The 144,179-nt window shown below is 39.1% G+C and overlaps 4 protein-coding genes across 5 annotated transcripts; 2 read left to right on the plus strand and 2 right to left on the minus strand.

The window, feature by feature from the left end:
• The first annotated feature begins 206 nt into the window (after nucleotides 1–206).
• On the plus strand, nucleotides 207–30,593 carry SLC7A6 (solute carrier family 7 member 6). Its single transcript, XM_009488397.2, has 9 exons — nucleotides 207–747; nucleotides 4,096–4,221; nucleotides 6,045–6,189; nucleotides 8,738–8,861; nucleotides 26,241–26,344; nucleotides 27,381–27,477; nucleotides 27,728–27,877; nucleotides 28,597–28,780; nucleotides 30,355–30,593. Exons 1-9 carry the CDS (start codon nucleotides 216–218, stop codon nucleotides 30,447–30,449), a joined length of 1,557 nt encoding a protein of 518 aa, XP_009486672.1. The 5' UTR covers nucleotides 207–215; the 3' UTR covers nucleotides 30,450–30,593.
• A 1,844-nt stretch (nucleotides 30,594–32,437) lies between these two features.
• On the minus strand, nucleotides 32,438–38,386 carry SLC7A6OS (solute carrier family 7 member 6 opposite strand). 2 transcript variants are annotated; one of them, XM_075715416.1, is made up of 5 exons: nucleotides 38,225–38,386; nucleotides 36,935–37,312; nucleotides 34,878–35,075; nucleotides 33,863–33,992; nucleotides 32,438–33,395 (listed from the first exon to the last, which is right to left on the minus strand). In XM_075715416.1, exons 1-5 carry the CDS (start codon nucleotides 38,384–38,386, stop codon nucleotides 33,274–33,276), a joined length of 990 nt encoding a protein of 329 aa, XP_075571531.1. In that variant the 3' UTR covers nucleotides 32,438–33,273. The 2 variants fall into 2 exon arrangements, with proteins under 2 accessions (XP_075571531.1, XP_075571530.1); XM_075715415.1 differs by having other exon boundaries at nucleotides 34,878–35,078.
• A 795-nt stretch (nucleotides 38,387–39,181) lies between these two features.
• Nucleotides 39,182–58,356, plus strand: PRMT7 (protein arginine methyltransferase 7). Its single transcript, XM_075715153.1, has 17 exons — nucleotides 39,182–39,347; nucleotides 40,186–40,222; nucleotides 41,566–41,715; nucleotides 43,735–43,843; nucleotides 44,181–44,293; nucleotides 45,504–45,745; nucleotides 45,888–46,065; nucleotides 47,305–47,432; nucleotides 48,794–48,935; nucleotides 49,424–49,507; nucleotides 50,753–50,800; nucleotides 51,962–52,051; nucleotides 52,733–52,894; nucleotides 55,097–55,171; nucleotides 55,753–55,913; nucleotides 57,473–57,569; nucleotides 58,151–58,356. Exons 1-17 carry the CDS (start codon nucleotides 39,253–39,255, stop codon nucleotides 58,307–58,309), a joined length of 2,070 nt encoding a protein of 689 aa, XP_075571268.1. The 5' UTR covers nucleotides 39,182–39,252; the 3' UTR covers nucleotides 58,310–58,356.
• Nucleotides 58,357–76,880: 18,524 nt separating this feature from the next.
• Nucleotides 76,881–110,941, minus strand: SMPD3 (sphingomyelin phosphodiesterase 3). The gene is made up of 7 exons (XM_009481135.2): nucleotides 109,604–110,941; nucleotides 97,263–97,338; nucleotides 88,291–88,446; nucleotides 84,893–84,982; nucleotides 83,969–84,032; nucleotides 78,413–78,575; nucleotides 76,881–76,982 (listed from the first exon to the last, which is right to left on the minus strand). The coding sequence occupies exons 1-7, from the start codon at nucleotides 110,939–110,941 to the stop codon at nucleotides 76,881–76,883; spliced, it is 1,989 nt and encodes a 662-aa protein (XP_009479410.1).
• Nucleotides 110,942–144,179: the final 33,238 nt, after the last annotated feature.

The following is a 144,179-nucleotide window of genomic DNA, read 5'->3' on the forward strand; positions in this document are numbered from 1 at the left end:
ATTTTAACTATGCATGGATTTACCTTTGTGTAAGAACACATATGAAGTAACAAAAGGGAATTTGTCAATTTACATTTGTAAATCATAGGGTAAGAAGGTGGAAAGAAGATTTGGCAAGAAAAGTCCTGGAATAAAAATTTGATAATGATTTCAGCTGTCTATATTTTGTTTTAGATTGTGATTTGGAGTCGTGGAGAATTCACAGTCTTTCCACAATGGGAGAAAGGACAGATTGTACGAAGTCGCATAGTTCAATGGCTGAATACAGCCCCGTCAATAAATCTGACAGGACAGATCCAAGTGACAGCTGTGAAATGCAGGATGGAAACCAAAATACAATGCAACTGAAGAAAGAAATATCTTTGATAAATGGGATAAGCCTTATAGTAGGCAACATGATTGGTTCAGGTATCTTTGTCTCTCCTAAAGGAGTTCTCATCTACAGCAAATCTTACGGATTGTCTCTAGTAATTTGGGCAATTGGAGGGATTTTTTCAGTCTTTGGAGCTCTCTGCTATGCTGAACTTGGAACCACTATTACGAAATCAGGAGCCAGCTATGCATATATATTGGAGTCTTTTGGGAGCTTCATTGCTTTTATTCGTTTGTGGACCTCACTCCTAATTGTTGAGCCAACTAGTCAAGCAATTATTGCCATCACCTTTGCTAACTACATAGTTCAACCTTTCTTCCCTTCTTGTGATCCTCCATATTTGGCTTGCCGTCTCATAGCAGCTGCTTGTGAATGTAAGTATTTCTTGAAATTTACCATGGTTGTTTTTTATCCAGGGTTAAGCTTTTATTAAAACAAATCCTATGAAGTCCCAGAGTTGTTGCATACTGAATCTGCAACGGTTTGAGTTATAGTGGGGAAAAGAACAGTTTCCAGGACATGAATAACTTGTAGGTACTCAGTCAGTGAATTACCATTTTCTTATTCAGAAGCAGAACAAGGTATTTAACTCTTCCAAGTTTACTTACATAGGAAAAATGAGGGGGAAAGTTCATTTTCCTTCAGAGGTGTATCAAACCTCAGGATAGTCTTGGTGTGGTCTGAGAGTTGTTGCAGAATAGCTCTTACGCTATGAATTCTGTAATTTATTTTACAATAGCTTCTCAATGTAGACCTGCTTAAGTAATTACTCTGGTAGGATTTCAAAAGATCATTCATTCAAGATTATTCTTTATGCTCATGATTAACAGTAACACCAAGAAGTTGTACCTGTTGTAAAGCTGTTCTGAAAAGCAAAAATTTTGTGTGCACATAAAACATTGAAATGTTTGTAATCAGATAGCTAGCTCTGTTAGTCAATATGAACAACTGTCCATGTGCTTCAAATCAGGACTGTTGTGCTCTATCAAGAGAATGAAACTGTATGATTGTACTGTGTGTGTCTTAATTTTAGTTATTTCCTGTTAAAACTGTTTATATATACGTATTTTACATTTCCACTAAACAGTGAAAAATGTATTTCAGAAAGTCTGTATGGCAATCCTTCATCATGTACTGATCATCATCGCCATGTGTTGTGGATTCTGCCATTATTGACCTGATGCTTTTATCATAAAGCCACTACAGAACTTGGGCTTTTTTACTGCCAACAAATATGCTACAGGGAGGAGAGATGTGCTGCTCGCAGCTGGTTCCTTTTTGAGGCAACAGGGAGTCTGTTGAAATAGCTCTAATGTTCCTTATTACAGTTGTCTATGTAGGACTAGAAAAGGGGAAAGAGAGAGAAAGCAGTGGTGTGTGCTTCAAATATTTGACCTCTATAACTAGTTGTGAACATTATAGCTTCCCCTTCCATTTTTGTAAGCTAATTTGTTACCGTTGGGAAAGCACTAATGTGCTGGTCCAGGTAGTGGGAAGAATAATCACAAACTTCTCCCAAAAAATCTGTCAGTTTACTGAGTTCTGTTCCCTCCATCTCCCTCCTCCCTTTCAAATGTGTGTCCACATTTTGTTGTGACAACTTCAGGAAAGAAATGAAGGACCTGTAATGTCATGTTCACATTCCTTGAACAGGTACTGTCCCAAGGTATCCTGGCACAGATTCAGGAGTGTGGGGGAATCTGCTCTTCCATTTAAGGTATCTCACATCTGAGGGGATTTAGCCCTTATAAAAAGCAGTTTATCAAAAAAGCAAGAAATTAAGACAAAGCGATTCAATTAAAGTGATTTATATAGTAGATGTAGAAAGATAATGTGATGTCCTTGACACTTGCTGCTAAGAGAGGGGATTCAGCACCTTTTTCTTCAGCGGAGACGACATGTGAGAGCAACATCACTGTCATGTAGGTGGAACAACTTACTTTAACGGTCCATTTTATGGCTTAAATGCTTGTTCTGCCCTGCTCTAGGTGTCAGTGCTGAGACTCTCACCCTTGCTCTACAACTTCATTTAGCTGTTCCTGTTAAAGCCTACACTTTGTCCTTGCCTGGCAGGGCTGATGCTGTGTGTCAAATCCTTAGCTCTGGATATGATTATACTTCATTAATGAAGTTGCTGGGAGTGGAAGTCTGAACATAGGTTAGGTACAGATTGTATGTGAGAATGGGTGTGTTGTGGCATTTCTTTTTGTGGTTTTTTTTTTTTTTTTTTTCCTAAACTGTAGTAATAATACTAAATCTAGTGTGAGATCAAGTGTTAGTGTTATATGGCATTACTTTGTCAATCATTTTGACAATGGGGGTGGCATCTCATGCTAAAGAACTAAATTTGACAGTTCTCAGTAACTTTAAGTAGCTAAACAATAATTAAGTTGAAGAAAACATGAGAGAATAATTTTAGTAAAAGAAAGAGGGAGGGGATGTGGCTTATCCTGATTCTTGATTATCTTTTTTTTTTCTTTTAAGATACCAGAGACAGAGTAGCATTTCATCCGAAGTAGAGACCAAGCCCTAACTCACTAAAATAAGGAGTTAATAATAATTACTCACAATGAAAGTTGTGTTTAAAAAAAAAAAATTAATAAACCCTGTGAGCAAATACTCCATAGATAATACCGATCATTAATACTGAAGAGCATAGACCAGGCAGAGTTGTTTTTTTCCTGAGGGCTCTTTGGGAGCTGCAGCAGTCCTGAAATTTGATACAACTGTTTTTTTCTCCTCATCTTGCCAAGCTCAGTGGAATCTTGTTCAGCTATTCCACTTGGCCACTATCTAGTATATTAGTGGCATGCTTTTGAGATCATTACCTTCCTTTTGTTCTCTTTTAAAAATTATTACTCTTCTATTTGGTAACTGTGCTAAGTACATTTTTATCTTAATAATATCACATTATTCTTGGATTATGGGAAAGGAAGTAATTCACCACATCTTTTCATTTAAATTTGATTTGCTACTACCTCACTCCTTAAACAATCAAGTTTCATATTTATTTATATGCATATTTAAAATACATAGTACAAGAAAATTGTTTGGAGATAAAAAATACAGTAGAATGTAACCACTTTTTTACTAGCTAGAGTCAAAGAAGAGATTTGGGGAAAATATTTAAACTTCTGTGTTGGAATCAATAAAGTAATGATAGTCTAGATGAGAAAAATATACACTGAATTAGTATTTTGTTCAATAAAGAATACTGAAGATACTGAATCCTATTCAATATTTAGCACATGAGTTCAGGCAGAAGTTGTTTGGCTCTCCACTCGAGGAAGAAGTGATAAATGCAAAAGCAAAATGTTGAGCCATCAGAACAATGTATTTCAACAATAGCTTGAAAAGTGTTTATTGGGGAAGTTGATCATATGAGTAAGTTTAGTCAGCCACTGTTACTAACATATTTGTGAAATCTGGAAGTCTCACTTCAAGTACCATTACAATCTTGTGAAATATGTCTGAAACTGATTTATTTTGGGATAGAGGGAGGACTATATTCAGAATACTTGTTACTTACTACCAGTTCTTAAAATTTGTTTAAACCAGTGTGTTTTCAGTACCAGTGTGTTCTGCTTAGTTTAACCTAAGTATTAGTATAACAGGTAGGTGCATATTTAGATTATAATTTAAAGTCTTTGAAAAATGAGTTAAACTGAATATTGTTCAAATAGTCTTTTATTTTTTCTTTTTTTCTTTTTTTTTCCCCCTAGGTCTTCTAACATTTATAAATTGTGCCTACGTTAAATGGGGAACACGGGTGCAGGATATATTTACTTATGCTAAAGTCGCTGCTCTTATTGTCATCATTATAACTGGACTCGTTAAAATATGCCAGGGTAAGCTTATAAAATTAAAGCAAAGGTTTGTATTTATTAGTTAAGCTGAGTAACTGGTCTAAAGACTGTAAAATATCTCTATATGTGTTATCAAATCCCTCAGTACAAGCATAATATAGCCACTTGGAAAACACCAGTAATACCAATGTTAGGCATTATCATGATATTATAGCATGAGCAGCTGCCCTATCTCACCTGACTTTGACCTGCGTAAAAGAAGGTAACTGATTGCTCAGTAATTTTCAATTTACAGCCTGCAGTATGGAATAATAAAGGAAATGAAAACAGCAAAATACAGAGCTAGCAAAATACGATGGGAGTAGAAAAAGCTGTCAATTTCTGTAAGGAACATACTACTTTACAATGAGATCAACTGAATGCTTTTTTACAAAATGAATTTTGTGCAAGTCTGAAAGTGACTGAACTGAAAGCAAAAATAGATTTTTAAGAACATGTAAGTAGATTTGTGAAACAGCAGTTCTTTTTTGTGCTCAAATCCTCAGTTCTATTATAGCTGTTGAGAATTAGAAAGTTGCTGGAATTTGGGATTTATTTATTTTTTTAAAATTTTTGTGTTTGGCATTGTGCCTTCAAGTTAAGAGGAATTCTGAACTTAGTTTTGTTCTTATCCCTTCCTTTGGGGAGAATTTATTGGTGTGTGAGGCTAATTTTTTTTAAGCTGCTTTCAAAGGTGCCATAAAGGTCTTTCCCTTGCAATCTGGCTATTAGTGTCCTTTGCTCTGACCGGTTATTGTTGAAAGTCCATGAGCAAGGTAATTATTGTGAACGGAACAGGAATATGCATGTATGAGCACCATGCTGGAGTGTTTAATCCTTAGCACATCTGCCCATCCCTTGTTTTGTAGATACTGAGCTTGTTCACTGCTAACTTCCTTGACATTGTCTCCCTTCAGCGTTTCTAACTCAGCAGTTACTCTGCCCATGTGTGTACCAAGGGAACAGCAATGTCTGATTAGGATAAAAGAGAGAAAGAAGGGAAGATATTTTAGAGGCCTCAAATATTTGCCTGGCCAGTTTTGATGAAGTCTAAACGTTTCAGGATGCATAGTACAGGGCACATTTTGGAGTTACATAGTTACTCACCTTTCTGTATTTGGTGTTTTTGTGTGTGTGTCTGCATATGTAAAATAGTCTGAATATATAAAACTGCCACTGATGAGCTTGTCTTGACTTGCTTAAAGTCAAAAGATGGCCCAAGTTCTCACAAACACTGGTGCAAAAAAACCATACACTTTTTCTCTTAGATTGGGAAAATTTTATCTCGAGTAACAATAACATTTTATGTTCTGTTGATTGTTCTCAGTTTTCTATTTTTAATAGCTAAAACTCAAACATCCATTTGGTTTGTTTTTTTTTTTTTTGTCATAGTTATCTAAAATCAACTGTAATCTTTGTTTTCTGCATAGGCTAAATAATTGAAAATGTAAAAGGATATAGAAGGATAGAGTGAATTATTTTATAAATATATATGTTATAAAAAATACCCTTAGCCTGAGTACTGTCATTGCCAATTGTTTGTAGGTTAGTCTGAACTTAATGTTCCTGAACTTTTTGTGCCATTGTGGACAAACTAGGTGTTTAATTGTAGAACAGTATCATCCACAGAGCATAACTTTTAGTAGTTTAAATGCCGTACTTATTCTCATGGCTGAAGCACAGAGTAGAACTGGAGAAAAGGCTTAATAAGCAACTTCAAAGGAATTAGGGTTTCTTGAGGTTTTTTGCATTTATATACCAAATTGAAAAAAATTACTTCCTGTATTTTATTATCCTGTACTTCATTGCATCTCATCCACACACAGGACATTCATCGCACTTTGAGAACTCTTTTGAGGGATCCTCTTTTGATATTGGAGACATTTCACTTGCACTCTATTCTGCCTTGTTCTCTTACTCTGGTTGGGATACGCTCAATTTTGTAACAGAAGAGATCAAGAACCCAGAAAGGTAAACTATTTGAGCTTTCTAAACCTGGATAGTTCCTAAGTTGCTCATTTTGTGACTGTCGTTCACTAATGAGTTCTGAGCTTATAGAGAAATGAGTAGAACTGCTCTGTACTTAGATGGTAAGGCTGTGCACTAGCAAAGATTTACTAGTTTTAAACTCCATTAAAAATGAAAAAAAGAAAAAAACTGGTAAGAGTAAGTGTAGATGATTGCAGGATGCTGTATTCAGTGCTTGATAAGATTTCAGTTCATTATGTTGCTACTGTTTATTACAATAGGTGTTAATATTGCAGTGAAACGGTTACATAAGTGTAGTCTGTGTTGTTTATCTGTGCAATAATTCTAATTTCATATGTAAGAATGTTATCTTTTCCATGAATTTATGCTCTAAAAGTGTGACTAATCTTGTTCAGTGGTGAGTCTGTAAACAGATGCCTTTATGTTAAAAATAGAATCGTTTTTACTTCCTATTATAAGCAACAGCTCAGATTGCTACAACTGAAAGATAAAGAATGGAAGAGAGTTTTGGGGTCCCCCCCCCAATTCTCCCAACTGATGTTGACTTTTGCAGTTTGTTCTGTTACCCCTGAGTTCTATGCTGTGCATTTATTTAACCAGGAAAGTTATCTATTAAAAAGATAAAATAGCAGATAAGTATTTTAACTCTAAAAATAGCTATTTTTAGTCAGACTGAATTTTGTGTTGACAGTGTTTCCTTAAATTGTCTTGCAAAGATTTGTTACACGTATTCAGAAGAGATGTATGTTTTGTATTTGCATCAGTCATTTGGTCCTTCAAATTAGTTTTTTTCCACTGAAAGAGCTCCCCTTTTCAGTGCTGTTGCAATGCCTTTTCATCTTTTTAAAGTTAGTGTATTGTTGTGTGGTATTGGTTGGATAACTCATATATTAGATGTATTGTTCTGAAAAATAATTTTTCTCACAGGATATTCAGCTGATGAAAATTTCTTTCGATTCATTTGCTATTTATAGGCATCAGTGCCTAATACAAGCTTCATTCTTGGTAACAATTGTGGCTCATAAAGTGAACTTCAAACTTCAGCTTTCTACATTGGCAATTCTTGGGAATAATGAGATGAATTCTATAAAATTACTCCATGAATTACATATTTCTCATATTCACCTGATTCATAGTGCTCTCATGCTTGTCCATTCAAAAGTTGCAATCCACAAGTTAAATTTGAAATAGTCCCTTGGCTTTAATCTTGGGTGATGCAAAGTCCTTAAAATGCCATTTCAGCTCTTTGTTGCATTACATAACATTTCTGAATCAATTTCTAGGTAGTTTTCTAATTCTGTTTCTTCTGTGTGCTGAGGTTCACAGGTCTCTTACTGTGAGTGTGCAACCTGGAAGCAGAGTCAGAACTCCCAGTTACTAATTTACTGATTTATAGGGGGGGGTGGTGGAGGGGGTGGTGGTTGTTTTTCTGCTTCCACAGCATCAGACCGACCCAGTTGGAGTTCTGGGCCTCAGAAGATTTTTGAGGAACTTTCCAAAGTGCATTTCATTTTTCTGCTGTGTTGGTTTTCTGTTGGTTTTTTGTTGCTGTTACTGAAAACCGTGTTCATGGCAAATGTTCATCCATGTCACCATGCCATGTCTGATTTCAAACTGGGCAAATGTGAGAGTAACACTCTCGGTTCTGCTTTGCCTTTTTAGACATTTCAATATTCCTGCAAACTTTGTGGAAAGAATACAGCTGAGAAAAGCCAAAGCCTAAAATTAAAAGTTTGCTCCTGCTTCTGCTCTGCAGAGTATCTCCCTGGGGAGCTGCAGACTCGGGGCTGTGAGTTTATCTCAGCTTTAAATTAAATCTTACCTGTTTACCTCTAGAGGTTTGCAGTGGTTTCATGTTACTTTACACTTTTTTGGTATTACTTTCTAGACATGTGTTTGCTAGTAAGATACACCACATCCAGAGATTGACAGCTGTGCAGCAATTTTGGATCTGCCCTCTGCATCTCTACTTTCCGGAGCCCAATTAGTTTGTTCTCTGCAGTGATGAGTGCAGATGAGAAGATCAAGGGTTTGGTTTGGTTTTGTTTAGGGGATCTCCCTGCATCAGTTCTAAAAGAACAGCGCCATTCCCCAGGTGCTAGAGGAGCAGCAGCATTCCCCAGGAAGAACAAGTGCAGTGACTCAGAGCTCTGCCCCTTTGGGCTCTAGTTGTGGTAATTAACAGGGCCAGTAGGAAGTATTTTAAAGCATGTAAATTTGACAGCTATTATGACTGATCTGGAAACTCTGAATTTAGAGTACTTGAAAAGCAGTTGCATATAATCCCTTTTAACACATCATTTAGGTTTTAAGTTATTGCAAAAAATTCTATTTTTTCAGGTATTCTATATTAGATTTTCTAGTTTTGAAAGAAACCAAACTCTTCCAGAGATAGCTATTTTGAAATCTTTATTCTGTCTTCACACCTTTTATCTCTAAGGTAAAAGATGCAAAGAAATAACTTTATTCTGTTACTAATGGAATTTTTTTTTCCTGGGTTGTGTGTTTGGGGTCTTTTTTTGTCTTACAGGAATTTGCCACTGGCTATTGCAGTGTCTATGCCAATTGTGACTATTATCTATATTATGACCAATGTAGCTTACTATACAGTGCTGGATGTCGAAGCCGTTCTTTCTAGTGATGCTGTGGCAGTGGTAAGTTGACCATGTGGTATTTTTGTTATATTACTAACTTTTCACCTTTTAGGGATGCATTTCATTTTGAGGAACAAAATGGGAAAAATACCTAGTTTACTATAGTACTTCACTGAATACAGGAGGACAGAACAATTCATCATGAATAATTTAATCTTAAATAGAAAAGTAGGTAAAGGAATCACATATCATAATAATATATTACCAGATTTATTAAAACAAACACAGATGCATCTTGTTAATGTATTTTGCAAGGTCGCTAATCAGACTTGTGCTCTTTGAGCTGATTGTAAATTAGACTCACTAGTACATAATTGTCTTCTCTGTTCCTTCATGCTGCAGTATTTGGAAACCTGGAGTGGTACGCAGAACAGTGTTGCACTGTGCTACATTCGATTGAGCTAATAATTGGTCTAATGCATACCTGTAAATGGATGTGTTGCAGCTCAGCTATGACACAGTTTAGCTTTGTATCTCCTTTTTAATATCTTAAATCACTGTCTTCCCAGGATTGTTAATTCCAACAACTTTTAATATTTTGAAATGAATTATTTTTGTATATGGATGGAAGTTTGAACCCAATTAAAATACATAAGCTTCTTAAAGTAAAAGCTGGCAAAACATGTTATATACCTAAAGCTAACGATTAAACAAAAGTGAAGGGGTTTTTTTGCCCTGTAGCTAGTGAATTAATTGGGTAGTTCTGGTTACTATATCCTTTAGACTTGAAAACATAATGGAAAACATAATCTTCTTTTTGTTTATTTAAATTGGAGGAAAATAAATAGCTTTCCTCCCTTTTAGATTCCCAATTGGCTTTTAAAATTTAAGTAGTTAGACAATGGACAGAGACTTTTAAATACATCAGAATGAAGGAAGTATTCACTCTGTTCCCACAGAGGATTACTATGATTAAAAACTGGCTTAGCAAATCAGCAAACTCTTGTTTCAGGTATTTAGGCAGATGGTTCTGCAAAAGCGCTTGATTTTCTTTTAAACTTGAGAAATATTTATGTTTAATGGAAACTTTCAAAATAGTTTATGGTAAATGTGGGATGTAACTTGTTATTTCAAATGTAATTATGCAGATGTTTAATTCAAAATGTATTGAAAGTAAATATGTTTTAATTCTTTGCCTCTTTAGCTGGAATATGGAAATACAAAGTTGTCATAAAAGATATTGTGAAAAACTTGATAAAAAACTTCAGAATTAAATAAGACAAGGACAGAAAGTATTTAATTTTGAATCAGCATATGCTAGGGGTAATAAAATCTCCAGGAATATTTATTTCTGTTGTAGGCTCTGGTGTCCCATATAAAGTACCTTTCAGTGACTCATCATGGAATTTCAATTCTTCTCTAGAATTATTTAGTCCAGACAAAATTAAAAGCCAGTACACAGTCCACTGTCCATCCTGATTTCCGTAAAGTGATACACTATTGGGTTTTTTTTTAACAAAGATTTGGAAAATACACTCCTTTGACAAGCAATGAAATTCTGCAATCCAGCCTATCCCCTAAGAGAATTCTGTGCTTACTCTACTGCTCCTGGCTTTTGTCATCTCAGAGTTTTATACAGGCATTCGGTGAATAGGATCAGGAAAACTGATCTACCGTGGGAGACTTGGGGAATGATTCACTGTGGGCCTGTCCGTTCTATGTTGCTGTACACAGCAAGTGGTAGCACTGCAGCGGCAGTGGGTGGCCATATAAAGGAGGGACGACGGATGCCTGAACCTTAGTATACATGTGAAACCCAGGCCTCAATTTTTATGATTTTATGTACACTTCATTTAGTTGTTCTTTGACATTGTTCTTGACCAAAAGTGAGTATATATTTATTTTTTTGTGTGTGTATACATTTATGTATATACACATGCTGTGTAATTTTACATAAAGTTTTAATACTCAGAACTGACAGATCAGGTCTTCCTCTCTAGTATAGGAAGCATCCAGACATGGAGGAGAAAAAAGGAAGACTTAACAATGATATCAATCTAATTGCATGCAGAGATATTGGGTGACCAGGATAAGAATGAAAAAATATGTTTGTGATTTCTAAAGTTATTAGGGGATTTACTTCTTGTGCTAGTTTCAGTGAAACTTATCTGAATGAATGACTTTGAAAGTATAGAGCTGTGCTTTTTCACTAGATCTCAGGATTGCCAAATACTTGCGCTGGTTTAACTAATGTTCTATCTAAAGGCATTTTTGCTGAGACATCTCATCAGCTGGCAAACGATGGTCTTCTGATTGCCACTACTTATATCCGTTTTAGAATGACAAGGTGAAAGTGCAAGCTGAAGTTTAATACTTAACACATGACTCATGAAAGATTCCTTTTCATTGCTGATATCAATTTAATTGCCCAGTTTTATGAAACCAGCTGTAAGCTTGATCTACTAATACATCAGCAAGCAGCTTGGACCTCTGGAAGGAAGTCTGTAGAGCAGAACAGTTGACACTGAGGACCTGACATGCATATTATACATCCTTCAGGGGTATTTTACTTTGGACTACTTCTAATGAGGTCGCATGGACTGAATGCTTATGTGTGGTTGGATTGCAGTAGGTATGCTCTTGAAGTGCATCTTCCAATTTAGTCTGTTCTAAAAAGGGAAGCTTCCTTTATCTCTGATGCTAAACAATGGGAACCAAAAAGCAGTAAGTGTCAGTAACTGGGAGAATTGCTTCAAAAGTGCACTTGCGGTCCAAATTAAAACACTCATAATGCACCCACAGTTTTCTAGTCAATAGGGGAAGAAAAAAGAGCTAATGACTGTAATGGTCTGTATTTGAAAACCCTCCTATAGTACAGAAATGTAAAAATCTTCATGGTGAAATTTCACTGGGTGGCTGAGGAGAATTTTATCCTCAGTGGAATAGACTTAGGGCATTGTGGTCAGTGGATGAATGAAAAAAGGAGGTGAGAATTAAGCCATTCAAAAAACTAATCTGATGAAAATGAGCTACTTTGATCTGCTCACATATGCTGCATGTGATATATGTTACAGATTGCTGTAGTTTCCTTATTGCCCTCTGTACCCTATATGTAGGGTGAAAATAATGATTTTTTTAAAAGAAACGTGGTAGTAATATTGCTGCGTTTTAGAGCCTTTTGTGTAGTAAAGCAGTAGTTAAATTTAATCTTTCCTTGTTGCTACTTTGGGAAGGAATGGAGTAGCTTTCTCCATTTCAGTCAGGAAGCTTTGAGCTGGGAAGGGTGTTGGGGGGAAGCTATTTCCAGTTTCTAAATGGTGAGAGTAGAAGTTATAAGTGAAAGAAATACTAGTAATAGTGTATCTTCGCACATCACTGTCCATACTGTTTTTCTTGGTGGCTGGGAGGTGAAAGAAGTCTTACCATTGGATGAGATGGAACAAAATGATAAAATGTCCTTCTTTTACTTCAGTATTAGCTTCCTTGTGGTATAGTCCCAGTGTTGGGGCTAAGAAACTCATTTTTTTAAGCTCTTCTTTTGTTGAAGTAATTTGAATAATACAGCAACAGCTAGCTTGGAAGTTCTGTAAATACTCTTCAGACAGTTGCTGATCATGTAAAAATCGCTTCCTTTTTCAAAGATTCCTGGCAGTTTCACAGTTGATTTCTGTTTTACCTCCTCATACAAACCATCACAACCCTTACTGTTAAGTTTTATGCATATGAAGCAGTTACTCTGTAGCACAAACACACTTAAATAAATAAAAGGAGAAATTTTATCTTGCCTTCCCCTGCCACTGGACAACTATTTTTTGCATCCAAGAGAGCCATTGTAATTTTTGTTTGTGAAGAGGGCAGTTGGCTCCACAAGCACTTTTTGGGCTGCTTGATCTTCTGACAGGAAAGAACATACTGGCTGCCAGTGCATAGCTTGTTACCTGCTTCCTGTGTATAGTCATGTCTGGGGTTGTTCGATTGAGTTCATACAATGGGTGATAGTTGGCAGCTTACTTGGAAAAGCTAAAACCTGTTCCTGGTTGAATCAAATGGTTGTCCTGCATAGCTGGCTGTCATCTTTCTTGGAGCTGTACAGCTTTGTCTGTATATCAGGGATAAAGATGATGACTTCAGCTGCATCTTTGAATACCATTTTGTGAGTCCAGCATTGATCAGTCCAATTTACCCTGGTGTACTCATATTCTAGAGCAGACTTGCTTTGCTTCGGCATGCCCTCTCCCTCAATGAAACAGGAATGTGGGAGGCTGTGTGTTTTAGCCATTTTATTCTTCTTTGGTGTATAGTTTAACAAATGATGAGTCTCTTTCTTCTAACTGAATTCAGCCAGAAATTCTTAAGTTACTTCAGACCTTTTGGGTATTACTTCTCTTCCTTCATTTGGCCAGTCACTGGCTTCTTTCCTGAAGAGGAAAATCTGCTTGCCTTTGGCTGCCAGTGTCATGTCCACCTTTGTTGCTTGCAGTGGCACCTCCCAGTAAGGCTCCTTTGGATAAAATGCACATTCTGTACCTTATAATGGAAGAACTCTTCATTAGGGACAGGCAGTTGCTTTTAGGAGAGGGCTGTTTAGTAAGTCACTTGCCTTCTTTCTTGGAACTAGCCATAATTCACTACCAGTGCAGCACTCCTGTTACCAGTTATGTAGAAATTCTGTGGTTTTGGAGGGCAAGCTGAAAAGTTGAGCCAGGACTTACGAGAGTGCTACATAATATTTTCAATATGAGAAAGATAAGAGACTTTGGAAAACATTGAACCCTTATTCTACAGCTAGCTATTAAAAATGCTAAGAACAGGATAAACACTTGAGAAGATTTAGATGAAGTTTCTTCAGCACCTCCATGAAGACACAAGCGAAACTGTTTTACTGTTGGAGCTGGCATCTGTAATCTTAATGTGGACCATACAGAAGAGGCATTACATGCAGGAGACATGCAATATATTAATGCAGTAGAGTAGTGCTGGTTTCTCTTACCATAAGATTGCACTGAGTGACCTAAAGATGAAGAGAGAATTTCATGCTGGACCTTGCACTGCACTGGAACCTTTTTCTCCAAGAAAAAGTGTTGCCAATAATACAAGGAGAGAATTATGTCAGTTTGAGTAGAATCAATTAACAGAATGGTGGTTGAAACAAGAATTACAAGAAACCTGAACATTTGCTTTCTTTTGCATCTTTACAATTTTCTGACTGTTTTCAGTTGATGTGCATTCTCTTTCCTTTCTTAAATATATGTGATGTTAAATTTAATTTGGTCAAACTGAACAGATGTCATGCAGTATCTTGACAAATGTAGTCTATGGCAGTGGAAGAAAACTTCACATCTTCTCAGTGGCTTTTTTGTATGTGCAGCTTCCTGATTGCCATAAATCATAGTTTCTTTGTTTCCTTTAGGAAGTAGCTCCTTAAAGGCCTGAGCAGCTAAAAATTGACAAAACAGACTGTAGTTCTGACTGCCAGTCTTCCTGTAATGTGGGAATGTATTTATACTCTGCCTCAAGAGAAAAGTCAAAGCAGAATTAATTGCACTTCCAAGATACTAGTCAGATGCTCATATATATTAATCTCCTTACTGCTCTATGTGAGTTTCAGGGCAAGAATGTTATAGAACTGAGGCTGGGAAACCTTGCATGTGCGATAGGATGTTGAAATGAGCTACATAAAGAGGTGCTGTAGATACCTTCTAAGCCTTCCTAACAGAAACACCTCATAATCTTTGGGCATAGTTTTGTATAAGTTTCTAATTCGTGTTAGACTACATTCTCTGCATTTATCCATCTGATTAATACTGTTTAGTGCTTTGCCAGCCTAGCATGTGCTTGCAGCTCCATATACTCTCAGTGTAGTCTGACATTTTTTTGTGTGCCTCTTAAGTGCACTTTTTGTGTCCAGCTAAGTGTGACAAAATGGTTCTCATCTTGTGATTCTAACATAAATGTGTGTCTTTCTAATTGTCTGTGTGCCTGGGCATGAGGCAGTATCCTGTGTATTTTGTTGTGCCAGCTCTTTTTGCGGGGCAATGCCCGCTGCTTTTAGTTCAACCTGTTTGTATAGGACTGTTGCTTGGACCTTTAGAAGGACGAAAAAGTGTTCTTGCAAACCGTTCACAGATTACCAGGTGATGATCATGAGATCCGACTAACCCAGGATAAAAGTAAAATGTAGTTAAACCAGTCATTCATGTCTTGAAACAAAGCTGTAATTCAGTTTTTGACCATTCTTCTGGGAGTAGTGTAACATTTTAGTCATGATGAAATGAGGGCAGTTCAGCTGAGAAGCACATGGCTGGAAGCTTCTTCATTATTATTCCCTGTTGATGGTTTTGAAAAAAAAAAACCAGAAGTAAGGGGAAAAATTCCAGGTGCATGTCTTTCTACAGTGTGTGTGTATGTATGTGTATCTTACATGTCCAGTGGATGGGAGGGCATAAAAGGACTTTATCTGTAATTGCAAGCACTTTATCAGCCACTGAATTCTCTTAGCTGTTTCCTAGCTGTTAGAAGCACTTATAGTTCAAGTCTGGACTACAGGACTTGTCAGACTGTAGCAGAGATGACAATTTAATCTCTTAATCCTTCTTGCTCTTTAGACTTTCTCAGAAGAAACCTGAGAAGAAATCCATCCCCATAGTGGTGGCTTTCTCCTGTTATGGTGGACTAAATGCTTCTGCTATAGCTGCCTCCAGGTAGGCTCCTCTGTCCTCCTCCGCATACCCTTGCGAATGCTCCATTCTTTCCCCTGTTGCCAGCTCATTTGTTTTTATAAATGCACTTCACTACTCCCAGAAATAGTGGTAGTTGAAGTGGAATTGGTCAAGTGCTCGGTTCAGAGCCCAGGTCTAGCTCATTTGTGGAGGATCCATGATTGTACAATTGTGGTTTTAGCAGAAAGCAGCCACTAACTCTTCTCCCTCCCCCCCTTTTTTTCCTCTCTTGGTACAGTGCACGGTGGTGTATGTGCTTGATAGCTTGATTGCTTTTTACACTTTTCTCTGCCCTTCTTACGCAAAATAAGCCTCTGACATGCACACAGTTGAATGCTTCTTGTGGCTACTTTTACTTACACTTCAGTGACACTTGCTGCAAGAAACACTGTAGAGATCTTTGGTTTTGTCATTGCTTACAAGAGAGTATAGGTCAGCTTTGGAGAAGACATTTCTTGGCATCTGTTAAAATGGGAGTATTGAAGGATTTATAAATGTGTACTCTGAAGTATAAAAGTGTGTTTATTGTCTGAGTAGTAATACATGAACTTGGCTGATTTTTATGTTAGAAATGAGGGTGAACCCTGTCAGAGAACACCTGCATGAAGGCAGGTGGGTCTATATTTGTCAGGTTAAGCTAGTTATTGTCACTAGAAAGTTTAGCCAGCCAACCTTCAGGTACCTTTCAACTTGTTTTGCTGAAAGATCATTTTGCAGGCAGATCTACTTCACAAACCAAGCTGAACTTTCTAGATCATTCTCAATTAAAATACTCTTTTGCCTTACCTCACTTAGGGAAAAGTTAAGCTCTTGAAGTTAATGCTCCATCCTTTGCTCTCTCAGGAATCCCAACTACAACATTAGAAAGTACATTGGAAATGAGTGTTTGGTAAAGGCTGTCACTAGGTTATTCTCTCTCATGAAGAGGCTGACTCGTACAGATCTAGGGAAATTAATTATTTGACTTTGAGCTGGATCAGCAGTTGTTACACATATAGCTTGCATCCAGAATACATTGAATCTATAACATCTTGATCTGTGTATAATTTGTGGTAGTGATACCATAGCTTTGCCTTAAGTCTTTGTGGTTTTTACTGCTCTTATGATTGAGTGCTGTTTTCCAGGATGTGTGAAACAACATTAGCATATGTTAGAAAGATTGGATATATGTTCTAGGATGGAAATGGCCTTCAAGTTAGTCCCACATCTGGCATTCCACACTGGCCCATTACTAGATGTTTCAAAAGGAAATGGGAAATGCTTGTAAAGAACAAACACCAATCTGCATTTTGCAGGAAAAAGTTTCTCCAAATGATATATTAGCTAATTTGCATCCTGCAGCATAAGATTGCATTCATACATTTTCTCTCTCTTATTTAACTTTAGCTGTTAATATTACTTATCTAAATGCTTATCCTTTAGGCAACCTTACTAAACATCTTACTTCTCTAACATCTTGTTGAGTGAGTTCTGTATCTTAGCTTTGTGTATTTAAAAAAAAATCCTCTAGCAGTTTTAAGTTTGGTGTCTTGTAACTTCACTTGCTGTTTGGTTTTGGAAGTCAGCAGTCCAGGTTTAAATCATCCTTTAAAATATTACAACAATTGCCTATTAGAATTTTCATCCTGTCCTCATTCTTACTTGTTCTGGAGAAATTGTCTTAATTCATTCACTGGATCATTATGAATTACGTTCTGCTTTGGGAGACCAGGTTTCTCAAAGTTGCATTTACATCCAATAAGGATCTGAGATATCCAGTAGTTTCAGTAATTCTAGTAATTACTTATTCTTGAGCAGCAGAAATCTTTTATATACAATAATGTAATTTAATTGTTGCTTGTTCAGTTTCAATTGACTGAAAATGGGTAATTCATGGCATACAGAACACATTTCTTATAGCACGATCTTTTGCTAAATCAATGTTCTGATTTCAGCATGAAATAGAATTCATACATGGATTAGTTTTTTTATACTTTTCTCGTGTTGATTTTTGTAATTTCTGTGAGAGTCTGTGTGTGTGCATTTTTCCACCCCTGTGTTGAAGCTCCATTTTGAGGGAAGTTATATGTATAAACTAAAAGAGCTCAGGAAGAGATGTGCTTTAGTAGGAATCAGGGTGACTACACAGTTGATGTGACTGAAGTGATTATACACTTTTGCCATTGTCCCTTAGCAGGAAATCCTATCTGCCTTTGCTGAGGCTCAACTAAATTACATGAAAGGATAGAGTAAATTTTGCTTTTTAGTGTAGATGATGGTGTACAGCTAAGCAGAGCTGGGTTCTGAACCTTGACCTGGATAATGTGCTGAACAAAAGCGCTTTGTTGACCCAGACAAAGAACAGGAAACTTTAACTGGCCAAGCTTTGTTTTATGTCAGTAAATTTTTCTGTATTTTATGGTTTAAAGATTGACATTATATGCAGGGTTTTGCCTCATGAAAATCAATCACTCATTTCATGAAAAAAAATCTATATTAATTCATTTAGGCTTTTTTGACCTACAGAAACATTCAGAAAACAGATCATAGTGCACTGCTTTTGGTGATCTTGTTCCTGGAGTAATGAAATAAAAATTTGACCACTGTTAAATCCAGATAACTTTATATGCTACAAAGGCCAGTTCTGAATGTTAATCTACTTTGACTGAACAACTTAGCTCATAAATGTTATGGTGAAGACCAATAGTTTAAAGGGGAGATCAAGGGGGAAATGTTTCAAAATACTACAATATTACAAACTGAAGAAAATTTTTGTAACAGAAAAGACAGACCTGAGAAAGCTGAACTAGTATACATGCTTTTTATGTCTGAGGATCTTGAAATTGATAAAGCAAGAGAGAGCTAAGAAAGTGATTTAGGGAAAGTTTCATTAAAAGGTTTAGATTACTGCTTCCTGCTGAGGTGTGAAATGTTCTAATACCCATAAAATCTTTGGGGTTTGTTTGAATACCACTTACACATAAGTATGTACCTTTCTGTTTCTATAAATAGTTATTTCATGCTGTCTGATGTAGACATGATCCTTTTGCTACCATAACTGTCAGTTTGCTTCTGTAAAAGAAATCATGGAAGTAATTTAGCTATCTGTTGTGGTTTAGCCCCGGTCGGCAGCCAAGCACCACACAGCTGCTCACTCACTCTCCGCCCCAGTGGGATGGGGGAGAGAGTCGGAACGGCAAACGTAAGAAAACTCATGAGTTGTGATAAGAACAGTTTAATAATTGAAATAAAATACTACTACTGCTACTACTAATAATAATAAAAATTGTAATGGAAAGGAGAACAACAAGAGAGAGAAACAAAACCCACCAGGGGGGGAAAAGAAATAAAAAAAAAAAGTGATGCAACCACTCACCACCTGCTGACCGACGTCCAGCCAGTCCCCAAGCAGCAATCGCTGTCCCCTGGCCAACTCCCCCCAGTTTATATACTGAGCATGATGTCACATGGTATAGAATAGCCCTTTGGTCAGTTTGGATCAATTATTCTGGCTGTGCCCCCTCCCAATTTCTTGTGCACCTGGCAGAGCATGGGAAGCTGAAAGGTCCTTGACTAGCATAAGCAGTACTTAGCAACAACTAAAACATGAGTGTGTTATCAGCATTCTTCTCCTCCTAAATCCAAAACACAGCACTATGCCAGCTACTAGGAAGAAAATAACTCTATCCCAGCCAAAACCAGGACAGTATCCACCCTTTTTCTGTACCCTCTATGTGATGCCCAGTTCGTACCCTTTCCAATGCATTCCAATTAATCACCACCACTTTTCCTGTCTTGATATATATACACAGATACCATTCCCTTTGTCTATGGGCCATCCCTCTAAAATGTCCATTGGGTTAATTTAGTCCATACTGCTGCACTTTGCTCGGTTCATTCTTCATTAATCTGGGTGATTCTTACTGTAATACCATTGATGTGGCATATAGCATCCATAAAAGAGATGACATGCAGTATTATATAGCAATTAACATCATACAATTCAGTTCATTGGCTATTTTCACCCGAAATCAAATCCCCTTGAGGTACACATTGGACTTCCCCATCCTTTCGCATTACCTACCAAGTGCACACAGATCCTTGAGCAAAAGCAATCCCACAAATGGGTTTGCCTTTGCCAGACAGGGGAGTAACCCAGACTGTCTTCCCCAGCATATTTTTTTACGTACACTCCAGAGACTTTATCTCCTTCTACAGTGAAACGTAAAAGTTTTGACTAGACAGGGCCAGCTCGATTGGCAGATCCCCTAGCGTTGACTAGCCAGGTGTATCCCAATGTTTGAATGTCCCACCACCCATTGCTCTCAGGGTAGTCTTTAACAGTCCATTGTCTCGTTTGATTTTCCTGGAGGCTGGTGCGTGATGGGGGATGTGATACACCCACTCAATTCCCTGCTCTTCGGCCCAGGTGTCTATGAGATTTGGAAATGAGTCCCATTGTCTGACTTGATTCTTTCTGGGGTGGCATGTCACCATATGACTTGCTTTTCAAGGCCCAGGATGGTGTTCTGGGCAGTGGCATGGGGCACGGAATATGTTTCCAGCCATCCGGTGGTTGTTTCCACCATGGTGAGCACACAGCACTTGCCTTGGCGGGCTTGTGAGAGTGTGATACAATCAATCTGCCAGGCCTCCCCATATTTATGTTTCAGCCATGGTCCTCCATATCAGAGAGGCTTTAACTGCTTGACTTGCTTGATTGCAGCACATATTTCACATTCATTAATAACCCGTGCAATACAGTCCATAGTTAAGTCCACCCCTTGATCATGAGCTCATCTATATGTTGCATCCCTTCCTTGATGGCCTGAGGTGTCATGGGCCCACCGGGCTATAGATAATTCACCCTTATGTTGCCAGTCCAGATGCACCTAAGCCACTTCAATCTTAGCAGCCTGATCCACCTGCTCGTTGTTTTAATGTTCTTCAGTGGCCCAGCGCTTGGTTATGTGAGCATCTATGTGATGTACTTTTACAACCAGGTTCTCTACCCGGGCAGCAATATCTTGCCACAATGCAGCAGCCCAGATGGGTTTGCCTCTGCGCTGCCAGTTGCTCTGCTTCCATTGCTGTAACCACCTCTGCAGGGCATTTGCCACCATCCATGAGTCAGTATAGAGATAAAGTACTGGCCACTTTTCTCGTTCAGCAATATCTAAAGCCAGCTGGATGGCTTTCACCTCTGCAAACTGACTTGACTCCCCTTCTCCTTCAGCAGTTTCTGCGACTTGTCGTGTAGGACTCCATACAGTAGCCTTCCACCTCTGATGATTTCCCACAATACGACAGGACCCATCAGTGAACAGGGCATACTGCTTTTCATTTTCTGGCAGTTTATTACACAGTGGGGCCTCCCCAGCACGTCACCTCCTCCTCTGGTGATATTCCAAAATCTTTGCCTTCTGGCCAGTCCATAATCACTTCCAAGATTCTTGGGCGACTGGAGTTTCCTATTCGAGCCTGTTGTGTGATTAGTATGACCCACTTACTCCACATAGCATCAGTTGCATGATGTGTAGAGGGAACCTCTTCTTTGAACATCCAGCGCAGCACCGTCAGTCGGGGTGCCAGCAGGAGCTGTGCTTCAGTACCAACCACTTCCGAAGCAGCTCACACCCCTTCATATGCTGCCAAGATCCCCTTCTCGGAGTATAGTGGGCCTCGGATCCTCTGTATCCCTGACTCCAAAACCTTAGGGGTCGACCTTGAGTCTCCCCTGGTGCTTTCTGCCAGAGGCTCCAGGTAGAGCCATGCTCCCCGGCTGCAGTGCAGAGCACATTTTTTACATCCTGCCCTGCCCGAACTGGCCCAAGGGCTACTGCATGAACTATCTCCTGTTTAATTTGTTCAAAGGCTTGTCATTGCTCAGGGCCCCATTTGAAATCGTTCTTCTTCCGGGTCACCTGGTAAAGAGGGCTTATGATCAGACTGTAATTTGGAATATGCATTCTCCAAAAACCCACAACGCCTAAGAAAGCTTTTGTTTCCTTTTTGCTAGTTGGTGGGGACATAGCTGTTATTTTGTTGATCACATCCATTGGGATCTGACGACATCCATCTTGCCATTTTATTCCTAAAAACTGGATCTCCTGTGCAGGTCCCTTGGCCTTACTTTGTTTTACGGCAAGACTGGCCTTCAGAAGGATTTGGACTATTTTCTTCCCCTTCTCAAAAGCTTCTTCTGCTGTATTGCCCCACAGGATGATGTCATCAATATACTGCAGATGTTCTGGAGCTTCGCCCTGTTCCAGTGCCATCTGGATCGGTCCATGGCAAATAGTGGGGCTGTGCTTCCACCCCTGGGGCAGTCGGTTCCAGGTGTACTGAACACACCTCCAAGTGAAAGCAAACTGTGGCCTGCACTCTGCTGCCAAAGTGATTGAGAAAAACGCATTAGCAATGTCAGTTGTGGCATTCCACTTGGCTGCCTTTGGCTCCAGTTCATATTGAAGTTCTAGCATGTCCAGCACAGCAGCACTCAATGGTGGTGTGACTTCGTTTGGGCCACAATAGCCTACTGTTAGTCTCCACTCTTTATTAGACTTTCACACTGGCCATATGGGACTGTTAAAGGGTGAGCGAGTCTTGCTGATCACTGCTTGGCTCTCCAGTCGACGAATTAGGTTATGGATGGGAATCAGTGAGTCTTGGTTGGTGCGGTATTGCCGCTGGTGCACTGTTATGGTAGCAATCGGCACCTGTAGTTCTTTGACCCTCAGCAACCCCACAATAGAAGGGTCCTCCAAGAGACCAGGCAAAGTGGACAGCTATTTAATTTCCTCTGTCTCCGAGGTAGCTATACCAAAAGCCCACTGGTACCCTTTTGGGTCCTTGAAATACCTTCTCCTGAGGTAGTCTGTGGCAAGGATGCATGGAGCATCTGGGCCAGTCACAATGGGGTGCTTCTGCCACTCATTCCCAGACAGACTCAATTCAGCCTCCAATACAGTTAGCTGTTGGGATCCCCCTGTCACTCCAGAAATACAGATGAGTTCTGCCCCTCTATAGCTTGATGGCATTAGGGTACACTGTGCACCAGTGTCCACTAGAGCCTTATATTCCTGTGGGTCTGATGTGCCTGACCATCAAATCCACACGGTCCAGTAAACCTGGTTGTCCCTTTCCTCCACCTGGCTGGAGGCAGGGCCCCTCTAGTCCTGGTCATAGTATTCGTTACTCACTTTGTGAAAATACGAGTCAGGAGTCCCTTCATTAAGATCAGAAGTAAGATCAGCCTTTCTACTCTGGAGAACTGCCCACTGGAAACTGGTGCAGCAGTTTTCCTGGAAGAACCCCCTTGTGTGATTGTTTTTCCTTGCAACTCACGTACCTGTGCCTCTAGGGTTGCAGTAGGTTTTCCATCCCACTTCCTCATATCTTCTCCATGGTCACGCAGGTAAAACCACAGGGTGCCCCGTGGTGTGTACTCTCTATATCCTCTCTCTTGAGCAGAAGAACACTGACTCCTAATAACTGAGATATTAGTCCATGTAGGTGGAGAGTAGGACCTATTCTCTTTGGGTTGCTGGACCTCCTGGGACAGTTTCACCACAGCTGAGATGAGGGAGGAAGAGACACTTTCTTCGTATTCTCGGAGTCGGCTAGCCACTTCATCCGCCATTGGTGCCTCTTCGTCTTTCCAGGACGTTATTGCCAATGAGTTGGCATACAGCGCTGGTGCGCTCTGTACCAGCTTCTGCCATGTGGGTTGTGTGCACCTGACTTCATCTGGATCTTTGGATAACTGCTCATTGTTCAGGTCACTATAAATCACCTCCATCATGGCTGATTCCCTCAGGTACTGGATACCTCTCTCCATGGTGGTCCATTTGCCTGGGCGATATATAACATCTTCCTTGAAGGGATATCTTTCCTTCATACCTGACAGGATTCACCTCCAGAGGCTAAGGGTTTGTGCTCCTTTTCCAATCACTTTGTCAATGCCCCCTTCCCTAGAAAGGGATCCCAGCTGTTTGGCTTCCTTACCCTCTAATTCCAGGCTACTGGCCCCATTATCCGAGCATCGGAGCAGCCAGGTGGCAATGCGCTCACCTGGATGACAGCTGAAACCTTTTCGCATATCTCGCAGCTCACTCAGGGATAAGGATCGGGTGGTTTCTGTCTTGTTTACAAGCTCTTCCTCCTCCTTCTCCTGTCTTTGTGATGGCCCTGGTTTTTCATCATCCCGTTCTAAACGAGTTGACTTCCGCTTCCAAGATTTCTTCTTGTGTACAGGGGCGACCGATACCGGCACACGTTGGTTCCCTGGAGTAGCCGCAGTGCCTGTGTCCTTGTCGTCAGATCCAGAGACCTTCTCTTTCCCTTGAGGGTACTGAATAGTGTTGAACAGGGCCTGGTAGGCGTGGGCCAGGCCCCAGCACATTGCAGTGATTTGTGTCTCTCTGGAGTTGCCAGGGTGACAGCATACTTCTTCCAAATAGTCTACTAATTTTTCAGGATTCTGCACTTGTTCAGGGGTGAAGTTCCAAAACACTGGAGGTGCCCACCGTTCTAGGCCTTTGCCCATGCTATCCCACACACTCTGCCACTCATAACTGTCCAGCCTTCGGGTAGATATTCTTAAATTGCTTATTAATCTTAGACAAAACCGAAACAACGTTCCCAAGAAATATCAATGGATATTTCTTAATTATCCAAGATACATCAATAGATGTATCTTAATTACCCAAGGATGTTCAAAATACTGAAAAGCTATTGTAATGAAGGAGGAGACATCATAGAAGGACGTAGTGAAGGTGCCATTCTGTATTTCCTCCATAAAAAAACCTCTCAGAAGAAGAAGTATAATTGCTAATTGTCTCCATGAGGTGGTACCCGAAGTACATTAATGGTTTCAGTACAAAACCCAAATACCAGATAAAACTCAAGGTCAGCGTTTTAATAACAAATCTCCCAGGCAAAACATCACTAATCACTGCAGAGCACAGCAAACTGCGAAAACCAACACCAGTCTTTAACATATATAGCAAAAAACGGAGCATGGTGCAGATCAGGTAAACTAAGATTGAGAACAGATGAATCAATATAGTGACCCACAACTATTAACAAAATCAAATTCCTTAATAATATCTGGTTAATCTGTTTTAATCTGTTATTATCTCAAACCCTTCGTAGCCCCACGTTGGGCACCAAAAAGAACTGTTGTGGTTTAGCCCGTCGGCAACCAAGCACCACACAGTTGCTCGCTCACCCTCCCCCCCAGTGGAATGGGGGAGAGAATCAGAAAGGCAAAAGTAAGAAAACTTGTGGGTTGAGATAAGAACAGTTTAATAATTGAAATAATAATAATAACAACAACAACAAGAATAATAATAATGATGATGATGAAAAGGAGAACAATGAGAGAAACAAAACCCGGGGGGGGGGGGGGGGGGGAAGTGATGCAACCACTCACCCACCACCTGCTGACTGATGCCCAGCCAGTCCCTGAGCAGCAATAGCTGCCCCCCAGCCAACTCCCCCCAGTTCATATACTGAGCATGACCTCATAAGGTATGGAATAGCCCTTTGGGCAGTGTGGGTCAGCTGTCCTGGCTGTGCCCGCTCCCAATTTCTTGTGCACCTGGCAGAGCATGGGAAGCTGAAAAGTCCTTGACTAGCATAAGCACTACTTAGCAACAACTAAAACATCAGTGTGTTATCAGCATTATTCTCATCCTAAATCCAAACACATCCTAAATCCAAATCCTATGCCAGCTACTAGGAAGAAAATTAACTCTATCCCAGCCAAAACCAGGACACTGTCGGGAGGTAGAACACAGCATGAATGGATTTCTGCTTAACTCCAAACATGCTAATGTTCAGACTTGTACAATGCTCAGACCAAGATCGGATTTAGAAGAGCTGTCAGTCTTCATGTATTAAATTTCTTGTTTTTTCAAACATTTTATCTGATATTCTAAGTCTCTCTCCCTTTTTTCTCCATCCAGGAGGCTGAACAGAATTGACCAGGACAATACCTTGCAAATTGTTACCCATTTTCATTATAGGTCCCAGACCACTGGCAGTCGATGACTCTTACCACTTACTGTGAAACTTTGATGCTCGTGGCTTCTTGGTTTCAGAGCTCTATCATGAAAAGTCACAGTTGGCCTGCAGTATTGTCTAGCAACATTAACAAATGACTACTAATAAGATACTTGCTCTGTCATTTGCCATGTTGTGAGAGTAGAACCCAGAAGCCCTGCTGGTGGAGCTGAAGGAAAAGATGATGTTAGTTAGGAAATTGAAAAAGCAGGAAAATAAAACAGATTCCTAGAATAGTGTCTATAAACAGTAGTGTGATGGTGGCTATGTTTATCATCTAAAATATGGCACTTCCCTTTTTGGGTATGTAATAGTATTTTTGTCCTTTATTCTGTGTAGTCACTACGTTACACTTGAGTTCTGTAGTTCAGTTAGATAATAAAATATATTAGGATTGGTCAGAAAATTCTAAAAACATTTTGTTTTCCTTTGTAAGCATTATTTTTGTGAGCAGAAAATGTTAGTTCAGGTGCTCAGCTAAATATGTTTGTGCTTAGTTAGAATCCATAAATAAATAAAAAAGCTATGTGCTTCTTTGTGCTGCATTATGGATTGTTCTTACTATATTACTATTTTTCCACACAAACTTGTTACAAAAGCTTTGATGTCATTGTTTTACATATGCTTTGTTGCAGATATTTTCATGTTTCCTTTTTCTTTTCCCTTTCATTAGACATTTGCTGACCAGGTATTTGGTATACTTAGCTGGACAATTCCCATTGCTGTAGCCTTTTCTTGTTTTGGTGGACTTAATGCTTCAATTCTAGCATCATCAAGGTAGTGTATATCTCTTTCTGTTTGACAAATGTTCATAAGTATTTTTACATGTTGCTGTTACGCTCATCTGTTATGAGAGTGGCAAAGGTACTTTTGTAACAGAACATATAATGAATAGCCACAATAAAATAACAGGCCTAAATAAACCTCTGTGTGTGTAGATACACCCTTAACACTGCATTACTTCCCCAAAGCACTACTAGCTGTATGCAGAGTACAGTTAAAGATCAAATGAATGTTGTCTGTGGTGAGTCCTCAGGCCTTCTGATTATTTGGATTGAGTTACCTTCCATTTTACTTGATACAATAATTCTAGCAAGTTCTTGTTTTCAAATGTATTTACTTAAAACTGACTTGTTAAAATCAGTATCTTTAAAAAGTTTTAAAGTTGCTACTGCTATTAAGCTGCAGTTAAAAAGCTTACAGTACAGTATGGAAGCTTTATTCTGAGCACTGATTATGGATGTGACTAGTGGAAGTTTTAAATAGATTTATTTAGGCATTTTAACATCCTTCCTGTCCATTGAATGTATGCGCAATGCCTCTGTACTGAGAACAAATACGAACATGATCTGGTGAAGTAGTCAATATAGAACAATTTGCAGCTGATAATAAAATTATGTGTGTTTGTTTTTTGAGTGTGTGGTTGAGTGACCTCTTTTTAGAGACTTGGTAGTCTCTTCTGGTTGGCATTGAAAACTACTCTGCTATAAGCTGGAATGTTTTCAGTGCTAGCTTTTAGAATTTTTTAAAACAGTAGAAATTTATTTCAGTTACTGTAGATATTTTCCATTTTACCTGTAGGATTGTTTTCTAAAAATGGGTGTTAACAGCATGTTTCTAAAAGCTTACATATCTTTTAATGGTTGTTGTACAGTACATCTTTACCAGAAGGGTTGAATCCATGTTCCAGTTCAAAGGATGGAAATTCAGTGGTGTAAATACTTATTTTGACTTGTATAGTTGTTTGATTTTCTGTAGTACGTTCTCTCTCACCCGTGGCCTCAACATCTGTTTTCTGATTTGTGTTTTTCAGGCTATTTTTTGTAGGGTCTCGAGAAGGTCACCTTCCTGATCTGTTGTCTATGATCCACATACGGAGGTTCACACCTGTGCCAGCGCTGCTCTTCAATGTAAGTTATTATTGCTTTTCTTCTCAACTGTTCAGATGTGACTATATGAATTATTTAAAGGAAGACTTTAAAAAAGCACAAGAGAGAACTTCAGATTTACTGTCATTGAGGTGATTTCTGAGAGAGTGAATTTTGCGAGGCATAAAATCATGCCAAACACCAAGGAGTAACAGGTGTTACTTTCATGCAAAAAGCAGCATAAAAAATAAGTCTCAAACTTCTGTTGTTCATCTCACTCCTTTTCTGACAGTGTGCTATGACCCTTATTTACCTGGCTGTGGAAGATGTCTTCAAGCTTATTAATTACTTCAGTTTCAGTTACTGGTTTTTTGTTGGTCTGTCTATTGCTGGGCAATTGTATCTACGTTGGAAGGAACCAGATCGAGCCAGGCCTCTTAAGGTAATACTTACTTATTACAGGATTGTTTAAAATCCCTCTCTTTCACATAACGTAAAAGTACCGTCTAAGATCTGGACCATACATGTTATGCCTAAAGTTTATGAATTGATCAGAACACAAAACATGGCTTTCATTTTATGTTGTACTGTGAAAACTAGCTTGTCTGCTAGATAAGTGATTATTGTAATAGTATAGTCTTTTATTGTACGTTAGTTCAGTCAGTACTCTGTCAACTGGAGAATGTCTCAGTAGGCTAAAACAGTAGTTAGGCTTTTTTCTTGGATTAGAAATCTCAAATTAGGAATGCGTAAGTTAATTCTGTCAATGTGGACCACATTTAGCTCTGATGGCGTTTCAGTTCAATATCTGATCCTCTTAGCACCTTCTCATACTTAAAGTTAATACATTACATGGAAAAGTCATTCTTGTTTCCTGGGGTTTATTGGATTTGTCCAAAACCACTTCATACTGTTATACAGTTTCTTTCAACACAGCAGAGTTACTATACTTGATTACTTTTGCAATTTTTAGCACCAGTTCTGTTCAAGAATTATTCTGCAATTTGCTTATGGTTCCAAATAGCCAGATGTATAAGAGAAAGACCGGAAATTCCACAAAGTGGAGTAGAGAGGAAGAAGTCTGTAATTCTCACCAAAACATTTGTAACTGTATACAACAAATATTTCAATAATAACCTGTTCTGTTTTTTCTGTCTCCAGCTGAGTGTGGCTTTCCCAGCAATATTCTGTATATGCACAGTATTTCTGGTGGTAGTGCCACTCTATAGCGACACTATAAATTCATTGATTGGAATTGGCATTGCATTGTCTGGAATTCCAGTCTTTTTCTTGGGAGTCTATTTACCTGCATCAAGGAGACCTCAGTTTATCAACAAGATTTTAGGTAAGTTTCTTTGTAGATGGGGATGTTGTTAGGAAAGAGGAAAATTAAATAAGTGAATCTTGGTTTGTTGATGAAGAGGGTTGTGGTTGACGCCAGCCAGCAGCTACGTACCCACCGACCCGCTTGCTCACCAGCACCCGCCAGTAGGATAGGGGAGAGAATAGGAAGAACAAAGGCAAGGAAACTTGATGGTCAAGATAAAGGCAGTTTAGTACGTGAAGGAAAGAGGGTAAAAAAACCTGCTGCTGCAAATGCAATCACTTACCACCTCCCACAAGCAGACCGATGTGCAACCAGTCTCCAAGCAATAGCCACCTTGGAAGACACCCTCGTACATGCACGCACTTCTTCCTCTACCCCGTTTTCTTTCGCTGACTATGACATGATATGGCATGAAATATCCCTTTGCTTAGTTTGGGTCAGCTGTTCTGGGCATCTCCCCTCCAAACTTCCTTCCTCCCCATCTGGTTGCAGAGAGGGCAGAGTGGGAGAAAAAAAGCCTCGATACTGTGCACACACTATTCAGCAACAGCCAAAATACTGGTGTGTTACCAACGCTGTTTGAGCCACAAATCCAAAACACAGGACTATATGGGCTGCTATGAAGAATGTTAACTGCATCGCAGCCAGACCCAGTAAAGGGGTATGCTGATTTTATGTATGTTTTTACACCCAGATCTTATTTACTGTATATTTAATCATAGAATCATAGAATCGTTTAGGTTGGAAAAGACCTTTAAGATCATCCAGTCCAACCATTAACCCACCCTACCAAGTCTACTCTAAGCCAATCAAGGGTAGACTAGACTAAACCATGTCCCGAAGTGCCACATCTACCCGTTTTTTGAACACAAAAGACCCTCCACTTTCTACAGATTTTGTCCTCAGTTTTTATGCATTTCTCTTTAATCAAGCAGATGAAGAGTCTTTTTCTTAAGCAAGGTTGATGACTGTAAAAGGGCTGGACATTCTTGGTGATGCAAGCTAACTGTCTTGCTTTACTGAATCAATTGTTTGAGGATGGATAGATTTTATGTCAGTTCCAGATGGAATTTTGCCTTCTGCTGAATTGCTGCAGTTAAGCCACACATTTCCCTCCAGCAGTACACTGTTGTCATTGTTACTATGTGAGAAAACCATGATGAGGGATATGGAAAGGAAGGTTTATAGCATAATTTTAGAATGCAACAGAAATGGCACTGCAGCAGCTAGTGAATATGTAAATACTCAGTAATCTTGTCACTTTCCTGTGTTTTGCTACTTGAAATTCTTGGTTTATTTTTTTATTCTACCAATTTTACACTCTTAATTACAGAGAAAAAAGATGTTACTTCAGTTAATTGGCAGGGTGCCTAAGAAGAAAAACACCCTAGGATATCAACAGAACAGTCTTAAACATTATCTGTTTAAAAAACTGAGTGGAAGACACTTTTTGTATTAACTTTTATTGTTTGTTTCCCTTAAAGGAAGTGAGGCAGCATTCTTGACAACTAACTTTTGTTAGTCAGATGCATGTTGTGTAATTTAGCATTGAGGTGGCTATTCTTCTGATTTATCTTCAATTTCCTATGCAGGTGCAGTCACACGAAACATGCAGCTGCTCTGTTACTGTGTTTTAACAGAGATAGACACAAATGAAGAAAAGAAGTTAGAAATCAAATCCAACTAAAATTTCAAAGCCACTACAAGAAACAGGAGGGAGGATAAAGCAATTATGACAACAAAAGGGAAGAGATGGAACTGGAAAAAATGGGAAAACTGTTTCCAGTGGTGTTTCAGAAACACTGAAAATGTACTTACTTGCAGTTGGATTCCGACATGAGTTGTGCCCTTGTGTCACCCTCCTAAACTGTGGCATATTTTCAGGGCATGTTTTCATTGGATAATGATTACCTACTCATTGCAGGCACACAAGCTATGTGTCAATACTGTTCCTTCTTCAGAATTGGTATTAAAATGGTAAGAGCTAATGGATCAAATTAGATTTCTGCAGAACCAGGTGGTGAAGTAATGCATTTTTAAGTTAGACTGAAAACCACTTTGACTCAAAAGACCACGTCATTCCAGCTTAATTCTGATGGATGTTTGCATGAAGTGATTTGCTGTGCTATCTCAGTTCTTACCCGGAAGGCTGCTGGTCACAACAAACTACCTAATTTGTCATTATTAGCAGAAGAATGAATAAAGTTGTTCTACATTATTTAAAGACTGAGCCAACCTTTCTCCCTTAAAGAGTAGTATTTTATTCCGTACGCTATGTGGAAATGTGGTATCTGACTGTGGCAACGATGTAATCAACAAAGGACCTTGGCACTAAAGATTTGATTAACATTTGATGATTCTTTCCTGTGAGCTTGTTAGTAGTTGGGTCAACTTGTGACAGGCTTTATGAAACTTCCAAAATTAAAATGTTGAGTTTGAAGCTTGTAAGCATTTGCTTCTGAACTGTTGCAGTGAACACCCATTAACAGTGTTACCTCAGCAGTCAGAAAATTCCCTTTGTAAGTTTCAGTGCCCTTCACTAGAAAATGACCATCCAAAAAACTCACAGAACAAACCACTTCCTTTTTTTTTTTCCTATCGCAGAAGTAAAGTTCTGTGGCAGCAACTATATCTTGAAAGCTAAGTAGCAGGAGAGAAAATGGAAATAAAGCCAGAAATAAAAAGTAGCATTGCAATACAGACCAATGCTAATTAGTAGTATTTGTAATTCCAAAGCTGTAATCCTAACATGAGGACACTTCAATACTGAATTTTGGTGCAGCAAAAGGTAACACAAAGCCAGCCTGTTTGGCTACCTGAAATTTTTATCTTAGTTCAGAATGCTTACCTCAGTTGCCGAGTTTGTCCACATGTGCATTTTTTTGTGTGTTGAACTAAATCTTGTAATCACAAGAATATGGTTGAAGCAATGCACGCTTCAAATACTGCACCACATTTGCATCAGCCACTTGAATAATACTGAGAGTATTTGGATTCTTGTACTGACTCCCTGACCAAGGTTATCTTAAAAAGCTACAGATAACAGCAAGTTAGGTGGTGACAACTAACATAAACTGGAGTCTTGGCCTACCTTTGTGAAGCAGCATTGGGACTTAAGATAGTTAAATTCTAGCTGGGGAACCTTGTGCACAGTTGGCACATAAAACATGTAGAGTCTTCTTAGTGTTTATTGAAAATTAGCATTTAGCTATTATAATACAGTTCTTTATAGTCTTTCACATGATTAGAATTAATTCAGTATCTAAGTTGAGACATCTGTCCAGTGGGCAATATAGCTTTAACAGGCTAGGGTTGTGGCATAGGTTATATTAACCTAGATATAGGCCATATTAACCTTTCTGTAAAAACAAGGGAAAAAAAAATTTGTCCCCATTACCTTGACATCACCAGCCAGAACTGACCTAAAGTCACTCCTGCAACCTACAGCTCATGACTGACACAGATCTAACATCCTATTAGCTATTTTTTTTTACAGACTCAGGTAGGAGAGTGCTGAAATACTTTGTATGTCCAAACAGGTAAGATTAAATTGTTTTAAAGATGAATATAAGTTAAAATGCTGACATGGCTTCAGCTGTACCAACTCCTATGATCTCTAAATGAGTAAAGAAAACTTAAGTCAAAAATTCTTTATTTACAATTTAAATGCACATATATTGTTCTACTCCAGTAGTAAAATTACTGGAGAGAGATCCAGCAATAAAATGCACAGGTCAAGGCATTCCATATGCTCAAGCACTTGTAAAGAAGGTAACTTGAAACTTAGGAACAAATACAGTAGACAGAGTGCCTTTTTCCAGGACTCCCACTTGCCATCATGGCAGACACATTGATCTTCTTGGGAAACCCGACACATTAGTCATGACAAGAAGAGCTGCTGCCAACAGTACCTCCATATATAATGTGGAGGTACTGTGGGTACAGGTACAAATGCTTGGGTGTGCAGCTTTAAAAAAAAAAAAAAAAAAAAGTTCCTTCAGAACCTCAGCATTACAGAACAGTCAGAAAAAGTATTTTAAAGCATATAGTATCTTTTGCTTGGAACGAAAATTTGTATTGTCAAGTTGCATATTCACACCCATCTGTTTACTACCTACCAGCTGAAGTTAGCTGCTCAGATAGCAACAGCTCAGATAGTAAAACGTTTTAGCATTTACTGGAATCCCAATCTAGTCTAATACTCAAGCCTAGTCAGTAAGCATTAGGGTGAACATGCTAGTCACCAACAGTTTCAGAAGGCTCGACAGGCAAAAATTTAGCTTAAAGCTCATCCATGTGAAGACTGGTTTCCTACTGTCCCAATGAGCGCAACTTTTACCGGAAAGTGGTTTTCCAGGGTTTGGGGTTTTTTTTGTTGTTGTTTTTTTTTTTTTTTTCCTTTCACTTAAACATTTTTACAAATACCCATCAGCAGCTGTCTGGATTTTCAGTTCTACTGCAGTGGTAGAATTTCATCTTCAGTATGCATTTCATCTTCAAAAAAGGGCTGTTTAGTCAGAATCCAAATCCTGGATCTCATCATATCCAAATTCCTGTAGAACCTCCTGTCGGTATTTGTTCCATGTTCTTCTCCTGTAACATTGGTCCTCGTCACTGAAGCTCTCTTCAGACTCTAAAGAAAGAACATCAATACTTTTAGATTATCCCTTCTTTTTAGTTAGGTTAATCAGACTATTTTAAGCTTCTTGAGTAACTAACAAATACAAAGTCTGAACAGCTTCTATATTAGGTGAGGTTTGAATTGTGCTTGGAGTGCACTGGGATGGGGAGTTAGGAAAGCAGAGGCAGTGTTTCACAAGCACATGGAACCAAGTCATCTATCCCTTCTCAAAAGAAGCAATCCTTTGCAAGTGCAGCAACCTGAAATGAAGTTCTTAATTTTGACTTTGCAAAAACACTAGGAACCCTTGTAGTTCCAAGAAAGACGATCCTTCTATAAGCAGATTTAACCCATTATAAGAGCGGAACACTACCCCAGCAGTGCTCAGTTAGTTGCTTTTATAGAAAGACAGCATGTAAAAATAGATGGGATTTATATGTGCACAGCATGAAAGCAAACAATATTTATGACAGGCATACCTTTTTCTCCATCACCATCTTCCTCAGGTAAGAATTCATCTTCATCAGGATAATCATTACGCCAGTTATTTTCATCATTTTCATCATCTTCATCTTCATATATTTCCCCTGGAACATGATCATCATCTACCTGCATGTCAACACAAAACATTAACATTCACTATAAATACAGGCACTTGGCATCGGTTTTTCATCCACCTACACAATACTGTACAAATCATAAAGAGCGAAGAGATACTTATGTACTGCAAGCCTAAGTTATTCAACAGCTGCACAAAGCACACTGTAGAGAAATCTGTGTTGTCACTATATTTACCATAGCACAGCAATCCGCTTTAGGTGAAAAACCAGTTAAGCCATGCATTTAAGTGTTCCAGTTCAGCATTTAAATGCCAAGGTTAATGTCTAAATTAATCCTTCACTTCATCAGTACTGTAACAGATCAAGGAAAAGAAAAAGCAGCTTCAGGTTCCTGATAGGCAAGTCTATTGATCACAGTATCTATACAATGAAAGACTAAAGCTTACATTAACTTCCTAACTCCACAGTCACTGAAGGACAATTCTATTAGAAGAAAATATCTCATATTAAGATTGAAGTCAAGTCCTCAAGTCCTCAAATACTGAAAAAGTTGTGTGTGTCCCCTTGCTCCTTTTTCTACCCAACTGTATTTACAGCTAGATTTTAATCGCTGTCTCCTAGTCACAAATGAGACGTGAATTGCTTGTTTACATTTGTGTGCCAAAATTTATTTGGCAATTTGAAGCCAGACAAATTCTTCCAAGTACATGAGCACTATCCCTTCAGTTTTTGTTGTCATATCATAATTTGAATCAACAGTAACCTGGAGGAACACAGGACTGGCAGTTACAAAAAGTCGAATACAGAAGTCACTGAGCACACGTGTAGTATCTCAAAGGATCTTTCTTGGCATGGCAACTTCTAATGCTAGGACTTCAAGCACATTTATTTGTTACCTTCTATTTAAGAAAGATCTGTTTTCCCACATCCTTACCAGTTCATATTCTTCTCTGAAGGGCTGTACAGAAAGGATATTTTGGATCCAACCAGGGGCTGATGTTTCCATGTAGTAGATGTCATAAACATACTCATCTTCTTTCTCACGGTGCTCTTTTTTACCATCTTCAGAAACATTTAAACGCTCACGGATCATCTCTACTGCATTGCAAAGAATGACATCTGGATCAGTCTTCTGCTGAGAAAAAACAGAAGATAAAAAGTGCGTATTTCCACTGAAGCCACACACACAAAGTTAGTTACAGCCAACAGTTTTCTTTGTAGATGGTAGCCAACAGCTAGCTAAGGATGACATTCTGAAATCTTAGGCCGAAACACTTGCCCATTGGAACGCTGATATTTGGAACATTAGCAACCTAGAACAGAAAAACACCAAAGAATTTTCCAATTAACTTAGTACAGCCAGCCATACCTTGTTTCAGATAATAGGATAAAACTTCTGGAACAAATTAATTATAAACTACTGAAGGGGATATGACTAATCCCATAGAACTGTTCCTCTGTTTCTGATGACATGTTGGTTGAAATGGCAAGTTTTAAGACAGCCTGTGCTTCAGAGAGCATTACACTTCCAACACGGCAGGAAAAGACGTGCATACAGTAGCACTGATAACATGCAAGCAGATTACAGTATACAAAGTGTGCAGGAGAAACAATGAAAATATGACAGATTAACAGAAAAAGGCTGACAGGCCCTACGGATATTCTTCCTATTTCTTTTATTTCCTTCAACATTAACACAGAAGAAACTTCTTCATGCTTTCTCCTTCCTAATAAATTATTTGCAATGTATTTACTTTAGTGACCTGCACTTGAAGGCCTACACAGGCAGGCTTTTGCTGCCAATTTTTCTCTGCTAGAGCTTTTCAGAATATCTTTCCCAATTCACAGCGGTGTCTCCTGAACTACACAAGTAATTCTGAGGAAAAGCTACAGGCCAGCCTTTCATTCGCTTGTAAATACTTACAGAATGAAAAAGAAAGCTTACTTCTTGCTTTCAACACTTTGCTAGCTCAGTTTCATGTCTCTTTCTAATCAGCAGAGCAATAGAGAACAGTTAACTAGCAGATCTCAAATGTGTGTTTGAACTACATGCTTAATAGAAAGCAAGAGTTCGTACTAAGTTTGATGGCAAAGCCCTGAAATAACCTGTAAGAAACACTGAAGGATGACAGCTGGTTGGGCTCGTCCTCACCTGAGTATCTTCTTTAACATTAAGCGTTTAATTTTTCCTCGAGCTGTGATGGGCTGCATAAATAAAGCATCCATGTGTACTTACAGCAGAGGATCTACTAAACAAAGCATACACAGCCCTCTTACCTTCTTTTCCATACGGTTAAGAGTCTCTTTAATACAAAATCTTCAAAACACTCTGTATGCAGGGCAACCCTATACAGAAGGCAGAGCTTCTTCATACTTAAAATCATTCTAGATACTGAGCAAATATTCCTCCAACTGAAAACATAAACTTAACTCATAATACCAATGAAAACACGATGTAGAGGCTTAAGCAGCCTGTCAGACACCTGGAATTCTGCTAAAAACAAAATATACAATAAGACCATATATTGCAATTCTGAGAAGGGGAGGCTCAAAAGTATCTTTTCCTTTAGTGAATCTTGCCTACAAGTGACATTCCTAGACATCTGAGCGGATGAGAAGACATTGAATTACATTTTTTCTTTTCTAGGTAGAGAAGTTAATCAAAAACCTCAGAGATCCAGCTGACAGATGAATGTGAGAATTTGTACATCAGAACAGGGTACAGAAAACACAGGGTGGTACAAATCCTTCCTGTAGCAGCCAACTCCACACGGCTGTCTCTCTCAACATTAGTGCGCTTAAGGTTCCTCATGAAAGTTACTCCCTGTACAATATTCCAACTTGCAAATACCTAGTTAAAGCTCCTATTAAATAGTGGAATACTTACAATGCAAAAACCTTCCACAGCAGTCAGTTTGCCCACATGTACCAGTCAACAGTGTAAAGCCAACAGCGCAAAGTACTTCAAGTACCCTAAATTCGTTTGCTGACCTGTGGGTTTGCAGCAGTTACACTGGAGTCTCCCACCACCTCCTCTTCTTGTTCAATATCAAACAACTGGAACTTCCCACAGCAGTCCAAACTCTTATCAACAGCACCGCTCTCCTTTTGTGAAGCGCCTTCCACTGCTTCAGAGTCTGATCTGTCACCATCAATGGATGCCTCGCCATTTGTGAGAGGTGCAACTGTTTCAGTACAGTTTGGTCGATGGCTGGCTATTACACGGTAACGGTTTTCCTTCCTTTTCACTTGCTTGGAGGAACGGAGTTCCTGAATGATTCGTTGAGTGCTTCCTAAAGAGGGTCGCAGACTTTGAGCTGCTTTGTCTCGAGTGATCACTTCCTGAACGTATTTCTGAACTGGTTCATTCTAGGTAGAGGAACAAAACGAAGGAGGAATATAATGACACCACCAACATAGTAAGTCATACTCCTTCCTAAAAGTAATGAATAACTACTGTTAATGGTACTTCGTATTTGAGGACTGCTGTACCAATGTTCCTAACAACATTCAAGTACTGTTTGTACTGCTACTACTGCTTTAAGCAACACGATTATCATAGTATTCTCTTGATGTGGAGAAAGAAGTATAAGATACTCGTAAATTGTAAGACTGTTTCAATTTGATTTTTAAACAGTATACTTTGTGGTAGAGAATAACCCTCCAAACAAAAACATGTGCCTTTGGAAGACTGTGATGGTCCTAAATTTAAGGCGTGATAACCTTTACAGTCTCCTATAAAGACCAGTTGCCAAGAAAGACCAGTTTTATTCGCTATAAGGCTGTACAGTGGATGAAAGTTGTTAGCCTTGTAGGGCTGAGCTTCAACACCTCAAACAGCAGAAATTCAGGCTTCATTTATTGACTGTTCTTTACGGAAAGGGTGGTCAAGAATTGGAACAGGCTGCCCAGAGAGGTGGTGGAGTCACCATCCCTGGAAGCGTTCAAAAAACGGGTAGATGTGGCACTTCGGGACACGGTTTAGTGTAGTCTACCCTTGATTGGTTTAAAGTGGACTTGGTAGTGTAGGTACTTCACCAACACAGGCCGGCATCTCGCACCCAGCCGCTCCTCTCCAGGCTACCAGCGAGAACTTCGCACCCACAAAGCATCCCGAAAGACCCGCGTGGAGCAGCACGCTAAACCTGGAGAAAGCCTGCTGCTTTCAAAAGAGCCTCAGAGAACAACGAAACGCCCCGGCTGCATCCAACCGCCCCCGCCCGCCTGAGCCGCGGCCCCGGCCTGCACCGGCCCCGGCCTGCAGCGGCAGGGCCGCCATACCTTGGAGGACACGGTCGCCACCAGCTTGAAGAGGCTCCTCTCCACCGGCTGGCCGTCGCCGCCGCAATCCGTGCGCAGCCGCTTGCAGGCGAGGAGCAGCGCCTCGGCCGGCTCCGTCCCGCCGCGCTTCCGCTTGACGCGCAGCACCGCCGCCCGCTCCATGGCGCCCGCCCGCCACGACGGGAAGGGGCGGGCGGGGCCGCCGGCTCCCCGCGCTAACCCCGCGCCGCGCGGTGCATGCCGGGGAGGTGGTGGTGCGCGCGCGCTGGCGAGGCGGCCTGAGGGGTAGGCGGCGGCGGCCGTGGATGTGGCTCGGGGCCTGGAGGGGTCGGTGAGGCCGCGGTTTCTCGGGGCCGCTGCGCTGTTTTCGGGGAGGCGATGGCGAAGAACGTTCTCGCCGTCTCCCGCCGCGGCTCTTTGCTCAGGTGGGGGGCGGCCTGGGCCTCGCTCTCTTGGCGGCCGGGCCCGTCCCAGGGTGAGCCCGCCCCCGGCAGCGCTGCTGCCGCCCGGGCGCGGGGAGCGCCGGGCAGGTGCTTCGCTCCGGCCTCGGCCTCCCCGCCGCGGCCCGGGGCCCCAGCCCGGGAGGGCGCGGCGGCCGCCGGCCCTCTGGGCTCCGCCGCTGCCCAGAGTTTACAGGTTCCTTCCTCAGGCGGGGTGTGGGGACCCCCTAGAGAGGGTGGCTGGTCTCTCCCGGCCCGACGTGCTTCGCCTTGGGGGGAGGTGTTTTTCCTTGAGAATTTACTGGCGGTTTTTTGGGTTTTTTTTTGTGCCGAGTTCATGAGCAGGACTGGGTGACAGATTTGAGCTTAAAACATCCTTATAGAAAAAGTGCAAGGTAGTCACCAGTGCTTCTGGCCAAGGCAAGTGTAATAGGGAAAGTACATGCATGTATCTAGAGCTAAAGTGATGTCTGTTATTTTCACTGGCAGTTTTGTGGTTTTTTTTTTTCACAGACAGTATTTTGAGTGTTATACTGAAGCCAAAGCCGCAAAACTGCACATAATACATAACACAAATTGAGATTGATCATGAAGACTTTTTGTGGAAGAGCTAATCCAACTACTGGTACAATGGAGTGGTTAGAAGAGGACGAGGACTATGATTACCATCAGGAGATTGCAAGGTATGCTGGAAAAAATAGCTTGTTCACCTAGAGCTACAAAAAAGAGCAAACCCAACTTGTTTTTATGACAGTTTTGGGGTTTATCTCTGTAGAAGTTCCAAGGGCATGAGGTGAACAGACTGTAGGACAGTCTAAATGTTTCAGTGCCCTGTGTTGTGCAGGGCAGAACTGTAAATGTAGAATTTTGTAAAGTATTCTCCAGGTAGTTTCCTTCTAAGTTTTTTTTAAACATTTTCTGAGGTGCTTATCTTAACGCTGACAGTGACTGAGTTGTGGCTAAATACATTGATTAAATTTCTTTTAAATCCCTAGTGCAACAAATAATTGCTAGTTGTCTGTTCCTGTAGTAATTTTTTAAGACCTTAAGGTAACAGCCAGAGAAGTTGGGAAGATTAGATTTTGGGGTATTTTTAAGTAGGGTGACCCATGAAGAAATGGGGATGAAAGAAATTTAAATCTTCATAACAAATGACAGACCATTAGTAGGCTGTCTTTCATTGCTATGTATTGTTTTGTATGAACCTCCATCTGTCTCAGCTATTATTTCACAGCTGTTTGTCCTTAGGTCAGTGTATTGGGTCCATTGCTGAAGAGAGGCTATATGCCAGCAGATAATGAGTTCATTTATATGCTGATGACCAGATCACTGAAATGAAATGATTCCTTAGATTTGGGAAACAGTTTAGATCCTCAGAGAGCACGTCAGCTATCTGTGCATTTATGGGCCATGGGGACCAGTTGCCTTAGTAAGAGAAAACAAAGGAGGCTATATAAGATCTAACAGTTTTGTTGTGCTTTGCAGTATGTAGTATTTTGACTGGAATTTTTTTTATTGTAGGTCACGCTATGCAGATATGCTTCATGATAAAGACAGAGTAAGTATAGAAGCAAAAAACTTTTGAACTGTGAGAAAATACCCGTTTCCTTTCTCTTGAATAGCTGTCACTGCGTGATTATACAGGTTTCTCTGAAAGATGAAATAATGATCAAATTTGCACCCTTTAAGATACCAGACCTGCTCTTAGATAAACAGATGCCTTCTTAACATCTGGCTCCAGTGTTCTGTTGTTTACTGCAGAACATGATGTTCACATTCGGTAGCTGATTTTGCTGTTCTATGTTTGATGTTTTTGACAGACAGAGCTTATTAGATGAAATTTCAAAAGCTGTAAATGTGAATCTCGGCTGCTTAGTTTTTATAGGAATGTAAGTAAAGTCTATCTATATTCTTTTGTGGTGTTTTTAGCTCTTACTGCTTAGGATTGAAAAGAAAATTGAGATACCATATCTACAGGCATGATAAAGTCTGGAGTGAATGATTTAAATGTTCTTTCTGCTCTAGCCATTTAGTCAACCGTTTCGTCAATAAGCTTTTTAAAGACTTTTCTGGTGCCTACACTATGAGTCTTGAATTCGTATTGGATTGAAACGTGCCAGTGGGATCAGGCATTTAATAAGCCATGTAGAGGCAGCAAGCTGTGTCTAAGTAATTAAAACAACTCTACTGGAATTATATATCAAAAGTATTAACTAGAATTGTTTGGAAATGGATCCAGCAGACCTTCCAAATTTATAATGTCCAAAGATAGTGTATTCTTTGGAAAGGAATGTCTTACAATAGGCTGTTATGGAGTAAATATAAGCATATATTTCAATATGTATACGGCAGCTGACAGGGTTTTTTCCCTGTTATTAATGCTGGTATGTATGCTTGTAGCCCCACTTAATGGCACATAACCAAAAGCCAGTATTTACACATTGCTTCTCATGTATGAATGTTTTCCAGTAGATGTAGAGAGGAATCTAAATCCAAGATACTTTAGCTCTTGTGCTGGCATAGGCACTATATGACTATGAGTGGTGCTGCAGGGGAAGAGTAGTCAGAAAAGCACTAGCATCTCACATGGATCGTGCTATTATTTCCTCCAGAAAATACATTGCATTGTAAATTACGCATGTGCTATAAATAGCTGACTGATCAATGATGATGTGAATATTGTGATAAAAACTGATGTACTTTAAATGGACTGATCCCTCCCAAAACACCTGCTTTTGCTGAAAATGACTTCGGTGTGACTGTATAGCATAAAGAATGTCTGTAGGCCTTTTTCTAATTACAAACTCATAGTCAGCAAATGCAAGATTCTGTATGAAAATTAAAACTGTAAACTGATTAAAGGTTGCTGATCTTTTTTTTTTCTTTTTTTCTTCCCCACAGAATGTGAAATACTACCAAGGTATTCGTGCTGCAGTGAGCAGAGTAAAAGAAAGAGGCGAGAAAGCAATTGTTCTAGACATAGGGACTGGCACAGGACTCCTGTCTATGATGGCAGCTTCAGCGGGTGCAGATTTCTGCTACGCAGTTGAGGTAAGCATTTGTTCCAGGTTGCACATACTGCTGCATGCGTGTTCATAGCCTCTTTTCATAGTTCATAGTTCTGTTTAGCACTTCAGTGCAGTTGTTCTGTCTGCATGATCAGTGGAGTGGATGCATTTGCTATTTTGTATTGTGGCTTCTGAAGTGCAAGCTTGATACTTTTATGTGTCAAAATCACTTAGGTCTTACAAGAATATAGTTGAAAAGGTATAGTACATTTTTCACTTTTGGGACAGTTTCTGCAAATGTACAGATTAAAATTACTAGGTCAAGTTTTACAGTATTCTGTTTTCTCTTATTATCAAAACTGGAGTGTAATATGGAAAACTTCAACCAAAGTTTTTGAAAAATGTGAGTATTCTCTAACCATATAGCTGATCTTCATCAGTTTCTACTCTTGGAGATGCGTTCTCAGACCACTTAATCATAATATGGACCACACCCTAATAAAGAGACTGTCTCATAAACTGATTTTTCCATCTCTTCGTGATTAGATAGAGCATCTCCTTTTTTATTGGCAGTCAAGAAACATCCTGATGGTCATTAGCAGCCATTACTTATATTAAGGATAACAACAGGACCATTTTGGCCAGTTTAGCTTTTTTTTTAATGCATTTGAAGAAACAAAGAGAAGATTCACTTGTCTGTAGGTCATAGTTGAAAGAGTGCTGTGTGATTTTTATCCAAGTAAAAATCTACTTTTTTTTTTAATCTAGGATTTTACCCTATGATCATTTTTCAGGGACAGGCCTCTTTCATGTAGACACAGGAAGCAATTGGAGAGGGTTGTGCGGTTTCCAAAGTGGCCACAAATGTCTTATCTTAAATCAGACTGTGTAGCTGAGTAGATGTCATGGTTTAACCCCAGCAAGCAGCTAAGGACCACGTAGCCACTCACTCACTCCCCCTACCCCAATGGGATGGGGGAGAGAATTGGAGGAGTAAAAGTGAGAAACACTCCTGGGTTGAGATAAGAACAGTTTAATAATTGAAATAAGATAAAGTAAAATAGTAGTACTAATAATAACAATATAATAATAATAGTAATAATAATAATATACAGAGCAAGTGGTGCACAATGCAATTGCTCACCACCCACTGACTGATACCCAGACAGTTCCCGAGCAGCGATTGCTGCCCCCCAGCCAACCCCCCCCAGTCTATATACTGAGCATGACCTCATAAGGTATGGAATAGCCCTTTGGGCAGTGTGGGTCAGCTGTCCTGGCTGTGCCCCATCCCAATTTCTTGTGCACCTGGCAGAGCATGGGAAGCTGAAAAGTCCTTGACTAGCATAAGCAGTACTTAGCAACAACTAAAACATCAGTGTGTTATCAGCATTATTCTCACACTAAATCCAGAACGCAGCACTGTGTCAGCTACTAGGAAGAAAATGAACTCTATCCCAGCCAAAACCAGGACAGTATAATATTTAAAATTTTTGAGTTTAAAAACTGGATATGGACATTAAGCCCTTTCAACACATTCTTCATCTTTCTGTTATTTTCAAGCTATGTACTCTATTTTTCTCATCGTTCGGAAGGAAGTAAAAATTCTCTTCACAGTTACACTGCTAATAAAAGCAGGTTTTGGGATACTTCAGTGACTAGTTCAGTGCTGGTTGTTTGGGGTTCTATTAATTATTTCTTTTGTCTTGAGCACATACAAGTCTCTTGTGGCCTCTCGATGCATATGTATCTTTATTTTTAAAAATAAGCAAGTTTCTTTAAATGCTAAAATATTCTTAATGTGTATTCTTGTCTTTCAAAAGCTAAATTGGAGTAGCTTTTGGAGACAGCTGATATTCTGTAACAGTGACATTGACACTCTGTGAACTTTTGAAGTGAGGCTTACTGTCTTGTTTCATGGTAATGAACTTAAAACGTAGGAAAAGATACAGAAGATGTTAGATTTTTGCAGGACTAAATATACTGCATTTTGTGTTGGTGTCCTTTCATTTTTGAAAGCTAGTGTTAGCTTACCAGTTTGTTATGCTCTTGCTATTTACAGGTTTTCAAGCCCATGGCTAATGCTGCTGTGAAGATAGTGGAGAAAAATGGTTTTCGTGACAAGATCAAGGTAATCAACAAGCACTCCACTGAAGTCACAGTTGGCCCAGGTAAGAAAAATAGGCTAGGGTTTAAAAAATTGGCAAGTACCTCAAAACCATGAAGGAATATGTCTTATACTGATTTTCTGTATGTTTTTAATTAAAACAAGCAAATCCTTTACTCTCTAGAAAGTAACATTGGAAATTACTTCAAAAGGAAGTGTTGTAATAGTATTTCAGTAGTCATTTGTATCTCATAGTAAACTTCTAAAGGAAAATAATTTGCAGTTTTCAGCAGGTTCTCTAACAGGAATAAGTTTTTTAATTGCTTCTGTTTTCAAGATAGCATTTTCTTGAAAGACCTATGTAAAGTCTTACTATTACAATATTAAGTTGTGTCTTTTAGATGGAGATATGCAATGTCGTGCAAACATCCTGGTAACAGAATTATTTGATACAGAGCTGATAGGAGAAGGAGCTTTACCAACCTATGAGCATGCACACAAATATCTTGTACAGGTAAGAAAATAGAAATTGATAGTATGTCACATTTATCCCTAGAGAAACTCTTCTGTCTTTTTTCAAGTAAGATAGAGATTATACTTGATTTAGGCTTCTGTATCCTTTCAAAATATACCATCAGCTATGCTAATTTCTTATTCAGTGAATAATTTACTAGATTCATTCCTAGAATAAAGCTATTTGAGTTCATATTGTAGATCACAGGCTCTGAAATTACACACCAATAACTTGCTCGTTAACAAATGTCTTTCAGAAGGGCATCCAGTTCTGATTTGGAGCTTTTCTTAGTGTTTTTTTCCAAGATGTTTTAAAAAATGAAATTATCTTCCTGAATTTGATGGGCTTCACCTCCCAGGCTTAGTTTTGTTTTGGTTCCGCCCGCGCCCCCCCCCCCCCCCCCCCCCCAGGAGCTCTTGCTATTCCACATGCTTTTTGCCAGTGGAAATACTATAATCACTGTAATCAAATTAATATCCATTTCTTTGGACATATAATCTATATGTATAATTTTAGGCCTTTCTCTTTTACCCTTTCTAACTTTTTCCTTTAATTAAAATGTGGATGGCAAAACTTTATTTAGGTTGGTAGGTTTCATTTCACCAGTTTTATATATAAAGACAATAGCACTCCATAACTTTTTACTGCTCTCCATATATAACACTAAATTGTAATTAGTCTTTTTTGTAAAAGCATTGTTCTTGGACTTCACAGTTAGCTCTTAGTTCACAGTGTTTTTTTCAGAACAACTTACATGTCTTCTACTCTTTAAACATGGATACACAGTTGCTATTGCATAAATACTTGAGCCATTATTTTTCTTATTTACTCATTGCGCTCACAAACTCTGTTTTAATGTTGATAGCTTAGTAGTTATCTGCCTTGAGAAGCTCAAGATAGATCTCTTATTTCAGAATGAGAATGGAAATGCAAGTTTAACCGAGGCTAGTAAACTGATAATGTTGCGTGGTTAATAATAAGGCCTTGTTGAACCACACTGAACAGGATAGATACGTGTATCGTATTTTGCAGATAGAGAGACAAAGTGCTCTGATGTTACAGAAGTCTCTGAAATAATTTCTGTTTAAGATTTCAAAGCTTCCAGTCCAACTTTTCTTTAAATTGGTTCACATTTCAATTGATTTAATTCTCATGCATGTTAATAAGTCAAACTTGTTGAATGCATTTACCCTTTATTTTGAACACTCAGGAAGGATGTGAGGCAGTGCCTCACAGGGCAACAGTATATGTCCAATTAGTGGAATCCAAAAGAATGTGGTCCTGGAACAAACTGTTTCCTGTTCATGTTGAAGCAGAGGATGGTGAAAAAATTATTGTCTCCCCTTCAGAAATGGAAAACTGTCCAGGTGTTCCTTCTGTTTGTGATATCCAACTGAATCAGATGCCTTCGAGTGACTTCACTATCCTTAGTGATGTGGTCACAATGTTCAGGTAAGGTAGGCATTGCTTTGTTCAAAACGAAATTTTCCTGTTATGCCTTTCATATAAGTTGTGTATTCAGCTTAGGAAGCTAGTGAGAATTTGTGAAGAATGCTGAACTGTTTCTTTTTGCAATTTTCATGCTTCTCTGCAGTGTGGATTTCAGTAAGCCAGTAATGAGTGCTTCTACCTACTATAGAGTGCAGCTGGAGCCTGTAAAATCTGGCAAGGCACAAATCGTACTTTCTTGGTGGGATATTGACATGGACCCCTCTGGGATGATAAATTGTACAATGGCTCCATACTGGGTAAAATCCACTTCTGCTTTCCAGGTAAAATACTGAGCTTTCAGATACTATCATCAGATGACTCCAAGTAATTATTTTGAGTAAAGGCCATACTGGGTGTTTTAAGCAACTGTCCCTTAAACTGTATAGGAACTTTGCTGATGTTTTATATATTGGAAGGTGCTAAATAAGCAAATCATAGAAATGTTAGCTACAGTATGTACCCGTTTTAGGTTCTCTTTAATGTAAAACTTAAATGTAAGCTTTAATGTAAAGCTCAAAAATTGAAGCTGTATTCCAGGTATTTTATTTCTTGTATGTCTTTTATTTCTTTCTTTTACTTTCAAGAAACAAAACAAAGTTTTCCGTATATTTTTCCTTAACTAGTGTCTATTCTTGGTCAAAATATTAGTCTGTGGCTTGCTTCCATGCAGTTCTTCTATGAAATTTCCAAATAAGTGTTAAGTTTATGGTAGTATATTTATACTCCATAAAAAAGGCTGGTGTGGGAAAATGCTGGGTTGATACTGGATAATTAGAGGAACAGGAGATCACTATGAAATCAGATTCCTGTGTTTTTGTATGAATGTGTTTACTAATAAGATGAACTTAGTCAAAAGAAAGCTACAAAATGATTGTTTGCACTTACTGTGTTTAAGAATAAAATTTGAAACTATCAAGCTTCAGGGCATTTCCTCACCTTAGAATGACCGATCAGCTTGGAATATTTGCAATGCAGAAAATAGCTTTTTGAAACACAAAATAGTTGTGCTGTCATATCAGAGTGACACTAAGTGACCTCATTTGATGAATGAGGCTCCAACCACTGGTCACTGTCAGCAATTCAATACAGGTTTCTAACATAAAGTGAACTATAGAGGTGAAACAGCATTAATAAATGCAAAGCGTATTCTGGTTTTGTTTTTCGTTTGATTAAAATATAAGCTTAGTTAGTCAGCAAGCCAGTGGTCTCAGGCTTATTCTGTTGCAAGAAATCTATATAGAATCATAGAATGCTTTGGGTTGGAAGGGAGCTTTAGAGGTCATCTAGCCCAACCCCCCTGCAGTGAGCAGGGAGTACATTTATTCAATATAAAGTACATGTATTCAATATACGGTATTAATCTTTATTCAGCCTTGCTAACATGAACAAGAGTCAACTAGTCGTACATCAGTGCTTCAAAGTTGTGCCCATTCTCACTAATTGATTTCCTGCTATTTGTTTACTTTCCATTTACTATTTATGAGTTACTTCCTAACGTTTCATTTATCAACCCTTTTCAGTGGAGAGATCACTGGATGCAGTGTGTGTATTTTCTTCCAAATGAGGAGCCAGTTCTCCAGGGTGAGAAGGTGTACCTGACTGCCTGTCGTGACGAGTACTCTGTGTGGTATAAGCTGCAGAAAGCCAGGTAACAATACGTGTGTGTGAAAAAGGGTGGTATTTTACTCCGAGCTCGAGTATTTCCTGTTCTTAGAGCAGCTATTTTGTAGAAGAGCAAGATAAGAACCTAAAGACTAGAAAATTATTAAAAGCCACTTCATGGGCAACGCATAGGTGAAAAAAACTCGTTATGCATAAAAATACAGTTGAGGTTTGGATTGCAGGCTCTTGCCTTATACCTGGTGGCATTCTGTGACAGAGAAACAAAAACCACTCATGGTTAGTTCCTGGAAATCCTAAAAATATAGCTCAGCTGAGCTGGCATATAGGTAAAGGAGTGAAATAATTGCCATTCTGTCTCCATTTTCTATTTTCCTAGTGTTGTGGTTTAGCCCCAGCCAGCAACTAAGCACCATGCAGCCACTCGCTTACTCCCCCTACCCCGATGGGATGGGGGAGGGAATTGGAGGAGTAAGAGTGAGAAACACTCCTGGGTTGAGATAAGAACAGTTTAATAATTGAACCAAAGTAGAATAGTAATGATAATAATAACAGTATAATAATAATTAATAATAATAATAATATACAAAGCAAGTGATGCACAATGCAATTGCTCACCACCCGCCGACTGATACCCAGACAGTTCCCGAGCAGCGATTGCTGCCCCCCAGCCAATCCCCCCCAGTCTATATACTGAGCATGACGTCATATGGTATGGAATAGCCCTTTGGTCAGTTTGGATCAACTATTCTGGCTGTGCCCCCTCCCAGTTTCTTGTGCACCTGGCAGAGCATGGGAAACTGAAAAGTCCTTGACTAGCATAAGCAGTACTCAGCAACAACTAAAACATCAGTGTGTTATCAGCATTCTTCTCCTAAATCCGAAACACAGCACTATGCCAGCTACTAGGAAGAAAATTAACTCTATCCCAGCCGAAACCAGGACACCTAGTCAGCACTGTCTTTTTGAGATCAATGCCTTTTGCTCAAATTAAAAGGAGGTTAATCATGTTAGTTAGCAGCTAAAATTTTTAAAAATGAGTACCAGTGTCAAAAGTTAACATCTGAATTTTGTGTGCCTTTTTTACTTAGGAATCCAAATGAGTAACTTTTAGAAAAAATATCAAAGCCTAAAATACCTAACCATCACAGTTAGTGGGAAAGTTGGGGGGGATTCTTGGTTTTGTCTTTTAAAAGTGAAAATTGGCCTTTTCTCTTCTTTTCATTTGGAAATGCAAAGCTACAGAAATGTCCCTGGAGAACTAGTAAATTTGAACAAGTAACAACGGAGTCCATACGCATTAATGTGTGTACTAGCTAAAATGAACAAATGTACCTGTTGCAAAAACATGTTACTGGTGCTGTAGTTAAAATGGAAATATTTTTCCAGAGGAGAAGAGGAGAATAAAGCAGATGTTCCTGTTGATAGTCCTGTTTGTAGATGTCAGGCTCATCTTCTCTGGAATAGACCACGCTTTGGGGAATTAAATGATCAGAACCGAATGCGCCAGTACATCAAGTCTTTAATGAAAGTGAGTGCCTGTTGCCTGTAGGTTTTTTGGCTTCTGTGATAGATGTGTGTATTGTTTTATTTGCAGTAATTATTTATGGAATTTGTTTCTCCCTTGCTAAAGGACTTGCTCACAAATTATATGTGATTTACATCAGCAGATGCAAGTTATATTTTGTCATGAAAACCTTGGTATTACTTTTTTTAAATTGTAAGCAGCCATTTTTGCATAGGAATTTGTAGCAGCTCTGTGTATTTGTTAGAAGGAATATTGGTAGTTGAATAAAGACACCCAATACATTTTTGTGCAAACTTTTTCTGACCTAAAACAAGGGGATTACATGAACATTTCTTACACTATTCTGTTCTGCTTGAAGTGGTTATATTAATCACTGTATCTCCCAGTCCTTATTTGATATGGAAGTGCATAAAGTGGGGAAAAAACATCACCAAAATGTCTAGAAACTTTTTCATCTGGAATAGGAATAACAATGACTTTATTTTCTGTAGGTTCTGAAAACAGATAGTGTTTGCCTTTGTATCAGCGATGGCAGTCTGCTGCCTGTGCTGGCTCACTATCTTGGAGCAAAGCAGGTACAGTACTTCTTCCTGTTTTTCTGGTCGTTGCTTTGTAGCTTGGTATTTTTAGTTCTCATATAGATCAGCATTTCCAGCCCATTATTTAATTATTTCCAGTGCCTCTTCAGTGACAAGTGAGAAAGAGGCTCCTATTGTGTCGAAGTGCACGTTAAATTCATCTCTGATCAAGCTGAAGTCTAGGGAGATAGTAATTCCCAGTTTTGATATCTACCAATGTGTAGTCTTGAATGAAAGTGGTGTTTCCTCATTCCCCACTGATTCCTGTTTGCCATCTTGCATGCTTTTGGAAATACTCTTTCTACCAACCTAAATGTCTGGCAATTTTTGTTCTTCTGGTATGTTTGCAATTCCATAATTACATTTATTATCTAGTCTGAAGTGGAAGGTCTGTAACAGCAAGATAGGAAGCAGTAAGAATACTGAGTCTGTGCGTGAATGAAAGCCGAGAGCTGCCTGCCTGTCTCACTTATGTGTATCACCTTACTTGGTGTGTTCTCTCACGGGGCTCTTCAAACTAAAATCTATTACAGTCGGACTGAATATCGGGAATGTGTAATGTAATATAATCCTGAGGAAGATGCTAGGCAATTTGTAAAAATAAACAAACATGCTGAGCTAAACCAGTGATCCCTGGCCCCTGTGGTTTTGCCTTTAGTAGTAGCTAGTCACCGATGACTACTGAGGAGAGAGGAAATTAATAGGGCAGACAGAGATTTCCATAATATTTTCCTAGCCCTGTAGCAGCATATTGCCTGACTATTCACCAGTTTTGAATAAAGCCTCAGTTTTTTTTTTATTTCAAAAGGCTGGTGTGCTGCATTGCACATCTGAGCTCTTTCCAGATGATACAGTCAGATTGTGTTAAATAATGCTTACAAGGAGTAAGCACTACTGGAGGTTGAGTTAGCACACTGGCAATATGCTTGCATTTGTTCAGGAGAAATATATGCCTGGGCCAAATGTTAATACGCTATGTGCATCTTAAAAATGGAAAATAAATATTTGCATTCTGTTGGGTTTTTTCTCGTATGGCTCTGAAAACAGCAGTATTTAGCCTGTAGTTATCGGGGGTGTTTGTCTTGTTAAAAAGGTACATGACAGTGGGCTGTGGAATAGATGCATGGTTCCTACGAACAAGTTCACTAGGGCATCAAAATAGTTCCTTCACTGTTCATTTACATATTCTTTTAATTAAAAATCATAAAGTTAGTTTGACCAACTGTTGTGTATTTTCTTTAGGTGTTTACATTAGAAAATTCTGCTGTGTCCTGTTCTGTCATGAAAAAAGTGAGTACTCAGTTTTCTGTTAAAGCAGCAAATGAACTCATGGCATTTCTAAGGCCAGAGCTGATGCCTTTGATTGTCCTTGCATCGATTGCTTGGGGGTTAAATCAGTTTAATGAATGTATTTGATCATACAGTTTGACAAGACTGTGGGAGGTGGAATATGTTGGGGGGGAGGAGTTCTTATTTTTTCCTGGTATTTGTACAGAGCTTTATGCAGATACTTCGAGGAATACATCCCATTGGAGATATATCCAATCTCATGGCTTTAGCCCCAGGCTGAATAGGCCACTGGGGTAGTTGAGCTGAGCAGAGGGACTTACGGTTGCCAGTGCTTCATCTCTCCTTGCCAGATGCCTGTTGGCTTGTCTGCTTGAGCTGCTGCTCTGCTGCCCTCATTGCATTGGTGATAAAAGTCAAGCTATTTGTTTCTGAGGATTAGTGGAATGTGAGAGCATCCCACAGCTTGCCCCAGTCTTACTGGGAAAGTGGCATCTAGCAGTTCTGTCTTCCAGCAGAGACAAGTTGGGAATGCCTGCTCTGCTGTTTGGCTCTTAGGAGACAGTAGGCAGTGGGTCTTAACTGCAAGCGATGTTTCACCTACTTCCTTGGGGTAGAGCACAGAAGGCCCTGCCAGTGGACTGGAGGCTGTTCAGAAGAGGCAGCTAATGTCTAAGAAGTGACTGGAAGCAGCTTCCTAAAGTCATCGTTTGGCTGTGTCTGTTTTAGTTGGCACTATGTATTTGAAAGAGGTCTATCTCAGCCTGTGGCTTAGGAGTACAAAAACCTGAACAGTAGGCAAATTAGGACACAAACTTGGTCTCAGACAGAAGCCAAATATGCAATGTATTTGTAGTTGAAGTAATTTTTATCTTTCTTGGCTGTCCTTCCCATATGCTTCAAAGTACAAATGAATGAAGGTGAGGCAACTTCTGTGTTACCTGCCTTTTTATATGCTTAATTGAAGGAATACATAGGGCATGTGTCACTAGGTGCACCCTTCAAGAATAGACTTGTATCATCCTGATGAGTTATAGTAGGCAGATTTTTAAAAACTTCTTTTGCCTATCGGTTTCTTTATTTTTAAATAAAATTATTATTTTGGTATGGGTTTGAGTCTCAACTATAGATTTTGATAAAGACAGTATGCTACTTTTTTTTTAGTTTTTTAAAGCAAACCATCTTGAAGATAAAATTAAAATAATAGAAGCACGTCCTGAATTGCTGATGTCTTCTCATTTGGAAGATAAAAAGGTGTGTTACAGTTATCCAATACTGAATTTCAGTGGGGTGGTGGGGAGCAGAAGGTGAAAATGAATCTTGCTTTCCTACTGTGCTACTGTAACCACAATGAATCCCATTATATCCGAGTTCATATAAAATGTAATGAGTAGACGGTTCAGACCTTGGCCCACTAAAACTAAATGAGACTAAAGACTGTGAGAGGATTTTCCCTTTGTTTCTAAAAGGGTATGACTTTTCCCTTGCTGCATAATCTACACCAGTTGTTAAGGCAGTTAAACTGGTTTAACTGCATATGTGCTACTAGGCTGTAGCTCTTCTTTCTCAAGCCACTCTTCTCAAGCCACTCGGAAGATTGCAGTCTATTTGGAAGTACTAATATCCTTAAATTAAACATTTCAAAATTCTGTGGCTCTCATTACAAAGCCTTCCAACCTAAAACTGCAATATCTTCTCTCAAACTTTGTTGCAGGAAAATTAATTTTAAAATTTACTAACTAAAAACACTAAAAGATGTCTGTTGTGCACTATATGCAGTATGCAGTAATTAAATCTTTATGAAGCAGTAGAAGTTTTTATCTAGATGACTTCACTTGCTGTATTGCATTGTCAACTACTGAAGATATAAACAGCCTATGTTATTGAGTTGTTGTTATTTTATAATAATGCTTTTTATCTCCTTTCTTTGCCAAGATTTCTGTTCTTGTGGGAGAGCCATTTTTTACTACAAGTTTGTTGCCGTGGCATAACCTGTATTTCTGGTATGCTAGGACAGCTGTGACCAATCACCTTACCAGCAATGTCACTGTTCTACCTCAGTCTGCTTCTTTGCATATGATGATTGTGGAGTTTCAGGTGAGATTGTTTAGAACTATCCATTTGATATTTACACAAATCCACTTAAAATTGAGTATTCTTCCAGGATTTTTTAACGGCAAGTTTATCTCATCTTAATATTGTCCACTTCAATATGTTTTGTGCTTACCACCTGAGAAAAGAATATTTGACATCTTGAAGATGAGTTTTGCTATTTCAGCCATCACTTGTCAGAAAATTAACTCAAGTAATTTTACCATTTTAAATGAAAGGGCTGAATGTTTTAAAATATTTCTTGAGATTAAAGAGATATTGCTGAAGCAAGTGAGAATTGTGATTATTTATAAAATCAGATATTCTGCAAAATAGCAGTTTTTAAAATCATGCTTTACGAGTATATGACTGTAGGCAAGGTTCATAATTGCATGTTCTTTTTTTTTTAACCACTTGAGGCTGTGCACATTTCTCAATTTGAGCATAATAGGGGTCACATCTTAAAAATACTTTGAAAAGTCACCTCTCAGAAATTGTGCAAAGGTATAAATTCTTTTGCCATTATTAAGTACTCGGTCAGTAAAGATTGTGAAGAGTTTATCTGCAATGACAATGGAAATTTAAATAAGTCCTTTCATAATTAATATGCAAAGTTTTTGTCCAGTAGCTTAAGTGAGGGAACTCTTCAGTCTGAAACTGTAGCTAAAATCTACATATCTATAAATACAAAAAAAGCCTACCATCTGATGAATTTTCACATAAACATAACCTTCAGTTTATCTGTTAATTAAAAATGCCAGGTCTTTTCTCTCTCCTTTCTTCCCTCTGTCTGGTTCACCAGCTGTGTAGTTTTGTGTCTGAGCATTCTCTCCCTTAACAGTTTCCTTATTGGAATGCTCTTTAACCTTGTTCTCTTACTTCCGCCTTTGATTTGTGCATGTGAAAATATGTATGTTATTTTTCCCTCTGGGACTAATCAACTATGCTGCATGTTTTTACATACCTTTCAGTTTTCTGCAAAAAATGTAGAGAATTTAAATATATACTGAGTAAATAATGTAAATCTGAATCTTGTAATAGGAAGCAGATGCTTAAGACTAATCAACAGTAATCAGATTGAAATAAGCAGTTCATTTTAATTCCATGCTCTCTTTTCTAGAGGATTTACTTCCCTAGAACTCATAGCATTTTCTAAGGAAGTAAGCATTATTCTCTTCATGTTCTGGATGAGGAAACCGAAGCATGCAAAGTGATGACTTAAGATTATTCAGCAATCTAGTAGCGGAATGTAGAGTAACATGCATGTCACCTGAACCTCAGTTTTACACTTCTATGCACAGGGTTGTGTTCAGAGATGATTCCACATAGGTATTTTGGTAGAACATCTAACTTGTGCTTTGTTCCATTAAGCTATTCCAAAAGCTATTGCTTTACTTTTACCTTTTCCTCTTTGTTCAGTGGTGAATCTAGACTCAAAGACTAGAGTCTGTGGGTTTTTTAAAATAACCTCTGCATTTACCAGTTCTTGGTTAGACAGAAAGAACAGACATAGTGGTGTAAGGTATTCTGCAGAACTGGTTCTGTAGGCTGTTCTGTCTTGTCAGAATAGGGATATGTCATTATAGTTAAGCATTGGCAAAAGCTTGATCCAGGAGAAAGAATTTGATGAAATTACTTCTGTTATAAACTTGGAGGAAGCTAATGAATATTCTCGTTCTATTAAGAGACCATTAATGCAGTCTAAGAAAAGGCAAAAGCTGAACTGAATCATTGTCTGTCCAGTGGATTGCTGAAGTCAGTGAGAAGCATAGTATGGAGTGCTTAAAATTATTTTACTAATCTTTGGAGTGCTAAGGGAAAGTATGGTAGTCCCATAGGCTGTGAGATATTTGATACAACTGCGAGCACTTACCTGTGCTGGGTAGTGGAAATGGGGGGGCTGTAAGGGTTTAATCTTGGCAAATCTGTACCTACTCTAAAGTAAACTGTGCATAGAGATGGTGGGAAATGTGGCATGTTCTTCAGAGGAGTTGAAAATTGAGAACAGTGGCTAAAGAATTAACTGACTTGCAAAACGTTTTCCCAGAATACACTGTCTTCTGATTCTTGCAGTAGTTCTAATGGTTTAGGAATGTGTAGATAATAAAGAGTCTTTATCTGACTTGTTATCAAATGTCTAATCTACAGATAAAATTATTTTAAGATTTCCTTTAGTAAAGCCAAACAAAATCCTGTTTTCTTTTTTAGGACTTATGGAAAATCCGGAGTCCATGTGGCATCTGTGAAGGTTTTGATGTCCGGACTATGGATGATATGATTAAAGTAAGAAGACTGAAAATAGTTTCAGCACAAGTCTCAGCAAAATAGAACAAAACTCACCTTGGCTTAAAGAAGTGTTTAGTGACTGTTGAAAAGCTTGTATGTTAGGCAGAGCACCATTGTTTTAGCTTTTCGTAAATATGATGGCTATTTAGTTCTTGCGAAACAGTAACTTCTGTGGCATGGGTTTTGGGGTTGTATGTTTCTTTTCATTTGCCAGTCTATTCAGTGCTTTGTAGTGTTTTGAACATAATTCTGTTTGTTCAAAAATAATGTTTTCAAAATCTTGTTCTGACCTTGAAACCAAATCAGCTGGGAGTTGTTCATAGATGAATCCTGCTGCCTTTACTAAATGCATTGTATTTTGAAAGTGCCCATTTCTGTTTGACTGCTGAGGACCATAGTCATAGCAATTAGTTCATATGTGTAGTACATATTTTCCCCTCTGTCTAAGAAGTGCAGTCCTGTCCGCTTGCAGCTTTATTGCTTAAATACTCTGGGTTCAGGACACATAGTTAACTTGAAAACAAGCACTGTTTGCCTTTGGATTGTGTTCAGATAGTTTTATTACTTTCTTTCTTCAGAATTCTCTGAATTTTAGGGAATCCAAGGAAGCAGAACCTCACCCTCTGTGGGAATATCCTTGCAAGTCACTCTCTGACCCCCAGGAAGTTTTGACGTTTGACTTCAGAAAGACTGTACCGCAACACTGTCTCAGCACAGAGGGTTCTGTAAATCTTCTGCGGTGAGTTTTTTCAGTGCAATAAATATTCTTGTTGTAATCCATTTTTTTTACCTGATATTCAGGCTCTTTGTGTGTGTGTGTGTATATAATATATAATGTATAGTTAACTATAATATTTAACTAGTAGGAACATACTTGACAGTTTTTAAAAATGTGGCCTCAAGTTGTGGAAGTTACTCTGACATGAATTTCCTGTGGCTATTCACAATGGGCTATAACAATAAGGGAAACTTCTTAGATAATCATAGAATCATAGAATGCTTTGGGTTGGAAGGGACCTTTAGAGGTCATCTAGCCCAACCCCCCTGCAGTGAGCAGGGACACCTTTAACTAGACCAGGTTGCTCAGAGCCCCATCCAACCTGACCTTGAATGTTGCCAGGGATGGGGCATCTACCACCCCTCTGGGCAACCTGTTCCAGTGCTTCACCACCCTCATTGTAAAAAACTTCCTTCTTATGTCTAGTCTAAATCTATTATTCTTTAGTTTAAATCCATTATTCCTTGTCCTGTCACAACAGGCCTTATTAAAAAGATTCTCCCCATCTTTCCTGTAGGCCCCCTTTAAGTACTGAAAGGCTGCAATAAGGTCTCCCCGCAGCCTTCTCTTCTCTAGGCTGAACAATCCCAACTCTCTCAGCCTGGCCTCATAGGAGAGGTGCTCCAGCCCTCGGAGCTGCGTTTCAAAAATAACATTTTTCTAGATGTTACCATGATTTAAAACTGACACAGGTTAACTTATAGTTTAGAGAAAATAAACTGTTTTCTGGATGTTTTTAATCTTTCTGTTCCCTGTTGCTGAGTTCTTGCAGAAAAAGCTATTTAGCTTTCCAAATTATTCTGTTTAATAGCTTTAAAGTGTACACCATTCTTCCTTTTAACTATAATTCTGACAGTTTTTATATTTGTCACATATCTTTTAACATACTTTTCATTATAATCTAACTACAGATTGTACTTAATTCTGTTCAAACTTGAAATGCTGTTAAGAATTAAAAAATAGGGGAAAGTTATTTTTAACTGTCTGGAGCTTTTATGGCTCAAATGCTGCTGTAATTATGTTTCTCCTTGTGAAACAAAATTCAAGGTTTCACAAAATCCAGAACCATCTGCATGGGGTCTCTGTGCCAGTTGTTGTATTTACAGGCAACATGCCAGCATGACCTCCGCTACTTGTGGAGCAGATGCTTGAAGTGAGATGGGATGTATGGTAAATATTTTCTCAAAATTCAGAAACAATAGAAGCTGGGGTCTCTGAAGGAAGTACTCCCCAAATATGCCGCATAATTGATGCCATGTTATCGAGTGCCTGTTAAATGACTGTGGTTCTGAGCAGATTTAGTTATGACATATTTTCCTCTTCATCTTTTTTTAGATTTCATATCTGCAAATACTTGAAAAGTTGCTACCAATTTACCAAATCATTCAGCTGTTTTTTTCAAGGAAACAAGTTATTCATGCTTTTACAGCTCTCACCTAAACTATGTGAGGAATGGGTGCAGTGTTTAAGCTGTTGGTATTGTATAAAGTAACAGGCTTTGATGCTCTACTTCTCCCCAGGGAAGGAAAGAGCCATGGAGCAGTTCTGTGGATGGACTATCATCTTGCTGCTGATGTCTCTGTTAGTACAGGACTGATGCAAATTTCAAATGAAAAGGTATTCAGTCTAATTTATTATGTCAAAGCTGATAGGATTGCAGTGCTGAAAAATGGGTCTCTGTTGGCCATGCTTGGTTTATGTAGTGCTCTTTGTTACACTGTTTGAATGCTATGTAGACAGAAGTAGTAGAACTATTTGTTCATATTTTTGGGGGGAGCAGGAGATGTACCTTAAAATGGGAGAGTCTGAACTGGATCCAAATGCTCCTGTAGTTTTGAACGACATTCAGAACTTAAATATGATGCTAGCTCAAAGTAGAATTTATTCATACAAATCCCTTTTCTCAGTTTAACAAAAACAAAAAATTTTGAGGGAAAGGAGTAAGTATTTTTGATATTCTATCTAAATGTTCTTTGACCAAATCCATTTTTTCCTTTATGACTTCACTGTGCAGTGTAGCATATGCTATTTCAAGTTATGCATTCATATAATGGAATGGATGGTAATGGCAATGATAACGATGTGATCATTGTATACTGAACTGAGAACAGGAACTCTTGTGCTCTCACTGCATTATTACTGCCTAGTAATAATATTGTAGAGTTTTGACTGCTTTTACTTTTAACTCTCTCCTGTAGGGAAACTGTGAATGGAATCCCCACTGCAAGCAAGCTGTCTATTTCTTCAGTTCTGTTATTGAGTCAGAAACTCTGTCAGACCTTCCTAGTGCTGTCACGTATGCTATAAATTTCGACACAAAGACAGGAGAGATTGCCATGGATTTTAAGCTATTATAAAATACTTTTACTCATGCTCCTAAATTATAATAAACCTACAAAGTATTTTTTTTGTACGGCAGAGGGATTTTTTTCATTGTGCTCAGAGAGCAAACTGACTGTTCTGAAATACACTTTAAACCTTTTTGGTTTTGTTTTCAAAATACATAGTTGGGGAGGTAGAGAGGAACATTTTCTTAAGGACATGTATTCCTGACAGGGTTTATATACTTGTTATCATCCGTTTCAGTGTGAAACTCTGGTGTTTGGGGGTTTTGAGTAATGTTATGGGGCTACAAAACAGTTGACTTGCTGGTTATTGCATGGCATATCAGTGGATGAAGACAGTAAACCTTATACCAACAGTAGATAAAAGTGAGTTAAACCCATCTGTTACTAGGCTTTCCTCTTGTCACTGTAAAATGGGAAATAATCTTCAGAGTGCACAAAAAGAAATCGCAAGTCAAGCTACGTATGTATATTAGTACACTTAAGAGGGAGAAGGAAACAGTTTAGCTGCTCGCAGACTTGTGTAAGTTGTGGCTAGTATTAAACTGAAATGGTCAGTGAATTAAAGTATGATGCACTGATGTTCTGCTGGAGTCTGAGATGATGCATTTCTGAAGAGATGTTTGCCAAACAGTGACCAAAGTCTGGAATGGCATAACTGGAAATTAGAAAATGTACATATTCAGGTTAATTGGAAGTGACAAACTGGTGGTAGTCTGACCGGAAACAAAAGAAAAAGAGCCGTAGTGTAAAAACCTTGCAGATCTGTAGGATCTAATATGGATTATATGATCGAAAATGTGGCCTTATACTCATTCTGTCAGAGTTCTAAATAATATCTGCCAGTTTAGCTAAGTTGTATGTTGTTCTGCAATAGCACATGTCCACAGCTGAGGTTTTCTTAGTTGCATTCCAAATCATGTTGGCAGAAATTGTAGTGTGTGACCATGTGTGTGCAATTAATTCTGCTTTAGACGAACAATCAATTGGTGTATCCATTTTGTATGTGTGACCTATTAAGGCAAATAGAAAATCAATGTACTGCCTGTCCTAAATAATGTCAGCCAGCTGCAGGGATAACTCTGCTTACCAAAGCTACTCCTATTTCCTCTGAGGAGCAACTTCAGCAAAGTGAAAGGAATGCCATAAAGAAGCCATGAGGGAGCAGGAGCCTAGTCTACTTTACTTTCCTGGTCACCATGATATATAATTCTGGTGAGTAGGAATTTTTCCTCTTTCTTCCTAAGAGCGTGATCATATTTATAGACCTGGAAGTCATCTGAAATATTCCTGAATTTTTCAGAACTATTTTTCTGACCAAGGTCTTAACACTTAATACATGTAAGGAAGCAATGAAATACAGGACTAATGTTTTTCACTAGAACAGAAACCCTGCAGCTCCTACTGAGATCTGTGGATTTCACTTTTCAAAACTTTTAAGATGCTTAACTTCAGACTCTCATTTCTTAGAAAGTTTGCTGGAATATATAGGTTGCTCTTCATTAAACGGTTGTTTCTAATTTTAATACACTGATCCTAGCCCACAGAAAGTCTGGTGGCACAAATCTGTTTGTTGTATGTTGGGAACTTAAGCTGTACAATTGTAAAGGGAACAATAATATGGCCAAGCCTTTTAAATGGTAAAAGCTTGGCCCTTTATGAAAAGAAAAAAAAAGGCACAGAGACAGTTGTGCAAGTCTGAATGCATAAGGCTCGCGTTGTATAACTCCTCTTCTGGAGGAGATAACACAGCAGAAAAAACTTAGATGCTGCCTCCTGTGTTTGCTCGTGGCCTGAGATGGGAAGCATGAGCTGCTGTTCTTGTTCTGCAGCAGGAATAGCTTCTGAAGATGCTTTGCATTTAACTGCACAAATGATTCTGGATCCAACAGAAGCATACAGTGTTCCAAAGGGAACACAGAACTAATAGACAGCAATATATTAGAATTCATATGTTTGAAAAAGTAAGATAGAACAAAATCACAACTGAATTTACAGTATTTTAGTATCTAGTGTTAACTTTCTCAAAGATAACTGTGTATGTATGTGCCTGAACCATAATTCCTAAGAAAAAATAAAGCAGATAAATTTGCTAAAATGCCAAAGGGAAGAAGTCCACATTGATGGGAATTTGTATTTTGTTATCAGTGTTACATATGTGGAAGATACGTGGACCCTGCGGTAGATACTAGGCATGGTGAACGAGAGGTATCCTTTTTAAAACCCTTTTGGTATTTTAAGACTTGAGACTATTGAGATTCTCAGAGGTGGGTGATCTGAAAGTGAAGGGCATAGGCTAGATGTAGTAGCTAGCATATCTGCAGAACTGTGCTTCCAGAACTGAACCGTGGCAATTAATATGAATCATATTATCTGCATGTGAGGAAAAACATCTTAACTTTCAATATACCTGGAGCTGTAGTTGTATCGCTGCTGTCCAAAAAAATGAAAAGGCAGGAAAGCTGGAATGCTGAGCATATTTTAGCACCTGTGGGTTCCTTAGAGGAACAAAATCTGACAGATGTGCTCAGGAAACCTGGTGCATATTTTAATTCAGTGTGAGTGTGATCACATTCCTAACGCTTGCTGGTTATGCTTATGATTTTAGACAGGCACTGAAACTGCTTTGAGGATTTGGTTAAAACGTGCTGGAAGCTGCTTTGTTCAAGCAAATCCTTACCACATGTATGGTCTGAATGTTTTCACAGAAGTCACACCACTCATTAAATTCTGGTACATGTAAAACATAGCTGTGGTAATATGAATCTGGGTGACTTGGGGAAAGATTTGTTCACGTGTAATTAGAAGTATTTAGTGTATGTGTCGGTATTTCTTGGCTTCTGTGAATTCTTCAGGTTGGACTCAAAAACCTAGTGTGATCTGTAAATTATGTCAAAAAGAGCTGCTTATAGGGAGATACTGGCCATTCCTTACATATGTATGCAAAAACAAAACAAAAAAGTACTTCTACCGCTGTCCTCTTCCACACAGCATTTTACTGCAAGCACACACGTGGGGGAGGAAAGCCACTTTATCAGAAAAACACATCTACCCCATAGCAGCATTCAGACTCCTATTTGTTCCCAGACCTGACAGAAGCATTGCCATGATGTGCTGCTGAGTTGGAAGAGCTTCTGGCTGCTGGCATCTTAATAAGCAGAGCAAGAATCCTATTTTCTCTTGGAAGGAACTTACTCTGTGTGGCCGCCACAGGCAGTTGTTTTCCTAAATGACAACAGCTTTGATCCTGACTAGGCCTGCGGGCATAGATGCATGTTTTAATAGAAACAGGATCCCCTGCCACCACTGAACTAATAGTATTACAGTTCATATATTGTATGAGAGCCAGTGCATAAATGACAAGATTTTTTTAATGTGGCACAAGAGATGCTTCCACTAAAGATACAGGTTTTAGTCAAGTATTAAAAATAATCATAAACTACAAAGTTTGGCCATTCACATTTAACTTCCCTATTGTAGTTTTGCTGCAAAAATAATAACTTTTCTGTAGCTCTGAATTGTAATGAAAGTTTTACTAATACTTGGTAGTTACCACACCACCAATCCACAAGAGGGTGCTGAGAATCCACTTTAAAATTTCTAGTACATTTTTAGATTATGTTTACTTCTAATAAGGACTTGCAATGCAGCTGTCTCACGGGCAGATAAAATCCTTGTATTGTTATAAGATAACTCCATACACATACATGCACTGAAATGGAAAACTAGTACAAAAAGTAGTAAGTACTTGGAAGACTAATACAGACTTGGCACCTACCATAAAAAACAGGCAGGCAATGAAGTGTCTCATGCTAAATACACAGAATGAATAATACTTTTATGACAGTGAAATTGTCATGGCCCTAATGAAGGACAAATCTTACGTTTAATTTAAAGGGTGTTTTCTAAGTCATGGCAGCTGCAAGATTTGTTCCTTTATTTGCAAAATGGGTACTGTTTGTCTAAAGGCTGGGCAATTTGAGGACAGATCTTGGAGCTTGCTTTTCTCCTTCATTAGTCCCTTTGAAACTGCTCTGTGTAGGCTTCCTGCATTTAAGAAGAGAGAAGATGCAGTTCAAGACTAATTCATTTAGTCACTCATCTTTTGTATTCTATTTGTAGTTACAGCTGGTCGTTAGGAGGGGAAGAGACTATTACAGCTTCCTAGCGTTAGGTTTTTCCAGGGACGATTGTGAGCTGAATACAATGGGTGCTTGTGTTGTCATTCTACCTTACTGACTCCAATGGCGTTGCAAAATGTTAATTTGGTTTGGTACTTAATAATTTTAAAACTTCACATTTCCAAGCATTTAATGCAGATTAATGATTCTCAGAGAGAGGCATGTGGTGTTACTGCCATTTTCAGATGAGGGAAAACTAAGTGTGCTTTGTGTGGGCGTTCAAGTGTTTCATCTGCCCCAGGCTCACTGTAAGATTAGGGCCTCAGAGCTAAAAATGACTTGCTGAAGGCCATGCAGAATAAACTAATCCCCTGACTCCCTTGCTCTGCTTTAATCATTTGTTTTCTTAGCACAGTGTGATTTCAAATGCAGCCTTATGGGGTTTGACCGAGATATAGCAGATAAAGGCTCAGAGGCAGCAAATCCTTGGATACTTCAGTAATTAAAACCATGGGTTTTTTCACACAAATATACATAATATATATTTATATATTATATATAAAATGTATTTTTATATATAGATAATATATATGTATTTACATGGCCATAGGGCTTTTGGTTTTGTTTTGAAAGGCTGTCATGAAGATGACCTACTTCCCCCCTCTGCCCCAGCAGGATTCTGTCTAGGATTTGAGAGCCCTGAAGTTGCCTCTGTTGTGGACAAGGGCACTAATGCAAGAATGAGAGCTGGTTATCTTCCTGTATGCAAAGGGAAAGCCCCACAGCTGCAGGTCTGATAGTGCTCTTCACAGTGGCGTGGGCACAGTCCCAGGGTATCTTAGCTCTTGCGTTACACGCTAGAGACTGGCCACGTAACCTGTTCTTCCTCAGGCTTTTGCTGAAGCGCGGCTGCAATAACGTACTGCATCAGCAGCCTGTTTGTTGTGGGTTTTGTCTCTTGCTCCTGTTATTTTCCACAGCCTCTGCTCTTTTTTAGGTGAGGTGTTGCACTCGTGCTTTGGAAGGAAGAGTGGGTGCTGCATTTCACTGGACTCCTGCTTCTCAAGGCTGATGGGTCCCGCTCTGTCTGTACTCCCATAAAGTGGCTGCTTGCTTCATGTTAGAGTATCTAAGAAACCAATTATTCACAACCCTGAGAACTGGCAAATAAATCAAGCCACGGTGATGAATGGGGTGGGAGGGAGAGACAAACAGCCTTCACTTGCAGCACTTGAAAATGTCGTATTTCTTCTCAACTGCAATATTTCTAGGAACGGTTGAAGTGACTGTACATGCATAATCTCGTGCAAAGTCATTTACAGTGAAGGGCTGATGAGCACATCCTTGGCTTCAGGTGGAAAGGGCCCGTGCGCGCATCCAGAGTCAGCTGGTAATAAACCGACTGCCCCGGAGAATCCCACCGCAGAAGGCGAGGCAGGGGCAGCCAGGCGGCCCTTGGCCAGGGCTGCCCCTCGCAGCACCTCCCCCCGGGGCCGCCGGCCTCGGGGACAGGAGCGTCGCGGCTGGGCTGTGCCGCCACGGCACCGGCACCGGCACGGCACGGCACGGCACGGCACGGCACGGCGGCCGCGCCCCCGGCGCCCCTCGGGAACGCGCCGGCCCGCGCCAGCCCGCTCCCGGTTGGCCGAGCCCCCTCCTCAGGCCGGCCGGGCGCCATTTTGACTTCCTGCCGCCACGGGGGAGGGGGCGGACATCTTCTTACGCTCCCTCCCCCGCGGCCGCGGAGGAGGCGGCGAGGGAGCAGCGGCTCGCCTCTGCGCCGCGGGAAGGCCGCCGTAAGCCGGGCCGGGGAGGCGTTTCGCTGCGGGGATGGGGGGCCGGGCCGGGCCTGGCCTGGCCGAGCTGTTCGCGCCGCGGCGGGCGGCCCTGGGCGTCAAGCTCTGCAGCGGCGTCCAGTGCGGGCGGCGCGGGCTGCCGTGACGGGGCGCGGCGGGCGGGCCCGCAGCCGCCTCGCCGCTCTGGGCCTTCCCGCCGGGCTGCGGCTGACCTGCTGCACCGCCGGCCCCGCGGCCGTGGCGGGTCTGCGCATCCTAGCGAGCCTGGGTGTGTTCTACATAAAATAAGTTGTGTCAGCACCGGCTTCCAGTCTGCAGGTTTGGACAAGGGAACAAACTTTGGCTGGCTTAGAGGCCTGCCTTGTTTTAGAAGTAATAGTGGGACTTAAGAAACAACAGCCCATGCGTTGACTGTGTCTGTGTGACTTTCAGGCTGAGGAAGCTACGTGCGCACATGGGTGATGAACTGGTGCGAAAAGAATATTCGTGCCGTATAATTTTGCCTGCTGTTTTGCCACGTGTGTATGCTGGCATGCTGGGATGTTACACCAAGTAGTGAGCAAGATAAGGACCAAGACGGTGGCTTTAATATTGAATGTGCCCCTGGTGTTTTAAAATGTCAGTAGTGTTTAAGGTGTCTCACCTCCTCAGCTGATGTTGTTTAAATAAGAGTTTTCTGCAATACTTCTCATAGTCCGTTTCCTGTGAGTGGAGCCTCTGTCTAATGGCCTTTTAGTGGAAAGCTTATGAAGAGGAAAAAATGTTTTGAGCATACTTAGCCTCTTTCTGTACAGCATAAAACAAAAAGGCTTAATTTTTGTTTGTTTTAGTATCACTGAAATTTAGTTGCTTTTAGGTCTAATTTGCTGTACAGCTTTATCTTTTCTTCTAGATAGATGCCTTTGCAAAAAATAAGTCTAAACAGCTATTTTCAAGCCATGCTGACTGACAAAAAGGCAAACAATATGTAAGGGGTTTTTGTGGGTTCTGCCCCCCTTTAAGATACATTTCTGTGTTATGGCTAGCGTTTATTAGCTCTTCTTGCCCTAGGGGGAAGAAGGGAGAGGGCAGTGGGGGATAAAAAGAAAATGTTAGTTGCAGAGCCCAGTTTTGAGTTAAATTTAGTGTTATTTCTGTTGTAATCTATACATGCAAGGCTGAAAACTCAGGGGTGGGTTTTTTATGTTAAAGTCTAGTCATCCCTGGTTTGGTTTAAAATACACCCCCCACCCTCCTATTTTAAAACCAGCTTTATCATACTTCCTGAGTTAAGTGACACAGATTGGCATCAGCTGCATATATGTACAGCTGTCTCTGTTCCTCTGTGTCTCTGGTAGTGTGTTCTCATCTGAGGGATTAAAATGGTCTTTGGACTCCACATCTAGCAGTTTCATTCTCTTCAAAGAGTTTAAGTGATGGTCCCTTAAGTGACCTGGTTGGCCTAGCTCCCCATTAAGCTTTGGCCTTGCTTAAAATCAGTGTCCGTCTCTTTCATTCCTCCAATCTCCTTTGTGCCCTGTTGACCAGGCAGACTATCCTGAGAGCAAAGCAGAGGTTTCGCACGCTAACAGAAAAGCAAGCCAGGAAGTCTCCCAGAATTAGGCAGGCACTCGCGCTTCTCTAGAGCAAAAGAGAACAACAAAAATGTTTCATTTAAAGTTTATGCTTCTGGAACTGAAGCGTAAAACCAGAACTTTATCTGAAGGCACTGATGAAGCGTGGGGAAAGCGTGGTAAGATGACAACAAAGTTATCTTGTGCAGCCTGTGTGTCATTAGAAGGCAGTAATCCTGAGTCTCTAGGCATAGCATAGCATGCTGAACAGTGAAGTTCTTGGTGGAGGCAGCATGTTAATATGTTATGGTCTTGTGTTGAAGACTCTGCTAGTATGTTGCATTACAATGGCTTAGTATGTGTTTCTGGTTTGTATGAAACTGTTAGGGAAGTTGCATCTTTTCTCCTTCATGTGTGACTTTTTTTCTTTTTTTTTTAGATTTCATCATTTTATATTCACACCCCCCCCTTCTCCTTTTGCATAATACTGACTAGTGTTCAACAAAAACTAGCAGTTCCCTCTATGTTGCACAGCAGAATAAATGAACCATAAGGTCAACTTCCGTGTTAAATGTTGTGTTTTCACCCTCGCTTGCATTATCTTGGCATGTACCCTGCAATATACATCAAAAAAAGTCCAAAAAGGGAAGAAGGCAGAAAAAAAATCTAGAACAGACTATGTCTTCATGTTTCAGTACAAAATAGGCTTTATGTCTGTTGTAGCAAGGTGTTGCACTCCGCTCCACTGGTTTCATGGGTGTATACTGACAAAAAATTTTAGTGTGTTTTCTTCTGTGCTTGTCATGGACAGGAAGCTCTTCAAGGCCAGTCTCTTAACTGTATTCGTGTGCAATGCCTGCACTGCCAGGCTATGGTTTGTATTTGATATTTATAGATGATTGGAACAGCAGGGTAGAGGTATAAGTAGCATTTCCCTTCAAAAGGGCACCAGCAGCTCGGATCATCTCAGCAGTTCTTCCTAAACCAGGTTAGCGTCAGGGTTGCATTATGGAGAGTTGAAGTCCTCTTAATTATCCATTGTAGGTATGCTAATGCACAGATGTGGTCGGCAGCGTGTTGCTTGTTCCACAGTGGTAGTCATCAGGTATCAACAGGCGTTTTGCGATGAGGATGCAACATGGCCCTTTTCGGTGCTCTTTAGCCTGTTCTCTTTCTTTGAAGCCTCCCTTGGTGGCAGAACATGTCCCCATTTAGAATGCTGCCATTTTTGTATTTGTCACAGTGCCAGTCAGCTAAGCTGTGTAGTCTGCCTGAATAAATAAAGGTGTTTTCTCACAGGAGATCGTCTGTTCAGATTGATGCAATGCCTTATATCCACTGCCAGCTTCCTGCTGCTGTCTTGGATGTTGCTGCCTGTATCCCTTTGCTTACGGGGAGAATATTCAGCTTATGTCTCTGCCTCTAGCTGAGAACTAGATACACTGCTCCATTGTTTACCTCCCCTTAAAAGCTGAGAGCTGTGACTCTCTTTTTGAGACAGTCTGTATTTGCATTCCCTGGGTTGGCTGGGCAATAGCTAATCAAATAATTGTATTTAAAGTAAGGTTTAATAAAAACGCATCTCTAAAACTAAAGGCAAGGTGTAGTCACGCTTCTCACCAACAAAACTAGTCAGCAATGTACATACTGTGGCATGTTTCCCAAATAACTAAGGGCCATTTAATCTTTCTTAATGTTGTTAACTTTTTTTGTTGCTGTTTTTTTTTACTTTTTAGATGCTCTCGTACCTTTATAGTATGTCTCCAGATCGAGTCTCTCCTCCTTCCATTCCTTTTTTTACTGCTCCCTCCGTCCCCTCGTTCCTGCTTTAAGTATAGTCTGCTTACCTAGAGCCTTGACAGGGAGCTATTCATACTTGAAGAGTTTTCTGCTAGTAAGCACCAGTTCTGTCCCTGTTTAAAATGTGAATAAAAATATCAATTATTTTTTTAAAAGAATAAACTGAAGGTCCTAAACTGATAATTATGCTTGCACTTGTAAATAACCATTACCCAGAAGCAGAAGAAATTCTGTACTTTTCCCCTGTCCTCAAAGCTAAACACAGGACTGAGTTGGACCTTCTGGGTTGCTCTGTATAGTCCCTTCCTGTAGTAGGGCACATGCATATAATCTCTCTTTAAAAATACATCAGACTGTTTTAAAAGCAGTGGGGTTTCAGAGAGGAATTTTTGTTTGTTTGTTTTGCATTCCATTGTGGTCGTTTGGAAGCTGCTTTTGAACTTGTCTGGTCTTGTGGTCAGAAACCTTCTAATTGTCAGCCCCTGGGAATCCAGGCCTGGACAAGGACCTCTTATACTGGGTATGGAGCCACTGCCCAGCATTTAAGCAGACTCAGCATTTCTTTCTGTCAGTGTATAATAAATGCTACATTTACAGCTTCTAATTTGCTCTAACATTGGAACACACAGCTGCAGAACGGTGAGGCTGAGGTTTTTGCAGTGAGGTGGAAGGACACTCAAGGTCAGCTGCGGGCAAGAGGGATCTCACCAGGGTAAGCCATCGCTAGTGCAGAAACGCCACAGAGTTCCAAGAACACGAATCTAATAATTAATGAAGTAGCTACAGCATGAAGTCCTTCTTATGTGCTTATTGTGGGATACAAGACACATTTTGTTAAAAGTCTGAGTTTGCTGTGGCTATAAATAGTTTTCTCAGCAAATGTGGAAAAGAGAAATTATATGTAACTAAGGAGTGACAGAAAATAGAGTTTAAATACCTGTTTCATAACAGTCTTATTTTGGGGCTGAGATAATGGATGAGGCTGCGTACTTAGAATTAGTTTGTCTTGTGTGATACACTTTTCATCTAGCACAGTGCTTGGCACCATGCTAGGCCTAGGATTTTTTTTTTCAATTGGTGTGTTCCAGACCTTGTAACTGCCTTTTGTTCCTTGATATCCTGAAGGTCCTTACTAAGCAATGTAAAACATTGAATGTTGACTTTGCTGGAGCTGGTGACAGTGTGGCAGTTGACTTCAGGAGAAGTTTTTAATTGTACAGAAAGATCCAGCTGGATTTTGCTGGATATTCAAAATTCTGGATTGGCATTTGAAAGGTATTTAAGAACCTGTTGCAGCCAAACACAGAGAAAGTAACAATTATACCTAGTTAGATCTGAAAAGGTAGTGAGGATGTTACCCAGCTTGTAGTAGGTCCAGGGTGTTTAAGCTGACAGTCTTCTGCTAATGTAGCAGTTCATGAACCTCTTTAATGAGGACAAAGGTACCTAATTACATTCGATGTGGAAAGACATCATCTTCCCCTCATCATGCTCATCTCTTTCCGTTCACTGTAGTGGGATCCATTCAGAATATATTGCCATTGGGTGATTACAGGTTTCTGAACTCCCACGTTGCTTCGTTCAAATACCAAAGTGTTTGGAGCCTGCCCGTGCAGGTGCTGTAGCATGCAATGCTGTGGCAGCATTGGAAACCCCTTCAGTTGTTTTTACTGCATCCTCCAGAATCTTAAAATTACAGAAGTATTGTTGTGAAATAGAGCAGTTCTTACCATAGTTGCATCCTGAACTCTCTGTGAGTCATTCTGCTAGGCATTTGTGGATTTACAGCTCACAGGTTAAATGTGTAGGGTGTGTGTCCCCCTGCTTTACAAACCACGTTACTGTCCTTTCTACAGGCAGCTCTGTTCCTCTGGTCTAACACTGCAATGTCTTGGCCATCTCCTCCATTTTGTATCATTAAGGCAGACGGACTTATATCATTACTAGCTAATACAGTGTTTAATGTGTGTATCTGTGAGTAAAATTCCATTTTAGCAGGGTGGAAAGCGGTCAGAGATACCAGCATTTGGTATACTAATGACAGTATGGCATTCAGGATCACATTAAGGTCTCCGTTGAGCTCATCAGGCTGACGCATCTTGTTGCTGGGATGTGGAAGAGTCAAAACATTCGCGAATAGGCGGGGGACTTTTAAGGCATCTGGTTGCTTTGGACACACGCTGCCATGACTTGAGGAGCTTTAGCAGAGCTCTTGCAAAAAAACTTGAAGCAGTTCGGAGTTGTTCTGCTGGGTTTGGTGCTGGAGACATCAGAGGTTTACTTACAAAAGGGAAAGAGAGGGCTTGGCAGTGGTGGAAACTGTGCAAGCATGTGTTGGTGAGGAGATGCTCATGTGGGAAGTGAGGGAAGGTGAAGCATTAACCTGTGGACATTTCCATAGGAACAGAGTAAGCAGGTGCTGTTTTCTAGGAATTAGGTAATTTACAGACAGGAAAGCCAGCTGAAAGCTTGTTTGTTAATAAGAACATGCGGAAAATGTCCCTTTATTTTATGTGATTGTACTCAATTGTCTCATCCTTTAAAGCACACAGGAAGGCTGTAGCATTTTTCTACTACAGTTAATCTCCTCTTTTGATGAGCTGACTGTTTAGATGGTTCTTGGTGCCTAGGAACCATTTTCCTTAGCAATGTAATACTGGGTGCTGTATAAAAGACGGGACAGTGACACGGTCTTCTGCCCCAAAGAGTCTGTGAGTCAGACAGGAGGAGGATCAGAGGACATAACACAGCGAAGGCAGATTAATTGGGTTTGCAGGTTGGAAAAGCCTCTCTCAGTGTGAGAGACAGTGGTATCAGCATGGGCAGTGCAGCATGTATAGGGCTGAGCACAACTCAGCAGCTCGTATGATTTGCAGCAGCACAGAATGTTCGTCAGATGGATAAAGGGGTTTGGGGGGTTCAGAGGAGGAGGGAAAGGGAATGAATATCTGGCCCAGATTAAATGTTGACAGAGATTCCATGATCTTCTTGCGTACACAGACCCAATGTGTAACTATCCTTCAATATTTTTTTCCTCCTCTCTTTTTATTCTAATCTTACCTATGGTTAATGCGCTTTTCTTCCCGTTCACATCTAATGGTTGTAAGGAGCAGTTGTTAAATCTGCCATTATGTAAAAGATGAGAAGGAGGATTGTTGCTTTCCTGCCAATCTTTCTAGAAAGCCCCACTCACTGATTTCACAAATGGCTGCTTGGAGCCTTCCTGAAATATTGGGGAAAGTATGGAAGAAAATATGAAGGGCTTACAGATCTAGGAGTGGTGGATGGGAAATCTGGAGTAGTCAAAAACAACGGTAGAGGGTAAGAGCGTGTCTCTTGAAAGGCCATGAAAATGTAGATGAGCCACTTGAATTTGCAACAAGGAGAATTGGTACATCAAAGTATTAAATAGTCAAAGAAAAGGGCTAGAAGAATAACCGTTTCAGCAGCATTCTGAGCAGGAATTTCAGTGGGATAGGGAGGTTTGTATTTTAATAGGTGCTTTGCCAAGAGAATCTGCAATCGCCAAAGAGGCAGATGGCACTGCAGTTACAGTGCTGACCGACAGGCAGCCGTGGGCATGAGTTCATAATAAACTACACTATAACTCCTGGGGCAGAGGGAGCAGGAAGGGGTTACAATTTTCTGTACTTGTTCTTCTTAGTTAAATGTCTGGAAGATGCAAACTGTCCAAGAAATGATTGTGTTTTACCTTGTGGTTCTGTAGCATTTCATGGGGGGAACCCACTCATGAGGTGCTCGCGTAATAGCAGAAACCATAACAATGGAAAAACAGATTAGGTATTGCAGGAGAGGCACATGCTAGGAATCCACCACTGGAAAATGAAGTCTGTCAAAGTTTAATGCTATGGTAGCATCGTAACACAGACAAAAAATCACCTGTACAGCAATGGAGAAAGCTGCAGAGATCCATCTCTAACGTCCTGTCTCACAAGATGGAGTGGTTCCTTCCTGAGCTAATGACAAGAAACGTTCGCACTGTGCTCTTCCTTAATCACTTGCATTACACTGATTTCCTCCTTTCTGCATGTGGAAAAAGTAAATGCTTCACGGTGGGGTTCCCTACCAGCTTTATAAAAGGACTTTGAGGACTGTTCAGAAAGACTGAACCAGTAAAAACGGATTCTTTTCCCTGGCGTTTTGTTAAATCACTGGGTTTCTTAAGGACATATGTACAGAGTGGGGGTTGTTTTGCTTTTTAATTGTCTTTGACTGGACAGTATATAGATAAAAACCTGTTCTTCAGTAGTTCAGGGACTAGGTAACTGTTGAGACATCAGTGTGTACAACTGCATAATGAGAAATTGTTCTTGTGGTCTTGCATTAAATCCTCGTGGAATGCAATGTGGAGTGGATATCCTCATACTTAAAGTGTGGACTTGCTGCGAGATGCAGGGTTTAGGTTTGCAGCCTCCAGCGGGCACTGTGATTGCTTGTGTGAAGTTGCACACCTTGAAAACAGGGTGGAGTGTGTCTGTGCAGGGGGATGTCTGAGCAGTAGAGGCCAAGGTGGAGGAAGAGTTAAAAACACTCGTTTCTTTATTTTCTGCAGATTCACTAGAACAGGCATAGCACAGTGAGACCATACTTGACCCACCCACCAGACTGCATCTTAGAGTCAGATTCCTGTTAGTGCCGTCAGACTCTACACCACAAAACCAGAAAAAATGGACTGCACAGAATCATTTGAGCCTTGAAATTTTATTATCTTGTTTGCATCAACCAGTTATTCCTTTCAGCACCAATAAAAGACAAAAAACCCTCCCTATTGTTCAAAATACCTTGTTTTTATCAGGTCTGAGATTATGGTTTTCTTGCAGGCAAAGAAACCAATGAAAATATTTAAATTTTTATTTTTTTAAATACATTTATAACAAAATGTCGGAAGGTGTGTGCTTACCATATAAAAACATTAGGTTCCAGAAGGATACAATACCGAAAAATCATTGAAATAAAAAAGGTTATTCTTATTATAGGATTTCTAAACCTCAGCAATAATACAAGTCTTTAAAAGCATCAAGATTGTATTTAAAACAAGATGGCATGGAAAAATGAGACCTTCAGTAACAATTTGACCCTCATTGTAATGGATGATAAAATTGGGAGTTTTTCAGAGTGCTTGAACTGTATTTCTGATCTCATTCTGTAGCGCCAGGAGGCGGTAAAAATGCTTCATTTCCAAGCTGATGATATGTGCTGATGCTGATGAGCTGCTGTGTGATCCCAGGGTAGCTCAGAGACCAAACTGGGGACAGTCAGATCTGCTTAATCTAGACCACCAAACAAAGGCTGTTCTAAAAAAAAATCTTTATTGGAATTGTAAGTTCCTTAGATCTTACTGTCCTACCCAACAAGTAGGAGTCAGAGTAGCTAGCTGAGAGTGCTTCTGGGACAAAACCTTGTCATACTAGTAGCACAAGATAGGTAAACTCGTTACACGAGACAGCTTTCTCAAGGGTTTGTCTACAGCAGGCCCACACCTCAGCAGGCTGCAGGCTTCGCTTGGAGCCAGTCTGCGGTACCATTTATGTTTGGTTGCTTTAGACAGCTTCTGTTAAGCACCCAGTTTGTGATGGAATACAACTAGGTGGCCACCACCTGAATTACTTATAGTAAACACTTTTTCACATGGCATGAAGCTGCACATTAGGCATTACTACCCCGGTCCTCAGTGGCTGAGCTGTGGTGCAGAGCAGGTGCATCACACATGCCTCAGACAAAGAGCGCACAGACTAAGTGGATCTGAATGTGCCTGAGAGGCTGTGTTCTGTAGGTTGTGTCTTTGAAGTGATCTAAAGGTACCAACTTTGTAAGGACCTGACATCCTTGAAACTTCTGGAAGTTCTTAGTTTTTGGCCGTTTGTGTCTTTTGGTCACTTGTTCGAGAAGTGCTGTTGTAAAATGCAAATTGAACATGAGAAACAGAAGATGTTACCTAGCTTGTATAAAAACAGATGACACTTTATCTACAGTATCCCTGCTGAGTGGCAGTTATTAAACCAAGAATAGTGTTACACCTACTTCTTGAAGATACCTGACATTCCTGTACAGAGCGGGCTAAGCATAGTAGAGTACGCGTAACTCGGATTTCTTAAAAATAACATCCCACTAATAAATTAGGTCATGCTATCCTTAAGCAAAGTGGGATTGACTTCTGAAAAAGCTATCCAGGATTTGATTTCCTGGGTGTGTTCTGCCCCCCCCTTCCCTTTCATTTTAAAATGCAAGTGTTCTATTACATAGTATCTGTGTAAGGCTTATAATGATTGATATCCTGCTGGTCCAGGTGTTGTCTCAGTGATTCTCTGTGAGATAGTATGTGGAACTGTAGTAGTAGCAGAGGTGTAGACAAAACTAATTTTTCTCCAGGATGTTACTCTTCTAGAAAGGAAAGCCTGTTCTTTGCAGTTTGCCGGTACATACGCTCTCTGACTCTTGCAAGCGTACCGAGGCATCAGAAGGCACAGGATCAATGCAAAAAACCAAGGAGCGTCTGTACAGTGGTGCCACAATGCCGTATCTCGCAGCATCACTCTCTTGCAAAGTTAGATCCTTAAGACAGTAAACGAGTAAGAACTACCTAGATTGATTAAATGTATGTGTATTGTTTAAAGAGAACATTTTACAACTATCCATTTCTTGATCACTGAGAAACTTAAGAACATCAAAATCTAAAACAGTTTACTTCAGATTTGAAAAAATATTTCTCAACGTATCTCAAAAAGTTGACAAAAGTGCCTGGTTTTTAGTCAGCACAAAGCCACAGAACTAATTTAAAAGTAATTTAGACCATGTCAGTTTTACTGTAAATAATGTAACATTGTTTGGCAGTAGTTTTATGATTATGTCCCACACAGTGTCAAACTCAGCTCCTGCAACTGATACTTAGTGAAGTTGATATCAAATTGTAATTTACATTATTAGGAAAGCTATTAAAAATACTGTACCTTGTATTTAATCTTACTACTGAGAAATAGCTGCTGGACAGCACACAAATTGCTACTGATACTGTTTGGTTTTTTTTAAAAAGGTTAATAAAATACAAGCAAGGTAGAAAATAGGATTAAAAGCATTGTTTCAGGTACAAGTTTTTCTGAATTGGGTGGAGAGATAAGAAACCAGAAAAACACATTGCACATACGTGCACCCTCTGTATAAAGAGAAACGTACAAAGTGGGAAACTGGTGGTGCACTGGGATAGTACACTAAAGTCTCTGATGCTGTAAACTTGAATTCCTAATTTATCAAAAAAGGGAATTGAGTCTGGTTCCATTTTTGAGTCCCCATTGGTTACACCTGCAGACTACCCCATGGTTTGGCACAGTACACTTTTAGGAGGCAGTCTCTGCTGAAGGGACACCAGGACTGGAAAATGAGCGTAAAACATGTCAAGATCAGGTGCAGTGGGAGAGCGTGAGAAGTGGCCTACTACCTACTTGGAGCTGGCCAATACTGTTAGTCCTGTACTTTTATGAGTTTCTCTACTTGCAAAATCAGGCTGATACACATAAAAGTTCTGTTGTTTACTGTAGGTAGTTAAGCCAGTATCAGAGGCTGTGCAGACTGGGATTTCTAATTTAAATCTATTTTGATTTAGCTCAAGCTAATTCCTAGCAGGTGTAAACTAAGCCAAAACAAGAGCATCTTCAGGAGTTTGTGGCCAGCGTAACTAAAACAGTTTACTTAATGGAGTAAGTATAAGTATTAGATTAACTCTTCTTTTTTCAACACAGGGAATTTGTAACGTAAGAGGAAATAACACTAAAATTGGACAGGAAGTAGGCAGAAGAAACTTAAGTATTGGTTAAAATGCAAGGTGTCTCATTGTTCTCCCAGCAACACAAACCCTTCTGAATTTAAGTCCCTAAAAAAATGCTAAGTATCATGATAGACCTGATTCTTGGCTTTTCATTATTTTTGTTAAGGTTACAGAGGCTGGGTAGGTCAGGTCATGGGGATAAGATGGCAGAGGGGAGCCCCACATTTAAAGAGTTGCAGTGGAAAGAATGTATGAGTTAGATGGCAAGACCCCTATTAAAGTCTGTGAGTGCATAACAAATGGAGAATTGTCTCACAGACATAAATAAACCCTCTGCTCATAGGAAGTAGTTACCCAAGGCTGAGAGTCACAGGTCTGTTCTCTAGTAGCTAGCCATACTACACTTTCCCTTTAAGTGTACTGATTCCTTTGGAAAATTGTTAGGTTATCCTGCCTTATCAATCGTACACTGTTCTACACTTTTTCTCCCCAAATGTCAGTTACGTTTATTTTAACTCTATATCTAGCATGCATTTTACAAGCTATTTCCCACTTACTCTTCCTAGCTAAGGCAGAATACTGGTTCTGGTGTTACCAGTGGTACTACAGGAATCTATTCACTCTACTGTAACATACATATCATCCCATACCATAATTCAGAACTGCCCCACATATGGGAAGGAAAGAAAAGACATTACAGGGGAACAATATTTCTTTAGAGAATAAGTTGCGCTTAGAAAGCTGAAGGCCCAATTCTGGAGTTGTTATTCAGACAAAACACTTCATTTCAGTGGGAATGCTGTTGGAATAAGGGTAGAACTGTGTTCTTAAAGTCTTAATTCCAAATCTTTCAAGTATCCTTAAATCGGACAGGAAGATACTGGTCTGAAAATTTATATAGTTTTTGTTTGGTTTAAGGTCTTCTGTAATGACAGAAGGGTTTGCCAGTCCCAGAATGCCTTGCTTTGGCTGGTATCTGGTTTTTGAACTCACTTCCATTCTGATATTCCCCATGGTATCTTACTATTTTATCTCAGAGTGGCATGCAGTGCGGGCGCATGCTACTGATGCAAGCACGCTACTACAACTTTAACAGGCTAAAAAAAAGAAAAAAAGCTTTAGCTTCTTAGTTATACAAAGAAATGATGCAAAAAACCATTGAGCAGCACTAACTCACAGACTAATTACAAACTAAATTGTGCTATATATTAGTATAAAAACATGTTTTAGTAAGAATGGCACTGGTTCAGAAGGAATTAGGACTTCCATCTTGGTTCCATTCGGTCCACAGTGAAAGCATTGTAGTACAGGCCTGCCCTGTTGCCTGAGCAACTTGTGACAGTGGCTTCTGGCCACAACCCCTTCCGTTTCTTCCCTTTTTATATCCGCCATTGTTGGTACATTCTGGGAGTAGCCCGGGTCAGGTCTGGTCATCTTTCCTAACGTGGCACCAGAATAGTTCGTTCTTATGCTCTGATATTTTCTTAATATTGTTAGTGTTTCCCTCTTCTAATCTCTCAAAGCTGGTCAGTTTTAAGGGTCATCTTCTCCTGTAGACACCATGAGACGCATTGCTACTGGTAGGTGGTCTGTCAAGCCTGCTAGCTGGGTAATAAAGCTGAACTCTTCCACTTCCTGCAGAAGGAAAACAAAAGTGAGAAGGAAGGAATTGGAAAACTGATCTGTTATACCACACCAGGACTCAGCTTTTATGCTTCTGTTTAGTTTACTTTGAACTACCTTACTATATCAGTAGATGCATGGGACCAGTCTAGCTTGGCTGGGCTAATGGTAAAACTACCTGCCACACAGGGCGCATCAGTGTGGTGCAGTTGATGAGATGAACCATTTATACAATACACAGTTGAACTAGTCTGGATGAAATCTGTTGTACCTTTTCGTTCCATTTACAGTAACATCTGTGGTGTTCCAGGTAGACTTATCTGTAGTGCTGCAGTAGGTAACCATGTGCATAAGGAGGCACTCGCCTGGGAGGAAGGGCTGGCCGTACCGTGCTAGATACAGCATGCAGCTAAAAAGGAAGCTTGTCTTCATTAGATTGAGGTGTTAAACTTCATGGGAACTTAAGGCGATCCAGAACCCTGCTCCTCACGTCTCTGAATTCCAGCCTTTGTTCTGGCAACATTTCATAGGACCAAACTGAAGTTCTGTAGGAAATTCTGCGTGCTCCCCAGCTTCTGAAAGCTGGATGGAGCAACCTTAATGCTCGCTCGATACAATGTAGTTGTCCCCTCGGGCCAGGTCCTTATTTTGCCAGTACTTTGGGAATTGCTTGCAGGAAGCACAGATACTTTAGTTCTCTTTATGCTGCCAGCATGAACCTTATCAAAGACCTCATCTGGGTCAAAACTATTCAAATATTGGTTTTGTTGCTGTTTGTGGAAAATGTAAGATGGGTTTACCATACAGATGTGCCATGGGTATTTGTGCATCTGAAACAGGAAGCCTTAAAAGAATCTAGCTGCCACGCTGCTGTGTCCACAGAGCACATGCTATGCTGAACTGCCCTACTCCCTGCTCTTCTGCAGCAACTGCAGTGGTGTATGGTAAATAAGTGTGAACCAGTTCCTCATTTTCGTCATGGAATTCTGTATAAGGCAAGGTCCTACACCAGGAAGCAGACAGTGCACTACAAGTTCTCATTCTGGTTAGCCTGTATCAACTTCTGCCTGCATATCACAGACCTGTAACTTAAGTAGGTTTTCATAGGCATAATAAAAGAACATCCAGACACTTGATTAAAAAAATATTCAGACTGCTGGCATGGAAAACATCAGCCAAAACACTTAGTCTGGCAAAACAAGGGGTTTTGTTTGTTTTTGAAGAGCAGCATATCTAGCAGTGTTGCTACCAGAATCCCTAAACTCATCTTAAATTTATGTAATAGGTTTACAAACTTGGTACTTGCATGCAAAAGTAGAAAATAGCAAAGCAGCAGGTTTTCCTTGGAGTATGAATTTGAACCGAAGCAGAACAGGCTGCAGTGCCATCCAGACAAGTTTCTTGTGTGAGCTGTGGCTCTTTTTATCAACTCTGAAACTCACCACTTTCCATTCCAGGTAGAGACCTTCTTCTGTATAGAGCATATAGTCAATCCTCCTCCCATTCCCTTTCAATGATGCCTTCCTCCCCTTTTGACTGGAACTGTGGTTCTTGCTGGTGGGATAGACTAAGTATGCTTTCCTTCCTTCTTCACTTTCCAGCACCCTAGTCCATTAAAAAACAAAAGAAGTGCTTTAAATGTCCCTTCATGCATTATGCTAGATTCTCTCCAAATCCCCAGTAAGGGTAATGCCTGTCCAAAAGGACTGTTAAACTTGTAAAGCATATCGTCCTCCAGATGGGTTTTCCAGTATGAGGCTGCGCTAACTGCTGACAGCACTCTTAAAGCCTCATGGCGGGTTTGGCATCACTGGTGCTGTACTGGTGGACCTACCCTTGTAGCCAGGAGAACAAACATCTGAGAGGAGGACCTTGCCTGCCTGCTGTCTGTAGTGTATTGCAGCCTGCAGCCCCCTCCGCTGATTTCCAGTGTTGCTGAATCTAGCAGAGGATGAAACTGTTTCATGGATTACTTTAGAACAAACCTGAGTACTTTGATACAAACATCTCCATTCTGATCAGAGCAACTCCCCAAATTAAGAGAACCAGTTTTACAGACATGGTATGGATGAGGAATGGTTTTCAGGAGCACGTATTTGGGCATGTGGTAGCTGGTTTTGAGCAAGTCTCCACATCAAATCACTGTGTCTTGGACCTCAAGCTCTTACTTCACTAGTAATGACAGCCTAATTTATTTGATTCCTGTATGTGACACTCTTCAAACTCCTCTACAGAAATGGACTTACTCAGTTGGATGTGTTAGTGCTGCCTGCATCTTGCATGGAGATTACCCAGCTCAAGACCATATACAGAAGCAGTCAAAATTAAGGATTAGTTTTCTAGGTGCCAGTCTTGTGTTCAGGCAAATAAGCTGCAGCTCTCCCATTAAAATTTTTAGTTTGGGTGCTTAAACCTTAACAGTAGGTTTTATACAGAAGACTACTGAGGCCCCGAGCAACTTGATCTAACTTTGAAGTTAGCCCTGCTTTGAACGTGACTTTGGACCAGATAATCCACAAAGGTCTCTGTCACTCTGTTTTTACAATAATTCTGTGTTGCTGTGCTGTTCCGTATTGTTTTGCTGTTGTATTGGATTTAAAAGGAAATTTGATTTACCTTCTTGTATTCTGCTTAAAAGATCTACCAAAGGAGTGCTAAAGGCAACAGACACAACTGTGCGTGCAAAAGCAGGAGTTGCACGCAGTAACTGCGTGTGTAGGGTATTATGCAGACAGTTCATATTAAGTACAATCGCCGCTGTTTTGCATGATAACTGTATGCAGAGAGGGACAGATCAGGTTGTGGTTTTGTTATCTGGCTCAAAACATGAACAAACTACTTTCAAAATCACCTCCTTGAAAATCATTTTCCTTTACTTACCTGCCAAAACCTGAGCTCAAGGTTCTGTGGTTTCCCTTGTAAGAGTTGATTACGCCATTAAGCTACATCATCAACTGTCGCAGGAGAAACACTGAGCCATGAACTTGGGTCCTAGCAGGTACAAAGCCTTTAATTTCACCTTGGAAAAAAATAAGATATTTTTGATCACCCAGTTCTTAAGACTTGACTTTGGATGGGTTTTATGGGGTTGGGTTTAGGATTTTTTCTTAATGCACGCACGTGTGAGTACAGAATGAAGGAAAAACGAGACAAACACCAGGCTCTCGTCATGTGTTTTAATGTTTGAGATTCAAATGGTTTCTTTGTCAAATTTTGTCTCTTTGGAAGGATCTGAACTGGGGCAGAGGGGACGTGGCACTTGCTACAGTCGATTAGGTCTCGGCAATGTTATAATCTGTAAGTTTGGGTCAGTGGATACATAAAAGAAGTACTTTATGTGCCTTCAAAAGATAACAGTGACAGAATTCTGGTCATATAGTTATTTAATCAGAACTTTTCTTAACACCCTTTGGACTTAGTGAGGTATTGAAGGTTCTTAGAGTTTATTGCAACCCATTTATGAAAGTAAGCTTCCTTTTATGTATTATTCAGTTTTGGACCATCATCTAATAACTCGTGTTAAATTAGCTTACTGTCTGCGCCCCATTTGCAAGCTGATTCTACAAAGAGCTACTGCAAATGATTCACTTCCTGAAATTCTTTTTCTATGTTCAAGAAAGCAAGCTCTTTGATGGGACTGACCTCTTTCAAAAATTGTATTTATATTTGGCAAAGCTAATTAAGTAACAAAGTAGAAGAAACTGCTGATTAGCACTGCAGTACTACTGCAAAAAATAATCTTACTTGCATTAATTTAAAAGATTAACTTGTTTTAGCTTCAGTTATGTCCTTTTAAAAGTCTGTGAACGCGAGGTGTTCACTTAACCTGCACAACTGCTCACAGAAGGGAAATGTTAATTTCAAACACATGAGGAAAACTAATTGTAAATGTGCATGCATCTGCTTCTGACTAGAACTTGTACCACTTTGTATGCGATGGTTTGCTGTGTGTCTCTACAGCAACTAGACCCAAGTACTGGACATCTGGCTATGCCATGCTAACAGTTAAATGCTAACAATTTAAGTGAACATAACTAATTATGACTGAGTTGCACAACTGAATCTGAATTTTGTCAGAATAATTGTCTTAATTCATAGGACACGAAGAAAGGGAGGATAAAAAGTAATTGGAACTTTATTTTTTCCTTGAAAAATTTTCAGTCCCAAATAACTCCAAACTATGAAAATTCTGTCGTGCGGTGCTCTGGCCACTGGTTTGTTTGCAGTGCTGACCGTAGCTGCAGTGACCGGAGGAGCATGAGGAGCAGTATGTGTTAGGGAGCCACAAAGCAAAGCTGACTCCCTCATCATAAAGCTCGAGGGGCAATCTTTCACTCAGGCAAGAAGCACCCGAGTTAAGGAAGACTTCTCTTACTGCTGTTGCAGCCTGTCGCCCAGAATTGTGAGCCACTCTCCAGCAGTGGAGACTGGAAAAATTTGCATTTAAGTCTTGTTTCATAGCTGTGCTATAATGTGCTCTCCTGTGCCAGACTGTATTCAGGGTTTAGAGACAAAAATGGGCTTATTCCAGTGCTTTGCTTGAAGGTGACAGTCATCTTTGAGATGAGATTTGTGTGCATTTCATGAAGCCTTTCTGAGCGGAAGCTTGTGCAGCTTCCAGCACTGTGGCAGGGCCCAGATTGTTACATCTAGCTTATTAATTGTTCTATAATTATAAATGACTTGCTCATTATTTGTACCAAGTATGTTCTTCTCGTCTGATGTTTTACGTATGCTGTACTTGACACGAAAGATATTTAAGAACTAGTTGTTCTGCTGCTTTTATGGCCTAATTAGTTTAGTAATGTGAACTACTTAATTTCATTTATAAACTAGAGTGCTGATGAAGAAATAATTCTCTGGATAGCTTACACTGCCAATTTAGATGTCTGCTTTAAACGCCTGTAAAGCTTGATCAAGGTTTATTATTGAAAAATTTGAGAATGGATCAATTTTAGGCTGTACCCTATTTTGCTGCCTATATGAATGACGTGCTCCACAGCTTCTGTGCTATTTAACATTTAAATGTCTTTAAAGCCCAGATTCCATTAATGGCTTTAAATTTTACTGAACTTACTGCCAATTTTTATGTTTACCAGTCCCTTGCAGAGATGGGAGGACAAGCTCTCTTGGCCTCTCGTGGAAGTGATGGTTTCTCTAACATATAAGCACGTCTACATAACGTGCACATGCAGATCCCTCTTTCCCTGCAGCTCTGCATAAAAAGCTAGTGGAAATTCCAGTCTAATAGAGGTTTTTTTTCATTGGTTTAAGGGAATTATAGTGTATTGCAGAAAACTGAAAGCCACGTTCAGTAAGCAAAAAGTCTTGTTTTCTATTCTATTCTATTACCAACACTCAAGAATATTTTCCAGTTATCTCATGCGGGGGTACTGTACATACACATAGGTAGTGGAAGTAATACCGTTAAATCTTTATTGATCATTTGATGACTCTTTATCTATCAGTCATGTATTTGTCAGTGGAACTTAATTGCTGAATACAAGTAACTCTTGAGGGAATAAAACAAAATACCCCAAAAGTAATTTGGTGACAGATTGTCTCAAAAGGCTGCTTGAAAATACGGTGGGCAGGGGGTGTTTTGTTTTGGGTTTAATTTTTTTTTTAAAGAGCTCTTGGAACCATAAAGTAGAATCTTACACCCACATACAGATTTGCATTTGCAAACTTGATTGTAGGGCCAAATTACCTTACTTTTGCTTTCCAGAAATCCCTTTCACATGTACCAAATTCGTGTTTTCAACACGTGAATAGAAATGCCTGGAAATTTTGCAGGCTCTTGAATGCACAAAGTGTGACTTGCTGTAACAAATCCTTATTTTGAATATAAACTAAACCCATGTTTAATTATGTCTAGAATTCAATTTCTTTGTTCAAAACTGATACAAAGATGACTTCAAGGGGTAGCCTCACCTAATACATTCAACTAGGCATCCATCTGTACCATGCAGTGTGCTGTACTTAGTGAGTAAAAATGCCAACATAAACTGTACCTATATAATGTACCATTTCCGTTATGTGTGTTAACTGAAGCATCTACACAGACTCATTAATTCAAATAACTTTACCTCTTTAGTATATTTTGGTAATGAACATTTGAACATCTTTTATAGTTAGTCATGATAATAACATACTTAGTCCATTAAACTAACCTTCAAGGTAGAGAAGGTGCAAAAAAGATGATCACATTCATTAAGTGCTGCTCTAAAATATACAAAGCTTATTAATTTCTCTCCACTGGCATATTATTCAACAAACAGTACAGGTATTCAAGAAAATTACCTTAAGACTTCTGCAAATTAAGGTTTTTTTGTACTTCTCATAAGTCCACTAGCTCAAACCAAAGATACCTGTTTCTCAGTATCAAACTCCTTAGAAGAGTAGCATCACTGATAAATATTAAGTCATATTCCTGGTTATGTCTCATGTGCTATATAATTCCTCTATATTTGTGAGCTTGCTTTCTTAGGTGTATCGAATTCTGCAAGCTTTCTAGAATGGGTAATTAGTTGTTGGTTGGGGGTGGTGTTTTAAACTTTATGGGTTTTTTGTTTGAGGAAAACTACATTTCCCTTTGTTGCTGTCCTTTACAGCACTGTGACCGTGGAACTGGCTGCCTGCAGAAAGGCTTTAGGACAAACTGTCCGCGTGCCCTTTTCAGCAGCGATCAGAGTTTCTTGTCCTATGGGCCTGTCCAGGTAGGACCAAGTCTAGAGACCTAAAAACACTGACTGCAGTTGCTCTCATCTTTTTAGCCACTGAGGCCAATTCTATCAGACCTAGAGAAGCAGCCACTTTTCCTTTCCTTCTTTTCCTCTTCCCCAAGTACCCCCAAGTAAAAACTTATGGTTTGTTCTGGGGTTTTTTTTTAATAGTCTATTAAAAAACCCTCAATTTGTGAAACATTAAATAGCAAGCAATGAACTGGCTTTTTAAGGAATTGTCTAAAGCGTGTGGGAGGATTAGGAATTGCATACTTCTGTAGGTTATCTGGAGTGCACACTTCTTCATCATATAATCCTTCAGGATCCAACAAGGTACCTGTGAACAGAAAGGGAGATGTGACTGTCCCAGCATATCTCCTGTGACTGGCCTTTCGGGAAGCTTCCAGGGACAGAGGTGCGTGAAGGCAGCATCCGTGCGAGGGAGAGGGAACCGCTCAGAGTGGGAGAGCTTTGTGTTCACTTCTCTATCCGGACCTCCCTACTGCCTGCCACCTTTCAAAACATTGCCTCCACCCTTCCAGTTCTCAGCCCCAGTGTCTCTGATTGTTTTGTTTTTTGGCTACAACAGAGTAAAGCCACGTTATTAAACAGTTCCATATTCTTACCTTTAGTATCTTCACAGTTATAATGGCTCCTCTAGAGAAAGTCTAATTCCTGATCTAAAACTTCACCAAGTTCAACTGAGTTTCACCAGATACAAGTATCTTGGAGTTCCATGAAATCTTTTACAAGATAAACCCTACAAGTTTGTAGTGTTGTTGAATTGCTTTGTTACAGCCTCACTTACAGTATTTACAGAACACCAAATGGAACATTCTGATCAAAAGCTGCAGGCTTCCAGTGCACACAGAAAGTCCAGAAACAATAATCTGGCTTCCCCCCCAAGTAATCTAGGGATTATTTTAAAAGTAGAATAGGTGTGGGAAGGCATTCAAGGAGCTTGATGCGTTAAGTTCTAGAATGTGGACTGAAGTCTGAGATCTCTGGTTCTTAATTACAATTCAACAAGACACTGTTAAGGTTTATCAAATATATGCTACAGAAATACCCCTTGTAAATATTTGGTCTCCATGAAACTCTTACTGCCAGTTAGCTGAACTACCTGCTGCTTATAGATGTCGTGTGAGTGACAGACAAGTAAATTGTTCATACACTGATAGCTAGAGAAGGTCTTACCGATTGCCCATGGTTTATCCTCCCCAGGACCAATTCGACATGGGTCTTTGTAGTGTGTAAACAGAGAATGCTGTTGCTCCAGCTTGTCCTCTGCAGGGAAAGAAGAAACCCAAGAAAAGGCACATCAGCTACGTGTTGTAAACCTGTGGACAACTGTGTGTTCTGCCACGACAGAAAACACAAGTCCTCCTTCCTACTCTGTATACATACATAGGGTGGATTTGAACCAGGTCAGTAGCAGCTTTACTGCACAGCAATATCGTCTGGATTAGAAATTCCAACAAGTGCTTGCTAATAACAGTGCTTTTCTACAAAGTCTTTCTATGAAAGACATTTTTTGGTTGTTTCTAGCTGTAAACTGAAGTGAAGGTTTTCGAACGTATTTCCTTACCCAGCCGTTGACATTGCATTGCTTACACTGGTACAAAACTTTCACACAATGGAGACTTGGACTGACTTCACAATGTAAATTGCTGTTTGTGGGTGCACATATATACATCCCAGTAAGTTTGAAGATAAAAGCCTGTACTTTACGTTCTTCAGAAGAATTCACTGAATGTTTTCCAAGCTATAATAGATAAGGGAAAGGACAGGCAATTGATAATTTGCTTGGGATATTATCTAAAGCATTAAAGCCATTCTAACATAATCAGCATGACCTATCTAAGATAGATTAAATTTTTGTCATGATTAATTTGCAACTGTGGCACTGATAGTGACAAGTTACAGCTGATGAGACAAACTTAACCCATCTGACTGGAAGGCTTTTTATCTTACGCTAAAAGGTTTAAAAACGTAATAGACTTTTACACAAGTCAGTCCAAAGCAACCTGACAGTAAGTAACTTTCTAATAATGTTCCCACTAAGTGTGAATTCACTGTATGAACGTTGTCATAATGTTCGGTAAAGCTGGAGGGGAAAACTAAGTTGCAGAAAATTTGTCATAAGACTAAGGTTGCTCATGGACCTGGAGATCTTTATAAACTGTACTGTCAATACATCTAAGAATAGAAGCTTGATATTCACTGAAACATTAATTACTTGCCATATCGGTCTGTACGAGTGGGAAATACAGAAAGTCATATACAGTATTACAGGAAGCTGATTATTGTTTAAAAAAAATTAATCTTAAAATGTTCAATTCTCTGCAATGCTAAGTAATGTCCCTAAAACAATGAGCAATGTAAAAATGGAGGAGAAAACTTTAAAACACTGCATTAATTTTGCTTAGTGTGTAAGGAAAGCAAGCAATCTAAAAATAAAAAATGAAATAGCCAGCTTAATTTCAGTTTCCAGGCAGAGTGAATTTTTAAGGTGAGGGGGACGTAAATAAGCTGCAGAGATAGCAAAAATAAAATGTTTCTCTATAACCTACTTTTCAATCCTCTCCAATAGTGGTTGCAGTATTTACAACTATTACTTGCAAAAGCAAATAGTTGGTTTTGCTTTTGCTTTAAAAAGACAGGTCACAACAGCATTAATTATACTCTCTACTTCTTGTGCAAGATCTTGGTTAGTGCCAAAACTTCTCAGGCAGAGAGTACGGACCATAGGTTCTGCCTCACAGCTTCACTCCCGACTCTCTCTCCTCATGCTGCGCAGCCCCATTCACTTCTGATTTGCAATCTGACTGGGCAGTCTCCCCTTTGGTACGCAGCAGATGGTTTATTTCCTTGATGGACATCTTTGCCTCCAGGCCACTCCATCCATCCAACAATATTGCAAGTGAAACAGTCAAATCACAGCAGATGTGTCCATTTGTATGCCCCAGCTTCTGTCTCCCTTCATGGGGACTGCTGCAATTGCTGCCTCAGCCTGTCTGTGTAGCAGCTTGGCTAGCTGAAGACCTGTTATTGACCACATTTCTTCCATCCTTCCCTAAAAACTCACTACCACTGCTACCATTATATTTTATCCTAATACATGTTTGTTTAACTACAGTGTTCTGTAGCCATTACCACTCACTGTTCACCTCCGCAGTGCATAATGGATTCTTCTACCAGTCAGAGCACTTGCCAGCACCTTCTCTGAGCATTCTGAGCTTACTATGGATCATATAGTTGTGACTGATTTATTTTTTGTATGTATGAACTAGAAAAAAAACCAGCAGAAGGGCTGTTTTGGGTTGATCATATTTTCTACCCAATTGAATGTTTCTCCAGCTTTGCTAAAATCTTCCATTACAAGTGTCTGATACGAGTCATGAGATTAGAGAATACCAGTTATTTTTCAAGCTCAGACAATGCTTGCTTTTTGTTTCTTAAAGTTATTTTTGGTACAGTTGTTGCTCTCGGCCTCAGTTACCTGGGTTGCTTACGAGACTACAGAATTCACACTGGATGCTGTTCGCCAACTCGCCTGTTAATCCACAAACTCTGGTCTGCATTGCTGAATCCCACTTTGAATGCTGCAGCCTGAGCTCACCTGAACACTGCAGATCTCCCTGGCAACACAGCACAGACGAAATCCCTCTGATGAACCCCCCTCACCGTACCTGCCTTGTGCTCTTTGTATCTCAGTACTTCAGTCTTGGCCCAGTCATGCAAAAGGCCTTTTAGCCATCAGCCTTGTGGGAGGCTGGCCGCTGGGCACCGCTGATCCGTTTGCCAGCTCCAAACAAGCAGAGTCGATTGCCATCATACAAAGCCAGCAAGGAGCTCTGCTGGGTGCCTGAGCTGAACCAAGCGGGAAGGCAGAGAGGATACACAAACACAATGCTCTGCCCTCTGTGTTGGCAATTTAACTGTTAACAGAGCATAATATTTATGCTTGGAAAAGGCTACCATCTCTGTGAACTCACCACCCATTAATTATGGTTTTGTCGAGTTCTTTTTCTAGTACCCTCAGCATTCAAATATTAAAAAAAGAAAAAAAATATTAAAATAATAAACCCAGAAGTTCACAGCATCAGTTAATTTTTTCCAAGACTGATTCAGCAATGTTTAGTTCTCTCTGCAGCATTAATCTCATATGTCTGTGTACATGCACTATCAAATTATTTTTAACAGCACGAATTTCCTGCTTTTTCTCCACAAAAATTCTGTAACATACGTGTCTTTCATTAGTAACTAAAATTCTAGGACAATAGGTGTATACCTAATTCAAGTAAAGCTAAACCACTGGATCTGTCCTCATTATTGCTGCTGCAAGTCAGAAGTTACTGCCCTTTGTGCCTTGATCATGCTTAAAAACTCCGCAGAGCTCCTAAGTGTGAGCTATGCTCCTGGGCTCATCTGAAGGCTAGTACCTGTTTCAGAAGTATATGTAGCAATTAAGTCTTTCCTTGCAAAAGCCAGTCACAACTTTGTATACTGCTATAACCCACAGGAATCAAGAACTTTCCTGTTCCTTTTTGGAACAGGTAGTAGACACCAGGAAAAGGAAAACCTTGTCTTACCAGAGGAGCAGTTATCGAAGTTGAGATCTCCACAGATTACATCAAAAGCCACCAGCTCCTCTGGATTGGCTGTACTGGAGGAGGAGGTAGATTTTCTGAATTCAGACAGCCAATCTTGAAGCATATCCAGTTGCTCACATCGAACAGTAGTATCTCCTGTAGCAAACAAAGAAACAAATAACCAAAACGAAATCAATCCTCCTTTTGGCGTGTTACGCAGCCACATATTAGTTGCTACGCTATTGCTAGACATCTTGAGAAAAAAAATGCAGGATAAAAAATGTCATGGCCAATAGTATACTGGGTACATAGTACTTAGCCCATTATGAAGTTCATTAGGAACCACACTTTTTGATGATTTAAATATCTCCTTCTGGAATCAATCATACCAGGCACGTCTGAAGAAATAAGATGACAAGGCATCTGTGCTGCAGACAACTAGCCAAAATGATGTTTCTAGCCACAGGGAGGAGGACGATCTGATGCACTACACTTATAATCAGGAGTTCAGAGTTAAAATCCTAGTTCAGACCAAACTGGACAGCATGTTCTGGGGTAAACCACTTGATCTTTCTTTGCTTTGCTTTGTAATTTTAAAAAATGAAAAATGTAACTTTCAAGTGGTGTTAGTAAATAACGCATCAATGGTAAATTCAACTTACTCATGCTATAGTAGTCCATTCAAGGAAGGGTTCTATTTGTGTACAAGTAAGAATGCCTAAACTGGAAGTATTTTTCATATTTTTCAAGCTATGTGTAGATACAGGTTTAGGTGGAAGTACTTCAGAAATAAAGAACCAGATCCTTTTCACCAGTTGCGGGGAGGTTACACTAGGCTACGTGTGCTGAGGATGTCCCCCATTTTATAGGAGTGATATGAAAGGGTTGAGATTGATTGGTTGCCAAATACTTTTTCTTTGTGAAACCATCTGACACACAAAAGAGGTCTTTAATTATAGCAACTAACCACGCTTAATTTCAAGCACATTAGGTGACATGAAGTCTAAGAAAAAAATTAATTACTGGCTCTCTTAAAATGATTACAGCAAAAACTTGATGTGGGGAAAGGAGCAGGAAGAGACATTCTAGAAATAATTGTTTACCATGTTGTCTTTCCTTTTCTTTTGTTTTCACTGTACCTATAGTTGACGGTTATAATTTTGCTTGTTTCAGACTTGAAATGATATGTCAAGTCAGAACAACATTACTTTTCTTCAAAATAAAAGATTTGTTTTCAAATGCCACAATTGGAAGGAAAAGCAGCAAACCCCAAATGACTTATTCGGACCACAATTTTATTTAAACCTAATTTACTACTTTGTGCTAGCTATTAAAAAGGTGTAAAACACAGTTAGAAACATCAGTTATGTCTGTCCAAAGCTGCTTTCAGTGGCCACTATGGAGGTGGTAAATATTTAAGTCTACACCATCACAACTTGTTAATCACTCCTCTCAACTGTAGCTGTCACCAGAACTCTTTATAGACTTCCAAAAGCGAACTCCGCAGCACACTGTAACTGTGTTAGCATATAGACAAACTTTATGTGTTCAGATTTCACTTTCCTACCACTATTAACCTGCGAAGGGTTGGATTTGCAAGACCATCTTGGGGGGGGCGGAGTGCATTAAAACAACAGTTAAATACAAACTTAATCAGAAATGTTCAACCAAGCATGATTTGATACAATCCTAAATAATTAAAAGAAATAGTGAAAAGAACATGACCAGGGAAAGAGAGCGCTTTAAGTAGGTTCTGACACTGACTCATCTCTTCAGACTGGTAATTCCAACAACAAATAATCTGATTTTTTTCTTCCACTTGTGTTATTCCCAACAAATCTTTACTAGCTGGGCTGTAATATAAAAGCAGGTACAAGTGCTTCCTGGATCTGTTCCCTAACCTTCAGTTTCTAGTTACTTGTACCTCAAGTTCACATAGTACCCTAATCACACAGCTTGACACAAATCCAGACCAATGCATTCTTGGGAAAACCCCTTACTACAACAGCACAAGAAAGCCCTAAAGTGAAGACGTAGCTAGACAAAAGCACAAGAAGTAGGTCACGTGGAATAAATACAGCCTGGAGCAGGTGACACTAACTACAAAAGGTGTGCATAACTAACATATACATTCTGTTTAACTAAAGATACAGATGAAACTACAGGTTCACGGAAAGCATGAGCTTGGAAGGGACCTCTGGAGATCATCCAGTCCAACCCCTCTGCTCGAGCAGGGTCACCTACAGCAGGTTGCTCAGGACTGTGTCCAGTCAGGCTTTGAGTATCTCCATGGTTGGAGACTCCATAACCTCTGGGTAGCCTGTTCCAGTGCTTAGTCACCCTTGCAATAAGAAACATTTTCCTCTGTTTAAATGGCATTTCTTGCATTTCAGTTTTTGCCCAGTAACTCTTGTCCTGTCATGGGCCCCACTGAGGAGAGTCTGCCTCCATCTTCCTTACACCCTCCCATCAGGTTTTTAAACACTTTGATAAGATTCCTCCTTAGCCTTCTCCTCCGGAAGCTGTACAGTCCCAGCTTTCTCATTCCCAGTGAAGCTTATTCAAATTCATAAAATTACAGAATAGTTTGGGTTGGAAGGGCCCTTTAAAGGTCATCTAGTCCAACCCCCCTGCAATGAGCAGGGACAGCTTCAACTAGATCAGGTTGCTCAGAGCTCTGTCCAACCTGACCTTGAATGTTTCCAGGGGCATCTACCACCTCCTCCCTGGGCAACCTGTTCCAGTGTTTCACCACTCTCATCATAAAAAATTTCTTCCTTCTATCTAATCTGAATCTGCCCTCTTTATGTTTAAAACCATTACCCCTTGTCCTATCGCTACAGGCCCTGCTACAAAGTCTGTCCCCATTTTATAAGCCCCCTTTATGTACTGGTAGGCCACAGTAAGATCTTCCCAGCGCCTTCTCTTCTCCAGGCTGAATAACCCCAACTCTCTCAGCCTTTCCTCATAGGAGAGGTGTTCCAGTCCTCTGACCACCTTCGTGGCCCTCTTCTGGACCCGCTCCAACAGGTCCATGTCTTTCCTGTGCTGAGGGCTCCAGAGCTGGACGCAGTACTCCAGGTGGGGTCTCACCAGAGCAGAGCAGAGGGGCAGAATCACCTCCCTCGACCTGCTGGCCACGCTTCTTTTGATGCAGCCCAGGATTGGGTTGGCTTTCTGGGCTGCAAGCACACATTGTTGGCTCATGTCCAGCTTTTCAGCTGCCGAGTCCTTCTCCTCTCTCAATCCCTTCATCCCCCAGCCTGTATTGTCCAGGTCCCTCTGGATGGCATCCTATCCCTCGGGAGTGTCAACCGCACCACTTGGCTTGGTGTTATCTGCAAACTTGCTGAGGGCGCGCTTGATCCCACTGTTTATGTCAATGATGAAGATATTAAACAGCACGGGTCCCAGTACGGACCCCTGAGGGACACCACATGTCACCAATCTCCATCTGGACATTGAGCCGTTGACCACTACCCTCTGGATGCAACCGTCCAACCACCAAACAGTCCACCCATCAAATCCATATCTCTCCAATTTAGAGAGAAGGATGTTGTGGAGGGCCATGTCAAAGGCCTTACGGAAGTCTGGATAGATGGCATCCATAGATCTTCCATTGTCCACTGATGTAGTCGCTCCATCATAGAAGGCCACTAGGTTGGTCAGGCAGGATGTGCCCTTAGTGAAGCCATGCTGGCTGTCTTGAATCACCTCCCTGTCCTCCATGTGCCTTAGCGTAGCTTCTAGGAGCATCTGTTCCATGATCTTCCCAGGCACAGAGGTGAGGCTGACAGGTCGGTAGTTCCCAGGGTCCTCCTTTCTACCCCTTTTAAAAATGGGTGCAATGTTTTCCTTTTTCCAGTCACCAGGGACTTCACCTGACTGCCATGACTTTTCAAATATCATGAAGAGTGGCTTGGCAACTACGTCAGCCAGTTTCCTCAGGACTCTGAGATGCATCTTGTCAGGTCCTATAGACTTATGTATGTTCAGGTTCCTCAAGGACTGTCTTCCTTTTGCAGCATCTGAATCTTTCTATCCTGTCATCTCCTTAGGCCAGTACTTTCTTCTGGCCTGGCTTTGTTTCCTCATAACATAACTTAAGCATGGTGCTTGTTGACAAGAATGCAGTAATGTCTTGCTCCCCACAAAATCCCGATGATATAAATTGCTTAACTGTCTAAGACTGGCTTTTACATCCCTGAACTGTTAAGGTTTTTTTGCATTTTCTGTGAATTACCCATGTAGCGTGGCTTCACTAGGATGAGTGATAAAATAATGTGGCCATTACCATATGGGCATAAAATTCAGACAGCAACCTGTCACAGACCAGCGTGGAGAATATAGCAAACACACTTTAACTGAAGCACAGAAAGGTAAAATTCTCCAAAACAGAAAACTTGAGAAAAACAAAAGACAGGCAGAAACATTTTAGGAAAGTATTGTGAAAGCTGTCTGGTAACACGCATTGCTATTATTAAAAAAGCATTAACTACCTAGTGACATACATTGCCCTCGGTAAGAATGCTGAGTCTTCGTAGCAGCACTGTACACCAGATAACCTCAGGGCTCTACAGAAAATAGTAGCCTTGGAACTCTAGAAACAGATGACTTTCATTTCTTTTTAGAAAAAGCGTAGAACTTGCGATAGCCTGGCATCTCTGATTATCCCCACTAGAGGTCACAGAAGTAATTGCACTTCAGTACAGTACATGGAGTGTGCAACGAAGTGAGCTACATTTCCACAAGAAAAGATGGGATCCTATAATGCAATTTGAATATAACTTTTCTGAGATTAATACTAAAGTGATGGTATCCAGCTTACTGCAGCTACACAGCAGGTACTGCACGTATCTGTATGCAAAAGTTACCAGTGAGACTCAGTCTTACCAGCTCCCAATGATCAATAGCTTTGGAGGTGAAGGTAACTGAACTAATCAGACACTAATCCTCTAAGTAGAGGAGAAGCCACACCTGAATCCAGAACAATCAGGGGAGCAGACAGTTCAGAAACTGCTGCTGAAGTGAAATAACATCAGTAAATATTAACAGAAGAGAACTAGGTAGTAACTCCCAACACTAACATTCAACTTCTTCCAGCCTTCGGCTCTAATTAAATGTTCAGATAGAATCACTGATCTGATTGACTGCCACCAGTGATTAACTAGAGAATACAGATTTGTGCTAATTGCTCTACACTCTTTTCCTCAGTAACTGGCCTGGAAAAATGCAAATAATTGTGTTGTGACTGGTTCCTTCAGTTGGCATTTCCGAATCTTTTGCAAGTTCCCTTCAGCTTCAAATTTTATGGAAGGATGAAAGGGTAGCGTGAGAAACCTCAGCCAGCGTAAATAAATACTTCACCTTTGTTCATTATAGGATAATCATACTTGCCCTTTCCATTCACGTTGGAAATGCTTAAGTAAGTGAAATCTTGGCTTTAGTTAGAACGGCAGGTAGGTGCTGTACACTGAGGAAGACTGTTTTGTCCTACTCTGAAGACGCTAGAATGAGCACTATGGTGGTCGAACAAAGCAGCTGACAGGCTTAGTCAGAGGAAATTAAAAGATCCAGTGGAGGTTTTTAAAACCAGAGTTCTCAGCACTGGTAAGCGCTATGGGATATATTGGCAGGGAACCTGGGGAAGATGAGCCAAAAATGCTTGTAAAGTGTAGGATGTAAAGTCTAGTCAAAAGGAAAAATTGTATCCAGGTCACAACCAAAGGCTTCAGTTTAGCCATGAGACAGGCTGTGTCACACCTCACTGTGTGACAGATTAAGCAGACCCCTACACTTGTAACATACTTAATCCAGGATAGGCTGGGAAAACAAAATAAAAAGAAGCAACCCAAAAAACCGAAACAACAAAGAAAACCCCCCTTTTAGTCTGCTGGGTTACTTTTCAGCTAGGTCAGGTCCCCGGTCAAGTGCAACACAGCCTACAACAGCTGTGTTAGCACAACTGAGAGGAGGGGGCAAGGGCAGGCTGCCACGGTGTGGATACACCAGCTTTCCTATTTCAGAAACATAGGGAATCACTGCCTAAGGATGCTTAGCATGGACATTACTCCTGATTGCACAGTCAGAATTTCAAACACTGAGGGATCTCTCTCAGTCCTGAGCTGTTCTGCTTAAGCTGTGTGTAGGCTTGTGGAACCTGGAACTGGTGCTAGAGAAGTGTGAGTTGCCAGTATCTGTGCTGCTTATGACTAGATTCACACTAAACGCAAAACGGGGATGTGAATGAGGTTATGAAATAGCATCTAGCATGCTGCATCATCTGGACTGGGGCTGGAATAGCTTGAGGCTTGCTCTGTTTTGATGGCTTGGTGGGGTGTCTGAAAGGCATGACTCAAAGGGACTTGGGGGGTGGGTGGATTCTGGGCAGCAAAACCTGTCCAGAACATTAATCACTGACTAACTGAAAGACATAAAAGAACCATGTAAACTTAACAGCCCCTTGGAGAATAATTGCATTCAAGTCTCATTAAAGGATCCCTTCATTTGTCACTGAAATGCAGCTGTTCCACAGTGGAAATGAAGAGCTGCTTCATAGCACCATTCAGTAACAGGTAGAGAATTGAGAGGATAAGCTACATCTAATTCTAAAGTTTTATTGAAAAAGTTGATTGTCAGGTCTGACAAAATAGCAATTGCTCAGAACAGTGTTGAGCCAGTACATCTCTTGAAAAAAGCACTACTAGTTTGTCCCTCACCATAAGCAGTTGGATCCCTTCATTTTATACTCATGTAAGTATCAGAACTGTATAAGTTTATGTATCCTAGAAGGGAAGCCAAATTGCACTCAGCCGTGTATGACAAGATGATTTAAATGGCTAACCTTTTAAACAGTGCTTGTTTTTATAGATATCACGTCTTTATGTCATTGAACTGTTTTTTGGATGATTTTTCAAATGTGTGAAATGTTATGAATCAGATGATACAAATCAGAAAGCACAGCTCTGCCAAACTGATGAACTTTAGTTTTCCATTTCATTACATAAACTAATATGATACATCAGAGGACAGTTAGACTCTTAAATCATTGTCTGCTCTAGCTGAATGTAGTTTGAACCAGATAAACAAAAAAATACAAAGCAAGAACATAAGTAGGAAAATGAAAGTTTGTGTTTTACCCTTGAAGAAGCTTTAAGCTGACTTTGAAAATAGAACGTTACTTCCCCATTCTTCCCTCCTCCCTCTTCCTCTTTAATATTTTAGGGATTTCAGAACGTGGCTATCAAAGACTAACTGAGAATACATGACTAGGTAGTAAAAAGGAACAGGACTAAAAAATGGAGGTTTATAACCTAAACAGCAACAAATCCCAGCTCCACAACAGCAGTCTCACAGTACATGACCATAATTCCAGAGTTAAAATTAGAAAACCAGAGAGGGATGTTACATTGTTAAAATGTCGCTGAAAAATTAATGAATCTTCTTTAGAACTATCCCGTCTCTCTAATGTACTTCAGGGACTGGCGGTTTTGTTCCTAAGTCTGTCTCTCTGCAACTGAAGCACTGACAAAGTGGAATGAATGCTAGCTGCCTGACTGGGTTAACCTAGACATGCTGTAGTGCATAGGTTCAAAGTTCTACCATTTATAATACATCACTGTTTCGCCTCAGTCTGCAGCATACATGCTGTCTTCAAGCAGTCTAGGAGGGAGGGCTATGTTGCCTCCAGCTCTCAGGAGCACAAGAATCACAGCTGCATCAAGTAAAACTAAGGATATCCACCCCTCTGGCTAAAGTAAATTCTGATCTGACACAAAGTAAAGGTTTGTAGATTTGGCTTTTATTTTATTACTACACCTACTCTAAGTATAGAACTGATAGTTTTGATGCAAAAGATAGGAGAGATACATGGAAAACTTTCCACAGACATCTCAAAGAATTTCAAGTATTTGTCAGTTTTAATTGATGAGTGTTCAGGCGAACAGCTAAAATGGAGAAGCGTCTGGATTTCAAAATGTAGGCATCAGAACACTAAAATTGGAATAAAATGACCCAAAGTTACTAACTTTTCTTCCCCTTGCTTTCTGGACTTGGGTTGTAAAATGGAGATGAGGCCACCCATCTACCTCAGTCTTGTTCTGAATATTAATATTAAAAGGAGAGCTGGCTGTTGAGATACTACATAAAAAAAGGTCATAAAAGGTCGTAAGATGGTTGAGGAGGAACAGGCTCCACCACAACCTCACAGAGCTACATGAAATTCCAGTCTGGTTGTGGGAAGCAGTGGAGTCCACATATCTCACAGACACAGAAACCTGCTATTGAAGAATATCTCATTCTTCTTTAAGACAATTCAGTGAAAATTCCAAAAAAAGCCTTCCACGCCCTGCTAAGAGTTTTTGCATTTAACAACCTTAGAAAATACTGTATCACGAAACACAGGACATAGAGCATGCTGTGTCATGCTGTAGGAAATGTAACAGTGGAACTGCTTTTAAGCATGACCAAGAGAATTTTTTGACGAGTGTATTAACTTGCTAGCCATTTATGTATGAAATTTGCAGGTCAAAAAACAGAATTTGGGCTTATTCCAGCTGCTGATTCCTGGTGGAAAAACTGTCCCAACTTGTATCTTCTGATAATCCCCTAGCTATGTACAAAGAAATTCTAGTTTATATGCTGCTACTCACAGTATGGGTTGTTAAATGCTGTTGAGTAATGATGATAGTAATGTATTTGCTAAAATAACAGTATTTGGTTAAGAAGGAGCAAAGAGAAGCTCTCAAGGGGTATTTTTTGTTTGTGTCCTATAATAATTACTCTGAGACTGAAAATGTGAAGGTTTGGGGATATCTTGTCTACCCTTCTTTCTTCGCTATTTCACTGCTATTTACAATGCACACTGCACTTTGTCAGAAATACTGGAGGAGCAATGCTTGCTACTTTAGCACAAGAATACCACCACAGGCCTAGAAATAGTGGAAAACTAGATACGCAAATTAGGACAGTACCTGCAATAGCTTGCAAGTGAGTGCAGGAAATGTATCCCACAATTCTTTGGTCCTGAGGTGTACTTCCCACTTGCACCTGGAAGGGAAGAAGAAATAAAAAGGTGATTCATGGAAGAGCTCATACAACTCCACCTCCAACTCTGGCTGTGCAGCCTTTGTACATGGTATTGGCCTTTTTCACCGCTCCTTCCATCTAGCTCCATTTTGAACACACACATGCACACACCCCCACCCCCACCCACCACCAGAGAGACACGCTGGCGCTTACTGGGGTCCCACTTGCTGCTAGCACACTGACTCCTTCCTGATCGCCACTACTTCAACGTTTCGATTTTGATCTGCACCACACACAAAAAATTTACTTTCTCCCACTCTTCGCAGTCGCATTGGTTCTCTGTTGCAGTTGCGTTGCCAGCCTTTTGCATTCCAGCTCTAGTTCATATGCAAGATTCGGGCCCACCACTGAAATGCCATGTAATAGTAGTATTATCAGCAGCCTAATTCTTGGTGTCTGTGTAAGACTAGAATGCAGAAGGGAAAAATGCCAAGGGAGTCTGGGGAAAGGATGAAACATGAAATAAATATTGGGTTTGACCATGTTTTCTCCATTACACAGCAAGTTGGATTTTGATAGATTTTTTACATTCTTCCACAAAGGTGTTAGGGATTTTTGCTATGTCTCAGCAAAGTGTTTACATTCTTCGTCTCACAGCAGCCCCCATGTCTGTCAACCAGATGAAAACACAACATGCGCCCCTGCTCTTACATGCAGAAGAGACAGGGCTTCCAAGGAAGCTGGAATGTAGTATAATTCCTCATCTCTATCATATGCTACGATCTTTTAAAAATATATTTGCTGGTGGACACACAAACAAATTAGAGTCAAGTTCTGGTTTAGGTTTTCAACTCTGTTGAAGATTTTGGCAGTTCTAGGACTTACACAGCTGCAAATCAAAATTTCCAGTGATTTGAGGATCAAGATTTGGATTGAGGCAAAAAACTGGTTTGAGCGTACGGTTTTGCTATTGACAATTAACATGGCAACACTGCATGGACTACTAACGAAAATGTCCACAGAGGAAAGTTGTACCCAGGGCTCACAAAACAAAACCACAGATGACTCCTTCACAAGGCTAGGCTCAAATTTCATCTGACACCTCTAAATAACAAGCAGAGCTTCATTCATACAGACACAGTTTTATCAGCTTGGTTGGTTTTGTTTTTCAGCTATCCAAAATCCATCTGATTCATTTTATAACTGGAAAGTCAGCTTTGCAGTAGGTGAATTTAGAAGTCACTTATACTCAACAATGCCTTGTTAACTTTCAGTTTTTGTTCCAGCTAGAAGAGTATGTAATAAACAGCTTGCATTATTCTGTCCTCAGCCTGTTCAGTCCTCTTTTAGACAGTTTTCCAAATGGATATTGATGGTGTTCTTATTGCTGTTCCCATACAGTTAACCTGCTTCAGGGAGGGTGAAGGCAGAGGAAGACAAGGAAAACACGTGCAATCACTGGTGGATCTACCCCTAAGCCAGAGGATTCTCCTAAACTCCCAAGACTGTAGCAGAGTCTCCAAGGATATGCCGATCTGCTGGATGGCTGTCAGTGACTACTGCAGATTGTACATTCTACCGCAGAGGTACGCAGACCTCTTCCTTCCTTCCTTCCTCAGGCTGCCTTGGGCTGAATATATCACAATGTCACAGGTGAATTAAAAGGAGCGTTCTCTCCAATTTTTTATGCAACATATGCCATTCCAACAGAAAAGAGGGAAACCATTAGTTTATATCCTCTACTATGTAGGGCAGGGAGGTGTACGAATTATATTTTCCAAACTTAATAACTCACAATCAGATTTTCTCTTCAACGCTAAAAACTATATTCTAAAGTGTCGACTAGTTTACAAATTTGCAGCATCTTCTGCTGCAGAGAAAAAGCATGCATCTTTCAATGCCATCTGCTGTAACCACACTGAAAAGAAAATACTGCACGTAAAGTTTTCTGCCTTATAGGAAGGATGTGCTGCTTATAATCCTCTTATTGACTAAAGCAGAAGGAATCGTTTTCAGTGTCCCTATCCAAAAAGCGTAAAAGATTTAAGTCTAAAAGCTGAACATCCAAACATAAATTATAGTCAACTGAGAAAAAGAAGTCAACTCAAATTGGCTTTAGGATTTCCTGTGCAGCCTTAATGGAGTGCCTGACAAGGCCCCGTACTCACCAACCAATTTATGCATAGGATCACACTCATTTCCATTAATCATAAATAAATAAGTCTCATATGGTGTCCCTGTGTGCACAGATCTATACTGCAATGGACTTGGGATCTTTTGCTCTCAAAGAATGGTAAGAAGTGGCCTAGAAGAAGGGCTGACTGCGCTACACACAGGTGGGTGAGCACAACAAAAGCTCCTCGTTGCCACCACCACCACGGGACGGATGACGGTGCCCCAGGGCTCTGCACTTGCTAGGAACAGCGGCTGCTTTACACATCCCCCTAAGGGGAAAACGGAAGAGGCCTTCATAAACACTCTGCTAATTTTTTTTTTTTTAAAAAAAAGCTCAAAAGCTAGAGCCGAAGACATTAGCATAATTAGAATTTCTTTGGAAAGTTCCAGGATGGAAGTACATCCAAAACACCTTGTCTCCCAGATGTCACATTACCCCCAACTTTTTTGACTTTTGGGGTTGGGTTGGGGTTTGTTTTTTTTTTTTTTTTTGAATGGCAGTATTGATGTAAACTGCCAAGCAGAGTTATTTTGAGTATAATCATAACGGAGGCAAATATTTGTGGCAACTACTAGTAGAGAAAATAAATATCCTTGCAGCCTCCTAGTCAATTCCCAGCTACAGCAGAAGCACTAGTATATTAAATATGGTCTGAAATAAAATACTAAGGAAAACCTGGTTTTTCAGTCTAATTTGGTATTTCACAGGTGGACAAGGACTATGGGATGTGCAGACAGGAAAACTACCTCCAGACCTCTGGAATATTACAAGCCCTATAATTCTGCATAAAAACATTCCTTTGTGTGGCCAAATACTGTAGCTACTTTTAGACTGTTCCATTTTCAAGGGTATATTACATTGTGGTGACTCCGCCTGAGCCGCTACGTGGCAGTCCTGCAGGAAGACAACACTGAGCGTTCATTTCAGCCTGCAACGTGGATCTTGGCAGAAAGGTTCTACTGCCACCAAACCAAGTCAGCACTTCACAAATACAACATAATTTTTTCTGCTTAATACAGAAGAAACTTAAAAATTCACATTTACAAAGAAAATATACTTAAGCAAATAAGCCAGAGTGGCTCCTTCACCATAAGCCTCATTTAAGTTCACCTCAACTGTTCCACATTAGTACCTCTGTATCAATAATACATTCACTGAATTACCCTTCTGTAGGGAACTACTTCAGATACTGCTTTCTAAAAATCATTGTATAGTCTTAGTTGTGTCATGGACTACTCTTTTGTGTCTAAGGAAATTTATAAGAAGGTAATGTCTAAATATATTTGTAAGTTCCCAATGTTTTAAAATAGGATAATTATGATAAGAGGAAAAAGTTGTATGTGATATCCCATTGAACTCTGATGTTACCTAGATGTAAGATTAAAACTGAGAGAACATATTCGTGGTTTAATAAAGTGTCCCAATTATATAATTTTGACAGAAACAAATTAATATTTTTCACTGTTATGCTGGAATATGCAAAATATATTCCAATTCTCAGTACATTTGCAAAGGTTAAGTAATCAAACTAGTCAAACATTTGGAAGCTAGGAGAGGATTCTGATCCCTGTTACACCACTGAACATGACATTTTGTTAGCTGTTGGGGGGGGCATTAAAAGCTCATTAGAGTTGAGAAAGAAGCTTTTTTCTGTAAAGGGAAAAGCCTACTCAGGTTGTGTTTGGAATTCAAAATGCCAGTTTCCACTGCTACATATTTACATTTGTCCCCTGCCTGTAAATTAAATAAATAAGTGCAAAGCTGACAGCTCTGAATTTTTATTTTCAGTCAGAGTACTGACTGTGTCAAGTACACAAAAGTACTTGGCTTCAAGTACTTTTTATTAAAAGATTTCATCTCTATGCCATAGCACATTAGTAGAATCTGCTGGAGAGACTGCGCTGTACTAAGCAAAACTGTGTATATTCATACAATTGTGTATCAAAAACTTGTCCTATATGGACTAAGGAGTAGTATGTCCTCCGATTAGACTGGTATTGGGTGGTAAAGAGTGGTCATGAAAGAAATCAAGCCAACAAGGCTACGGCAGAAAGATTCTTGTTGACAAGAAAAAGAAATGAGCAGCAACAGTTGAAATTTTAGAGCAAGAGTGAAGGAAATAACTTTAAATTCAATCACATCACTTGCTGTAATGGGAATTTTCTGAGCTACCTGGAAAATCTTGCACATCTCATGTTTACTGTAATCCAGTATAAGTATACAAAGCTGCAGACATGACAAATGTCTTTAACAGGTAAATATATTTACACACATCTGTCCCAGCAGTGCAAAACAGTTCTACATCTGGATGTCAAGAAAAGCATTAACAGATACCTAAACAAAAAACAGGGAAATGCTACCTAAATACCAGGGGTATTTCAATACCAGCTTAAAAGCCAGCTTCAAACATGTCATTGCTGTGTTCATAAATCATCGGCTACTTGAAAGAAAATGTTCTTTAATGCTTAAAAATTTGGCAGTGCCATACATGAGAAATCTCACTCGATTAAAAAATCAAACTAGATTCTCAAGCACTGACCAATAATGTGTAGACAAAAACAGAAGGTTTGTTATGGGGGGAACTTAACCTTTAGTGGCATTTTCTAGAAGCTTCACATTGCCAGGATGTAGCCATTCAAAAAAAAATCCTAAATAAAGTAGACAGTTTGTTAAACGTGTACCCTCCAATACGAAGGGTTTATATACATACACGTCTAAGCATATGCCATCTTCCTTCATGGGAGGCAAATCCAGGTGTGCAAACCAGAAGAGAGCTAAAATTTTGGCATACCCCTGGAAAAAGAGCTCCACAGAGTTTATCACCCCACAGTCTACATGCAGCCCATAAACCCAAAGCTGGGAAAGGTAAATAATATGAATGCAACATTAAGAATCCTTCAGGGAGATGGGATGCTACACAGAAGAGCTCTAGCTTCAGCCATTATAGTTTAATCACATCTTGGACTGTAAATGAGCAAACCCATACATGTCATCAGCTTAGCTGACCATGAAGGTGTCAGTTTTGCCATTGGAATAAATGTCAACTGTAGTACTGATTCCTACATTATTCTTTTGAAGAGGGTACGTCTCCAACGTATAGAGCTCTACGGCAAACAAATTTACGGTCATGACAAGAACCAAGCTAATGATGTTCATATTATGAAGAAAAACTAGCCAGGCTGAAAAGCACACCTGCATGCTCTGTGGAAGAAAAAACCCTCTCTCAAAACCAAAGGCATGAACAGTGCATTTGTAAAGAACATCGTCTAAGCAGAGGCCTCAAGTTACTGTTTGTCTTAGAAATAAAAGACCCCAGACAGAATAAGAGCAGGGCACAGAAACAGACTTTTACAGTAGATGTGACAGTGACTTACTCCCACTGAAACATTCGTCTTGCCATATGTAGCCAACATTGTTCAAGTTCAAGGGAAGCTCCGTTAAAAACACAGGAGCATGAGCTTCAGCTTCAACTGAATTACTGCAGGTAAAGCAACCGTATATGCACAAGTGGCGAGATACCCACATGCTCCTTGTTCAAACCTCCCAGGTTCGATGCTCTGAGATGTGCTGGTAACAGTACGCTGTCGGTACCTCCCTATTTCAGCTACTGTGCAAATATCATTATAGACATCCTATGTAATTACAATGAGCAAACAATAGAGCGAGGAAAAGAAAGAAATGGAAAATACAGTTTCTCTTTCTTTCCAGTACAACTTTTCTGTAATCTCCCAAATTGTATCAACCCCTCCTGGACATTTTTTTCCATTGCAGCAGTTTCCAAGACGAACTGGAGAGTCAGCACCAAGAAACTAACTGGAATAGCCAGTCAAACTGTGTGCCCAACTCCTCATTCCTGTTGCTGTTAAGAGAAGATGCCAAGGAAAACTTGCAACTACTCACATTCCCAAGTCAAATATTCCTGTCCCACAGAGATAACTTAGATTAGCGGTAAATTCCAAGAAAGATGTATTTTATTCCTGTACTTTGTGTTCTTTGTAGCAGTTTTTTGGTTAGCTTAGACATAGCGTAAAAAGATCTTCGATACAAGAGTAAAAGAGTAAAGATTAAAAGAGTACTTCGATAGCTCTGCCTTTTGTCTTCAAGGATATGTAGCAGCTTCTAAAGAAGACGCATTAGATAAATCACTAATTTATTATTATTAAGCGTACTAAATAAATTAAAGAAGTTTCAAATGTTACAGAGGTCAGCTCAAAATTATGTTTGGTGCTCTGCAATTCTTTCTAGCCACATTTGCACTTGATTATTTCAGAATCCTATTTTTCCCTACCTACCACGTGACAACAATTACTGTTCCATGAACTCGGAGAATTAGTTATTGGCAAAGCTTCATTAAGCTTATATGTGAGGGAAAGTGGCTGCAAATTTGTGCCATGAGTGAAGGGCTCTTCCTCTTCTGAAGAGGATAAAGCCCACAACTCACATTCTCTCAAACCCATATTTCATTCTGCACAACAGGGGGAAAAAGACCGTGATTAATTACATCAAAGAGAAGGAACACGGTAGAGTGCCATGGTAGGGCCTGTCTTTTCCTTTTTTAAAAAAGTCGCAGGCAGGTTATTGGACTCTATCCAATTCCTACATTAGCATTTTATAGCAGAAACTGAACATGTGCAAAATGTTTAGGTTACCGTCCTGACTTCAATGGCACAGCTTTAGAGTTGTCTAAACAAATTCATGAACAGCACTAGACATTTTTTATACCTCTTGGGATAACTCTAGATACTGGACAGCTGATCAAGGACAAGAAAATCTAACCACTGAAATCTCTAGGTGATCTTTTACTGGGGTCAGAAAACAGCCGTTCCCCTTTTCTGTGTAATCCTTAGGTGAAAAAGCTGACCCTCGATCCGCCGTGCAACTGCGTAGCAGGAGCTGCCCCTTTGCTCTCGGCTACAACACACACGAGTTGGCATGGGACAATGAAGACAGCTTAAATTGCCCAAGCAAAATGTATCTGCGTCAGTGACAGCAAAACAGGGAATCACAGAGGTTAATTCAGGGAACCCTCATTTTATCATACAAAGCAGGTGCCTCAAGAGTAGCAAATAGTAAAAACTGTGCTTCCGAGCAGTTCTGCCATCGGAGATACTGCTCCTTCTACCATCTGTTACCACCATACCAGCTCTTTTGAAAACAAGTTTAGCTTTGCACTTAAAGCAAAGGTTGCTAGGTTTCCTTTAAGCAATGAATAATAACATGTTCTCTGCACAATTACTGTACTTCCTGAGAACAGCAGTAATTTTCAGAGAATTTGAAATCTGTTAATAAGCATAGGAATTAATATTAATTAAACACAAGTTCTTCAAGAAATTTAGCAAAAACCACAAGATGTATTTTTTCCCTTTGAGTCCTTTTGATTTAGTTAGAATATTGTTAACTGTTCAAACTACTCACATCAGACTGTGGTTTTGCTTTTGCTCTATGTTCACATACTGTGTTTTAAGCAAGAATTCTCATTTTTGCTAAAATTCTCTCTCCTGGCAGATGCCCAAACCCAAAATAATTTCCTACTAAGAACAATAGGAAGAGCAGCCTTCTATGCAACATACTTCCACGTCTCCCAGTCTCAGTGGGAGGAAAACCACTCCAAAACCTCTCCTCAGCTAATGCCCATTTTGAGAATGATACCTCTTTTCATTCACCTCCCTACCCCAAGTATGCATTTACATCTCTTGTACGGCACAGATGTACGTTACAGTTACTACAATTTAAGGATAAGAGAGAGGAAAAATTTGTCAGCAGAAGTGACTGTTTTTATTAGATTGACGCATCTGGAAAAATAACGGACAAGCTCTACAATTCAGTAACTCATCAGGTCAAGTTAAGGATGTTTTCTGGTTTTATTACACTAGTGTCGAAAACTTACACAGCATCCCTGAAAGACAGTTTAACTAAGGCTACGTACTAATCCATCTAAAGATGAATGTTGACATTTTGAAACCTTCTAATAAATTACAAACAGGTGATGCATTACACAATTTCTGCTCAGCACTCATTGATACCTTTTAAACTTGATTTGACTGCAAAATCATCATCCAATTTCTGAAAGGGATGTGTATTTTAAAACTCCCTTTAAATTAATCAAAACCACTACGAATTAAAATCATGTACATGTCAAACCAACAGCTGCAGAGTAACCAAGAACACTGCAGTCTGCATCATGTTATATACAGATGCGTACAAGGTGGCTTTTTAGTCAGTCACCAGCACAGGACAGCATCTGTGTCAGTCCCACTTCCCTCCTCTATCTGTAGCAGAGCAGCAGTAAGAGGCAATTGAGTTATAAAACCTACAAAGCAGACTCAAGGGTTCCTTCCTTAGGCATTTTAAATGAATGCGAAATGCAATGTTAGAACAGAGAGTCACAGCAGAGTCTCCCAAGGGCCCAGACTGTCCAAGTATGAAAATGGATTGGCTGATCTATACATTTGCTAACTTCTCCTCTAAGTCTTTAGCGGCAACTAGGAACAGTGGTTTAACACTTCAGACGTGAAACTGTCACTTAGATATCTGCAAGTGACATTTCCCCCCTCTTATATGCTATTTTTCTGTGACTGTGTCCCTCTTACGTCCCGATGAGACCCTCAGACTGGAGGCAGAAACGCTGCTAGAGTTTGAAGAGATTAAAGTGCTGAATGTAAATTAGTCCTCCAGTTATGCAGAGATCAGGCTTTACACAATTGCTACTCACAACTGTGTCACCCTCATGCCTTCATCCTGACCTGCAAAGCATCAGCCTATACAGATGGAAAAACCAGTCTGTGACCTCTGTCAGGAAGATGGCAGCAGCAGCACCCTTTGTGGCAGACGTCTTTAGGAAGAGAACAGAGCAAGGCTAGCAAAATTCCTTTGCACAGGTCTCCAGATAGCTGTTAGGTAGCATGAAGTCAGTACAATGAAAGAGTGTTAAAAGCCTCTGTAACTTTTCTCCTTGGCTGTGACAGCCCAGGTGTTGAGCCACAATCAAATCACTTTACCTTCCTGTGCTTTAGCTTCTCCTTCTATGAGACAGATATCGACCTTTCTTTATTATGCGCTCTGAGACATATGAATGAAAAGCAGTACGTAAGAGCTGATTGTTATTATAGCTACTAATAATAACATAACCCTTGAGCTGTGTAAGTCTCTCAGGTAAAATAATTCTGTATGACTAAGCAAATCTCTCAAATCCTTCCAAATCTCCACTTGAACTTTACAGTCTAAATGGTGAAGGCAGGGTGGGAGGTGAGGGCAATGGCAAATCATTTCCTCTTCACTGGAAACTGAACCTATTCCGAAAGGAAAAAATGTGTGAAACACTTGCACCTTGGCAGTAGGGATCTGTTTTGTAACACAACTCCCCCAAAACAGTTTTGCCTTTTTGTTCAAAATAATTCAACTTTCATTAAATGTTTAGTTCTGAGACCTTTAATTTATCTCCTTAAGAGTTATATTTGTAGTAAGGAGACAAACCGTACTCACTAAATGAGAGCCAGTTTTTTTTTCTCTGAACATTCTTCTGAATTTGGATGTTGGGTCTTTCCTGAGGTTCAGAAAGATTTGAATAAAGGCTTCATGCTTCCAGTGAGTGGAGACATTAAGTGATTTTGTCCATACTTTCAAGATATGCAAGTCTTTTCCCCTCACTCCTTTTTCACAACAGTTGGGTTTTGGTTTCTTCTTTTAAACAACATAGAGAGCAATTGCTCCTTTACTCGGAGACGTAAGCTGTGCAAGGGGAACAGTCTTCATAAGTATACTTCCAAAACAAAACTCAGTTGTTGTCTTTTTTACTTCAGAAATGGGTGCACCATGCTTTCCACAGGAGTCAGGACCTTAAAAATGCAGAGTTTGTGTAGGACAGACACTTAACTCCATGCCACTACTGAATGGAAAGCAATTAGGAGACTCTCATTCTGCAAGGCTGTCTTACTATCTTTGAAACCGCACTGAGACAAACTCTAATGTAGGACTGGATTGCATTATATACATACAAAATATTGTAAGAGCCAGTAAAAGAAGTATCTAAAAGCAGTGCTCTAAGCTGTCCATTCTGAATGGCAGAGTGCTGGCTAGAATGGCACCTTCCAACCACAGTTACAAGACGCTTTGCTAGCTTGCTGCTATTCCAGGGTAAGACTGCAAGACTTCTGAAGTTAATGGGTTGATTCTCACTGACTTCAAAAACAAACCAGGCTTTTGCTTACTGTAGCTTTTGTCTCTGGAGTCCTCACATGCTCAGTTGCTAAGCACTACATCAAGAAAAACAACCCTCAAGCCTACTTTGTTTCAAAGCTAAAATTAAATAGATCATTCCCACTTTTTTTTTTTTTGGTCAAAGAAAGAAATGCCCAGTGATCACTTAATGTACAATTCAGACAGAAAGTCATTTTGTATCAGGATAGACTTAACTCGGAATGAAAAATATTTGGGGTATAAAGTACAGTATGTCAGAATGACACAGACATGAGGAAAAAGTGGGCTTTCAGCTGGGCCAGAATTCTGTCACATTCAAAAGAATGTAGTCATCTTCAAATCTTCATAATAATTGGTCCCTATTCCCTGCTCAACTGTAACATTATTTAACAACTCAAAACCATAATTAAGTTCATCATCCCAGTGGAATTTTGAAAAGAGGCTTAATTTTCTGCAAGAGAAATGGAGATGTTGCGGCCTGCCTAGCAGAGTAGCGAATCAATGACTCAGCAATGGGCAGTTGAAAGCAGATTGGTTTTAATCTCTTAATCCCTAATATATGCATATGTTGAAGGGTAGTCTTTGTGACCCTGCTAATAATATTTATACTGCACAGCATGTATGTTCATTTTTTTGAATGCAGCAATTTATGATGAAAAAAATAACTTTAGCTGTTTTATAAACACATAAGAATACAGTATAGAAAGCTTAGACCCAATTTTTGGAAACCTGTATTCAGATATGGCTAGGCTTTTGCTGATGTCAAATGTATATGAAATACTGGACTACTATGAGACTGCAAATTCTAATACTTGTTTTATGCAAGCCACAATCCCAAAAGTTTTTGCTTTGTTTACAAATTGTGAACAGTGGGTACAAAAAAATCCCACTGATCCTTATTAACAATCCATATTCTTAATGGCTGTTAACGGCTTTTGTTGAGAACTCACGAGCATATGCGCTAGAAGTACATGTAATTTGAGCACCTAATGCATTTTGCCAGCATTAGGAAGAAAGTTCAGTTTTTAGTTGATGAAACACATTCCAAACTGTGCCAAAATCACAAAATCTGAAATCCAGTATCCTAGGAGGTTTTCAGATCTCTCTAGGTTTGGCTCTACAGATTTGGATCTCTGCACAAAGTTTTGGTTCTTGATGAATCACAAATCAGAAGAGCTCACTTTCTAGTTTATGAAGAGCACAGCCAGATTCTCCCAAGAATTAAGCCCGAACAGCCACTAGTCTTTGAAAAGCAAATCATTGCATGCAGACTTTTTTTCTGCTTTTCATGACTTACGTTCGAACCCCAGGCTTTCTGGTCTCACTACCATTATTTAATTTAAGTAAATTGTGTTAATAAAGTGAAAAACCTCTGTGCTCCCCAGTGTCCCAGGCTTTTTTTGTTTGTTTGTTTACTACTCTTCTTATCTTGACTTAACAATTGTTTTGCAACCAAGAGAGAGGGATAGCTGTACATTTCATTGCAATTCCTTTAGTTGTATTCTACTGGCATTTAGACTTTTGATTCCCACATAAACACACAACATGCATAAGCTGGTTTTCAACAGTAATGTTGGAATGTACTACAGTTGTGTTATGAATCTTCGAATTTGTGCATTTTATTAAAGACATTTCTGTAAAAAAGGAACTAAAATTCCATGAGAACTACTTCAGATGTTGACACTTGAAATTATACTCAAGTTCTAGCTCCAAAAGTCCCTCATTATTTCATGCACATCCATCACTTTAACACAGTATCTAGGCCACAAACCCTGTATCTAGGTTATATTAGGTAATCTAGATCTGCATATTGCCTCTTTGAACTCTAACAGAAATGACTGAGAGAAAATAACGTAACTTTATAACTTGTTATATATATAGAGTCAATATTTATGGCTTCAAAAAGGCTCTTACCTTGAGAAACAAGGCTCCCTTGGAAGCCAAGGAGTCTGTTCCTCTTCCATTGGGGTAACAGTGATAGGCAGCATCCATAACAGGATAGCGGCTGGCAAAAAGTAGACCACTGTTCACAAACTTAAAGCTACAGCAGCCATGGAAACTGTAGACCCCAACATCATAGACAATATATTCAAAATAGTGATGAAGCTGCTCTTTCAATTTCTCCGCAGCTCTTTTGTCAAACACTTCCTGCAAACACAGAAAGTCCAAGTTGGCAGGGAAGAAAGCAGAGATCTCATGATCAAAGGTCTCATCTGTATGTTTCTTTTTCCGCACAGAAGTCTTCTTCATGATTGAAGCTTTGTAGAGAAGCTTGTTGTTGACAGTGCTTTGGTCCACTGTACCATCTCCGACACGGACTTTAACTAAGGACTCTCGTGAGGCAGAGTAGCTGTCTAAACTCCCAGAATCTCCTTCCTTCTGCTTGTGGTTAGGTGTTTTTGAGATCTCTGCATCGCCTTCCAGTGATGGCTCTGCTGGGCCACTGGCGTGAGCCTGGCCATTGACGGTATCTGCATCTGTGTCTGACATGTGGCCGTTATCCTCCCCATTTATGCGAACAATGCAAGTGTTTTCTTCTCCCTCATTTGGCTCTCCAGCTCCACCTTTATCTTCTCTACTATCCTCACTGTTGTTTGAGCCAGAATTGTCTCCTTTATACTCCATCGATGTTGTCCTTTTGATGCCAGCATTAACAGTACGATTAGTATTATCTCCACTCTGGGGGGAGACCAAGCTGCTAAAACTTGCTGCACTGATGGATGTGTTGGTAGGAGAATCTATATATATTTTGATCTGCGGTCTGCTTGCCCCATTTCGGATCCTCCGGCCAATCTCTTTAGCCCTAGCCTGTGTATTAAAAACATTATTAAATCTTGCCAGAGAATCTGGCAGCAGGCAAACATTGGCACTGCCGAAGCAGAAGCTTTTCCCATTCCCTGCAGCCTTCCATTCGGTGAGCAGTGTGGCTCCATTGGCATGGTTCTTGTCTTCTAGTCTGGAGTAGATATATGGCCTTCTGGCTGACTGGAGTGGGGACCATAACAAGAAGCCAATCAGGGCAAAAGGAAGAGAGGCTACCAACAGTGCCAAGTAGATGGGAGTGGTAATAATGACGCAGAGTGCATGAAAATAGCATGGATCATCTGCTCTTTGACGTTTTTCATAGGTGGTTGGAACAAAAGAGGCCACAAGCCTATCTGCTAACCAGTAACATGGGAAAATGAGGCCCCAGGAGAAAGAATGCAGAACTGACAGAAAGCTGTTGGGAAATGGGGAAGTGTATAAAACCATTGCAACTTAATTATGACAACACTTCAGGGCCTACTACATGATGTCACTGTGTCAAGCATCCATAAGAACACCAGGAGAGGGCTGGGGGAAAAAGGTCCAGTCAGGAGTTTGGTTTTTTTCCAGTGAGAGTCAATAACAAAACTTTAAGAGCACCATTTCACTGTGTTGGAGTAAAAATGAAACAAGGCCACTGTTTTCGTCTGGCTTTTTGGCATCTGTATTTGTCAAAGGATGTCATTGTTCACTGGAGGCTGCCATAACGAAACACTCCAGAGGCAAAAAGGAGATCTGTAAAAACAAAAGATACAAAACACACGTTAGCAGTTATTAAAAGTTTAAAGCAGATTTTCTCATACCAACTTTGCCTTATAGTTTAAATTATTTCCCTTTTTTTGTTTAATTTAGCATTTTTGATAGTCTGTTCAAGACTATGGATCTAGGGCATCTCCAACAACATGGCACCGGTATTCCTGCAAATGAAATCAGTACATTGGCCACTTAATGCACGTGACTAATGTTGTCATGAAACACATTTCTATTACGAATTTTAGGCCTTACATTGAGAAATACAGTTTGGGGTTTCTTTTATTTTATAATCCATTCATGCTAATCTTTATTTATATTAGCTGTTTTCAGAACCTTGCAAACAGTGTTTAGCAGTTATCTCTAGGCTGCTCTAAAATACTATTTCGTCTAGCATTTTATCACTTAAGTTAAATTTGCCTGAATTGCCAAAATCCTTTTAAAAAAAAAAAAAAGTGATGTGATGGAGGTACAATGACAAAGACACCTTGTATTTAAGAGCAGAAAACATTTGTTTGCTATAAAATATTATTTGCTTTGCTGCACTTTAAAACAAAATGGGTTGATTTAAATAAATTAAAATACTCTTCATATGGTTGAATATGGTTTTGAATTTTTAATTTTCAGTTTATTAAAAATAGTAAGTCAAACTACTTTGCTTCAATATTTAGGTATTGAATGGTCATTATTTATTTCAAGCCACAGTTCAATTTCATTCAGCTACAGCCCACAAAAACTCCTGATACGATTTCCTAGTAAAGGTTTCTTACATATAGTGAATATTTAAGCAAAATAGAAACTAATCATCATTAACATAATTGTTTTTAAATTCCAATTTTCAGCTTTCAAGGAAACAATACTAACTGAATATATCAAATAAGAAAAACAGTTTCACGTCTTTCCTCTGAAGACAGATGATGTCTTTCAGAAGTTGTCTTACCAGTTGGGAAATTCTGACCCGAGGTATTTAGCAAATGTCATGATTAACCAAAGACATCAAATTGTTAGGGGCCTGATATTATAAAAAAAGCTTGGCAGTACACATACAGCTTACATACTTTTTAGAAGTAATTTAAGTCATTTCAACAACTTGTAGTAAGTTGAGACTTTAACACAGGTTTTGATAATATGAAATGTAAATTATTTTAAAGAAAACAAGTACTTGCATTAATCAAACTTTATCAGCCTTGAGAATGGTATCACCAATGAATGCAATGTCACTCTCCAAAAACTGAAACTGTGATGTTACCCAGTAAGAGGAGCAAAGCTAGATGACTGATGAAGGCAGAATTCCCATTTATAATGTTTCAAGTTTCAAACCTAGAATGTAAATAATATTATTCAGCACTGGATAAAAAACATTCACCAAATAAGCCAAAGAGAGGATGTACACTGACTGGACCATGCTTCAAAACCTGTCTTTATTTTTGACATCTTGGAGCGATGAAAATTACATACGAATATTTATTGGCATAAGTTCAATTAAAATGTGGGGCTCTCCAGAAGCCAAAATTAAGGAAATAGTAGTTTAATGTCTATTTTAAACATTCTGCAGGGCACCCAGAGACAGAAGGGTATTTCTATTTCTGTTTAATAGCAAATAAAGCAATGATATGGGACATAGAAGAGAGAAATACAGTTTTACAAAGCAATGCTGCGTTAGAATCAGAATAAAAATGCAATTCTTCAATTTTCTCTCACTTTTTAGATGTCTGCTTCTTCAAACCAAGCCTTGCAACTGGTTATGTTCCTACTGTCAGCATAGTTTTAATTGTGGTACACATGCAATACCAGACCGCCGACACAGAGTATACAGGTCAGAAGCGGTAAGGCAGGCATTAAAATACGTGGCTTAACTAGCTCTCTTTTTACCACACATATTTTTTGTTTATTAACGATAAGAAAATTCTTCCCTCAGTCTAGATTCCCAATCAGCAGGACTAAGAGCAGTCATAGCATGTAAGATTTGCAACCACACATTTTTGGTAGGCACCACGGCAAAGAAGAATTTTAATAAAGGGACAGATGAAGATGAAATAGTTTTGCAGATATTTCTTCCCAGAAGTGAAAGGCAACCCTGGGGCAAGCAAATAGGTGTTAGCCTGAAAAATCTAGTAAGATGGTGACAGGGGTTTGTAACAAAATCTGACTGGAGATAAGAATCAAATTCTAAAATAGAATGAGAAAAATCAGGTTGGGTGGGGACAAGATTATAAAGACCTTCAAAAGAGAAACCAAGTAGCTGGTACCCAAATACTATAGAGGAGGAAGAATCAGTGATCGCATGCATTAAAAAGGATGGCAGTACCACAATAGAAAACTGCTTTTGACTACTGTATCCTGGGTGTGCAAGGAAAGCTGTATCATAGGGATCTTATGTAGAATCTTCTAGACAGCAAACGAGGCTTAATAAAAATGCATGTACTGATATCAGGAAAAGATCACCAAAACCTGACTAAAAATAAAAGGGGAGGGGGGAGGGGAAGATAGAAGAAAAAGGAGCTGTTTTACCGCAGCAACGCACACCTAGCCTTTCAAGTGTGAGAATAACACCCCTGCAACTGCTCACAGCCAACCGCATGTTTTCCCAACACCAGGCAATCAATTATGTTTAATGGCATATACGGTCCTGTGTATTTTTGCCCTGATGGTACTATTTAGATGGAAATTAGAAAGGTTGGATCAAGGGAGGTTATTTTTTTTGTTTTTAATTATTAGCTTAGTGTAACTTTCACAATCTTATGCAACGTGTTTGAGTTTAAATAAATGAGTGACTAGTCAAGTGCCAAATAACAAATGCTTGGCATTTACTCATTGCCAAAGGCCTTTTGGGATGTTGATAACAGGGGGAAGCCTAGCAGATTTGTCTTCCTGAATGATTTTTAGGACTCTTTAGTAAGAATGCTCAAAAGAGACTGTGGCATCTACATATCAGATAAAAAAAAAGAACTTAAAACCTGTCCAATTATGTAATTGTAATTAGACAAGAAAAAACCGTAAAGAAGTTATTCTGTTCTATTGGATGCTTAAAATGCTTTATTAAAAGCCCTGTCTATTTACATAACCACTCAGCAGACCAGAAAGGTTCTTGTTTACAACAGTGCCAAGGGTAAACAGAACACTGTTGTTTGGGGTATGTGAAGTAAGGACAGACTCCAAACTTTATATTCCAGCTTTCAGGCTAATGACCTTTCTGGTGAAAGCTGCAGTTGTGTTGCAGACTATAAGGTCTATTTGCCCTTTACTATTTTAAAATAACACACCAGAAAAAATGCAGAACCACAACGGATCCATAGTAAGTTGTCTAATTAGGTCTTCTATAGGTAAGTATTTTCTTACGTATATGATGACAGGGTGTTACAACTCCTAGGGAAACATGGCATCAAGTGACAATTCTGTAAATAGAGTAGTCAACGCCTGCTCAATGGTGTGATGAAGTAAAAAAAGAAAAAATATCAATCCAACATAGCACATGCCAGTTCTGTTATGAACTGCAGCATCAGTAATCTACAAGATTAACAGCTGTCCAGCAAACCATAACATGCTCAACTAAAATGGCTTCACAAAAGCAATTATCCAGATTATGGGGACATACTAAATCTAAGGAATTCATGCTTACTGTAGATACAACATACTATCATGTGCATTAGTAAAAAAGGAAGAAAACAGAATGCAATCAGAAATCCTTTCACAGGATAAGTTTACACAGCAAGTGTCATAAAGCAAATTGGTTCAGACTGTGGTCTGTTTTAACAACATTTAGCAAGAATATAATTATTTATAAAAACGAGGGGCTGAATGATGGTTCAAGGCCATATTGGCGACTCCTACACCTCCTCTGCCTTAAAACAGCGATAGAACCTTTGAATACCAGGAATGTGCTGGACAGTTTTTGACCAGGTGCCAGCTGCATTCCTCATTGCTAGTCAGCTGAAGTGGGGAAGCAATAGGGATTTGAGTACAGAGACGTGTTCCATCCATTTTATTCTATGAATTCTAATAGGATCCTCACAAATAACGATACAGAAGTACAAAAACTCTGGTACCACAGCAAGTTTTAAAATATGATAGCTGGAGAAAAGGGAGGAGGGAATCATGTGCTGGATGTCCTTTAAATTTTTGCATATTGCAGACAGACATTGGCACATCAAGGTCCTAATTAAAAACAGTCTTCTTGCAAGTAAAATATTATTCTAATTTATTAATCTTATAGATGAAGGAATCACACAATTTCCCAAAGCTCTGTTACAGACTCACTGGCATGCACATGAACTGTCTCCTACTTTTGTTTCTTAGCTACAAAACCATATGCATGCTAGTGCCTCCAAGCCACCCAAAAAGAGAGAATTAAGAGTGTCATGAGAGACACATTTTATCTCAGCAGGATGTTAAAGGGTGAGGGAAGGCACCATGTGAGTTAACTGCAAGCTGGGAAACGTGACGTCAGTAACATCTCTCCTAATGCAACAGTTTAGATGGAGCCTAAAGCTAAAGTGCCTGATTCCTTGTGATGAAGGGTATTACTTGGTAATCCAATGCTTTATTCATAGGGGTTTGAGAGATTAAGGGAGAATTTAAGATATTGCAATGAAACAGATATTTCTGTATGCTACAAAGACGTAAACTGAAGTCTTGTTTAGTTGTTTTTATTATTTTCTAAGTGTTTGAAGGCTAAAAAAAGACTTTATTTAGTTTAATTTTTTTTTTTATGGTGCCAGTATAGAACATCTCAACTTTAGTGATAACAAGACATCAGGTAGAAAGGTTTCAAAGATTTTTATGATTATAATTATGCCCAGAAGTATGCTAGCGACATCATAGATCAAAAGAGACATTCCTAGCTCCAACATAGCTTGCAAACGAAATAAAGGACAACACAAGTCAACAAATGATAGAGAAACAGAAGAAAAATAATAGATGTTGAAATAACAAGGTTACATGGACAGTCTAGAAATGGTCAGAAAAGTTTTAACTTCCTTTTTCTTAGAAAACTAAAACATATTTTCAAATCCAGGCAACTCAAATTTCTTCAAATTTGCTATTAACTTCTCAACTGTATTTTTAAAATACATGTAAATCACTGCAAGAGCAGTTATTTTTTAAAAACAGAATAAAACTGCTGATTTGGAAAGTTACTCTATGGGTAACTTCACATAATAATTCACATAAATTCATTGAAACTAGTTTTTCTTGAATCCTGACAATCACTTGGTCTTCAGTGAAAGTTGCAGCAATATGTATCTAAAATTGGATTCTAGAAAAGCAGTCTATTTAGACTGTGCTGACTTTTTGTTAGCTTTATTTCGTTATTGTCATTGTAATTTGAAGCAGAGAAATATAGCTTACAACAATGCTACCACTACACCATGCAAAACAGCAAAAATTAGTGTTTGAAACTGAGAATAGGCAAAATGAGTATCTGAGAGAACTGAGAGAATTCCCACTCAGGCTCTCATCCTTGTTTGTTAGACAAACCGCAACTTAACCTCTGCTTTCCTCCATGGTCTCATCTGGTTTTGCTCCCACACACACTTCATAAATTCTCCCTTTCTTCATTCAGTCTCTTTCCCCTGATTATTCTTATACATGCTTTTAATTAGAGTCTAGTTCAAGAACTACCCTTCTGGAAAAAAACCTACTCCAAAAGGCAAAATACATGTGAACTGTTTTCCATGCTTGATTACATGACTGTAATTACAAAGATGCAGCCATCTCAAGGTGTCAGTGGCTCTAATGGAGGAGCTTTCTTGTTCCCTTGTTCACTTCACAGCTTGATGTTTTAACTGAAATCATGTCATCCTGTATAGGACTCATTCCATGAAGCAGTTCAAGATGTAGGGTAAGGGAATTTAAGCAGCACTTATTGGCTCACCTTAAATTCCACTTAAGTCAATAACAGTTTACAGCTTATGAAAATCTTAGTAAAAATTTAGTAAAAATGTGGATCCACTATGATACGAGAAGTTGAATTAGGTGTATTACTGAGACTGATGAATAAAGCAGTACCCATTCAAACTAAGGATTCATCAGAAGGAGAAGGGAAGGAGGAGAGTGTTTTTGCAGGCTTGCCATTACAATGTTCATTTACCAGTGCCTCCCTAAACTTTCTTCCTTCTTTCTAAAGAAGGTAATCAAACATTGCCTAGCTACTCTGCAGCTTGTCGCTTTTATGTCCATAGGCTGCCATCAGGCAAGAAGCCATTACAAACAAGATGACTAGCTTAACTGAACTAACCTGTAAAAAATAAAATATTAATAAGTGTGAATTTACGAGTCTCACTGAATACCCGTGATGTCAGCAGTTAAGTACATGTCTGCAGAAAAAAAACGCAACCCAGCCCCCACAAATTCACAGAGCTTGCTCAAGCCTCTCGCATATTTAGTAAGGAGTAGAGTTACGATGATGCAATTGCTGTTCAAAATAAAGAGGTATCAAGCACTTGGGCTAAATTTTCAAAAGGAGTCTTTAGAACCTCAATGATGCTTCTCACCGAATTTCTGTAAAAGCTGTACATTTAAGCAGATACAGTGCTGTTATTAACCACAGCCTCAGTGGCTTAAGGGACCTGAAACAGGGCTATGAATTCGATTGACTACTCGGAGCAAATCAGCCCTTGTGTAATGTACTCCACCCTACTGGAGCTGGATCAGTAGCAACAAAGGTAGCTCTTGTCACGTGTATGACAGCCTGCCCACAATGAATGGGAGGTAGTAATCGTGTTCATTTGACAAAGATTGGCTGTAGCTGGTCTCCTGCTTAGTCACGGTAGCAGAGAAACTAAGCTTCATGCTGGCATGGTAACCCTCCTCACCCCAAATGGGAGTTTTTCTATCACAGAGCTCAAAATTTGCTTATGATCAGACTGTAAAATTTGCCCTGTGCTTCACAGTTAAGTGTGTCATGGCAACAGATTCTCATTTCCAAAAGCAAATCATCTCAATTTGGTAGTCCCAGATCATATTCCTAGGCCAAAAACCATACCCACACACCTTCTGCTACCTACATTAAATTGGATTAAGTTTTAAACTTAATATTAAAACACAAATTCAATTATGTTAATGTATGGAAATACACATTAAAAATATATCTAAACAATTATAACCAATTGAAAAACATTAAAAACATGACAGTTTTGTCCCTTTTTTCTTTCAAAATGAATGGAAAATTGAAGCTGAATTCATTATTGCAGAAAACAACCAGCCTTTATGTTCCTGCAAGCAACCTTGGTTCCACCCTGACACAACAGATATTACTTACTTAAAACTTACATCTGGAATCATAAATGCAGAAGGGATACATCATATCTTTCAAGTCTAGAAGAGATTTATTCTTTACTTTACACATACAACCTGTAATCCCAACAATGAACAGACAATTGGTGTGTCTACACACCAACTGTACTAATAGCTCCCAGCAGGCCTGACCCAAACCTCACCCAAACTTCACCAATCCAATTCCAAATTCTAAAATATACCTCCAAAACTTTGTGCATTCTGTTATCTGAATGTGAGTGCAGCAATACCACCCTGTAAACATAAGCTGACTAGTCAGATACATGCCATGTGGGAACTTTTTAATAGGTCACTTAGTTCTACTTCACCGTAGGGCGCACAGACTCATCTAAAAATCTGGGCTCCAGAAACTTTCATTAATTATTTTTTATTTCAGTGGAAATAGAAGCAGACTGACAGTTTCCGTTGTATTTTAGAGGGGCCGATGCCACAAATGCCTCTAAAAATAGCATGGTTATGCAAACTAAGTAACACAACAACCGATGCCAGTTATGATCAGCAAGGACATTACTTGAAAACATAAATTTAAGTGCATCATTTGAGTAACTTCTTTAGGAATTCATACCAAAAAATCCTCATTAGCAAAACTGTCTCTTCTTGTACAGGAGACACAATCACATATTTCCAAACTATCAAATCATATGGCCCTAGGAACTAGTAAGAAGTAGAATCAACAGCATATCCTTTAATGGCTGAAAATAACAGCAAATACTTCATGCAGCTTTTAAGTTTTCAGAAAAGCTTTGCTATCAGGCAAGATTTAGGGAAAAAAAAAAAATCATCTGACCACTTGGTGATCTCACTCAGTACCTGGAAAGCTAAACACTCTCTATTTTGAGACCTTATTTGGTGTACTTCAGTAGTGAGACAACTGCAGCATACAAACGCATGAATCTGTGACTCTAAGCTGTGTTTATACAATAGGAATGGAATAGGCTCTATTTACAAAATCACCTTTTAGTGTGCTTTAGCGTCGTATTTTACAGGAGCTGGAGTAATTCAGTAATGGCTAAATAAATCTGATCTTTGTAGATCGTTTGTTTAACAAATCTTTGTGAGATGGAACAATATTAGCTTTGGGTGCCCAAGACAGAATCAGAGATAAAATTTTGCCTACTCATCTTTAACCATCTAAAACCTATAGAGGCCTGACTACAGCCATGCCTAGTCCATAAATTGTCAGGGTGCATAGGCTTCCTGTAAAATGAAAAGCTGTACTTTCTCAAGCAGCACTTTAAGCCTTCAGGCTTCTGGTTAGTCCAATATGGCTCATAAATAATATTTTTATGCTGTTGAAGATGTTCTTAACAGCTGGCAAAGAAAAGTTATCTTAGCCTACAGTAAATCCAACACAAATCCCTGCCCATAAATATCTGTTCTTCTATAGAAAAGCTTACCTACAATTCTCAAAATACTCTATAAAGGAAATCAAAATACAACTCAACTGAATTAAAACACAGCTACCCCTATAAAGAAAATTAAAGTACATTTATTCATGTTCTACATATGGAAAATTGGAAAAACAGAGCATTTGTAACTTAAGTAAGTTTTCATGGAAACCCTGAGATTAGACTCCTTAACTCACAATTTCCTGCTCTACTGACAAAGGCATATTTCCTCAGGATTCAGAGAGATCTAATTGTATGGTGGATAATCATAAAAGAACCAGCATTACTCAAAATTCAACACATAAATACTGAATCTTCCCCCCAAAACTTGTTACCATATTAGCCTCTCTGACAAAAATGCAAGAATTCAAACTCAAGATTTTTTCCAAGATTAAATTGTTCTGAGATATATGCAACAAAAATACTCAGCCTTTCTCAAACAGTTAAAGTGTATTAAAATTTTGTTTAAAAACAAACAAACAAACAAACAACCCAGAGCACTCTACACTTTCAACGTTTCTAATGTGGTAACAAATTCAAGCAAAAATATTTTGTTTATTCATTTGTAAATCCATTTTACTGGAATACACTGGTAGACTAAAGTACACCAATCTTCTCATATTTTCATTTCTTGTTACAGAGTAAGACATAAAAAAAGACAGTTAGCAATATGTGATTTTTTTAAATACACCATCCAATCAGTTTGTACTTTGTCTAAGAGCACATTGTTGCCATCTGTGGATAAAGCATGGCTGAATTTTGCTCAGCTATTACAAAGCTATTCATCTCTCAAGTACTCATGAATGAAATATTTAAAACCACAAAATCTGTTTGGTGATTTGTCTTAAAACCACTCCTAAGAAAGCAGAGAGAAGATTTTGTGCAGGTTCATTCTAGGAAGCCTCGTGACATGTTACAACTACAAAACACATCACAGAACAGTGGCGCAGAACTATTTCAACTCTCCACTATCTATAATGGAGTAATATGCCACACTTTGTTGCACTGGGTATCTCTGGAAGAACAGTAAGTTATACCTAATAAGACGCACGCCCAGAATCCACTTACTATCTAACTACATGACTCCGCTCCTACACGTTTGCAGAGGCACCCTGCAGCATTTTTTTAAAATGTGTTTGCCACCAAAGTAGCGTTCTTGAAAAAAACCTTCTAGAGAATGCAAAACAGAAGGACTATAGTATGTTTCCCACTCATCCTAAAACTTATTTCACTTTTTATTAAACATTGGGTTATACAGAAAATGCTGATCCTTCCTCTCTCCCTTCCGAGACATCCTGACAAACTGGGAAACATGCTCAGTATGTTCTGGATGCCTTACTGTCACAGCACAGGAAGCAATGTTCAGTCACAAAGCATCCTTTGAAGTCTACTAACACTGCCTGATAAGAACCAGGTTTCTGGCACTCTCCACTAAATTGCCTAAGAGTCTCCCATATTTTCTGCTGGCAGAACAGATCCTGGCTCACGTCTGGATGCTTCCAACCTTTCAAGTTCAAGTTCAAACCACATACATCACTGTGGTTTGGTGCATGAGTTGGGGGCGATTTGGTAGAACAAAGTGAATGCAAAATTTGAGGGGGGGATAGGGAGAGGGGAATCTTATTTCCGATCCAAAAGATTTTGTATCTCTGTGGAAAAACAAGACTAAAGGGAAGTCTGATTTTTGTAGCATGGACAAAATGATGCTTAATCCATAACACACCCTGAAATATCAAAATTGTGGTGGTGTTACTCAAAGTGGTCCATGTATAGAAAAGAAACAAGAGAAGCCGTGCTAAATACGGAACATTCTGACACTTCTACCGGTAAATCAGAGAACAGCATAAGCCAGTAAAAGAACATGACAAGAATTTAAAAGAAAAGAACAATGAACTATGAATAATGAACAGCTACTTTATTTGGATATGCATATCTGCATACAAAGTTCATCTTACTATTCTGTGGACTTTCATTTTCCTTAAACATACAGTAATTATTTATGGGTTTTCTGTTATTAAATGCAGTTGTAAAGATCAGGACATTGTACAGATATTTCATTTTACAACCCTGACCTCCATTTTTTAATTACTCTTGCAAGTACAATGAAATCAGAAAGTTTTCTACACCCAGAATGAACGGGAGGGACAGAGTAGTTTATTTACAGATTTAAAAGGAATCCCTGCAGTGTCCTTGTGTGATCACCAACAGATGATGCACACTAGATGCCTCTCCTAGCCACCAGCAGAAAAAAAAATTTGTTTAAATATTTATTATGCTTTTAAAAAATTCTACTGAGTCAAACTGTTACCGGGTTTTTCATTGTGACTGAAAGTAAAATGTTTAATTGAAACATTTGTTATTTAATAAATAACCAGAAGCTGTGCATACAAATGCATGGTATTTCCAGATTAGATTTTCATGCATGATATTTTCCATATACTAGAATATAAGACAAGTCTAAATAAGATCTCGATCCAAATAACAAAACTTTAGAGAACCAGAAGCATTGACTCCAAAATAGACCTGGGCCTATCTCCAATATAAACCTGATCTCAGTATTATATTTAGGATGCAAAGCAAGCATCCTAGATCCTCACTGCTTCTTTTACTCAGTCAGGTAAGCTTTATTGTTGCAACTCTTTAGCAAGAAGGCAAGATACTACAAATAAATACTGCTATTCCAGGGGAAAAAAACCTGAGCACATTGAAATTTGGTCAAAACATGGTCAGAAAAACAAAAAAGTGGCATTTCTTTTTTTTACCAGATCTCTGATGCACACTCACAGTGCAAGCAACTAATTATACCCTCACAAAGTCTGGTTTTAGTAGCTTCTACGCAGCCAGTTCTACCATGGCAAGTTAAACGGGGTTCTGGTTTTACAAGATCTGCATTGATGTATTTGTCAAGTTTGTTCCATTCCCCAGATCAACTGTGCAGTTCATTATTTTCAGCAAGCATCCTTAGACATGTACAATACCTGTATAAATTATTAGGGTTATTAAAGTGCTAAGAAGTCCAGCATTCACACAGCAGAATCATTGTTAACAGCAATACCTAAAGCTGGAAAGACTTTTGCTACATCTTCCAAACCAACATAGTCTTGTCCCGCCATTAAATAAACTCACTTTGCACTGTGATTCACTTCAGAATTCAATTTTTAAGAGTCATTTTGTAGAGCAGAAATACATTCCTAAAAAATTCAATTGTCTTTACTAGAAAAGCAGGCCTTCATGAGTTGTATGCTATGATCTTCAGCACTGAAATGAAATTCATATTCCAGTGTAAGTTTGCATTATCTCCTGCATGTAACAGGACAGTTGTCAAAGAAAAAGAGGTAAGTCATGGAATGCTACATTTCTGGTATTTTTCATCTCCCTGGCTTTGTGTTATCTCATCCCCACTACAAACCTGAAGTTGTCACATACCAGTATCTGAGAGTCTGTGTTATGAATGGTACAGCTTCAGTGATGAAACAGCAACTGCCATTTTTTTAAGGGCAAAGCAATCTTCATTAGCTATTAGTTGCATTTCTACCTCTGCTAACGTCCCCTTGCCTATGCTACACTCTGCAGGACATACATTTACTCAAGTATTGCAGGTAGAGATGCATTTGTTTGTTGGCCATGGCTTGTACTACTACGTTGCCTTTAATAGGACTACTCCCAGGGGTAAGTTTGCATTAGTGAAGCAAATGCATACTGGAAAAGTATCAGAGCACTGTTAGACAGAATAGCTATTTATATAATTCTGATTATTACGCATTCCAAATTTTGTAAGATTTGAGGTGATGTAGAGGGAACATACTGTTAGTATCTTACATAATTCATCCTGATCACTTAGTTTCTTAAAACAGCAACCCCTGGATGCCTGTTTTTGAAGTGTTTAACGAGGTATACATAAAGAGGGTAATAATTATAATGGGGGTGTAATGAGCTTCACTATCAATGGGAGTCAAAGTACAGTAGATTTTTATCTCAGATAATTATTTCTATGTGCAGTAAACGCACCAGCAAAACTGAGGAAATAAAGCCTTTGAATTATCTCTAGTGAAGGGAATTCACAAAAGAGAACTTTAATTTTTATTCTGAATTTGTTATATGAATCTGACAGTTGTTAAGCTGATAAATCAAGAGACCAGAAGCCTCGTGTATTGACATAGAGCTATACAGTACAGCACAGGAAGCAGAACTCTAAATTCCAGTGCATCTTGGCTACAGGTAACAAGAAATGACCTGTGCCTATGGAATTGAATGTCAGATTTTCCACACCAAAAGGACAACTTACTGTAATATGATCGAGAGAAATAACTGCCTTAGCTATGAGTAGCAGACTGCTATGACGAAGATACCCATGGACCAGCATAATCCACAAGCTACACAATTACACAAAAGTGAATGACCTTTTCCCAGGAAAGAGAAGTCATTTATTTACAAGCCACGATCCTTCACTTTTGAGCCCTACAGCCAAAACAACCAAGAAGTTCCTAAGTACTGCTGATGCATTTTGTAGTAAGTGTTGTCAAGCTGGTCAGGGCCTGGGCTGAGATCACTGAACTCGCACAGGATGCTGAAAGCAGGTACCACTAGCTGGTTACGTTATTCGTTCTGGTTAACAGGTTATTGATCTGTTTTGATAGGAAATACTACAGGGCAAGATTAAGCCATTCCATCCTTCCAAAGACAAAAAACTCTGTACTAAAATAAAAAAGTTTGTGTTCTGTTTATTTGTTCTATGTTCCATTTTTCCTAATGAATAATTTTTCCTTTGTACCTCAGACTGTCTTATGCATTTAAAGAAGTAATTTTGTAGCTGACATCAAAATTACTCTCTGAAGTTATTATCCTGAAACTAATTGAGAATTATGACTGCTCCACTAATGCAAAGAAGCCCAACTGGTAAGCAGTGAAGACAGCAAGACTTTGCTGCTCATTCAGTTGATAACACAACTTGATTTTCAGCATTATGAGAAATTAAGTAAACAACTCATGTAGGTCAGTTTGAGATCTCCAGCCTCATCTCATCAAGCTATTGTTGGTAAACCACAAACCTGTCAAGGTTCCTTCACATGCCGCTTGGCATATTAATTATGTCATCATTATACTTTGATTTTAAATACACAGTTGATACATATATCAATGAAATCACAAGGAACTGGTAGGAGAAAGGAAGGTATACAAGGTAAGTAAATTCAGAGCAAATTAATTTAAGTTCCAAAACCACTTCTCCAGTATGAAAGACACTCTTTGAAGTCAACTGTTATTTAAATGCAGTTTTACTGATTATTCTTTTTCTACATCCCAGGATTTTCTGTGCTGCATTATCTGAAAACAAAGCAAGCAGAACAACAAAAAATAAAAGCCCTGATTCTATGTTTGTGAATGTTTCTTGGAAGCCAAATAGCTGCCTTGTTTTACCACATTCATTCTTCTTTTCAATTGCAAGAACTCTGACAAACAAGTTTTGAGGCAACAGCTGCTTTTGTAATCAACATTGGTGCCTACAGGCAAATGTGTAATGGCTGTTCCCTGTCTTAGGCCTTTGGTAAGCTATTTACATTCACCAGCTACATTACAGCTACTTGCTATACTTATGTAACACATATTTATACATTACATTTATATAAAAAGTATGCACTCGAAACTGTGAAGTATTTGTTTTAAGTTAGGACCCACTTCTGCAAGTTCTTCGCTGAGTCCATCTACCATGGCTCATACCCACAAATCTACACAACTGATTTGCAACAAAGTAATTCAGCCAGGTCTAAACCTTTTTCAGACTGTAGCTGTGGCTTTTCAAGCATGCCATTCTAAACTCTAACTCTCCAGTCAGCTACAATCAGTGTCAGTCTCTGAAGAAACTCACATCACCTACTTGTGGCAATAGCCATGTGAAAAAAGTATTTTGAAGCAAAACTTGACTTGGTAGAGGAGAAAAGATCAGGAACCTCAAACTTTGTACTATACCAGCACAGACGCTCATTATCTTACAGGATGGAGTTCAACCCAAAACATTTCTCTACTGCTCAGTAGAATATTTGGAAAGTTGAAATAACAGAAAGGTTTATGGGTTTTCTGGGAGGAAGCTTTATAAATAAGTTTTTAAAAAATCTTTTTTTTTTTTCTGACCTCCTACCCACACATGTACCTTCTCAGCAACCTCCCACTGGGGCTCAGAACAAGGCCTTCATTTGTAATCTTGGGATATGCTTCAAAAAATATGCTTGAAAATGCAGATTAATACTCATCAGTACCAGTGCCATATTTTAAATAGATGTCAGAGTAAGGACTTGAATAATACTGAATGCAAAATGCGCACTTTCCCTATTATTACTACACACAAAATGTGATGCCACGTGCAAATTAAATTAATACCACAACAGCTGAATGCCAGCTTCTGTCACCAGGACACAAGGGACTTGGATACAGGTCTCAGATGCCACAAACTCCTCCAAGGGAGAGCTCCTATTACTGACCTTTTCTTCCTTAATTTCACTGCATTTCAAAAAAAAGACATTAAAAACAACATTAGAAATGCTAACAGAGTAATATGCAAGAAGTCAGAGAGAATTAAGACAGCTTGTATGTATCACCTGCAAGCCCAAACACAAGGAAGCACTGAGGTGAACGACTCGATCCTTACTCCACTGGGTTTTTGAAGTCTAAATGGGTAGGGATGACTCATATGAATCTGAAATAAGAATTCACCTGTAAAAACTTAGGCTTTAATATGCAGTACCACAAATAGAAAAAAGTTGCCCTCAACAAAGCGTATGGAAGGCTTTATAAATTATTTTAGTGATTATATTCCACTGTGTAGAATGACCCTTTCTGAAATCCCATCACTGCAGCAATCATCCACATGGACCCCTGCTGACACTAACAGATCTCAGAGTGAAAGCATACTGATCCAAAGACTGGACATCGTGTTTACCATTCTGGATGTACTCCTGACTGGGAATGGGACATCTGAAAACAAATGACTTCTGCATGCATACTTTTGGCTCAAAGAACCACTTGTGATTACTACAAACATACAAACTTCTGGCTTTATTTGGAGGGCAGAGTGATGGCACATTTTAAATTATGAAAGCTTAGAATGCCACTGATCACATTGTGTCAGTTTGCTGTGTAAGTGTAAGATCACGGTGTCCAAATGCTTTAAATAACTGTCAGAAAAACTGCCTTTTTTTCAAAAGAGAATGATCTCTGGGATGGTATCTCTGGGATAATCAGAATAATCAACAAACCACACATACTTGGGTTACCAACTGGACCGCTAGCTTGGTTGTTTGGTACTTCAGTGGACTAACTTTTTAATTCAGTCATTGCTCCAAGTTCCAAAGAGAAGAGAGCTTTGGTTAGTTCTCCCCTAACTACATCTTTCTTTTACAAAATACACAATGCTTCATGTTAAAATACCATCAATCAAAACAGAACTCTCTCACCATTAAGTAATTTTGTAATGTAAAATGTAAAAATTGTATTTTCTTACAAGCTAACTCACAAACTACAGACTGCAGCACGTTTCCCAGATAGGCACTGAGTAGTCAAACCCTCACGTATCAAAACTATCACTGTCATCAGCATACAAACCAGTATTCTTAAAAACAAAATACATTTGTATCCTGAATACCCTCAGTCTGAACTCTCCAGTTACCTATAAAAGAGCTGGTCTCTGTCTGAAGCAACACACTTGAGACTTCCCAGGAAGCACAACATACAGAAGCAGTCATCAGCTGTAGCTCTAGCAACCACGGGGAAAACAGTTAGGGAGGAGGATTTGATATTGTGCCTCATATGAGGAGGCTGCAAGCTGATGAGGTTTAACTACTGTAATTTCAATTTCACATGGTGAGGCTATGACAGACTTTATGCTTTAATTCAATGAAAAAATATATCTTATTTATAAATGGATAATCTAGGCAATGTTCCCATCAAATACTCAAAGTAATCATAATGCAGGATGTGTGACTTAACTTTCTGTTTTGCTTTATGATACAAAACTGTTAGACCTAGTTTTTAGTGATTTACTAGCTATTGGACATATGTCCCCGTTTCTTTTTCCCTATGTCTGTGACCACATCTTTCTTTCCCTTAGAAAAATCCTTTGAATCACTTCTATTTCTTCTTGAGGGAGTATAACTGTAGTATTATTATTATTATTATTATTATTATTATTACTACTACTACTACTTTATGAAAATTGCCAAAACAGGAACAGGTTAGGTACATCTACACAAAAAAGATCATCACCAACAAAAGACTGCCATTCACACAGTAGTAAACCCAAATCTTATGTGCCTCATTTTTTCCTCTGCCTAGCATTTTCTGTTTCACAGTTTTCTTTTAATGCACGCAGACGTGTAAGTACTGCTAATACATCTTCTTTCTGCTCATTCGTAGTTATACAGCATATGACTGCTTTCAAGGTAGCACTTTACCTACTTTTAGATTTAACACCCTACCTTCAAGACATGCTAAATTAAAGAGAAATATTACAGGAATGAAACAGAGATGGGTCTCTTGTCACTAGCTTTCATCTCAAAGAGACAGTGGTAACGATGAATTAAAAACTAACTGAACTCTCAGGCCAGGACTAAAGGGTGACCTCCACACTAGCCTAACACTGCAATTCTAAATAACTCATATTAGGGTTTTCTTATTGCACTGGTAGGAAAAACTTGATGACCAGAGTAATGACCAAGTTACAGCAGCCAATATGTGACAAAGCACTGATTCACAAACATCTAGACATGCTTCACCATTTCTGACATCTCTGTATCATCCATGGTTCCAATCCAAATGCTGCCCTGCCTTTGCCTCCTTGCCCCTGCACAACCATAAGCAGCTGAGATGGGGTGATCCAGAAACTGCTGAGCAGCAGAAGCTGTGGCAGAGACACAAAGCAAAGCACCTTCCTGCTCTGGCACCTGTCATATGCCCCTAGGCAAGCTGTTGGACCTCTGTGTGCACCTCCTCATCCACTGCCCAATTTCCCAGTACAAGCTGACTTACCTGCTTGAGTTCTGTGCTGTGTTACACCCTGAATTTAGGCACAGCTTGTTAGGGAGGCACCTCACTGATCAGGAGCCCAATGAGTTAGTGAACCTGCAGCCAGGCAGCATATCAGAAGACAATCTGCCCTCTGAAAATAGACAAGAATTTTATTCTTTGAGGCAACAATCAGCTGTGTAATGCTAGTCGAGAAACTCTCCCCACTGAGATCACTTAATTTCTTGCCCTATGTCTCACCCCTTCACACCATAAGCTTTTAGAAGTGCAGTAACTGTCTATCTTGGTGTCTTTGATGGACAAATTATTATTCATTGTAGAAGATTTCCCATCATATATATAAAAAAGATGTATTTCATACTCATCACATTAAAAACTGACACATTTTCATCAACATAATTAACATTTGTTGTATTATCACTCAAATAAGTATATACAGTTGTGCTTCGAGAACAACACTCAGCTCTAAAATAGCACTCTTCATCTGTAGATCAATGCAAATGCAGCTGGTAATTCAGCTTTTGTGAACAGGTCATCAGCATGACTAGCATATTAACATCTCAGCCAAGGAGCAACACTTAGCGGCATTCTTTTAAAGGTTAATGAAATGGCTCAATATGTACTTGAGCAGTGATTATTTCCAAGAAACTGGTTAAAGGCAAATGGGCCTCACTTGAATTTTAATTCAAGTTATTATTTTAATCTGAACAGTTAATACAGGTGTTGCCTGATTGTTATGAATACATGCTTGCTCCTGCTCCTGTTGTAACCTGCTTTGATTTGTTCAAATTAATTGCGTATGGTGTTACTGATTAAATTCCCTGGGAAAGGACACAATACTCATATATAATGACTAATTCACTCTCAGCTTATTGATTCTAAGTTCAGAATCATTATGTCAGTACAGATGCAGAATATATGAAAGATAGATGCTATACTTGGTTTACAGAGAAAGCTCATACCAAGAGTAGCTCATAGTAGCCATAACTATTTAACATCAAAGTTGTACACTGTTATCTACTTAATTTTACGTTGCTTTGGCCATCCATCAAAATAATTTTCTGACAAATAAAAAAATGCATACACCCCAAACGTCCATTTAGAAGCATTCATCATATTAATATATTATTCACTCTAAAGACCCACATTGGAGTCCTCCAACGAATTGTCATTACAAACAGATCAAAGAGCATCAGTTCCAAAGACCTAAAGACTAAGTGAAAGAACAGGTTCATCCAGGCAGCCTACCTGCTGCTACACAAAAGCTACAACTATCTTCCATATTTCTTCAGCTAGGCTTTATGTCTCTTGTAGGGTCATCTTTACGTCTCTTGTAGGGTCATCTTTACCTCTGCAGTCTGCATTTCTAGCAATGCATCCCTAGAAAGATCAGACCCTTGAGGTAGAATTGTATCATTCCTTGAGTCATAATGCCCCAGGTCACTGAACCCTCATTCAGCAGTTTCTCAGCAAAGGCAACCACCTAGCATTTCAGCTACAAGAAATGCTGAGGCCACTGTGTAAATGCAGAGACCCAGAAGGACTCTTTCAAAATTAATACCGTCTAATTGCACATAGGAATATAGCACATAGAATAAAGAATTAAAAGAAAGGAATTCTTCCAAATTCTTCCTATATTTTACTGAGGAGAAACGTAAATGTTAGGGCTAACTTATCCTAGCCTCATTATCTTCTAAGGAGAAGGGTTCTGTCTGCTGGAGGGTGCCTTTCAGTCATTTCTGGGTATTTTATTTTTAACCAAAGAAGGTTTGCTCAATCTAAGTCTGCTGAAACTCTTCAACTCATATCTAGTATCACACCCTGAGATACTGGAGATAAAATTCAAAGCACTGTTAGCACTCAGCACAGTCTACTAAATGTTGTCAAAGGGATTATTTAAAGCTACTCCTTGTCTCCTGCAGACATAAGATGTGAACTTAACAAGAGATAAGCCTTTGAATGCAAATAGCAAAGCGACATGAAACAATAAGAAACAACAATAAAGAAGCAAGCAATATTATATTAATAAAAATAATGCAAGAAGCTCCCAACAAAGAAATAATGCTGCTTACTTAGCCAGCATGATTGCTGCACTCACAAATTCTGTACTAAACACTATTTAGTATTTTTTTAAGTGTTCAGTAGTGTGCCTTGTTTGTCAGATTTGTTGTTTTATGTGCTTGCACTGGAAATGCTAAGCAGAATTTTTTCTCCAACAGTACAGTTTTAAAAACAGATGTAGATCAGGCAAAAAACCCCTACCAGTACTGAAGTTATGCACTGTATGAGAGATGAAACAGTATCTGCTTCTGTTTCTGTGGTGGTATATTTCTTTGCAAGGGTTAGGAAAGAACTGGCCTTGACAGAAATGTTCTGCATAAAGAAGGAAAAGACAGAGGTCTACAATCACTGGCGAAATACACAGGGATTTTTTTTTTTCTTTTTTTTTATTTATTCTGCTTTATTTTTTAATTGCCACCTGTTTTAACATTCTGGAATTTATTATCTAGTGTTCTGTACTTCCTGTATTGTGTGCTGACTTTATGGAAGAATGAGGTAACCTAAATTATTTTAATTAAAATTTCTGTTTGCATCTACAAAGTTATTTAATAACTTTATATCCTACTGCTCTGTGTATTACTATAATTTAAAAAGGTATTTTAAAAGTCTTTATATAAGTTCTGTTATTATTGTAAAATAAATAAGTACGGGTACTATATAAATTAAACATGACACTTGGAAACAAATCTTACAATCTCTGCTAGGCAAAACTCTCAATCAAATTAATAAAGCTTTACCTGAGCTATACCTAAATAAGAGCTAGAGGAGATGGTCACAGCTACCAGCTACCAACTCTTAATAATAAATCATAATTTTAAAAAAAAATTCTAATGCATATACTTATTTTTTCCAAGATGAATTAAATTCTTCTCTAGGTATCACTGAAAATCATCTGAAGGTAACACTTAAAATCCTTTCAAGATACAAAGTGAGCTGAATAATCTGTACAGACAACAATAAATGTAATTACTTAAAATCCATAAGCATGTGCAGTTTAAGAATATAGTTATGATAAACAACCTAACCTGACTTTTAGATTTTCTATTACTCAAGCACAACCTGCTCCTAACATGTCAGCAGATCGGGCACCCTCAGTGGAAATACACCGTTGCAGCCAACAGCAGACCAACAGCCACATTTTTAGTCTTTCCTTCTTGCATATTTTACTGTTGTAGGCCAGCTTTTATCCTTGCATTTCTGTGAGCAGCTCAAATTTGAGCAAGTGGGAGCTGTACAGATCCAAAGACAGAATCTGTCCACCAGTCCTAACTGTGTTACGTGTTCGACAGGAGCAGATCATGACACTTACGCAACTTTCACAGTAATGAAGCCAAAATCTCCCAGGAGCTGGGAAACATGTCAAAAAATAGTCAGGAGCACTGGAAAACTTGTCTTCAAGAGGGGACTTACTCTGTACCATGCTAACCATGCTCATGACTTTCCTCACCTAAGCCTTCATCTATATGAACTGACATGAGGTGTGCATGAACTTTCCTGTATGTATTTGTGTATTTTAACACTGACTAGCAGAACTGTTAAGCTGTTTTATAATTGCTTATGTAAGAGCTGTAGGAAAGAACTGGTGGACTTATTGCAGTGCATATATGCATGTTTAATACTGCCAGTCCATCCTTCTCCATAGTATTAAATTATTTCTTTCACTCAGACAAGGGCAAAGTATTTTTACTTTAAGATATAAAATCTTCCTAAAATCAAGAGAAACAAATTAAAAGTAATCACAGATAATGTGAAAAGAATAAAAAATACCTAAAACTCAGCAGGCATCTCCCTCTCTACTGTGTATAGAGATCCCAAGGGAGAAAGGGCTGGGGAAGAGGAAATTCTCTCATGCGTAAATCTCTTCTGGAGATGAATTCAATGTAGTATGCGCCCCTGTGGATTAAGAAACTCCAAATACATAGAGTATACATTCACCTGTTCATTTTTACCCAAATATGGAAAAAAGATATGTCTTTCAAGGGACACTAAGACATGAAACAAGAATCTCACTCTTTTGAACTCATTAAGGAACTAAACAACTGACTACCTCCTTTATGGCTCTGAAAACCTTCTCCTATTAAAATCAACTTAAATGCTACTGTAATGGGTGTCGATCTGCATAATGTTATGGTAACACCTGCAGTTTCTTTCTCTGAACAAAAGATGCTGGTTTTCCAAATTAATTTGAAATCAACCCACTAAAAATTGCTTACAATGAATAGCTGCATTACTAGACTATCTTTTCGTAATTGTTAGTTTACATTCATCTTGAAGATAAAGATAATTTATACTATGAAATGACACGTTCCTTGTAGCTCAGAATGACAGAGTTGTGCTCTGGATAGCCATTCTTCAATAGCCATGATGTCCCTTCCAAACTGCTAAGAGGTTTATACACAGTCTGGGTGCCAACTAGTGGCTCAGTTTTGCTTTCAGAAATGCAGTTGGCAATAAGTAAACTGCAAAAATTCTCAAGTCTTCTGAATCCTGTTCTCAGTTAATTGTGCTTTCTTTTTTCTCACAATTTGCATGCAATTCATTACACTTTAGCTTTTCTTCTTGGCCATGATAAAACCTGAAACAGTAGTTCACTTTCTTAATTAAAAATATTTTTAACTTTAAGATTTTGGGAAGTGCTTTAACTTTATTGTCTCTGGCAAGGGAGAGTACATGAAAAAAAAATACTCTGTGGGCTTTTCTGCACCATCTCTGTTTCTCTCTCTCTGTTGCCTGCAATTGTGAGGGTTTTGTATTTGATAACCCAGATGGTCCCTTCTAGTCCTACATTCCTTAAAAAGGACACCAAGTACTGTAAAATGATGCCACACGGCATACAAAAATCACAAAATTCTTTAAAATGTCAGGCAGTTATTGAGCAAGTTTTAGCCCCATTAATGCAACTTTACGAAATGAAAAATACCATTTTCAAATGCAGTTTGTGTTAACAAGCTCTGAAATCAGAAAATTAAGCTAGGTCTACTATTAAACAACAAAGGCATAAATGCAGCATATCTCTCCCCCAGATCTGCAGCAGAAGTAATGTGATTATTGGAAACATGTGCAATCCTGACAATACAAAAAAGCAACAGTTTTTTGGACATGATGATCCTAAAAATAGTCACCAAGATGTATTTTTGTGTGGAGATGAGTATTTGACAAATACAGGAAGAGCAACCCCCCATCACTATTATTATTATCTACATCTTGTCCTCAAAGGTTTTACACATTTTTGCAGCAACAACTGTCTTTTAATGACATGTCAATATGATGCCAGCAAGCATAGTGAGGTCCTGACCTTACAGGAACCCCTTACTTGGCATGCAATATAAGTGACCAACACAACTGATTTTGTATTAGGAAACTGAGTTTGTAGCCCAGCAGTGGCATTTGTTCCTGTGCATATTCTAATTGTTCATGGAAGCTATGCTGGTAACATGTAGCTCAAGACTGGTAAGACTTTCAGATAGATACCCCTGACTACACAAAACCACCAGTAACACATGATGCCAAGAAAAAATAAGTAACTTCAGTAGGGAACCAAGCCAACATGGTTTAGAAGCTAGGAATAAGCTAGTAAGGAAACATGAAGAAAAGCACCAAATCCAGTTTGCAATAAATATGGAGATGCGCACTGGAAAATTTAATACATACTTATGTAACAGTCAACAAGGAACTAAAGCACTGCTCTCTGTTAGGCATCTCTTTCAGGATACACTGCTCACAACTCATCCTCTTCAGCGATCCAGATCAGGTATCCAAACGTTCATTATGGCCTCCTTATTACTCAGAATGCATTTGGAAAAGCATGAGTTTGTTTGTAAGCAAGTAAGTATTAGATTAAGAATCTTTGTCCTGAAATTGTGAAACCAGTATGAAGTCTTATCAAAGCCTTTCCAATTGAAAAGCCTTCTAAATCACCTTTGTTTTCACACCAGGGATTTTTAAAAGGCACAAAGAACAGTTTGGTGCTCAAATGCCTTTAAAAATGCCTTTGATAGAAAGCCACCAGGGAAGTCATTCAGTGTTACAGCTCTGACTTTTTCCAACACTACAAATCAGTGCTTTGTTCCTCCTCTACAAAAAGAGCAACATAGATCTACGCAGTTTCTTGGAATTAAGAACGAAACGTACCCCTCCTCACACACAATGCATCGAAGGTGGGATTTTCTGCTCTCCTTAGAAGTCAGTAGCTCAAATAAGACTCCATCTTTAACCTCGCAGGGCTCAGAGAACTTAACTCTTACGACAGTTTGTAACAGTGGTAACAACCCTATCCCTCCCAGATGCAAGCTGACCTACTTCAGCAAGACCAACAAAAATTTTAAATATATAATAATAATAAAAAAAAAAAAATCAAAGGGAACATGACAAATTCTTGAAAAGTATCTGCAATAAATGGTAGTGGAAAGAAACCACAGCAATAAGCAAGAAAAACTTCGCATCAGTAAAAGAATTCTTTGCATGCTTACGTGGGAAAGTACCAGGCTGTCATACCCACTGTGAGCAGCTGCTGAAGAATAATTGCACACTGTTTGGATCACTTTTCCCCCCAAGTTTGCTCACTGGAATACTGACTGATGTGAAGTTCAGTGACTGGTCCACGATGGGATTTACAAGACAATAATTAGGTTGCCTTCCTATAACACAGTAACATATGGTAAAACAATTAGTAACACTTTAAAATTTGAAATGCTCCTGCTATGCAAACCCCTGCAAACATTGACAAAAAAGCATTTGTACAGCTTCTGCTAACTAAAGGAAGATCTGGATGAAGCATACATCATAGGCATGCCACAAATGTGTAAAACAATCCACTGAATGATTTTACAGGACGCAGTAAGATTGTTTTCCTGTCATTACCAGAACAAAAGCTGAAGAATTATGATTAAAAGCCAAATAATCCAAGATGTGACAAAAAGATGTGTGCCTGAAACAAGTATTTAGGAACATAAGTCCTTTCTGAGGGTCTTGAATCCACTAGCTATGCCTGAATGAGTAAACAGCATGACAATGAAGAAGCAAACTAGCACAGTTTTGTAGAAACCTACTGGTTCCATTTTTGAAAATTAGTATTATTGTCCAGTTAGTTCACGATTTTGAAACGAAAGGTGTCATGAAAAAAAAAAAATTCTGAAAAAAATCTCTTGTGAAAAGTAAGTCTAAGGCATTCCCAAGCATTTCACCACCTTCAAGAGATTTTCAGTAGAATCATTAATTTGCAAGAGAATATTCAAATTTAAGGTAAGTGCTTCCAACTAGTGGGACAAGCAATGATATGCAAGCCTTAAGGATCCTAACTCAACTATGGATCTTTGTACTACAGAAGTGTGTATGTGTAGACATCAAAGTTTATGTTGCTGGATGTTAGCTCTATCCTTGGGGAAACAAATTTTTATATAAAAGGGAAATGCAAATTTTATATAAACTGGGGTTAGTAGAGAGGAATTTATTTTCAAGGTTTAGTATCACCTTTGGACTGAGACCAAATGTCATTTGCAATAGATATGGACTTTATCCCCAAATCCATTTCCAATGTCAGCCTTTGAAGACTGATCTACTCCACTCTTCAAGGTCACTACTGAATTGGAAACATTTTACAGTAATCGCTTTCATTAAAAAAAGAAAATCTGTTCCATGCTTACCAGCCATCACTTGCCAGCAGAGCTATGTTAAGTAAGACCATTTTCAAAATTATTTGCTGAAATCAGTTTCTGGAGGCAGAAGTGGATTCTCACAGGGTGCTAGAAATATAGTTGCTGCTAACATGCTTAACTACCAATGTGATGCAAGCATAGCTAAAGGTTATTTTGAATCTCAGAAGGCCAGGAGGCTTTAAGAGTCAAGAGAAGCACTTGCAACATTTTTACTAAAAAAAAAAAAAACTCTACAGAAAACACTAGGTTAGTCCATCATTCTCTTCACATGTATAAATAAAAGTCCTATAAAAGTTGTACATGTATGCTTTTACTTTTTACATGGTATATATAAAAAATACATATACATTTATATTTATGCAATACATTTATATAATACATATATTTACACACATACATATTTATCCATATACACATACTTTCCCTATCTTTTCATTTGCAGACCCCCAAAAACAATTTAACAGACTGATCCAGTCTTTTATTTCCCTTTTTTATTTTCTTTTGATCTAAACCTGTTAATGCAACCCTCTTGTATAGCTTGAGTTTATTCTATAGACTGAATCTACAGCCAGACGAAGCAGATGATTTTTCAAGTAGGACCCTAAAAAAATAAACAAATCTTGCTCAATTGTTAAGGTGAAGCCTAATGAGGATTCTGTAGAGAACTGTATCTTTCAAAGTATTTAATTCATAATAATCTGAGTACACACTCCAAATACAAGCGCTGTTTTTACAATGGGTATTCCAGCTGCCTTAAATTTAAATAAAAGTGTGAACTATTCCTCAAATTTATGCTTCATTAAAATGAAGTTTGCACAGAATAATAATAATTACAGAAAAAGTACACAAGCTTGGGTGAAATCATGTTTTTAAAACTGCATGAAAAGAAAGAGGTAATGTGTTTGACACTACATTTTTGTGACATTAATCTGCTTTACAATGGCAGTTCTTGCAGTATATCTGAGTGATGAAGAATCTGAGTACAAAATCATTATCGTACTGCTGCCACATCCTTCCTTTAAAATAAAATAATTAAAAAAAAATCGTATTTCACCCTGATTTCTGTGTTCCAAGACATACTGTGCTCTCTTTTGCCTAATTATTGGAATGCAATGAGTTGCAATTCATTTTCATATCTTAGTCTCTTACATGTGCTCTCAGAAGGGTATCTAATCTTGGGTGCTGTAAAGCTGTATTATTCTATCACCTAAAGCATTGCATGGGGAAGGGAGTACGGGGGAAGAAAGATAGATGAAAGGTTATTTTCTAAGGATGTCCTCAACAGGTAAAGAAACTGGCTGTGATCTAACAGAAAACTTCTATTCTTACAGACACCTGAAAGTCATTTCATTCCTTAGCTTTTAGGCACCTGGACTTCAGAGAGGAACCCTGTGAACTAGACACCTTGTTTTGCCAGACAGTTCCTACTGAAAGTTACCTTTAGAGTTTAGAATTCAAAATAACTGATAACATGAGCAAGAAACTAGCTGGAATTAGCTGTTTAAAGATACTCCGTTACTTGGTTACAATCACCTCACTGTGCCACCCTGCTGGCCTCCACAGGCTTGTTCATCCATTGCAGACAGGCATTGGTACACTTTCAAAGGGATTGAGCAGAGCTCAGTTAAAGGCTTATCAAGAGCACTCACCTAGAGAGGGTATTCTCAACCATTCACTTTTAGGACAAGGTAATTACACGAAACAGTCCTGGAAGTAGACAGTAGAACACACACTGGAGTCCTGCTCACTGTCCTCAAGACATTGTGGTGTTCATTCCTTAGGTCTTAAAACACTCTCTGAAGAATCGTAGGGAGAAAATGACTGAGCGGAAACGCCACCCAAAAAGTTCTCATAGCACTGGTCAGGGCTATAATACCAGTAAGTTGTTGATGTACAACAGTTACTTTCTTCAAGCAACGTTGGCTAGTTTCCACCATCATCTTTTCAAACAATCTCTTTCAAGCATTTCTTGTTTAAATTCACTAGTATCAGCCCACAACAGTCATTTAACTAATGATTTTTTCACTTTCCCTACTTCCTCCACTCACTCACCGACACGGTCAGTTAGCTATTTGTCCTTGATAGGCTCAATGACCAACATGACAGTTAGAAGGTGGGTGTTGTCCCCATTGTCTAGGAAGTATTAGCCCAAACCTCTCCAGTATACAGCACTGCATATAGGGAATATTAGTCCAAACTTCCCCAATACACAGCAGAAGACAGTAAAACCACTCAGAGAAATATGCAAAGGGAAAGCAAAATCCCCAATTTTGGACAGAGAAAAGATTTTACTAAAGCAGCGACACTCAAATACAAAGGGAGATGGGAGGTCCCCATTTCCTATCACTAAACAACAGGAACAAAGGTATAACAACAGGGTTCTCCAAAATACACCCACATCACAACTTTCATCTGTTTATATTTGGGGGGATTCTTATCTAAGGCTGCTAGCAAGTCTTTGCTGTCATTTACCCAACCATACTTACCCTAATAGGTTAGGATAAAGGTCAGAGGACTAGCAAGCACACAGTTAGCCTTAAAAGGATTACAAAATAATGACTTCAACTGCAAAGGGTCTTTCCTAATGCATATATAAATTAAATAACATTTGAATTATTAGGGTATGTGTTACTGAAGTCAAAGCTTTGCTCTGTCAGACATCTAGATAAGCACCAGCTGCTAAGTTTGGAACTACCACATTGCAACTCTAGATTTGAACCTGGGTCTGGCACTCTCTACTACTAGCCTTTCACATTCTTAGTTGCAACTTCCAAAAATTCACTATCCTTACCTATCATATTTGTTCTCCTTTTTAATATTTTATACTAAATTGGTGCTATAAACAGAATTAGGCAAGTGGTTATACAAAAAGAAAACTGTGCTTTTATAAACATCTTTAAAACACCAACTATTAAAGAAAGAATAAAAGAATAAAATGAAAAGGTGATTCAGGTAGTACAAGCCTGCTATCCGTACGCATACTTAGAAGGAAAATTGGTATATTTGTGAAGGGGTGAGGAAGGAGTGTTAGGAAAAAGATCAACTTAGAGAATTTTTCTCCTAACAGACACCAGACACTTTGCATACAGTTACCTACTTACCACATCACCCTTTTTTATACACTAAGTAACTCTTTGTGCTTTTCCCCTTTACCATTCCCAAGGAATCAATATAGTCCCACATGAAAATATGTCCCAATTGGGAATGTTATGATCACAGATCCTTATATGCAAGTCTTTCACAGAAGATGTTTACAGCTCTCCTCCAGTTATATTCCATAATCTGTGAATCTAAAGAAATGTGCTGTAAGTGCCTGTCTTCCTTCTGATGTGGTTTACATCCACCAATCTTCATATCCTTTTATTTATTGATCAAAACTTACTTGCTATTTTGTGCAATTAAATTTGGAGTGCCTTGATATATAGCCATGCTGAGTATAATACCAAATGATCACTCTGAGACTCATGTCATCTCGTGTTACAAAAAGATCTCAAACCCCCAATCCTGTAACACTACAATATTATAATCAGCTCCCTTACACTGGTGCACAGATTTCCAGACACATACACATAATTCTAATTCAAACAGCAATAGTCTTGTTATTTTTCTGAGTTACCCTCATCTTAACCCAATATATTATGTTCATTTTAAAATCCTCATTTAGAAATTTTCAAGATTTATCTTTTACATCTTTTACCTTTGAAGTAACTTGTATTTTCTTCATGAGAGGAGAGAAAAGAAAGAGGGAAGAAAAAGAAGGAAAAGATTATTCTGCTTTTTCCAGTGATCATCATCTTTCCTGTCTTGCCACAAGCTGATTTACCAGAGGCTTAACAATTCTAGAGCTTCTTACTCCCTTATAAACTTCTGCTAGTCTTTGGTTTCTTACCTCACCAATGCCCTCAGACACCAGTCTCAAGCACATCTTGAGTTTATAGACAATATGCTGCTTTCCTTAACGCAAGAACAAACAAGCGCACTGTTCACACCCATCTGAAATTGCAATAAATTGCATCAATACAAATCACGGCTTGCGGGAGTTTATCCACTTTCAACACGAGGAGAGTGGGTTGCCACAACTACACCAAAGGCTGTAAACAGGGCAAAGCCTCTGACTTCCTTTCTCACGAAGGAAGTGCGTGAAAGCAGAAATCATAACAATTTTACCTATGTTGATAGGTTTCTCCCAGTGCTGCACAATGGCTCTAGAACAAAGAGCGGTTTACCTCCATGAGGCCTAGCAGGACTGAGGATACAACTAACACAGGGCTGAAAGTTTTGACCACTTTGTCACCCAAATTTCCTGTACAATGGAATGGATTACATGTAAGTTTTATACCCTGAACAATTAAAATCTACATTTGGTATTCAAAAACCCACTTATCTGCAGCAAGAATTTTCCCATTAAGTTTGATAATTTTGACATTTTGAAAGAAAAGATTAATCTTCTTTCCAGCATATCTATTCCAATATTAGCTCCTTTCTCACCACAATGTAAACTAAAAAATCCTATTAGTAGTTAGCATGTTTACCAAACCTTGCCAGTTTGTCTCAACTCTACAGCCAAAGCGATAACATCCATGCACCTGCATAAGCAGTGGCTATAAAGAAATCAGATTACATTCTAAATTATGAAGGTAACACACAGACTGACAAATTTTTAGCTAAGTTGTGCTATATCTGACATAGTTCAAAATGATACAGTTCATCATGAAGAATGAGTTTCAAGTTAAAATTTTAAGAAGTCCACAAATGATAAGTAAAGAAGATCCTTTGGCATCAAGAAAGAAAAAAAATGAGCAGAAAATTCATTATATAACTTTGTTTTCGACAACTTATTTCATACATAGTCTGAACTACAAAATTATAAAATTTAATAAATGGAATTAAGTAGCCTCTTTTGTTGGCTGAAAGACATTTCTTAACCCATCTCAAAATTAATTAAGTCATTCGACATTTTCAAGTGGTTTCAAGATACACTGATAAGTGTAACAGCTAAATACCCAAAAATCTAGCTTGGGGTTAACAAGCTTCTCTCACCACATAACTTGTTATATATTTTCTCATTGTCACAGGTCATGACTTATCAAACATGCAGCTAAGATTGAACTTGAGATCATGCAATTATTAAAAGAAATTGACAAGTTATTTCATTTCAGTGAACTGGTGAATTCAAAGTTTTCCTCCGCTCACTACTCAGTTGTTACATCAACTTCAGTACTTGGACTAACAGTCTGTGAGGAAGATCTAAATGAACTTGGTTCTCATACATTATACAAATCTTAAGTTTATTGAGTTACATTTAAGAAGAGTAGGAAACACAGGGAAATCAGAAAAAAAAAAAATTAGCGTTCCAGTGAAATGTGGAAAGCACTACAGAACGTAAGGTTCTCTAGGGGTTACTCTAAATAGTGGTATTGGAAGATTTTCTCAGCATCATGGCTGAGACTTTCAAGGAACAAAGGAGAGCTTTGGAAAAGAAAAAAAAAAAAAAAGCAAAGGAAGACAACAAAGTCTGACTGATATCTGGGAGAGATTCTACAGCTGCAGAAATGAAAACCTGGATCTGAATTCTTGAACTTAGCGGTTGACAAAAAACATCTTTGTATGACACACTGTCCTGCTTACACACATCATTCAAGACAAGCCACAAACCATCTAGAATCCTCCAATAATAATAATGCCCATCAGAATCAATTTATATGACTACAGTCACCACAGAATCAAGAAGCAATGCTGGTAAAATATACCACATAAAATGAAGAGTTAAAAAATTAGGTAGGTGCAGGCCATATGTTACAGGGAGTTTTTCAGGAAGTAGAAGATAATCCTTTTATTTACTGACTGCAAGGAAAAGCACCCAGGGTCCTACTAAGATCCTTGTATTATTCATCTAGTTTTACAAACAAATACTGCAGAAAGAGGAAATTTCTGTTTACACGTAGATTCCTGGTTGTCTGGTTGAATAAAAATCATTAAACATTTATTGATTCCTCCACCTTTATTTTAGTGATTTACAGATAGGGTCAAACTGTTAAAAATTTCACCTGCTGACAGTGAGTATGAAAGGCTTTGAGAAAAAGCTGAGCACATTTCCAAGATCAATTGATCAAGTGCTTTCAGAATCCAGCAGCAAAACCCAGGAATCTTGACAAGAGCACTGAAATCAGAGTGCTAATGGAACACATGTTGCCATCACAGTACAGACGACAGAGGTGAAATGCTATTATTATTGTTATTACCAAACCCTGCATGCCCATTTGTGCATGCAGACACTTGCACAGCATAAGCTTCAAGGCAAATAAAAGTACAAGAGTATAGGCATAAGCAAAAAACTGTAACATAAATGCATAAACAAATAAAGGAGAAAAATCCCACAGCGTAACCTCTCCTTGGTAGCTTACAATATAATAGACAGTGAAATAAAATCCTGGGATAAAGTTTTCAGCTCAAATGTTGTCTTTTCTTTCAAAGGTCACCAGCATAGACTTCCACTTTCTACACAACCATGTTGAAGTGTTTTAGAGTGGAGAATCCCTAAACAAAACAGAGAATATCTAATATCTTACATATCTGTTAGTCTTTTTATGATGAAGACACCATATGTGATTGCCCTTGAACTGCTCATCTCCTTATATTGACCACCTTGGATTCTGCATCCTTTTATCTCATCAGGTCTCCCATCCAAATTTAGTATTACTTTTACTGCCACTATTTTTTCATTATTTATATATTTCCCGCTCTCTTTCTCCATGTCCTGGTTTCGGCTGGGATAAAGTTAATTTTCTTCCTAGTAGCTGGCATAGTGCTGTGTTTTGGATTTAGGAGGAGAAGAATGTTGATAACACACTGATGTTTTTAGTTGTTGCTAAGTACTGCTTATGCTAGTCAAGGACTTTTCAGCTTCCCATGCTCTGCCAGGTGCACAAGAAACTGGGAGGGGGCACAGCCACAATAGTTGATCCAAACTGGCCAAAGGGCTATTCCATACCATGTGACGTCATGCTCAGTATAGAAACTGGGGGGGGTTGGCCGGGGAGCAGCGATTGCTGCTCGGGAACTGTCTGGGTATCGGTCGGTGGGTGGTGAGCAATTGCATTGTGCATAACTTGCTTTGTATATTATTATTGTTTTTATCATTATTATATTGTTATTATTATTATTACTATTTTACTTTATTTCAATTATTAAACTGTTCTTATCTCAACCCAGGAGTGTTTCTCACTCTTACTCCTCCAATTCTCTCCCCCATCCCATCGGGGTAGGGGGAGCCAGCGAGCGGCTGCGTGGTGCTTAGTTGCTGGCTGGGGCTAAACCACAACACTCCATTACAATCACTCATATTTAGTTTAGCTATTGCTGTATATTTTGATGGACTGGTATATAAAGCTCCAGTTTAATAAGTTTATTATATAAACATACTGTGAATAACACACACACTGAAATTACTTCTATGTTAGGACCAACCCTACCCAATGTGCCAATGGATTATATTGAAACTGTTGTATATCAATTTTTTTCAGGATG

Source organism: Pelecanus crispus, chromosome 8 (genome assembly GCF_030463565.1).
Source record: "Pelecanus crispus isolate bPelCri1 chromosome 8, bPelCri1.pri, whole genome shotgun sequence".
NCBI lineage: Eukaryota > Metazoa > Chordata > Aves > Pelecaniformes > Pelecanidae > Pelecanus > Pelecanus crispus.

Coding starts and splice junctions, on each gene's coding strand:
- SLC7A6 (XM_009488397.2), top strand. CDS start 216: ATGGGAGAAAGGACAGATTGTACGAAGTCGCATAGTTCAATGGCTGAA. Junction 4,222..6,044: donor ACTCGTTAAAATATGCCAGG/GTAAGCTTATAA, acceptor ATCCACACACAG/GACATTCATCGCACTTTGAG. Junction 28,781..30,354: donor GTTTATCAACAAGATTTTAG/GTAAGTTTCTTT, acceptor TTTCCTATGCAG/GTGCAGTCACACGAAACATG.
- PRMT7 (XM_075715153.1), top strand. CDS start 39,253: ATGAAGACTTTTTGTGGAAGAGCTAATCCAACTACTGGTACAATGGAG. Junction 55,914..57,472: donor GGTTCTGTAAATCTTCTGCG/GTGAGTTTTTTC, acceptor ACTTCTCCCCAG/GGAAGGAAAGAGCCATGGAG. Junction 57,570..58,150: donor TGCAAATTTCAAATGAAAAG/GTATTCAGTCTA, acceptor TCTCTCCTGTAG/GGAAACTGTGAATGGAATCC.
- SMPD3 (XM_009481135.2), bottom strand. CDS start 110,941: ATGGTTTTATACACTTCCCCATTTCCCAACAGCTTTCTGTCAGTTCTG. Junction 97,339..109,603: donor AGGGAGCCTTGTTTCTCAAG/GTAAGAGCCTTT, acceptor CTTCCCTTCCAG/GTGCAAGTGGGAAGTACACC. Junction 76,983..78,412: donor TCTACCTGGAATGGAAAGTG/GTGAGTTTCAGA, acceptor TTCCTTCTGCAG/GAAGTGGAAGAGTTCAGCTT.
- SLC7A6OS (XM_075715415.1), bottom strand. CDS start 38,386: ATGGAGCGGGCGGCGGTGCTGCGCGTCAAGCGGAAGCGCGGCGGGACG. Junction 37,313..38,224: donor TGGCGACCGTGTCCTCCAAG/GTATGGCGGCCC, acceptor TCCTCTACCTAG/AATGAACCAGTTCAGAAATA. Junction 33,396..33,862: donor AGATGGTGATGGAGAAAAAG/GTATGCCTGTCA, acceptor TTCTTTCTTTAG/AGTCTGAAGAGAGCTTCAGT.